At 45.3% G+C, this 143,863-nt stretch overlaps 3 protein-coding genes and 2 non-coding genes across 9 annotated transcripts; 2 read left to right on the top strand and 3 right to left on the bottom strand.

Annotated features, from left to right (window-relative positions):
* The first annotated feature begins 14 nt into the window (after nt 1–14).
* On the top strand, nt 15–152 carry LOC114814932. The gene has a single exon (XR_003762727.1). It is a non-coding gene; the product is annotated as a small nucleolar RNA SNORA7 (small nucleolar RNA).
* A 27,784-nt stretch (nt 153–27,936) lies between these two features.
* On the bottom strand, nt 27,937–103,072 carry PNPLA8 (patatin like phospholipase domain containing 8). Of its 3 annotated transcripts, XM_039913199.1 has the most exons (11): nt 102,984–103,050; nt 100,997–101,071; nt 93,842–95,027; nt 92,350–92,499; nt 73,081–73,232; nt 68,262–68,356; nt 66,250–66,421; nt 63,631–63,688; nt 52,634–52,828; nt 35,813–36,008; nt 27,937–28,993 (listed from the first exon to the last, which is right to left on the bottom strand). In XM_039913199.1, the coding sequence occupies exons 3-11, from the start codon at nt 94,943–94,945 to the stop codon at nt 28,719–28,721; spliced, it is 2,397 nt and encodes a 798-aa protein (XP_039769133.1). In that variant the 5' UTR covers nt 94,946–95,027; nt 100,997–101,071; nt 102,984–103,050; the 3' UTR covers nt 27,937–28,718. The 3 variants fall into 3 exon arrangements, with proteins under 3 accessions (XP_039769133.1, XP_028929404.1, XP_028929405.1); XM_029073571.2 differs by lacking the exon at nt 100,997–101,071 and having other exon boundaries at nt 102,984–103,071; XM_029073572.2 differs by lacking the exons at nt 27,937–28,993; nt 35,813–36,008; nt 100,997–101,071 and adding an exon at nt 36,116–36,187 and having other exon boundaries at nt 102,984–103,072.
* On the bottom strand, nt 75,104–75,241 carry LOC114814937. Its single transcript, XR_003762732.1, has one exon. It is a non-coding gene; the product is annotated as a small nucleolar RNA SNORA7 (small nucleolar RNA).
* Nucleotides 103,073–112,962: 9,890 nt separating the features above from the next.
* THAP5 (THAP domain containing 5) lies at nt 112,963–125,492 on the bottom strand. 2 transcript variants are annotated; one of them, XM_029074052.2, is made up of 3 exons: nt 125,351–125,492; nt 116,161–116,353; nt 112,963–114,299 (listed from the first exon to the last, which is right to left on the bottom strand). In XM_029074052.2, the coding sequence occupies exons 1-3, from the start codon at nt 125,428–125,430 to the stop codon at nt 113,385–113,387; spliced, it is 1,188 nt and encodes a 395-aa protein (XP_028929885.1). In that variant the 5' UTR covers nt 125,431–125,492; the 3' UTR covers nt 112,963–113,384. The 2 variants fall into 2 exon arrangements, with proteins under 2 accessions (XP_028929885.1, XP_028929886.1); XM_029074053.1 differs by lacking the exon at nt 125,351–125,492 and adding an exon at nt 125,068–125,200.
* A 136-nt stretch (nt 125,493–125,628) lies between these two features.
* DNAJB9 (DnaJ heat shock protein family (Hsp40) member B9) lies at nt 125,629–132,187 on the top strand. Of its 2 annotated transcripts, none has more exons than XM_029074046.2 (3): nt 125,629–125,715; nt 127,262–127,487; nt 130,537–132,187. In XM_029074046.2, exons 2-3 carry the CDS (start codon nt 127,271–127,273, stop codon nt 130,980–130,982), a joined length of 663 nt encoding a protein of 220 aa, XP_028929879.1. In that variant the 5' UTR covers nt 125,629–125,715; nt 127,262–127,270; the 3' UTR covers nt 130,983–132,187. The 2 variants fall into 2 exon arrangements, with proteins under 2 accessions (XP_028929879.1, XP_028929881.1); XM_029074048.2 differs by lacking the exon at nt 125,629–125,715 and adding an exon at nt 125,912–126,036.
* The last annotated feature ends 11,676 nt before the right edge of the window (nt 132,188–143,863 follow it).

Below are 143,863 nucleotides of genomic sequence, written 5' to 3'. Positions count from 1 at the left end.
AATACAAACGCATGTCCCTCTCAGGATCGCATCTGGAGAGATTCCAGTTCTCTACCTGTCTCGACTATGGGAGGGAGAGTCAAGCAGAGGCATATTCATTCCATTCCTAGCTTGGGCAGTAGCTACTGAGTGGAAGGCAATCTGCTACAAGTCAAAACTCACCCGTGCTGGGCAGCAGCGGCATGGGAGAGAGTCGAGGGTGGACACTCAAGTTTTCTGCCTGGAAAGAGGCAATTGTAAACCATTTCCACATTTTTACCAAGAAAGCTCTAAGGATTCACTACCAGAACAATTGCAGATGGAGGTGGGGTGTTCTGGGAGAGATGTGTCCAAGGTGTAACTTCGGGTCAGAGATGACTTGACAGCATAAGACAACAAAAAATATATAAACTAGTGGGTTGAAATCAATTGTTAGAACTGTTTAGCTTACTTCGGTTGGAGAGAAATGGTTTTGAATTACTAGTTCACAATAAATATGCTTCATCATTTTTTCTGATTATAAAATTCATTGGAAGATGAATCATTTTTAGTTTTCTGTCAAAGGACATACCAGAGGGCTAGTGGATTGTCAATGCACCTTTCACCTATATGAAGGATTTATGAAGTGATTCTGGGAATTACGGATTTACAAGAAGAGCACTTGTATGTTTCAAGGTGTTTTCATATCAAGTATCTGATTTTATCCTCAATTCCGAAGCAAGTGGAAAAGAGGGAGAGGGAAATGGATGCCGTTAGTCCTGGAATTGTGGAATTTGATGAACACCAATTATATGCTCAGACCTCACGGTTTCATAAAATTCCATTCTTGTTCCCTCTCAGTCTTAATTTTTCCACAGTGAAGAGTACTACTCTTTTCTTCTAATAGCCCATCATGTTCATGAATCTGAATGCTTTCAATTTCTCGGATGTTTCTCTCAGGTCCTTTTTGGTATTCTCGGTCTTCATAAATTCCCATGATATGCTTTTCCACATGTTTTCTGCTTGTCTTCCTCCTGTTGAATGAAGTGCTTAGTATGGTGCTTTGCACAATTGAAAAAAGAATTTTATTTTATTTGTTCTTAAGCTACCACCCTCCATCTTAAAAGGGTAGTCCCTTGATTTACTCGCCAGTGCTAAGGACAGTATAAATCTAAGGAAGGTCTTTGACTACCAGTCAGGAAACATTGTGAAAAATTCTGAATCTGGGTGCCTATCAAAATCTGTTCCCATCCCTGCTTTCTCTGTGACATTCGGTGAACAGTGTTCCTGAGGAAAACTCTCTTACAGATCCCTCTGAGGTTTAGGTAGGAGTTAAGATGATATTTTTGGATAAACTCCCATGCAGAATAGAATCAAATTACTGAATACTCAGAATGTCTTCAATCTCAGCCAATTTCACGCTAAAATTAGAATCCCCATCATTGCATAGTGTGTGCTGAATTAGAGGCCGCTTTCCAAAACTCCCATTGACATCTTTCCAGAGTCATTTGCAAAATGATATTGCCCCTGCACATCTGAAAGATTAATGTACAAGGGATTCAGAGTTATGGGCAGGTGCTGGAGAGCATGGAACATTTCCTGGGTCTAGGAAGCTAACTTTCATAGAAAGCTGACTTTGATAAACCAGTACAGCTTCTTCTCTGGTGTGTAAGTGCAGCCTCCAAATGCCTAAAGAAGTGGGTGTTAGCAGACTAGAACTGAGACCTTACTTTTATAAAACTTGAAACACCACATCAATGCTGTCTTTGGGTGCTTCCTAGTCAAATAGGAGTTCAGATCATTCTCCTCTGCACAAATGCTCCAGGTGGACAGACCAGACAACTGTTTCCCCAGGCTGATGTGTTCCATCACCTTAATTAAGGAGATAGGTTCAGAAGCAGCTCTGTAGAGGTTTCCTCTCTCACTCAGCATCAGCAGAAATCCTCCTTCACGTTTAACAAAGGCAGCTCAAGGATTTGACCCCATCGAGGACCACCCCCTGCTGTGGTGAAAATGATAATAAACTTATTTATTAAGTGCTTACTGCATGCAGAACACTGTACTAAGCACTGGAAAAGAGCATATATGAAGGAATTAGATGTGGATACTGTCCCTTGAGGGGCTCACAACCTGTGAGACCATGTCAGCATTTTGCTTCCTGGGAAATGTAGTTTCTCTTTTTTTTTCCCCACAATTCATTGGCCAACCATCAACAATATCGTTAGATGATCTTTTGGGTGACCAAAGACTGACTGTAATGCATCACTGCCAATGGTGTGTTTGGAGGAGGATGGAAGCAGATGCTGCTGTACGAGTAATTTGAGGGTATCAGTTTGAAGGGAGAGGGTATTAATTAATTAATTCATTCATTCAATAGTCTTTATTGAGCACTTACTATGTGCAGAGCACTGTACTAAGCACTTGGAATGAACAATTCAGCAACAGATAGAGACAATCCCTGCCCATTGACGGGCTTACAGTCTAATTGGGGGAGGAATGGTTATGTACCCAAACACTAAGTTACTCAAGGGCAAAGACTGTACCTTTTATTTCTATTGCCTATGCTTAAATGTTTAATCAATTGATCAAGCCATGTAATTGGTTAAGCAGTTTGTGTTCATTCAATAGTATTTATTGAGCACTTACTGTGTGCAGACCACTGTATTAAGCACTTAACCTTTGTGTGTGCAGACCATTATAAGATATATGGGGAAGATTATGTTTCATAGACCTGTTAGTCAAAATCCTTTCCCACAAGGACTTTACAATATAGAGAGGGAGATACATATTGAAATAAGTACAGATAGGGGAAATGGTAGGGCACGAGGACATGTACATAAGTGAGGTAGGGCTAAAGGGGGGGTGATTTTTTTATGGTGTTTATTAAGCATTTATTATGTACCAGGCATTGTCCTAAGTGCTGAGGTAGATACTAGCTAATCAGATTGGACACAGCCCATGCCCCACCTGGGGTTTACAGTCTTAATCCCCACTTTACAGATGAAGTAAGTGAGGCACAGAGAAGGTAGTTGACTTGCCCATGGTCATTCAGCAGAAAAGTGACAGAGCCTGAATTAGAACCCAAGTCCTTCTGACCCCCAAACTCAAGCTCTATCCACTAGGGAATTATACCACTATTAAGTGATTAGGGGGTACATATCCAAAATCATAGATGAGGAAGAAGGGAGAGTGAATAGGAGAAATGAGGGTCTAGTTGGGGGTGGCATCTTGGCAGAAGTGTGATTTTAGGATGCCTTGAAGTTGGGGAGAGTGGTGGTCTGTTAAATTTGAAAGGGGAAGGAGTTCCAGGTCAGCAGGAGGAAAGCACCAGCATCCTTCCTGTCTCAAAAGCCCATAACCTTGGCATTACCCTCGACTCATCTCTCATTCAACCCACATATTCATTGTCACCAAATCCTGTCGGTTCAACCTTCACAACATGACCAAAATCTGACCTTTCCTCTCCATGCAAACCGCTCCACTTTGATACAAGCACTTATCCTATCCTGTCTTGATTATATTATCGGCTTCCTTGCTGACCTCCCTACCTTCTGTCTTTCTCCATGCCAGTCCATACTTCACTCTGCTGCCCAGATCATTTTTTCTAAAAAAAGGTAAGTTCATGTTTCCCCACTCTTCAAGAACCTCCAGTGGTTGCCCATCCACCTCTGCATCTAACAGAAACTCCTTACCATTGGTTTTGAAGCATTCAATCAACTTGCCTCCTCCTACCTCCCTTTATTACTCTCCTACTACAACCCAGCCTGTGCTCTTTCCACTGAACCATGCTGCTTCTCTGAAGCAAGGTAGTCAGAGTGTCCCAAGTGGGGCTCACCGTCTTCATCCCCATTTTACAGATGAGGTAACTGAGATGTGTAAATATAAATTTATATTTTTATATTTAATTGTGATAGTTATATTAATCAGAGATTCCTGATCATTGACTTTAAGGCACTACTTCAGCTCTTTCCCATTCATTTTCTCACTTAATTCTCCTACTAAATCCCTGTTCACCCTCTTCCGACTTCTCCAAAGAGGACGTTCCTAATTAAGTTTTCTTCTCCCCAGTTTATATCTTCCCAGCTACCACCTCTGTACTTTAGTGGTTCCTCTGCACTTATAAACTCACAACCACCCATAACACCTCTATACATAATGAACTTACAAATTTTTCAGTTCAAACATTCATCCAATATTCTCCTTCCCAGTCAATTTTTCCTGCTATCTATAAATGATTTTGTGTCTGTCTTTCCCACTAGATTACAAATTGCTTGAGAGCAGCAAGCATATCATTTACCTCTATGGTACTCTCCCAACTGCTTGCTTAGTAGAGTGCATAGTAGGTGCTCAGTAAATAGCATCGATTAATTGACCGCTGCCTCTGTAACTGCATGGTGTTACTGTGAACAGTAGGAAACCAAGCTCCGTCCTTACTGAATACAACTCTCTTTTGCATCTTTTGAGAAGCAGTGTGGCTCAGTGGAAAGAGTACGGGCTTGGGAGTCAGAGGTCATGAGTTTGAATCTCAGCTCTGCCACTTGTCAGCTGTGTGACTGTGGGCAAGTCACTTCACTTCTCTGAGCCTCAGTTACCTCATCTGTAAAATGGGGATTAACTGTGAGCCTCACGTGGGACAACCTGATTACCCTGTATCTACCCCAGCGCTTAGAACAGTGCTCGGCACATAGTAAGCGCTTAACAAATACCAACATTATTATTATTATCTACCTGCCTCCCTGAAAGAAAGTAAGATCTTTCAGGGTAAGGATCTTGACGCTCTCCTCCATTGTACTCTCCTTATTGTCTCATTTCCTCTCCTCTCATGACTGAAAATACAGAGCCAGCATGTTCACACCTATCTTGCTCTCCAAGCCATCAGTCATTGCCATAGGCCAATCAATCAAATCTACTGCATGCTTACTGTGCGCAGTGCACTGTACTCAGTCCTTGAGAGAATACAGTATTACAATATAACAGAGTCGGGAGACACATTCCCTGCCCACACCAAGCTTATAGTCTAGAGGGGGAGACAGACATTAATATAAATTAATAAATTACAGATATTTGCAAAAGTACTTTGGATTTGAGGTGAATAAAGGGAGCAAATCAGGGCAACACAGAAGGGATTGGGAGAAGAGGAAATGAGTGTTTAGTCAGGGAAGGCTTCTTGTAGGAGATGTGCTTTCAGTAAGCCTTTGAAGGAGAGGAAAGTGATTGTCAGATGTGAAGAAGGAGGGTGTTTCAGGACAGAGGCAGATTGTAGGCGAGAGGTCGGCGGCAAGATAGATGAGATTGAGGTACAGTGAGTTGGCTGGCACTAGAGGAGTGAAGTGTGCAAGCTGAACTGTTGCAGGAGAGTAGTGAAGTGAGGTAAGAGGAGGCAAGCTAATTGAGCACTTTAAAACCGATAGTAAGAAGTTCCTATTGGATGCGGAGGTGGATGGACAACCCCTGGAGGTTCTTGAGGGATGGGAAAACATGGACTGAACTTTTTTTGTAGAAAAATGATCCAGATAGCAGAGTGAAGTATGGACTGGAGTAGGGAGAGACAGGAGGCTGGGAGGGACAGGAGGCAGGAAGGTCAGCAAGGAGGCTAATGCAGTAATTGAGATGGGATAGGATAAATGCTTTGATTAATATGGTAGTAATATGTATGGAGAGGAAAGGATGGATTTTAATGATGCTGTGAAAGTTGAACACAAGATTTAGTGACAGATTGAATGTGTGGGCTGAATGAAAGAGAAGCATCCAGAGAAATGCCAAGGTCACGGGCTTGTGAGACAGGAGGAATGGTGGTGCCCTCTACAGTGATAAGAAAGTCAGGAGGAGGGCAGGGTTTAGTTGAAAAGATAAGGAGTTCTCTTCTGGTCATGTTAAGTTTGAGGTAAAAAAGCAGGATATCCAAGTAGAAATGTTTTGAAGGCAGGAGGAAATACAAGGCTGCATAGAGGGAATGACATCACAGCTGGAGATGTAGATTTGAGAATCATCTACACAGAGGTGGTAATTGAAGCCATGGGAGTGAATGAGTTCCCCAAGGGAGTGGGTGTAGATGGAGAATAGAAGGGGATCCAGAACTGAACCTTTAGGGACACCCATATGTAGGGAGTGGGAGGCAGAGGAGGAACCTATGAAATAGACTGAGAATGATTGGCTTGAGAGATAGGAGGAAAAAACATGAGTTCACAGTGTCAGCAAAGTTGGGGGTAGATAATCTTTCCTGGAGAAGCATAATAATAATAAAAGCAGTAATGATAATGGTGTTTATTAAGTGCTTTCTATGTGTCCAGGACTGTTCTCGGCACTGGGGTAGACCCATGTTAATCAGGTTGGATACATGGGGCTCACAGTCTAAACTGGCATTGGAGGTATTGTGGACAGGGAGGGTGTTGACCAGCTCTACTGCATTATAGTCTTCAAAGAGCTTAATAGAGTGCCCTGCATGCAGAAGGTGCTCAAGAAATACCATTGATTCACGGATTGATTGATTGATTGATTGAAAGGGAGCGATTAATCAACATAATACCAGGGTTATAAGTTTGAGAGATGGAGGAGGTGTGGGTGAGCTCCTTGTGGGGAGGAAATATCATCTTTCATTGTTACATTGTACTTTCCCAAGTGCTTAGTATAGTGCCGTAAGCCTGTCGATTAGACTGTAAGCCCATCAAACGTCAGGGACTGTCTCCATCTGTTGCCGACTTGTTCACTCCAAGCGCTTAGTACAGTGCTCTGCACATAGTAAGCGCTCAATAAATACTATTGAATGAATGAATGATTGAATGCTTTGCACACAATAAGCACTCAGTAAATATGACTGAATGAAAGAATGAATATCAGCTCTGATGGTATTCAGATGCAGCTATCCAGACTGCCTAATGAGCAGGATCGGGACAGTGAATAGATTGGAGACAGAAAATGAGGCTGAGATACTTAGGGTATAATTATTTATTATGATTATTGTTATCATTATGTTCATTACACTCATTTATTATTCCTCATGAGCTCCTTGACCAACATAGCTGGTCATTAGTCCAGAGCAACATAGATCTACGGAAAACAATTCTCTAGGCAGCTGTCGCCTCAGCCTCCCATCTTAGCTGGGCTTGAAAAGGTGGGGTGAGGGTTTAGCTACATCCACATTAGCCTCTTTAGCTATGTCCACACTAGCCCCTCTACTGGCCCAAATGGCCCTACTTCTAAGTGCTTTAGCAGCATTCTAAAGGTGTCCTTACCATGTATGTGACTTGCCAATCCAACTAGGATCCAGTACCTCTGGGCAGTCATGGTGCAGCTGTCCCTAACACAATGGGCAGATGGGGGCTCTCTTGGACCAGTTGTGAGTTCCTCATCACCACTGTTGTGAAGATCTGGTGGTTGCCATCTCTATTCACAGCCGTCCTCCAAGGCTCCATGTGTCCTAGGCCACTATGGAATTTTCCATTACCCCTGTTTCCCCATTTGTCGCAGCTAGATAACGACTGTGGGGTGGGGTAGAATGCTCCTTGGCTGCCTCCACATTCCAGGAAGGCAATAGGACATTCATGTATCTGGATCTAGAGTCAGGTAGTGGTCAACCCTTTAGCCTGATGACTGCAAAGAGCGAGATGGGTGACCCTTACAGATGGGAAAATTAGGCGGGATAAGATTTAGAAGGGAAGATTAGTTTAATTTTTGAGATGTTGGACAGTCAAGTAGAGACATATTGGAGGTGAAAGGAAAGGTGAGATTTTAGAGGAGGTGAGAGGTCAGGGAGACTGAGTTAGACTTGGAAATCAGCTACAGAGAGGTGGTTGGGAAAGTCATGGTAGTGGATGAGCTCTCCAGAGGAGTGAGAAGTGAGAATAGAAGGGCATCCAGAACAGAATATTCAGGGATACACCCAGTTTGGGGGTGAAAAGTGTATAAAGACCCAGCAAACGAGAAGGAGAAGCAGTGGAGGAGAAGCAGGAGAGAACTGTGGTGGTGAAACCTAGGTTTGATTGAATTTCCAAGAGAAGGGAGGGAATCCACAATGTCAAAGACAGCAAAAGAGGAAGGTATTGAGATGAACATTATTAGTAAATACATGAAACTTGCTCTGTTCCCTTGCAAAATTCTTTAAAATCATGCTTTGGGTGGTTCAGGTAAGTCTTTGTATTCTATCACCATCTGTTGAATCAGAGCTTGGGAAAGATTTCATTTTTCTCTTTCTACATATACAGACTTGCTTTTGCTTTGCACGGTAAACAAAAATGAGTTTTAGGTTACAGTAAGCCATAGTTTTCACCTGTGAGTCAGGTCTGAAAATTTATCATCCAATTTGAAATGAGACTGTGGAATGTTGGTGGGTGCTTGCTGGCTCAGGAAAATGCTCAGATGAGAGCAGATTGGTTGACTACAGATCAGACATGGTGCACTCACAATAAGGCAATAGAAACCTCAGGGATTGCTAGGAATTTGGCTGCTGCATGTTAGTAGGAGACAATTCTGCTTTATTCAAGAGATTTTTACTCCCCAGGAATTTCCTTCCCTTCTTGGTCTAACAATTAGCTGGAATGGCATGAAACTGGGTACTTAATTTTGGATTAATTCAATTAATTAAAGTATTTAAAGATTTATATGTATTTTTATTAGTTCCATTTTTGCTATGTTTCCTCAGTCTACCTAAGTGGCAATTTACAAAAATCTCAAACTATGGGTTTTCTTGAGGTTCATGAAATAAATCCTTCACCCAAGCGCTTTAAACATAAGGTCTAAGATCATCTGTTGGTTTCATAGTCCTCATCTTTGGTATTTTGTTATGGCATTTGTTAAGCAAATGTTCAGGCCATGTTTCCCCACTCCTCAAGAAACTCTAGTGGTTGCCCATCAACCTCTGCATCAATCAGAAACTTCTCACCATTGGCTTTAAATCACTCAATCACTTTGCCTTCTCCTACCTCATCTCTCTACTCTCCTGCTACAACCCAGCCTGCACACTTTGCTCCTCTAATGCTAACTTTCCCATTGTCCCTTGATCTCATTTATCTCTCTGCTGACCCACGTCCTGCATCTGGTCTCAACTCCCTGCCTCTTTATATCTGACAAACAATCCCCTGCTTCAAAGCCTCACTGAAGGCATATCTCCTCCAAGAGGCCTTCCCTGGCTAAGCCTTCTTTCCCTTTTCTTCAACTCCCTTCTGCGTCACTCAGACTTAATTCATCCCCTCTCCCAGACCCACAGCACTTATTTAAATATCTGTGATTTATTTATATAATGTTTGTTTCCCCCCTCTAGACTGTAAGCTCATTGTGGGCAGGGAATGTGTCTGGTATGTTGTTACTGTACTCTCCCAAGTGCTTAATAAGTGCTCTGCACACAGTAAGCGTTCAATAAATATGACTGACTGATGGGCACTGTACTAAGCACTGGAGTGGAAACAATCTAATCAGGATAGATACAGTCCCTGTCCCACATGGGGTCCACAGTCTTAATCCCCATTTCACAGATGAGGCAACTGAGGCACAGAGAAGTGAAGTGACTTGCACAAGGACACACATCAGACAAGTGGTGGAGCTGGGATTAGAACCCAGAGCTTTCTGACTTGTTTATTAAGCAAGTGCCCTGTGTAGAGCACAAGATACTTGGGCACTTGGAAGCATACATTAGAAATAGAAGACATTATCCCTGTCTTCAAGGAGTTCAAAATCTGATAGAGTGGTGTTAGACACAAGTTAAAAACATAATAAGAGAAAACATAGAGACTCTGTTAGGGGGAGAAAGGAGTTAATATTAAGGGGCCCCGGATGGGGGATCGTTGTTTCTAGGGGAACCCGGTCCCCAAGGTAACAGTAGAGTTGTGTGTGGATATGGAGATACTTCCATACGGGAGCGAAATAGACTTGCTGGATTGACCGGGCCTGGTATGATAGGGGAGGACTTGCCCGCTATTATTCATTCATCCACTCAATCATATTTATTGAGTGCTTACTGGGTGCGGAGCACTGTACTAAGTGCTTAGAAAGTACAATTCTGCAACAGATAGAGATGATCCCTAACCAACAATGGGCTCACAGTCTAGAGCTATTAACTGACCTGTGCCTTGCCATAACAACCAGATATGCTTAGTGGCAAAGATGACAACTTTTATACGGTCAGGTTAAGTGTAGGAAATATGCCGGAGCACACTTATAGCCCATGTAGTGGACCATGTGGGTGGAGATGGAAGTGACCGACATCACCCCTACCCCTGGATGGCACTCAAACAAACCATGGGGGTTAAAGTGTGAGCCTGAGTGTGGGAAAGCGGCACTATTGGCCCTGGAACTCCGGGCCCAGGTCCTGCTGTTTGTTGCTTTTCTCCCGGAGGGCTGTGGGAGCTGAGCCCCTGCATGACTTTGGGGGTTTGGGTCTGTGAGCAGAGAGGGGCCCTCTGCCAGGGGACATGGGTTTCAGGGACCCAGCCAATAAATTCAGCTCTATTCACGGAACAGTGCTACTCGCTGTCAGATTGCTGCTTGGACACGGAAAAGAGGAAGGAGTCGCGTCGGGCCTTGGCAAACGGATTCAACTAATGAAAGGAGTGTTGTATTGTACTCTCCCAAGTGCTTAGTACAGTGCGCTGCACACAGTAAGCACTCAACGTGTACTGCCAATTGATTAATTGGGGCAAATAAATAAATTCTGAAATGAAAGAAACAATAATGACGATGGAATCTCCTATCAAGAGCCATGGGTAACCAAGGTTAACCTTGACTAACAGATTCAACTAATGAAAGCAATTTTGCATTATACTCTCCCAAGTGCTTAGTGCAGTGCTCTACGCCTAGTAAGCACTCATTCACTCAATCATACTTATTGAGCGGTTACTGTGTGCAGAGCACTGTACTAAACTCTTGGAAGGTACAATTCAGCAACAGATAGAGACGATCCCTACCCAACCACAGACTCACAATCTAGAACTCAATACATATGATTGATTGATGGGGACAAAGGAGTACATTTTCAAATGAAAGAAATGATAATGATGATGGAGTATCCTGTCAAGAACCTGGTTAACCTGCAGGGCTGAGAATCTGCATGAGGGAATTGGTTATGTTTGCATTGGTTTTGTGCAGTTTTGTGTAGTTTTGACATCCTCTTGTAGCCCCGCTAGGGTGTTCCAAATTCAGACACGGAGTGCGATAAATGAGTAGGCGAGCAGGGGTGCAGCTTTCTGCAAAGTGCATAAGAAGATTTTTTTTTTTTACAGACAGAACAACAGCCAAAGTAAGCTCCCTTCTGATACTGAGTTGTGACACCGTGACCTGGAAGACAGTTGCCTTGGTAACTGCTGTGGTCTCTGCTGCCCATCTTAGCTAGCTATTTTTCAGGGTTCTGTTAGGCTTCAATAGCCTCTCAGAATAGCCTAGATGGTTTTTCAGTCAGAAATCATTATCACTGATGGCCTAGTCCCAGCAGATATTCCCCTAATTTCAGGGCTGGGACTAGGATCCAATACCCCTTGATTCAGAGAGAGGTCTATATGGCCCCAAATGAAACAAATGAACACATATGAGTGCTAAGGGTAGCTAATAGGATGGCATGATCGGGGAGGTAGGGATTAATCAGGGAATATCTAAAGTAGGAGATGGTTTTTAGAGGAGCTTTAAAAATGAGTTTCTTTTAATGAAAAGGAAATTTCAGACCTGCGGGAGGCCCGGCACAGTGAGTGGGAGCAGGGAAAGTTGAAAGCAAGGGACAGCTAGGCTGGCTTGGGAGGAGTAAAGAGCTTAAGCTGGGGAGGAGCAAGCAAAGAAAGCAGAAACATAAGGATAGAGGTAGTGGACTCTTTGCCATTTGTGTCCTTTACAACTTAACTTTTCTGTGCCTCAGTTATCTCATCTGTAAAATGGGGATTAAGACTATTAGCCCCATCTGGGACAGGGACCGTGTTCAAACTGATTAGCATTGTATCAACCCCAATGCTTAGTACAGTGCCTGACACTTAACAAATACCAGAAAATATTGTCTTCCCCACCTATATTCATGGATTATGGGCTCCTCAAGGGACAGAGTCTGGGTCTAATTCCCATTTGTATTCTCTGTCCAGTGCTTAGAACAGTTCTCTGCACACAGTAAGTTCTTAACTAATACTATAATTACTATTGCCACCCACATGTCCATTCTCTCATCCTCGGCCATCCCTTAAGAGAGAGCTCCTGATAGCTTTCAAAATCTGCCCTTTCTGCCTGTGCTTTCAACCCCATCCTTTATCACCTCTTAAAAGCACATGTATCCACTCTTCTTCCCTTTCGCACCCCATCTATAATTGTTCACTCTCAACTTGCTTCTTCCCCACAACCTTCAAAAATGCTTACATTTCCCTATCCTGAAAAGCCTTCTCTAGATCCCATTTCATCATTCATTCAATAGTATTTATTGAGTGCTTACTATGTGCAGAGCACTGTATTAAGTGCTTGGAATGTACAAGTCGGTAACAGATAGAAACAGTCCCTGCCCTCTGACGGGCTTACAGTCTAATGGGGGGAGTCAGACAGACCAAAACAATAGCAATAAATAGAATCAAGAGGATGAACATCTCATTAAAACAATAGCAAATAAATAGAATCAGGGTGATGTATATCTCATTAACAAAATAAATAGGGTAATGAAAATATATACAGTAGAGTAGACGAGTACAGTGCTGAGGGGAGGGGAAGGGAGAGGAGGAGGAGCAGAGAAAAGGGGGGAAAAGAGGGCTTAGCTGAGGGGAGGTGAAGGCGGGGGTAGAGGGGAAGCAGAGGGAGCAGAGGGAAAAGGGGGAGCTCAGTCTGGGAAGGCCTCTTGGAGGAGGTGAGCTCTAAGGAGGGTTTTGAAGAGGGAAAGAGAATTAGTTTGGTGGAGGTGAGGAGGGAGGGCATTCCAGGACCACGGGAGGATGCAGCCCAGGGGTCGACGGCGGGATAGGCGAGAACGGGGGACAGTGAGGAGGTGGGCGGCAGAGGAGCGGAGGGTGTGGGGTGGGCAGTAGAAAGAGAGAAGGGAGAAGAGGTAGGTGGGGGCAAGGTGATGGAGAGCCTTGAAGCCTAGAGTGAGAAGTTTTTGTGTCATGTGGAGGTCGATAGGCAACCACTGGAGGTTTTTAAGAAGGGGAGTGACATGCCCAGAGTGTTTCTGCAGGAAGATGAGCAGGGCAGCGGAATAAAGAATAGACTGGAGTGGGAAGAGACAGGAGGAAGGGAGATCAGAGAGAAGGCTGACACAATAATCCATCAAGGATATTATGAGAGCCTATAACAGTAAAATAGCCGTTTGGGTAGAGAGGAACGGGCGGATCTTGGCGATATTATAAAGGTGGGACCCGCAGGTTTTGATGACGGATTGGATGTGTTGGGTGAATGAGAGAGTCGAGTCAAAGATGACATCGAGGTTGCAGGCCTGAGAGACGGGAAAGATGGTCATACCATCCACAGTGAAAGGGAAGTCAGGAAGAGGACAGGGCTTGGGAGGGAAGATGCAGAGCTCAGTTTTGGACATGTAGAGTTTTAGATGGCGGGCAGACATCCAGGAGGAGACGTCTTGGAGGCAGGAGGAGATATGAGCCTGAAGGGAGGGGGAGAGGACAGGGGCAGAGATGTAGATCTGTGTGTCATCTGCACAGAGATGATAGTTGAAGCCGTGAGAGCGAATGAGTTCACCGAGTGAGTGTATATTGAGAACAGAAGAGGGCCAAGAACTGACCCTTGAGGAACCCCAACAGTTAGAGGATGGGAGGGGGAGGAGGAGACTGCGAAGGAGACCGAGAATGAATGGCCAGAGAGATAAGAGGAGAACCAGGAGAGGACGGAGTCCGTAAAGCCAAGGTGAGATAAGGTGCAGAGGAGAAGGGGATGGTCAACAGTGTCAAAAGCAGCTGAGAGGTCAAGAAGGATTAGGATCGAGTAGGAGCCATTGGATTTGGCAAGAAGGAGGTCGTGGGTCACCTTAGAGTGAGCAGTCTTTGTAAAGTGGAGGGAATGGAAGCCAGATTGGAGGGGGTCCAGGAGAGAATGAGAGTTAAGGAATTCTAGGCATTGAGTGTAGACGACTCGTTCTAGGAGCTTGGAAAGGGAGGGTAGTAGGGAGATAGGGCGATAACTGGAAGGGGAAGTGGGGTTGAGAGAGGGTTTTTTTAGGATGGGGGAGACATGGGCATGTTTGAGGGCAGAGGAGAAGAAGCTATTGGAGAGTGAGTGGTTAAAGATAGAAGTTAAGGAGGGGAGGAGGGCAGGGCGATGGTTTTTATAAGGTGAGTGGGAATGAGGTCCAAGGCACAGGTGGAGGGGGTGGCACTTGTGAGGAGGGAGGAGATCTCCTCTGAGGATACTTCAGGGAAGGATGGGAAAGTAGGGAAGAGGGTTGGAGGGCGGGGGGAGGCAGGAGGGGGAGGGGTGACTTTGGGGAGCTCAGACCTGATTATGTTAATTTTCGTGATGAAGTAGGTGGCCAGACCGTTGGGGGTGAGGGGTCGGGGAGGGGGAGGAACAGGGGGCCTAAGGAGAGAATTAAAGGTCCGGAACAATTGGCAGGGGTGACAGGCATGGGTGCCAATGAGAGAAGAAAAGACGGTTTGCCTGGCGGAAGAGAGGGCAGAGTTAAGGCATCCAACCATCCCTCAATCTCCTTCCCTCCATTCCTGACTAAACTCCTAGAAAAAGGCATGTTAACTCTTGTTGCCTCCACTTCCTCTTCTCCAACTCCTTTTATGACCTTCTTCGATAGGATTCCCATGCCCTCCTTTCCATTGAGACTGCCCCTCCAAGGTCACCAATGATTTCCTTCTGCCAAATCTCATGGAGTCTATTCTGTCCTAATACTTGATCATGGCTGTATATGATACTAAATTTCCAGTCTTCTGGAAACTGACTCAGTTCTCTCCTTATTTTATTCATCTCTCCAGCTGATCCTGTGCAGGGCCTTTTGCCAGTTTTCGCTCCCCTAGTTTTCCACTCCTTAACTGCAGGGGTCCCTCAAGGATATGTTCTGGATTCTCTTCTCTTCTCAATTTACTTTCACCTCAATTGGGAAGCTGGAGCTCATCAACTTCCATGACTTTTCCACCTTCAAGCAGATGACTCCCAAATCTATCTTGCCACTCCTGATCTATCTACTTCCGTCGAATCTTACGTTTCTTCCAGACTCCAGACCGTGCATGTCTTGCTGGCCACTCAAGATAAATAAGTCCAAAAATGAGCACCTCATCTTGCTTCCCAAATCCTCCTTACTTAACTTTTCCTTCACATTTGTCATCACTCCTCCCCCTCATTCAATTTTTTCATTCAGTAGGATTTTTCTTCCACAGCATTTCCAGAGATCACCACTTCCTCTCCAATTAAACAGCCACTTGTCTTAGCCCAGCTTAACTACTGCACAAGCATCTATGCTATTATCTCTTTCTCCAGGCTCTCCAGCCCATTTTTCATTCTGTTGCCTGGATCATTTTGCTACAATGTTGGCCTGCACAGATCCATCCATTCCTTAAAAACGTCTAATGGTTGTCCATTCCCTTCGATATCAAACAAACTCGACCATTGACAATCAAGGCATTCACTCAATTCTCTCCGATCTAGTTGTCCACCTTCTTTTCCCACTATACCTCAGATCCCACTTGGTTCCAACAAAGCTAACCTACTCACTGGGCCTAGCTTTCATTTTTTTTAAGTGGTATTTGTTCAGTATTTACTATGTGCCAGGGAGTGTATTAAGATAGGGGTAGTTACAAAATAATCAGGTTAGGCACAGTCCCTGTCCCACATGGGGCTCAAAGTCTTAATTTCCACAGAGAAATAGCATGGCCCAGTGGATAGAGCATGGGCATGGATTCTAATCCCAGCTCTGCCTTTTGTCAGGTGTGTGACCTTGGGTAAGTCACTTAACTTCTCTATGCCTCTGGGCCCTTATCCGTAAAATGGGGATTAAGACTGTTAGTCCTATGTGGGACATGGACTGTGTCCAACCTGATTATCTTTTATCTTCCCCAGCACAAAGAACAGTGCCTGGCACACAGTAAGTGCTCACCAAATACCATTATTATTGAAAAGTAGCATGGCTTAGTGGATAGTTCATTCAAGTCAGTCATATTTATTGAGCATTTACTGTGTGCAGAATACAGTGACTGGCACATAGTGAGCACTTAACAAATAACATAATGATTATAAAATACCGTAATTATTTTATGGATGAAGTTACTGAGATACAGAGAAGTTTAGTGACTTGCACAAAGTCACACAGCAGACAAATGGCAAACTCAGAATTACAACACAGGTCCTCTGACTCCCAAGCCCATGATCTCTCCACTGGATCCAACTGCTTCCCCCTTTAATTTCTCGTCTTCCCACCCTCTTTCCCAACTACCAGTTTACCATTTCCATGCTACCTAACACCTGACTACTCACAAACCCCTGGCAGCACTTGTGGACGTATCTTTATTTTCTATTACTTGGTCCACTCTGTAACTTGTTTTAGGTCTGTCTTCCTATAATGTGAGCTCACTGAGGGAAGAGATCATGTCTATTAATTCTGTTGTATTCTCAAAAGTGCTTAGTTCAGTATCCTGCACAAAGAAGGCACTTAATAAATACTACTGATGAGAATGGCATTCTGGTACTGTACAGGGTCATAGAGCACCCATAATTCTAAGAATAAATTCTTAGTTTGGTATTCAGAAAAATCACTGGAACTCTTCAGCTCTGACATTCTACCTAATAATAATAATTACAATACTACTACTACTACTACTAATAATACTGGTATTTGTTAAGTGTCAAGCAGTGTACTGAGCACTGAGGTAGATACAAGAAAATCAGGGCAGACACAGACACAGTACCTGTCCGACATGGGGTAGGAGGGGGAACAGGGTTTGAATCACCATTTTACTTAGATCCAGCATTAGAACCCAGGTTTCCTGACTCTCAGGTCCATGCTCTTTCCACTAGGCCAAGGTGCTTTTCATATCACACATTAATTCACTCATTCATTCAATCATATTTATTGAGTGCTTACTGTATGCAGAGCACTGTACTAAGCACTTGGGAAGGTATAATACAACAATAAACAATGACATTCGCTGCCTAAAGTGATCTCATAGTGTAGAGTTGGGGAAACAGACATCAATACAAATAAATAAAATTGCAGATATGTACATAAGTACTATAGGGCTGGGAGCGGGGAATAGCAAAGGGAGCAAGTCGGGGCGATGCAGAAGGGAGTTGAAGATGAGGAAAAGTGGGATTTAGACTGGGAAGTTCTGGAGGAAATGTACCTTCATGTATAAGGCTTTGAAGTGAGGGAGAGTGATTGTCTGTCGAAATAGAGGAGGGAGGACATTCCAGGACAGAGGCAGAATGTGGGCTGGGGGTCAGTGCTGAGATAGGTGAGATCAAAGCAGAGTGAGAAGGTTAGCACTCGAGGAACAAAGTGTGTGGACTGGATTGTAGAAGGAGAGAAGTGAGATGAGGTAGGAGGGGGCAAGGAAATGGAGTGCTTGAAAGCCAATGGAAGAGAGTTTCTGTTTGATACAGAGGTGGATGGGCACCCACTGGTGTTTTTTGAGGAGAAATCATTACATGTCAAACTTGCTCCTGAAGTTGATCTGCAATTCACATTCCAGTAGGCATCCTCTTGGTTCACAAAGATGTGCAAGATGATGAGTCTTTTTTGACTCATCTTTGACTTCTTTGCTACAAATATCTCTTAAATTTCTGAGTTTTTTCCACTGAGTCAGTCTCTGTGATAGCATCTGATCATCCCTACAGCTTTGATCTTTGCTGATAGACTATGCTGGAGAAATACCTATTCACTGCTCGTATTGGTAGTTGCTGATATTGCTTGCTCCAACTGTGGTCCTGACCCTCCTTTGGATGAGGAGCAGCATGGTTTAATGGCAAAAGCACGGGCTTGGGAGTCAGAGGTCATGGGTTCTAATCTTGACTCTGCCACTTGTCAGCTGTATGACTTTGGGCAAGGCACTTCACTTCTCTGTGCCTCAGTTACCTCATCTGTAAAATGGGGATGAAGACTGTGAGCCCCACGTGGGACAAACTGATTACTGTGTATCTACCCCAGTCCTTAGAACAGTGCTTGGCACATAGTAAGCACTTAACAAATACTATCATTATTATTATTGTTATTATTATTATTATTTCTGGCATGGGTAGACAAATATACAAACAAGAGAAGGCTGTCTTGTGATATCACAAACTGCAGAAACATTTTAGGGATGACAAAGCCTAGAGGAAGGAACTCTGATCCAATTTCCTTTCATGTTGTTACCTGTTCAAGAAATTTATATTGTTTACTCTGGGCTCAATTAGTATTGTAGCCAGTTCTATTCTAACCATAGGGTTTTGTGTTTAAGCAGGGAAAACTCTCAGGCTTATAGAAAGAAATGTCACTGTAGGGCAAAAGCAGGATGGAAGGCTAGCCAAACCCCCTCCAAGCTCTCAACAAGCAGTCCTCTAGAAGCAGGAGTTGGCTGGCTGAACTCCACTGAACCCCTTGCTGTTCTGGGAGCTTAACTGAGATTAAAAGCAGCAGTGCTAGTGATTTGAGGGTAAAGTTTGGGGTACCTGTGGTGAGTGCCCTGTGGGCAACAAGGTCGAAGGAAGAGGAGAAACTGTATTATCTTGCTGAAAAATGTTGCAGAGGACTTGAATGGCTGAGGAGAAATTGAATTGTTTTGCACAGGGGCTTGAGGAGGGGCAAAATTTCTCTATTGGGGAGGAAAAAGATTACTGGATGGGATTATGCCTCCACCCCAGTTTACCCAGTAACAAGGAAGACAGCAGGCTATGCTGAACATTCACCACTTGCAACCCCCATGAAACAATGGATTAAGGGGGGAAAGAACTGGTCCTGGGCCCCCATGTGGCAAAACCACCCAAAGCCAAGACACAGCATGGCCGCGGTAATAATAATAATAATAATGTTGATATTTGTTAAGTGTTTACTATGTGCAGAGCACTGTTCTAAGCACTGGGGTAGATACAAGGTAATCAGGTTGTCCCACATGAGGTTCACAATTTTAATCCCCATTTTACAGATGAGGTAACTGAGGCACAGAGAATTGAAGTGACTTGCCCACAGTCACACAGCTGACAGGTGGCAGATGTGGGATTTGAACCCATGACCTCTTACTCCCAAGCCCATGCTCTTTCCACTGAATTATGGGGAAGACAGACGTTAATAGAAATAAACAAATGACAGATAGGGACAGAAGTGCTGTGGGGCTGGGAGAGGGATGAATAAAGGGAGCAAGTCAGGGTGACGTAGAAGAGAGTGGGAGAAGAAGAAAAGAGGGATTAGTCAGGGAAGGCTTCTCGGGGGAGATGGACCTTCAAAAGGCTATGAAGGTAGGGAGAGTCATTGTCCATCAGATATGTAAAAATCACCTAAGGCGTGCACAGAGACACCTTCTGTGGCCATGGTCTGAAAACTTGAACCAGGATGATGAGCTGCAGATTGCTAGACTCCTTGAACTCCTCCAAAATGGGATCATCTTCACAAAAAACTTACTATTATTATTATTATCGTGGTATTTGTTGCACGCTTAAGCACTGAACTAAGCCCTGTGGTGGATATAAGCAAATTGGATTGGTCCCACCTGGGGGTCACAGTCTCAATCCCCACTTTACAGATGAGGTAACTGAAGCACAGAGAAGTGAAGTGACTTGCCTGAGGTCACACAGCAGACAAGTGGCAGAGCTGGGATTAGAACCCAGGACCTTCTGACCCCCAGGCCTATGTTCTTGCTTGTGCGTGTGTATGCATCTACACCTGTTTTTAATAATAATTATGGCATTTGTTAAGTGCTTACTATGTGCCAAGCTCCGTTCTAAACACTGGGGTAAAACCAAGGTAACCAGGTTGTCCCAAGTGGGGCTCACAGTCTTAAACCTCATTTTACAGATGAAGTAACTGAGGCACAGAGAAGCTACATGGTTTGCCCAAGGTCACACAGCAGACAAATGGCAGACTCAGGTTTAGTACCCCTGTCCTCTGACTCCCAAGCCTGTGTTCTTGCCACAAGGCCATGCTGGTTCTCTTGGTTAAGTATGAAAAAAGGCTTTCCATTGTACACAGAGGTGGTTTGGTTTCATTTTTTCAACTTGTCATTCAGCGCCTGAATTTAAAAGTGAGGGGGGGACAATCCCAAGGGAAGGGCTCATAAATTGAGGCCCTGAATTTAGAGGAAGTCAAATACCTGTTGAAGTGTTTGTAAGTCGAGCACCTGAGCAATCCCTATTCATTCATTCATTCATTCATTCATTCACTCATTCAATAGTATTTACTGAGTGCTTATTATGTGCAGAGAACTGTACTAAGTTCTTGGAATGTACAATTTATTAAGTATCAGATAGAGACCATCCCAGCCCAATGACGGGTTCACAGTCTAATCAGGGGAGAGACGTCAGAGCAAAACAGAACGAAACAAAAACAAGACAACATTATCACAATAAATAGAATCAAGGGGATCTACACCTCTTTAACAAAATAAATAGCGTAATAAATAATATATACAAATGAGCACAGTGCCAAGGGGAGGGGAAGGGGGAGGAGCTGAGGGTGGGGGAGCAGAGGGAAAAGGGGAGGCTCAGTCTGGGAAGGCCTCTTGGAGAAGATGAGCGCTCAGTATTATTATTATTAATCCCCAGTGACGTGCTCATGATAATATCTATGCAGAAGAGTACTAAAGTTCATCTTGTCCTGGTAAGGCAAACTCTAGAATGTTCTTGGAAATGGGGGGAAGCCAGGCGCCCAAGAGTTCTCTTTCCAATAAGCTTTGGGGTTCCTTTAGGTTAGAGAAGGCTAACGTGCATCTTCCTCATCTCCTTTTTCCCTTCTCTCACTTCCCAGTTTTTCTTCTTTTCTTCTCTACATCCCAAGTTTGCCCTTAAACTTAAGGTGAAAAGTTAGCATATGGTATCTCTTCACATAATTGAGAAGTACCTCAGGGAAGCAGCATTGTCTAGAGGATAGTATACAGGCCTGAGAGTCATTAGCAACTGGATTCTAATCCTAGCTTTGCCACTTGTCTGCTGTGTGACTTTGGGCAGGTCACTTCACTTCTCTGTGCCTCAGTTACCTCATTCGTAAAATGAGGATGAAGAATGTGAGCCCCATGTGGGACAGAGACTGTGTCCAACCCGTATCTACCCCAGTACTTAGTAAGGTTCAAGGCACATAATAAGTGCTTAATAACCAAAAAAAAGGTGTCATTTGACCAGTTTTTGGTAAACCCAATATAGCAGATTACTCCAGAGCCATTAATGAACTGTGAGTGGACAGGAAAGTGAGATATGAAACCTATGCATATTTTCCACACTCCCTATCAAATTTATGATAATTATGATATTGATCATTTATGTATGATATTCCCACTTTAGCTTTAATAAAGAGCATTGTACTATATAAATATCCAGTGCCTTTAACATTCATTTAACATGGTGAAAAGAAATGCACACTCAGCAGTGTGGAAAGATAATAATAATAATTATGGCATTTGTTAAGCATGGATTCAAGCAAAATGGGGTGGACACAGTCCCTGTCTCACGTGGGGCTCACAGTCTCAACCCCATTTTACAGATGAGGTAACTGAGGTGCAGAGAAGTGAAATGACTTGCTCAAGGTCACACAGCAGACAACTGGCAGTGCTGGGTTTAGAACCCATGACCTTCCGACTCCCAGACCCCTGCTCTATCCATTATACCATGCTGCTTCTCCATGCCAAGCTGCTTCTCACACTGTGATATGAGTTTGGATCTCTGGACCTATTTATAACAATAATAATGACAATGGTATTTAATCTATGGGCTAAGCACTTTGCTGAAGATCTGGAGCAAATATACTTTGATCAGTATAATTAAAGTCCCTATGACACACAGTCTAAGGGAAAGGGGGACTTGATAATTTCTCCCTGTTTTAAGGATGAGGAAACTGAACTATTGAGAATTTAAATAATTTGCCTCAGGAAATTTAAATAATTTAAATAAAATGAATTATTTAAATGAATTTAAATAATTTGTAAGTGGTAGTGCTGGGGCTATATCTTGACTCCATGTCCTGGGTTCTAATCCTGACTCCACCACTTGTCTGCTATTTGACCCTGGGGAAGTCACTTCTCTGTGCCTCAGTTACCTCATCTGTAAAATGGGGAATGAGACTGTGAATCCTAAGGGGGGCCAGGGCTGTGTCCAACCTGACTTTCTTGTATTCACCCTACTGCTTAGTACAGTGCCTGGCATATAGTAAGCCCTTAACAAATACCATAATTATGAAATCACATCGCTTGACACTGTGCTTCACTTTACCGTAAATTGTTTGTTCCAAGCCCTTTCTTGCATAGGCCCCCTTTAAGCTATTTCCAAGGTACGTTTCACGGTATTCTATTGTTGGCCATTTTCCAGCCAGTAGACCTCAGTGCTGGCAATCTTGACCTGCCATTTGATGTTAAGTGTGGGTTTATGGTGGCACTGGTGAAATTCTTCACCCACAAGGTGCTTTAAGCTCACAGGGGAAGACAGACATTACAGTAGATTAGGGATAGGGGAAATTAAAGAGTATAGGACTATGGACGTATGTGTTGTGGGACCAGGTTGGGTATCAAGGTGTTCAAAGGTTACACAGCCAAGAGCATAGCAAATTCCGAGAGGAGGGGAGAGAGGCGAAATAAAAGCCTTTGTCTGGGAAGGCATCTTGGAGTGCATGTGACTTTAGGAGAGTTTTGAAGGTGAGGAGAGTAGTGGCATGTTGTATACAGAGGGGGAGGGAGCTCCAGGCCTGTGGGAGAAAGGTGAGCAAGGGCTCGGGGGCAGAATAAATGAGATTTATGCAAAGAGAATAGGTTTGTGTTAGAGGGGCAGAGTGTATTTTTAATGGTATTTCTTAAAGGCTTACTGGGTACCAGGGACTGTTCTAGGTGCTGGGGTAGATAGAAGGTAATCAAATCAGACACCATCCATGTCCCACTTGGGGTTCACAGTTTTAATCCCCATTTTACAGATGAGGTAACTGAGGCCCAGAGAGTGAAGTGACTTGCCTATGGTCACACAGCAGACAGGTGGCAGAGTTGGGAATAGAACACAGGTCCTCTGACTCCCAGGCGCAGGCTCTATCTACTAGGCCATGCTGCCTTTCTATCCTCCCACCACCCATGGTATTTGACCAACAGAGGATGGCACGACACAGGTTTTCGTTGCCTGAAATGTGGGCGTGGGCCCTGATATTGCCCAGTACAGGAAGTCCAAGAGGGCATTATAAAGCCCAAACCACGCAAAGACCAAAGGAGTCAGAGGAACCCAGGGCTGCCAGTACACAGCTCCGATCATCTTTAGCTGCAGAGACATCCCCGAATCACTGGCACAGTGGGGCCACGGTGATGCTGCCAGCCACCTGTACTGGTCCACGGCCATTCGGGTGGGCACTGCTTAAACATCCATATATGTTGGGCACTTGGGAGGTTTTGCGGTGGGCCATCCACTCTCTAAGGCCCAGTTCTCCAGGGCCAGCATGAAATAAAAGTACAGCATTGGGGAGAGTTAGCATTCAGTCATCCTACACTCTCTGTCCCTGAAGGGTTAGGGGTCTAGTAGTTAATCCGTGAGGTTAGGTACGAGGGAGAGGGTGCTTTAAAGACTATGGTAGAGGTAGATGGGCAACCACTGGGGGGTTTTCAGGAGTGGGGAGATACAGACTGAATGTTTCTTCAGAAAAATGATCGCGGCAGCAGGTTGAAGTATTGGAATGGACAGGGGAGAGACAGGAGGCAGAGAGGTCAACAAAGAGGCTTATGCAATAATCAAGGTGGGAAATGGTGAGCATTTGGATCAGCGTGATAGCAGTTCAGATGGAATGGTCAGAATTTAGCAATGTTGTTATGGTTGAACTCTCAGGACTCGGTAAGACATTTAATATATGGGTCGTATGAGAAGCATGAGTTGAGGACAATACCAAGATTATGGGCTTGTGAGATAGGAAAGGTGGTGGTGCTGTCTACAGTGATAGGAAAGTCAGGGGGAGGATACATTTCGGTGGGAAGATGAACTCTGTCTTGGACACTTTAATTTGAGGAGTTTACGGGACATTCAATCAAAGAGGTTCTGAAGGCAGGAGGAAATGCAAGACTGCAGAGGAGAGAGGTCAGGACTGGAGTGGCAGAAATGGGATTCGTCTGCATACAGCTGAAGCCGTTGGAGTGAATGAACTCTGCAAGGGAGTGGGTGGAGAAAGTGAATTGGAAAGTGAATGGTTGGAAGATGGTGATCATGTGGGGGAAAAGGGGGCAGGTATTTTAAGATGAAAAGACATAATAATAGTAATTATGGTATTTGTTAAGTGCTTAGTCTTTGCCAGGCACTGTACTAAACGCTGGGGCGAATACAAGCAAATAGGGCCGGACACACTCCCTGTCTCACGTGGGGCTGAGTCTCAATCTCCATTTTGCGGATGAGGTAACTGAGGCACAGAGAAGTGAAGTGACTTGCCCAAGGACACACAGCAAATAAGTAGCAGGGCTGGGATTGGAACCCATGACCTTCTGACTCCCAGGCCCAGGCTCTATCCACTAGGCTCTGCTGCTTCTCTAAGACACGGGGTCAGAAACACAGGTGAAGGGGGTAGAATTTGAGAAGAGTCATGAGAACTCTTGAGATACTGCTGCAAAGCATCTGTAAACTCACTGAGGGCAGGGAATGTGTCTATTGTACTCTGTCAAATGCTTAATACAGTGCTCTGCACACAGTAAGTGGTCAGTAAATACAATTGAATGAAGGATGGGAGAGTCAGAGGGGGCTAGAGGAGAAACTGGTGAGACGCAAGGGAAATCTTAGGGATACCCTGTCTAACAGTTTCCATTTAATTGATGAAGTGCATCGGGGTTAGACATGGAAAGGGCTGGGGGACAGAGGATTTAAGAAGGGAGTTAAAACGGCTACCTCAGGCAATGAGCACAGGACTCAATAAAGATAGGGTATTGTTACAGGGCAGAATTAAAACAGGTGAGGATGAATTTCTGATGTCCGGCCTGGTGTCTAGAATTCTGCCAGCCCTGTAGCTTTGTGCAGGAGGAAGCCCACTGTGGAGGTGATCCATGACTGTGTCTTGGTGGTAAGAGACTGGTGAAAGGGACAGGGAAGTGAGGGCATTGAGTTCAGTTGAGAGGGTGGTGTTGAGAGTGTGGATTTGTGTGTCAAGAGGTGCTAGGTAAAAATATTTTGTCATGTGTGGGATAGTAAATCACCATAGTGTCTAACCATCTCTCATCGCTGAGATTTTGTCTTATGCCACATTTGACTGCCATATCTGTCCCGCCAAATCACCTACATATTGTACTGCACATCCAAAGGTAAGGTCAGGATCAGAAACAACGAGGTCCTGGTACTCTCTGTCAGACCATCAGCACTGAGCAATGCTAGAAATACTACACTGTCTTTGGCCAGGACAGGTTAGTAGAATGGATGACGGCCAAATACCCAAACAGCTGTTCTGTAGTGAGATGAAATGAATGCAAGGAACTAAAGATTAGACATAAACAAGGCACACTGATGGAAACCTCTAACAATGTAGTAGAGCTTCGGACAAAAGAAATGCAGCAGCAGAAGGCAAGCTGGCTGAGTGTACATCGATTAAAATCGGGGTGACTCTCTTATGACATCGAGAGGTAAAACTGAAAAAAGAATTATGGGGAGCAATGTAAGAGTGCAGCAAGAGGCAATATTTGGAAACGACTGTTGATCCCACATTGACTTTGAAGTTACATTTGTATTTAGTAATCTGTTCTCATTAACTGGAGTATTGCCATCTTCAAATGCCATAGAGACAGGCAAATATAAAACATACATAAAAGACAGATGCCTCAGGGCAGCTGGGGCAGCTCATTATTCTGACCATTGAGGAGTGGTCCAACTGGAGGAAGACTGAACAGCTCTAGCAATTGATCAATCAATGGCATTTATTGAGGGCTTACGGGGTACAGAGCCCTGTACTAAAAGCCTGGAAAATAAATTACATTATTCATTCATTCAATAGTATTTATTGAGCGCTTACCATGTGCAGAGCACTGTACTAAGCGCTTGGGATGAACAAGTCGGCAACAGATAGAGACAGTCCCTGCCGTTTGACAGGCTTACAGTCTAATCGGGGGAGACGGACAGACAAGAACAATGGCAATAAATAGAGTCAAGGGGAAGAACATCTCGTAAAAACAATGGCAATAGAATCAAGGCAATGTACAATTCATTAACAAAATAAATAGGGTAACGAAAAATATATACAGTTGAGCGGACGAGTACAGTGCTGTGGGGATGGGAAAGGAGAGGTGGAGGAGCAGAGGGAAAAGGGGAAAAAGAGGGTTAAGCTGCGGAGAGGTAAAGGGGGGTGGCAGAGGGAGTAGAGGGAGAAGAGGAGCTCAGTCTGGGAAGGCCTCTTGGAGGAGGTGAGTTTTAAGTAGGGTTTTGAAGAGGGAAAGAGAATCAGTTTGGCGGAGGTGAGGAGGGAGGGCGTTCCAGGACCGCGGGAGGACGTGACCCAGGGGTCGATGGCGGGATAGGCGAGACCGAGGGATGGTGAGGAGGTGGGCGGCAGAGGAGCGGAGCGTGCGGGGTGGGTGGTAGAAAGAGAGAAGGGAGGAGAGGTAGGAAGGGGCAAGGTGATGAAGAGCCTTGAAGCCTAGAGTGAGGAGTTTTTGTTTGGAGCGGAGGTTGATAGGCAACCACTGGAGTTGTTTAAGAAGGGGAGTGACATGCCCAGATCGTTTCTGCAGGAAGATGAGCCGGGCAGCGGAGTGAAGAATAGACCGGAGCGGGGCGAGAGAGGAGGAAGGGAGGTCAGAGAGAAGGCTGACACAGTAGTCTAGCCGGGATATAACGAGAGCCCGTAACAGTAAGGTAGCCGTTTGGGTGGAGAGGAAAGGGCGGATCTTGGCGATATTGTAGAGGTGAAACCGGCAGGTCTTGGTAACGGATAGGATGTGTGGGGTGAACGAGAGAGACGAGTCAAGGATGACACCGAGATTGCGGGCCTGAGAGACTGGAAGGATGGTCGTGCCATCCATGGTGATAGAGAAGTCTGGGAGAGGACCGGGTTTGGGAGGGAAGATGAGGAGCTCAGTCTTGCTCATGTTGAGTTTTAGGTGGCGGGCCGACATCCAGGTGGAGACGTCCTGGAGGCAGGAGGAGATGCGAGCCTGAAGGGAGGGGGAGAGGACAGGGGCGGAGATGTAGATCTGCGTGTCATCTGCGTAGAGATGGTAGTCAAAGCCGTGAGAGCGAATGAGTTCACCGAGGGAGTGAGTGTAAATGGAGAACAGAAAAGGGCCAAGAACTGACCCTTGAGGAACTCCAACAGTTAAAGGATGGGAGGGGGAGGAGGCTCCAGCGAAGGAGACCGAGAATGACCGGCCAGAGAGGCAAGAGGAGAACCAGGAGAGGACAGAGTCTGTGAAGCCAAGGTGAGATAAGGTATGGAGGAGGAGGGGATGGTTGACAGTGTCAAAGGCAGCAGAGAGGTCAAGGAGGATTAGAATGGAGTAGGAGCCATTGGATTTGGCAAGAAGGAGGTCATGGGTGACCTTAGAGAGAGCAGTCTCGGTAGAGTGGAGGGGACGGAAGCCAGATGGGAGGGGGTCTAGGAGAGAATGGGAGTTAAGGAATTCTAAGCATCGATTAGAGATGGTAGACATGGTCCCTACCCAAAAGGATTTTGTAGGCTAGAGGAGGGAGACAAACATTAAAATACATTACAGATAGGAGAAATGGCAGAGTGTAAAAATATGTACATTAAGTGCTGTGGGGCTGAGGGTGGGGTGAAGTGCTAAAGAAGTAAAGATCTAAATGCACAGGCGACACAGAGAAGAGGGCGGATAAGGAAAATGAAGATTTAGTTGGGGAAGGCCGCTTGAAGGAGGCAGGACTTTTAGGAGGGCTCTGAAGGTGAGCGAGTGGTGGTCTTAATGTGAAAAATTAAGGTGGTTTTGTGACAGACTTAAATTTCATTACAAAGGAAGATCATATCATGGCACTTTAAGTTTATTGGATTTAGTTTATTTATCAGAGGAACATTAGTTTCAAGGAAATTAAATGATTATTTACAAAGTGAATGAGTTAAGGATGACATAAATCTCATAAAGTTACAAAACAAATTACTTCGAATTCAGAAAAAAACACAGCGAGCTGCACTTTTCGTAACTTCTTGAACTAAAATGACCCAGGAAAATATTTTTAAAGACAAAGAAGTACATTAATGTTATTTTGTATTCCAAGTGTAAAGTAACAAGCAATTCTGTTGTTATTAGGTGGCTATTTAGCTGATAGGTAATTCTACGTACACACTTTTTAATACAGACTAAAAGCCTTTAGTGAAAGCTGGGAAAACACCTACTTTTCAACTTTAAGAGATTAATGATCAAATTAACTCAACATGATTATCAAACAATGAAAAAATATACAATGACCTCTGATATTTTAGTGTTTTGCTAGGCAAAATACTAACACGTTTAAAAACTTCAAAACAAAACCAATATTTACTAAAACCATCAACTACAATGGTACTATTCCTAATGCTCATATGACTATTAACACCATTAAAACCTTATTCCAATAACAGTTATTTATCAGTTCACATCTGGCATTGCTGACTGAACAAATGCCTTGTCAAGAAGACTCAAAACCTTTGGCATGGCCCATAAGGAACACATCATATTCAAAGGTCAGTTTACAGAAACTCTAATGAATCCTTTACTGAATTAGATGATCTTTGGGTAAAGGCTTTATGGGCATGCACTGATGTTTCATAGTTTTGAAGTTAATGGAAGGCCTTCATACATATCAGCTTTTAATTTCAGCCAATCTGTAATTTTCTGCATAGTTGTTTTTTCCTGGGTTAATGTTTTCGCCGCCTTTCTCACTTTTTCTTCATTTCTCTCTAAGTACCGCAAGCCTTCCAACTGTAACTGGTCTAGTTTCTCATTTCGACTTTCATCCAGAGGTATGTCTTCATGCATTACAGGGTTAAACCGAAAATAGGTGTCTGATGGTAAGAGACCATCAAGCATTATATGAACTTCTGTTGAAAAAAAAAAAAAGAGAGAATGAAAATGCCAGTTAAAATTTAGTTTTTCCACAGTGACATTCTAGGAAATTCCTGCTTTTACTGAAACGTTTATGGACTGTACTTCAAATCCAAAACCCTTGCTCACTTCCTCCCTCATACTTTCATTATGACTTTGTGATCTAGTAGGCGACTCTAACTAAACCACTGACACCCTGGATATTCTTTCCCAGTGCTTAGTACAGTGCTAGGTACACAGTAAGCACTTAATAAATATTATTACTACTATTTCCCTGATGACTTGTCCTTGGAGTCCCTATTTCCAGTTTGATATACATTTTTTTTAAGAGAAGTTACCCGGACAGTCATTAATGATTGGATGATGCTGACCCAGTTACTGCTTAACATTAACGACACAATACTATTCAAAAAAGGAACAGAACATGTCAGATTAACTACTGTGAATGGAACACGCAGTTTGTGCTAATTAAGCCTTTTTCTAACTTCTAAGTAGGCTCAAAAGAGAAGGTCAGGACTCAGTAAATACTGATGACAGTGTTAATTGTGTAAGACCAGAAAACAATAGCAAAAACCATGAACTGTAAAGTGTTCGGTTACTATTATTACCACGTGCCTTCAAGTCGTTTCTGATTCACAGTGACTCTATGGACAGATTTTCTCTAGAACATCTTGTCTTCTGCCATAATCTAACCATTCTAATGGTCTCTATCGTCGTTATGGTCTCTTATCCATCTAGGTGCTGCTCTGCCTCTTCCATGGTTTCCTTGAACTTCTTCTAGCATTAGTGTCTTCTCTAGAGAATTAGTCCTCCTAATTATGTGCCCAAAATATGCTAATCTAAGTCGAGTCATTTGGCCCTCCAAGGCCACTTTGGCTTAATTTGATCCAAAAATCCATTAGTTCATTTTCTGGGCAGTCCATGGTATTCAATCATTCATTCATTTAATCATATCTCAATATGCAATATGTGTGCAGAGCACTGTACTAAGTGCTTGGAAAGTACAATACAGCAGTAAAGAGAGACAATCTCTGCCCACAATGGGCTCACAGCCTAGGAGGGGGGAAAAAGACATCAATACAAGTAAAAGCATCAATATAAGTAAATAGAATTATAGATATATACATATATTCATAAATGCTGTGGGGTGGGGAGAAGGGGGAAGAGAAAAGAGAGCGAGTCAGGCTGATGCGGATGGGAGTGGGAGCTGAGGAAAAGTGGGAATTAGTCTGGGAAGGCCTGTTGGAGGAGGTGTACCTTCAGTAGGGCTTTGAAGTGGGGGAGAGTGATTGTCTGGAAGATTTGAGGAGGGAGGGCGTTCCAGGCCAGAGGGGGGATGTGAGCCAGGGGGTAGATGGCAAGGTAGGAGAGATCGTGGCACAGTGAGAAGGTTGGCACCAGAGCTTCTGCTCACTGCATTCCACGGAAACTGCCCTCAAAGGTCACCAATGATCTCCTTCTTGCCAAATCCAATGGCCTCTACTCCCTCCTAATCTTCTTTGACCTCTCAGCTGCCTTCTACACTGTGGACCATCCCCAACCCCTGGAAACATTATCCAACCTTGGCTTCACTGACACTGTCCTCTCCTGGTTCTCCAATTTCTCTGGCCACTCATTCTGTCTCTTTTTCAGGCTGTCAGTCAATCGTATTTATTGAGCACTTACTGGGTGCAGAACACTGTACTAAGCACTTGGGAGAGTATAATATAACAATAAACACATTCCCTGCCCGCAATGAACTTCTGCCTCCCTCCATCTACCTGTGAGAGTCCCAAAGTTCAGTTCTGGATCCCCTTCTATTCTCCATCTATGCCCACTCCCTTGGAGAACTCATTTGCTCCCACAGCTTCAACAACCATCTCTATGCACATGATTCCCAAGTCCACATCCCCAGCCCTGATCTCTCTCCTTTTCTGCAGTCTCACATTTCCTCCTGCCTTCAGAACATCTCTAACTGAATGTCCTGCCAACACCTCACTCTAAACATGTCCAAACAAAACTGCTCATCTTCACACCCAACCCAGTCCTCCCCTTGACTTTTCCATCACTGTAGACAGTACTACCATCCTTCTAGTCTCACAAGTCTGAAACCTTGGCATTTTTCTTCATGCATATCTCTCATCCATCCCATATATTCAATCTGTCACAGGAGCCTGTCAGTTTTACTTTCTCAACATCTCTAAAATCCACTGTTTCCCCTTCATCCAAACCTCTTAACATACTGATATAAGCACTTATCCTATCCCCGTGACTACTGCATCAGCCTCCTCGCTGACCTTCCTGCCTCCTCTCCCCCCATACTTCACCCTGCTGGCCAGATCATTTTTCTAAAAAGCAACCCAAGAACCACCAGTATTGCCCATCAACTTCCACATCAAACAGAATCTCCCTACCGTCATCTTTAAAGCACTCAATCACCTAGTCCCTTCCTATCTTACCTTGCGGATTTCCTACAGCCTAGCCCCCTCGCTTTGATCCTCTAATGCCAATCTGCTCACTGTACCTCAATCTGATCTATCTCGCTGCCAATCCCTTGTCCATGTCGTCCCTCTGATCTGGAATTCCCTGCTCCTTTATATCTGACAGACCATCACTTTCCCTCATTTTCCCCACCCCTATCTTCCTTCTGCAAACACCCTGTAAGCATTTGATATTTACTACCCTCAGCCCTGCAGCAGGTATGTACAATATCCTTAATTTATTTTCATTTCTGTAGTCCCGTTGGGCAAGGAACATATCTACCAACTCTGCTGTATTATTCTCTCTCAAGCACTGAGTATACTGTTCTGCACACAATAAGTGCACAATAAATACAATTGATTGATTGATTGATCTGCAGGTTTGAAAGCTGGAGATTATTTTACTGAACTCCAACATGGGCACAGAGAGAAGGAATATCCTGAAACTTCAAAGAACTGGGAGAGAAGATTCTCCATCCTTCAATCCTGAATGGCTATAGGGATTCATTGGGGGGAAAACTGAAGGCCTGAGATTTTAAAGTGAGTCATATTAGAGTGTTAGCCCTGTGTTTATTTCTTAAATCTACTGAATCTTAAAATACTACTAGCATTTTGTGGCAATTAAATTCCATGAAAAATAATGTAACTTTTGAAAGGAATTAACCATCAATTGCAATATTTTGCTTCACAATGAGCTTATTTACAATATGGTAGGAAGATATACATATATTTTCTAAAAGGTGTCAGAGTGCTGTCAAAAATGTGTTTTTCCCCATAATATCCCTGTTAAGCAGAGGTATTGCCCCCATTTTTTATACCTGGAGAAACTAAGGCCTAGACAGGCTAAATAACTTTTCAAAGATTATCCTGCCAAGCTAGAACTTGGCCAGGTCTTTTGATGCCCACTTCTATGTAGTGATATCGCTGTGCTGTCCCACAAAGAGGACTCTAAGACACCTGGATTGTTCATTTCAAAAGGCAGCCTTTTATATTTATTCCAGTCTAAAAGCCTCCATTTTTCTCTGTGCATAATTGCTTGGAGTGTCATTGGCTGCTCCCAATTAGTCCACATCACAATGCAGTAAGGCTGGCTGAGCCCTGGAGGTCATTACCTCTAGCTTGCCTTGGGAGTTCTTAAGACCTTAAGAGCATCAGACTTGGAGCAATGCCATTTCCGAATCAAACTCAAGGTCCAAAATTCTGTCCCTGACAATGGGACCAGGACGCTTGGAAGAACCGTAGGATGGTTGCCCTTCTAGACATTCATCATGGTCTGGCAAGACAACCCTACCTTTCCTCCCCCTTACACGGACTTGATGTCTAGAAGATAATCCAAACTCTACATGAATCTCCTACTATCTTTTCCCTGGGGGAAAGAATTCCATATGCTTAATGCTGGCCATGTGAAGAAGTGTTTATGTCAATTTTGAGCTCACCAACTTCAAGCTTTAATGAGCACTCTCTCACATAACCTTCTCACCATGTCTCGATCTCGCCTGTCTCGCTGCCAACTCCTGGCCCACGTCCCACCTCTGACCTGGAACGCCCTCCCTCCTCAAACCCGCCAAACAATCACTCTTCCCCCTTCAAAACCCTATTGAAGGCACACCTCCTCCAAGAGGCCTTCCCAGACTAAGCCCCGCTTTTCCTCAGCTCCTCCCCTTCTGTGTCACCATAACTCGCTCCCTTTGCTCTTCCCTGCCCCTCACTCCACAGCACTTAGGTATATATGTATATATCTATAATTCTATTTATTTATATTGATGCCTACTTACTTCTTTGATGTCCATCTTCCCCCCTTTTAGACTGTGAGCCCATTGTGGGCAGGGACTGTCTCTCTTTATTGCTGTATTGTACTTTCCAAGTGTTTAGTACAGTGCTCCACACATTGAAAGCTCTCACTAAATACTACTGAATGAATGCATGAATGAATAAATTACAATTCCATGTGTGGCCATCTCACCCTTCATGATTTGCAGCTTTAAAATCTTCTTCCCACTCATCCTTTGCCTTTCCAAAGAAAAGAGTTCTTTCTCAGGTTTCCACCCTATCTCCACATAATAATGATGATGAAGGCATTTGTTAAGCACTTACTCTATGCCAAGCACTGTTCTAAGCGCTGGGGTAGATACGAGGTTATAATAATAATAATGATAATGTTGGTATTTGTTAAGCGCTTACTGTGTGCAGAGCACTGCTCTAAGTGCTGGGGAAGACACAGGGAAATCAGGTTGTCCCATGTGGGGCTCACAGTCTTAAACCCCATTTTACAGATGAGGTAACTGAGGCACAGAGAAGGTAAGTGACTTGCCCAAAGTCACATAGCAGAGTGGCGGGGGCGGGATTAGAACCCACAACCTCTGTCTCCCAAGCCCGTGCTCTTCCCACTAAGCCACGCTGCTTCTCTATGGAAGCTCTGCCATTCCTTTGACCACCAGGACTGCCCTTTTCTGTACCTTCTCAAGCGCTCATCTCCTTCCTAATATTCTGTGATCAGAATCCCATATAGAATTCCTGGTGTGGGCGTACAACTGCATTATATAGTGGCAATACTGTGCCTTTTATTGTGTTGTCTAAGCCTTTCTTCCTGATGACGCCCAGCATTTAGTTGGCTGCTTTGGCTGCTGTAACACATCTGACACGTCATCCTGAGGGCTTGCTTCACCATGACTTTGTTCGAAAGGTTTGCTATTTGAAAACCTAACTACGATATAGCAATGCCCCTGCATGTTTTAGTGAATGTTTTGTACAGTAACTTCAAAAGGAAGACAAAGAAGAAAGGAGAGAGAGAGAGGAGGGAAGTGGAGAAAATCAAAAGGGAGACAGGGAAACGGGGTCAGAGTTAGAGGAACATGGAGAGAATGTGAGAGAGAGGCTGTAAAGAGTTGAAAATATCTATATTTACTGACTGATTTCAATGTGCTGGGAGGGTAAACCACGACTGTAAGCCCATGGTGGGAAGGGATTGTCTCTCTTTGCTGTTGTATTGTACTTTCCAAACACTTAGTACAGTGCTCTGCACACAGTAAGTGCTCAATAAATATGAATGAATGAATGGATAATGTTACCTAACCTAAACAGGGTAAGGTTAGGATACCCAATTTCCACTCCCAATGTCCATCATTGCTTTTAAATCCACCTTTTAGTCTCTAGATCTTCTCAGAGTATCTACTTAGGAAAAATAACCCTTCTCTTGATTCCTGTATAGCTGAATAAACAATGCACAAAAATAGGATTGCCTAATAGTGGAATTTTGATGCATACAGATCACAGTGTTTTTCCTACTGTTCAGGTAGAATTATCACGTGGGTAGACATGAGCAAAAATCATCTTATTCAGATTCGCTGACTCTGAATTAGTGATATTTACTACTTTACCAGATGTGATTTTGATTTTTCCCCAAATTGCAATTATGTACATTTTTAAGTATCAAGTGTCACCCAAACATTCCTCACCCTCTTCCGAATAGGCACCCAAGTTTATGCCAAGATTTTTCATATACACCTACATAAACTGATGGGACTGCACAATCTTAGAATATAGAGAGGTATTCTCCAGAATGTTTAAACTGAAGCTAACCCACTTTTGCATCATCATCATTGGTATTTTTAGATCTTTACAATCAAAGACTCTGTCATTACAATGTTTATCAATCCCATATCCCATTGATTGTTATAGCCTTCAGAAACAATGGGAACTGAATGTAAGCCAGATCCTGGGAGTTTAAGAACAGTAAGACAAATTATATTTCTAAAACCTATCAAGCAACTGAATTTAAATCTCTATATTTATCCTAGAGCTACTGCTCTACTTATTGAAGGCAGAATTTTATTCTTTTTTTCTACTGAATTAGCTGACCAAATAAAGTCTTCTCTTATTTACCTTCAATTACCTGATCTTTGAACTTGTAAAATGTGACCTAAAGCATTCTGACTAGGTCAGTGCAGCAGGACATACTCAATCAAGAAGCTTAAGAGCTGCGTAATTAAAACTCGAACAGAACTCAAAAGGTTCTAGGTGCCAGGTTTCACATTAGGAGATTAAAAAGTACCTAAAAGAGAAAGCCAATAGGGGTTGGGGACTGGAAGAATCCAAGGAGAGAGGGAAAGTGAGGGGTGGCCTTGGAATCTGGCAAAGGAAGAGAGAGAATGATCAAGACTGACGAAAATCCAAAATTTTAAATACTTGGATCAAAATGACAGTTACCTCATTAGAACAGATGGATATTCCATGGATATTCAGTTTGCGAGCCACTGTGGTCTTTCAGTTTCACCCACCGAAGTACCCAGGTCCCACGACAACAACATTCAAACAGCATGACAATGTTTTAGGGATAAAAAGAATACGAGGACCAACCTTCTGTATCGGTAGCACTGCTGATAACGTGCGTCAGTTTGGTTTTTAAACTTGTGTATGTCACATTGGTTTTCCTGTCACCTTCATAACGCCCCGTGCCCAAGGACACGATACACTGTAACGGGACATCCGGCCAAAGACATTTGCACTCATGCATTGCTAAGGCAGCAGGGTTATTCAGAAGCAAGCCTCCATCCTGTGAATTCAAGGAAGAAAACACCAAAGAGATTTGGGAATGATTTGCTCTGTGGATTCGGATTTCAGATAAACAGAGTGAACTTTTCAGATGCAACATTCTTAGAGCAGGTTCCTCACTGATTACACCCACCAAAATTCAAGTCCATTTTCATTAAAGGGGAAATTTCTTTGCAGCAGCTGCAAAAGAAAAATAAGTGATATGAAAACTTATTGGCCCGATGAGAAAGGTTTCTTAATAAGCTTTCATTTCTGTATAACAAAAGTCTTTTGAAAGCTTCCTGGACAATTTTGCATATTTTGCTCAAAGCTACTGAAATAAACAGAACCCCTCTTTAAAGACACATTATCCTCTTTATGGCTAATTTAGAATCCGTCAAAATCGGACACAAGAGAACTGTTATTCTACCATAAAATTACATTTTAAAACACTGAAAAGAGGACTGCTTTCAAGTGAATTAAACTCAAATTTCATTAGACATTTAAAAAATTTTATCATGTCTATTACACTGTCCAATATAACAGTTCAGAGCAGGAAATATCGTAATGTATTTTAAAGCAATTCACCGATCTCACAGATGCTTGCGCAAAACAGCTCTACGTCACCTTAGCTTCCAAGTTAAATTCTCCAGAGGGAGCCCCCAAAGGATGGCCAAACTAGTGTTACTGAAATCTCTCAATCACACCTGCATATGCTGACCATCACCAAATCCAACATCTCTAGAATCTGCCCCTTCGTCTCCATCCAAATTGCTACCATGCTGATCAAAGCACTTATATCTGGCCTTAACTACTGCATCAGCCTCCTCGCTAACCTTCCTTCCTTCTTGTCTCTCCCTTCTCCAGCCCATACCTCATTCTGCTGCCCACATCATTTTTCTTAAAAAAAGATTCAGTCCACATCTCCACTCCTCAAAATCCTGTAATGGTAACCCATCTATCTCCAAATCTAACCACAACTCCTTGGCATCGGCTTTACGGCACTCAATCAGCCCTCCCTATCCTTTATTCTAGGTAAGCCTCAATGATCTACTACAAACCAGCCCATGGACCTAATTTCTCTAACGCCAACCTCCTCTCTAGACCTTGATCTTGTCTGTCTCACCACCGACCCCGTGCCCACTTCTTCCCTTCGGCCCGGAATTCCCTCCCATTTATTCATTCATTCACTCATGCATTGGATCATACTTAGTGAGCCCTTACGGTGTGCAAAGCGCTGTACTAAACACTTGGGAAAGTGCAGACACATTCCTGCCCACAACGAACACAGTCTAGAGTACAGTCCACAACTCTCCCTACCTTCAAACCCCCCCTACAGCCACATCTCCTCTAAGAAGCCTCCCCTGATTAAGCCTTCTTTCCCTCTATTTGCCTTCACTTCTGCATTACCTATGCTCTAGACCATGGGCCTGGGAGTCAGAAGGTCATGGGTTCTAATCCCGCCACTGCCACCTGACTGCTGTGTGACCTTGGGCAAGTCATTTCACTTCTCTGTGCATTTACCTCATCTGTAAAATGGGGAATAAGGCTGTGTGCCCCACATGAGACAGGGACTGTGTCCAAACCGATTTGCTGAATAATAATAATAATAATGATGTTGGTATTTGTTAAGTGCTTACTATGTGCAGAGCACTGTTCTAAGCGCTGGGGTAGATACAGGGTAATCAGGTTGTCCCACGTGAGGCTCACAGTTAATCCCCATTTTACAGATGAGGTAACAGGCCCAGAGAAGTGAAGTGACTTGTCCACAGTCACACAGCTGCCAAGTGGCAGAGCCGGGATTCAAACCCATGACCTCTGACTCCGAAATGCGGGCTCTTTCCACTGAGCCACGCTGCTTCTCTGAATCTATCCCAGTGCTTAGTACAGTGCCTGGCCATAGTAAGCGCTTAATAAATACCACAATTATTATTATTATCAACTGTATCCCTTAAGCTCTTGAGATTCACCTCACTTGAAGCTGCCCAGCACTCAAGTGCATCTCCTCTTACTCTGCCATTTCCCCTGTTTGCCTCCCCGATTAGACTGTAAACTCCTTGAGGGCAAGGGGCATGTCAACCAACTTTACTGTACTCTCCCAAGTGCTTAGTACAGTGCTTTGCACCTAGTAAGTGTTCAATACATACCATCTCTTGATTGATTGGAACTGGTTATAGACATAGGTGTTCTTCATTCTCGAAGACAAAACTACTAATGGTGAAATTCACTTATGGATGTGTGAGCATGTTTACCACTGAAGAGATTGCTACACAGTGCCCACCTAAAGTCTATTTGAGGGGATGTCATGTTTGAAGTTTGCAGTGATAGGCACTGGTTTGCTTTTTCATTCATTCATTCATTCATTCATTCATTCATTCATATTTATTGAGTGCTTACCGTGTGCAAAACACTGTACTAAGCACTGGGTGGAGTCAGCAAATTGGGTTGGGCATAGTCCCTGTCTCATGTGGGGCTTACAGCCTTAATTCCCAACTAACAGACACAGTCCTGGCCCAAATTGAGCTTGCAGTCTAGAGGGGGCCTCTGTCTCTCAATCCTTATGTAGCTTCTGCTCAAAAAGAACCACTGCTTTCTTGACTGCAGTGCCCCATGCTGGTCTTTCTGGGGCAACTGATTCCCAGTTTTCAGCTGTGATTCAGCACTGCCTGAGGCTTTGTTCTACTGTATCCTTAAAACACATCCCTGTCCTCCCGGGGTTTGGTTTCCCGATTTCAGTTGAACATACAGCAGCCGTTAGGGTATCCTGCTGCCATTTAACTCTACACGTGTCTCAATCCAGTGCGGCAGTGTAATGCTGGGAGACTGACTTCATTCTAGGACTTCAGTGCTGTGACCCTGGCCCGCCATTTGATGCCAAGGACAGCACGGAAAGGAAGCTGATGGCATGACAAGGAGTTGAACGTTGCATCGGTGTGCGGTCCAAGTCTTAACACCACAGAGAAAGTTGGGCAGTGCTACAACTCTGTAAACCTTAGGTTTTGCCTGGAATCCAATACCACACTGCTGACACACTGCATTTGAATGTCTCCCAAAAGATGTGCTACCCTTGATTTAGTTTGCTACTTCCTTATCTCTCATTGCAGCATTGATCAGTGTGATGTCTAGCGAACAGAATTGTTGGATGGCACTTAGCTTGCTAATGCCAATTTTTGTTGCTGGCGGATATATCACCTTGGTCTTGTTTAGACCTACCAGCCCAAAATGCCTGGCTAATTCGGCAAAGCAGGTTACAATCATCTGTGGGTCTTTTCAGAGGGCTACCCGTGATGGAAAGCTCTAAGCCGAAGCATCAAAGTCGAGTCACCGGTGCTGGGCAGCAGCAGCATGGGAAAGAGCCAAAGGCGGATGATCAAGGGATCAAAATGTTGATCAAAGACAGTGGCAGAGACTCGAGTTTTTACTGCCCGGAAGAAGGCAAAGGTAAACCACTTCCATATCTTTGCCAAGAAAACTCTACGCATACACATACCAGAACAACTTTATGACAGAGACGGGACGTTCTGAAGAGCGTGTGTCGATGGAGTCGCTATGGGTCGGAAATGTCTCTATGGTATTTGGAGAAAAAATCAAAAACTCACAGACTGTCACCCGCATTGAACGACTGTCCCCAGGACTCTGGATGATACCTGAAGTTTGTTAAGTTAGAAGGCTTTCCCAGAGGTTCAGATGCATAGTTAAACACCTGTGTTTAGTTCTCTTGTCGCATCTTCCAGGGGGAACTTCCAGGAGTGGGACTAGGCACGGTATACATTTCTGGTGTCCACCTCTATTAATAGGGAATAGATCAGACTGGGCAACCCTTGTGGCCTTGACCTGGACAGTTATGCTGTGATTAAGTAAGCTTAGAACTGTAAGTCGCTTCTCAGGGCAGCCAAAGCACTAATTAATTTCTACCAATTAACTTCAAATGCTTTGGCACAATCTAATTAGAAATATGCAGAGGTCTGCTGCTCCTGTGGGGTGGGCTACTGATGGGAGACGAGTTGCTCTCGGAGCAAAGGTTTCCCAAAGACTGAAGTGTACTTGTAATAGGCTTTATATATAGCACAAACCCTTTAGTACAACACATTCTGCCCCACAATGTACCTTCACTTCTTTTGTAGGTATAATAAGCATTGTGGCATTTGTTAAGTACTTGCTATAAACCAATCACTGTGCTAAACTCTGGGGTAGATACAAGTTAATCTGGTGAGACTCGGTCCCTGTCCCACCTGGGGCTCAGTCTAAGTAAGAGGGAGTACAGGCATTGCATTCCCATTTAAAAGATGAGAAAACAGAGGCAAAGTCAAGTTAATGACTTGCCCTAGGTCACAAAGCTGAGCACAGATTAGAAATAAGGTCTACTGACTCCCAGGCCCAGGCTCTTTCCACTGGGCCTTGAATGCTTGAATCCAGTTGTCCTTCATATTCCAAGATGAAGCTACTTATTGTGAGACCCTATTCATGAAAGCAAGTGTGGTTAAAGAAATCAATCTCTCTGCACTGCTTGCAGCCCATCACCAATTAATTTTCAACAGCCAACCTGGGCATGGATGTATTTACTTCTCTCTTTACCATTTCTGTCTATACAGTAACTGCTTGCATAATTGCTCTCCTTTTTTGCATAATTTTTCAACCCCCAAACTGGGGAGAGGCTACTATGCAGGAAATTAATTATAAGTGTAAGGGGAGCAAGACAAAAAAAAAGAGAAGAGGTAGAAGGGGAAGAGATGATAAAGGTAAGAGGGCATATCAGACAGACTCATTAATTAATTCATTCAGTCAATTGTATTTACTGAGCACTTACTTAAGCAATTTCTCTTTTTGTGGGTGTTCTGCTGGCCTGACCAAGAAACATGAAATCACTGCCGCTGGCTTCACAGCCAACCTAGTGCATTATGGGCAATTAACTTGTTAGGTTTTTAACATTTTGTACCCCTCTGGTCAACTTACAGTCAATCTCAACCTTTCCAGAAAGTGTTCCAGCTATAACCTCACCGATACTGACTTGTCATAATCCTAACATAAACTTCTGACCTGCTTCTTCCTGCATACCTCTTCACCTCCAAAATCGGTTTCCTCCTCACCATGACCTCTGGACCCTTTTGCAGGCTCCTCCTCTGCCTCTCACCTTCTGACAGTGGGGAATCCCTCAAGACTCAGTTCTGGGTCCCCTTCTATTCTCCATTTATACCCACTCCCTTGGAGGGCTCATTTCCTCCCATGGTTACAACTACCATCTCTACGCAGATGATTCCCAAATCTTCACCTCCAGCCTTGATGTCTGCCCTTCTCTGCACCCTTGCATTTCCTTGTCTTTAGGACAATGCTACCTGGATGGCTCACCCACACCTCATGTCCAAACAGAACTCATCTTTACATCTTTATCTTCCCCCTTCATTCATTCAATCCTATTTATTGAGCACTTACTGTATGCAGAGCAGTGTACTAAGCATTTGTTAGAGTACAAAAATAAACAGACAAATTCCCTGCTCACAATGACCTTAGAGTCTAGAGGGGGAGACAGGCATTAATACAAATAACTAAAATTACAGATATATACATAAGTGCTGTGGGGTGTGGCGGGGTAAAGAGAAAAGGGAACCAGTCAGGGCAATGTAGAAGGGAGTGGGAGATGAGGAAAGGTGGGGTGAGTCTGGGAAGGACTAAGTCTGGGATGGCCTCTTGGAGATGTGCCTTCAATAAAGCTTTGAAGGGCAAATGGGGGGGGGGGGGTTGTGTGTGTGTGTGTGTGTGTGTGTGTGACTGTCTGTCAGATTTGAGGAAGAAGGGTGTTCCAGGCCAGAAACAGGTAGTGGGCTAGGGGTTGGCAGCGAGACAGGTGAGATAGACACAATGAGAAGGTTAGCACTAGAGGAGTGAGTGTGCAGGCTGGGTTGTAGAAGGAGAAAAGGGAGGTGAGGTAAAGTTGGAGGGGGCAAGGTGGTAGAGTGTGTGAAAGCCTATGGTGACGAGTTTTTGTTTGATATGGAGGTGGATGGAGAACCACTGGAGTGTTTTGAGTAGCTGGGTGACATATCCTGAATGTTTTTGTAGAAAAGTGATCCAGGCAGCAGAGTGAAGTATTGACTGGAGGGGGAAGAGACAGGAGGCTGGGAGGTCAGAAAGGAGGCTGATGCAGTAATCTAGGCAGAATAGGTTGGATGGAGAGGAAAGGGTGGATTTTAGTGATGTTCTGAATGTGAGACCTACAGGATTTAGTGATGGATTGAATATGTGGATTGAATGACAGAGAGGAGTTAAGGATAAAGCCAAGGTTAAGGGCTTGTGAGACAGGATGGTGGTGCCATCTATAGTAATGAGAAAGTCAGAGGAAGGTCAGCGTTTGGGTGAGGAGAAAAGGATTCTGTTTTAGACACATTAAGTTTGAGGTGATGGGAGGAATTGCAAGTGGAGATGTCTTGAAGGCAGGAGGAGAGGCGATACTGCAGAGAGGGAGAGAGATCAGGGCTGGAGATGTAGATTTGGGTAACATCCACATAGAGGTGGTAGCTGAAGTCATGGGACTGAATGAGTTCTCCAAAAGAATGGATGTAAATGGAGAATAGAAGGGGATCCAGAACTGAACCTCCAGGGATCCCCACAGGTAGGGGGTGAGAGGAAGAGCCTGTGAAGGAGAGTGAGAATTAACGGCCAGAGGAGAACCAGGAGAAGACAGAGTCAGTGAAGCTAAGGTTGGAAAATGTTTCCAAATGGGGGTTGTCCACAGTGTGGAAGGCAGCTGAGAGGTCAAGGAGGATTAGGATGGAGTAGAGGCTGTCAGATTTGACAAGAAGAAGATCATTGGTGACCTTTGAGAGGGTGGTTTCTGAGAAGTGAAGGGGATGGAAGCCAGATTGGAGGGGTCAAGGAGAGAATTGGAGGAGAGGAATTTGAGACCGCGAGATGACTTGCTCTAGGAATTTGGAGAGGAATGGTAAGAGGGAGACGGGGAGCTAACTGGAGGGAGCCATGGGGTGAAGGGAGGGTTCTCTTTTAAGGATAGGGGAAAAATGGGAAGGTTTGAAAGCAGTGGGGAAGAAGCCATTGGAGAGCAAACTGTTGAAGATGGCCATCCGTTAAGGAGGAAAGAAGGGAGAGGGTGAGAGTTTTGATAAGGTGTGAAGGAATAGGGTCGGATGCGTAGGTGGAGGGGGTGGCTTTTGAGAGGAGGCAGGAGAACTCCTCTAGAGATACTGCTGGTACGGATGGGAGAATTGAATGGGCCAGAAGGGAGAGGGACTGATGAGTTGCAGGGGCGATTTTAGGGAGCTCACACCTGATTGTGTCAATTTTCTTAATAAAGGAGGATCACCTACCCAGTCCACCTCCTTCGCTCTTGTGTTTGAGCCTCAGAGCGCCGCTGGTAGAAATCTAAATATCAGGCCGACTTTGTCCACTTCAAGTTTATCCTTGCAGGGTTTAACTCCACCCTCTCCTCTGCCTGGCAAAACTATTCCTCCACCCTTATCGGCACCCAGGTATGTGGGACAAGGGTTGGGGGAACTGCGGGGACAGAGGGCCTGAGGAAGGAGTTAAATGTTTGAAACAACTGGTGAGGGCAAAGGGTATGGGTGTCAATAAGGATGGAGAAATAGTTTTGCCAAGTAGAGGACAACAAGGAGATAAGGCATGCAAGGATAAACTTGAAGGGCATAAAGTTGGCCTGATATTTAGATTTCAGCCAGCAGGGATCTGTGGCTCAAGCACAAGAGCGAAGGAGGTGGACTGCGCAGGTGAGCCAGGACTGTGGATTTTTGATGTGAGATCTACCAAGGGATAGGGGAGTGAGTGAGTTGAGTTCAAAGAGGGGGGGTGTTGAGAGTGTCTATTTGGTCATCAAGGGAGGGTAGTTTGGGTATGGAGGCTAAGTGGGGCATGATGAGTTCAGAAAATTGGATGATGTATGGATTTACCAGGAGGAGGTGTGTGGGAGAGGAGGCAAGTGAGGAGGTTGTGGTCAGACAGAGGGATTTCAGAGTTGGTGAGAGTAGAGATTGCACAGTAGTTAGAGATGATGAGACCGAATGTGTGTTCCAGGTAGTGAGTGGGTGAGGAGGGGTGAAGCAGGAGGTCAGCAGAGTTGAGGAGTGATAGAAGGCAGGCAGCAGAAGGGACATCAGAAACCTCTATGTGGATACTGAAGTCCCGAAGGATCTCTGTAGGCATTGAGAGAAAAGGAAAATGAGAAAAGGATCAAAATGGTTAAAGAAGTTGGAGGTGGAACCTGGGGGCGGTAGATGACAGCTACTAGAATGTGGAGTGGGTGGTAGAGGCAGACGATTCAGGCTTCGGAGGAAAGGAAAGAAAGGGATGGGGGAGGTGGAATGATGCTAAAGCAGCACTGGGGCGCGAGAAGGGGCCCAACACCTCCTCCTTTCCCAGTGAGTCGGGGGAGTGGGAAAAGATGAGGTCTCCCGCTCTGGAGAGCAGGGGAGATTGTGGCATCTGGGGAGGGCCAGGTTTCAGTAATGGTGAGGAGGAGTGACAGACAGGAATAGGTCATTCATTATCTTTCCTATCCCTGTAGACAATACAACTATACTTCCTATCTCACAAGCCCATAAACTTGGGGTTATACTCAACTCAGCTTTCTCATTCAACCCACATATTGAATCTGTCACTAAATCCTGTCAGGGTTACCTCCATGACATTGCTAAAACCCACCCTCCTTTCCTCTCCATCCAAGTTGTTACTACGCTGATGCAAGCATTGATCATATCCCACCTTACCTACTGAATCAGCCTCCTCACTAACCTCCCTGTAATCTTGTCTCTCCCCACTCCGTCTTTACTTCACTCTGCTCTCTGGACCGTTTTGCTAATAAACAGTTCAGTCCATATCATATCTCCCCACTCCTTGAGAATCTCCAGTGGATGCCCATTCATTCAATAGTATTTATTGAGCGCTTACTATGTGCAGAGCACTGTACTAAGCGCTTGGAATGAACAAGTCGGCAACAGATAGAGACAGTCCCTGCCGTTTGACGGGCTTACAGTCTAATCGGGGGAGACGGACAGATGAGAACAATGGCAATAGAGTCAAGGGGAAGAACATCTCGTAAAAACAATGGCAACTAAATAGAATCGAGGCGATGTACATTTCATTAACAAAATAAATAGGGTAATAAATATATACAGTTGAGCAGACGAGTACAGTGCTGAGGGGATGGGAAGGGAGAGGAGGAGGAGCAGAGGGAAATGGGGGGAAAAGAGGGTTAAGCTGCGGAGAGGTGAAGGGGGGGTGGTAGAGGGAGTAGAGGGAGAAGAGGAGCTCAGTCTGGGAAGGCCTCTTGGAGGAGGTGAGTTTTAAGTAGGGTTTTGAAGAGGGGAAGAGAATCAGTTTGGCGGAGGTGAGGAGGGAGGGCATTCCAGGACCGCGGGAGGACGTGGCCCAGGGGTCGACGGTGGGATAGGCGAGACCGAGGGACGGTGAGGAGGTGGGCGGCGGAGGAGCGGAGCGTGCGGGGTGGGTGGTAGAAAGAGAGAAGGGAGGAGAGGTAGGAAGGGGCAAGGTGATGGAGAGCCTCGAAGCCTAGAGTGAGGAGTTTTTGTTTGGAGCGGAGGTTGATAGGCAACCACTGGAGTTGTTTAAGAAGGGGAGTGACATGCCCAGATCGTTTCTGCAGGAAGATGAGCCAGGTAGCGGAGTGAAGAATAGACTGGAGCCCATGCACCTCCACTAACAGAAACTCCTTACCCCTAGCTTCGAGGCACTCAGTCAGCTCACCCCCTCTGACCTTACCTCACTGACCTCCTACTACAGCCCAACCTGCACACTTTGCTCCTCTAATGCCAGCTTATTTAATATGCCCCCTTCTCAACTATCTCGCCACCTACTCCTTTCCCAGGTCATCTCTTTGACCCAGAATTCTCTTACCCTCCATATATATCAGACCACCACTCTCCCTACCTTCAAAACCTTATTAAAATCACACCTCCAAGAGAACTTCCCTGATTAAACCCCCTTTTCCTCTACTCCCTCTCTTTCTGCAGTGCCTATGCACTTTGTAATAACAGGAAGAAGAAAAAGAATCATCACCACTATTATTATGGCTTCTGTTAATTGCTTACTGTATGCTAAATGCTGAACACAATCCCTGTCCCACCTGAGGAGTCACAGTCTATTGTATTCTCCATCTACTGAGGCCCATAGAGGTTAAGGTTCTGGCCCAATGTGGGCCAGCAGCTGTGCTGGGCTCTTGCCCCATGCTCTTTCCTTCTACATGCTTCCTTCCTCTCAAGCCAACCTGCTTGTCATCATTCCTCCTGTCACCTACCTGTTCCTCCTGTCCTCCCTTCTGCTTGGAACTCCCTTCCATTCACACCTGGCAGACCACTGCTCTCCCCAGCTTTTTAGCCTTTCTGAAATCACACCTCCTTTGGAGACCTTCCCTGACTAAACTCTCATATTCCCACTCTATTCCCCCACTACCACCACTTCAGCACTTGGGGACTCACACTCTCCCCACCTCGAAGCACTCATATACACATCTTCCCCTCGACATCCGGCTCCAATCTCTTCCACCAAACAGCATATGGCAGCCGGAGGCCTCCCTATTCTTCTTATATCAAAGTGCAAGCCCTGCAGCCTAGAAGACAACCTGCAGCTGTCATTTCCTAAATATTAGGTGCCACGCTACCCTCTCCACTGCAGCAGGATCAATCAATATCATTTATTGAGTGCTTAATGTGTGCAAAGCACTGTTCTAAATCCTTGAGGGAGGAAAAGTCAGGGGGTAGACATGATCCCTGGGCTCAAGGAGCTTACAGTCTAGTAGGGGAAAGAGACATTTAAATAAATTTCAGGAGGGGAAGCGACAGGGTATAAGGACACGTACGTATTTCCTGTGGGGGTTGATGTTAATATCAAAAGACTTAGAAAGCATGGACCTAAGTGCACAGGCAATGCAGAAGGGAGGGAGAATAGGCGAGAGAAATGAGCTTAATTAGGAAAGGCTTCTTGGAGGAGATGTACTTTTAGTAATATTTTGAAGATGGGGAGAGTGTTGGTCTGTCATCTTTGAAGTGGGAGGGAGGGTTTGAGGGTTGATGGTGTGTGTGTGTGGTGTGTATGTGAGAAAGACAGAAAGAGAGAGATGTGATTGAAGCACAGTAATTAGGTTGGGCTCAGAAAAGCAAAGTGTGTGGGCTGCATTGTAGTGGGAGAGAAATGAGGATAAGTATAGAGAGAAAATTGATTTAGTGCCTTACAGCTGATGGTGAGTTTATGTTTGATGCGGTGATGGATAGGTAGTCACTGGGAGATTTCTGACGAGAGGGGATATATCTGCAAAAAGAAGTTTTAGAAAAATTTCATGGGCAGCAGAGCAAAATATGGCCTGGAGAGGCTGGTGGCAGGGAGGGTGATGCAGTAGTCGAGATGGGATAAGACAACTGCTTGGACCAGTAAAGACTGCAGTCTGCACCTTGCATTAATAATTTGTTAAACTGAATGCTCTTCGGCATATCGCTTCATGTGATCCCGATGGGCTGGACAGATAGTCTCCTTGTGAAGAAACACCCACGGGGCCCCAGGCGAGACACCTTCTAAGAACAGAACACAAAGTAACTGTAATTGATAGATTAGAATAATTAGGTGGAAGAAGCTCGATGCAGGTATAGTTGGCCCGAGGGACCTTTTGGCCTGGGGATGCCCAGGCCGGTCTGTTCTGTTAAGGACCTGAACCCCAAAAGGGACTGGTCATCTTGCGATAGGAAATTCTCATTGTCCCGTGTGTGATGGCTTAAATAGTGTCACAGATCTCATCGGCCCCGGTTTGAGGGCTTAACAGAAGTAGGATCTGTTGCGCTTGATGTTTTTCTGTAGGTTAATAAATGTTTTCTTTCTGTGATTCTTAATATCATGGTTTATCCCATCGGTTAATCTGAGTCACGAATCCCCCCATCCCTAATTGACTCTACTGGGATGTAACAACCAGAATGGTGACAGATTGGATGGAGAGGAAGGGGTGGATTCTAGACACGTTATGAAGACAGAAATGATGGGATTTGGTGACTGACAATATGCAGGTTGAAAGAGAGAAACTGGTCAAAGATGAAGCCAAGATTATAGGCTTTTGAGACAGGGAAGATGATGGTGGTGTCAACAGTGATGGGAAAGTCCTAGAAGGGCAGGGTTCAGTGGGAAGATGAGGAATTCAGGGTGAAGGAGCAGCATGGGGCTTTTCATAATTTTTAGAATATCGGGGTTGGAGTTCTTGTATTTATTGTGTAGCTACTGTGACTCTTGGATTAAACTGCTCTGCCTGAGTGACGAGGAGGGAAGTACTGTGGCCTAGCAGAAAGAGCATGGACCTGGGAGTCAGAGGACCCGAGTTCTATTCCTGGCTCTACCCTTTGCCTGCTGTGTGACTCGGGGCAAACTGCTTAACTTCTCTGTGCCTCAGTTTCCTCATCTGTAAAATGGGGTCTAAAACACCTGTTCTTATTTAGATGGTGAGTCCCATCTGATTAGCTATCTACCCTAGCATTTAGTATAGTGTTTGACACACGGTAAGTGCTTAATAAATCTCACTATTACTATAACTGGTATTACATTTATTTTTGTCTTTGTCTTTATAGATTGCTTTCTTTCTTTATTTCACTTTTCCTGTGGGTCTATCACTAATCCTCCTTTCCCCCATCCTCATTCTTACACTGTGCGCTTCTTGCGAGGCAAGGACCTAGTCTACTTTTAATCTGTGTACTTTTCCCCAGAGCAGACTGCAGTGCTTTGAATGCAGTAAGTGTTTAAATAAATACTACAAGTACTATTTTTATATTCTATTGCTCCCCAGTCTGTCTTCCCCACTCAACTGCAAGCTCCTTAAGGACAGAGATTAAGCCTCCTATTTCTACTGTACTAACCCAAGCATTTAAAGAGATCTGCACGGAGTAGGTGCAAAATAAATACTATTGATTGATTATACAGCTGAATGCAGCTGGCAGAAATCCAGGCACTGGACCGACTGACTTTTCAAATACACTATATCCTGCTGGAATTCCGTTCTCTCTTCTGCTTCCAGCTATTTCCAGCTCTCTCACTGACTTCCACACCCACAACTCCCATCAACCGCTCCAACCCTTAAAGGCCCTCCTGAAGCCCCAACGTCCCCACCACTTGCCTATGGGATGGGATGATCTCACCATCTATTCTGCGAAACAGAAATCATTAGGCATGAACTTCACAAGTGTTCTCACCATTTTACTTCCCCCTCTTTCTCTTCCTCTCCAGCTGTTTCTCAGGAGGCCTCCCACCTGCTCCGTATAGCTACAATCTTTTCTTGTGCCGTTATAAATTAATCAATAGTATATTCGTGGAGAGCCTACGGTGCACAGACTACAGTACTGAGTGCTTGGGGAAGTACAAAAGAATTAGTAGGCATGATCCCTGTCTTCAAGGATCCTACAGTCTAACAGGGAAGACAGAGACTAAAATGAATTACACATAGGAGGAAGCCTCAGTCCAAATCTCCTCCTGCTTCATAAAATAACTCCCAACTCTCATGCCTCTTACTTACTCTCTTACTCTTACTCTCACTTACTCTGTTTCCCCAGTTGGTCAATTAGAGGTATTTATTGTTTACTGTGTGTAGAGCACTATACTAAGCAGTTGGGAGAGTACAATTCAACAGAGTTGTAAGTACATTCCCTGCCCATGAGATTACAGTATAGAGGGGAAGAAAGATACACATTCTGAATATGTACATAAGTGCTGTGGGGCTGAGGATGGTGTGAATATCAAGTGCTTAAAGGGTCTAAGTGCATAGACACAAAATGGAGAGGAAGTCGGGAAAAGAGGGCTTGATCGGGGAAGGTCTCCTGAAGAAGGAGTGACTTTAGCAAGGCTTTGAAGGTGAGGAGGGGTGTGGTTTGTCATGTATGAAGGGGGAGGGAGTTCCAGGCCAGTGGGAGGATGTGGGGAAAGGGTCAGTGGCGAGACAGATGAGATCAGACCTCAATTCCCTCATCTGTAAAAGGGTATTAAGTTGGTGAGCCCCATGTGGGACATGGACTGTGTCCAAATTGATTAATTTGAACTACTCCAGAGATTAGAAAAACTGCTTGGCAAATAGTAAGTGCTTAAGAAGTGCCATAATAAAAAATAACAAAGACAAAAACAAAAAAAACATATTGGAGAACCATGTGGAGTAAGGAGATGTGCAAAATGATGCAGGCAGCAGAGTGAAGCATGGAGTGAAGAAAGGTGAGGTTGGAGGCAGGGAGTTCAGGGAGGAGGCTGATGCAGTAGCAAAGTCAAGTTGATGTAAAACATGTACGATTCCTTTCTCTTTCATAAACTCAGGGTAAAGATTCAGGTTCCCGAATTCAGTTTTTCTTGAAATCAAATAATCTCCTTTTCAACACTTTCCTCTATACGTGAAGCTGCCTTCCTTGATCACTCTCCCTGATCACACCTCTTCACTCTCAGATCTCTCACTCTTTTCTATTCATTCTTCTTCTCTGTTCTCAGTCTCCCCTTCTCTCCCCCCCTCTCCAGCAAGTTACTCCCAGATCCGAACACTCGTGTGATGGAACAACATTTTGTTTCTTTCCACACTGTCTTCCATCACTCCCAATCCTGGGGTCTCCTTCGCTTAATAATAATAGTAATAATGATGGTGTTTGTTAAGCGCTTACTACGTGCCAACCACTGTTCTAAGCGCTGGGGTAGATACAAGGTAATTAGGTGGTCCCACTTAGGGCTCACAGTCAATCTCCATTTTACAGATGAGGTAACTGAGGTACAGAGAAGTTAAGTGACTTGCCCAAAGTCACACAGCTGACAAGTGGAAGAGCCAGGATTAGAACCGACAACCTCTGCCTCCCAAGCCCATGCTCATTCCACGAAGCCACGTTGCAATTCTCATGGGATGGCCAAGATCACATTTTCTGATACTCCATTCTCAGCAGCAGTGCATTACAGATTTTAACAGACAATTTTTCCACCAAGAAACTGAACACAATGAAGCGGCCTAGGAGGAGAGTCCAGAAATAGACCAGAATGTTAAAAAAAGATTTTATCAAACAGGCCATGACTTCTGATAAATGTCCCTTGTTCAACAGACACAAGAACCAAGACAATTGGGTTCTGTCTTTTTCATAATGTAGAGTACTTAGGAGATGATAAAAAGAAAATCTACTGGTGCCACTTTGGATACAAAAGGAGCACTGCATAGCTACATTATATTGGTCTAATCACACGTTCTTTAATTTCAGCAAGGTTCAAGATATATCTCCATTAATTTACCAATGACGAGCAAAATGACCATACTTTCTGGCACTCAGGTTTGCCCTAACATGAGGCAAAAATAAGGGAGAAAGCCAGGAAGGGACAGATAACAACATGGAGTACGGCAATTCGCACACAGTAAGTGCTCAGTCAATACGACCGAACGAATGGATGGATCTAGACTGTGCTCACTCCCTAACCCCCACCCTTACACACGATAACACATATATAGCCACTAGCCACCTAAACATACATGCACTGACATGCTCCCCCCCCCCACCCCGAGACACACACAAACTGATCTACACTCCCGCACAACACACATATATATGCTAACCTGCATTGATGGACACACACGTCTATTCAGAGACCCATACTTCCCTCTACATGCACAAAGACACACACTCCCTGAACCACACTGCAGCACCCACACAAAATATTCACTCACACTGCTGCACATAAACATGCGTATATATTCACTGACCCACTCTATCCCCCCCGACACTCACCCACCCACACTACCCTGCACATATACACACACACACATTCACCGTCCCACTCTGCCTGCACGCACACATATATATACACTGATCCACAGTGCACCACAAACATCAGGCATATGCTGACCCACGTCATCACCCCCTGGCACTGTCCTGGGTGACTTACATGGTCAGTCCGACAATTCCCATTCACATTCGCCCCTGCACCCTCCTGCTGATCCAGTCCCAAGTGTAACATCCCCCGGCTCCCCTCCACACACACACACAGCGACACCTATCTCGAAAATGCTGACAAAAACGCAGCCACACAACCACCCTTATTGAAGCAACCACAGCCAAGTAAAAACATTGACTTCTAAATCGTTCTTTAGAAAATCTTTCACAATAATTCTGGATTGGTCAACTGGCAAATAGGGTTCTTTGAAGGTGGCTCTAAATGACACATTTTAAATATACACTGAGAGGCTCGTTGCATGAATGATTTTCATTTAAATTACACTGTACTCTCCCACATGCTTAGTACAGTGCTCTGCTTAAAGTAAGCACTCAATAAATATCACTGAATGACTGATCAATGACACTATTTATTCAACACCTGCTTAGGGTTGCACGCTGTATTAAGCACTTTATGGAGGTAGCCGCTATTATCCCTGCCCATAGAGTGCCTTGAATCACTGCCAATGAATACTAAATACTATCATCCTTCTATAAAACATGTGGCAAAAGACAAATTACTTTCATTTGTGGGGAAGTTTCCCCTTCCTCTTGAAGATGACCGCATCTTTACCACGTCTCTTGTGGTCCATTAAGATCTCGGGCCCGGAAACATTGTGATTTCTTAAAAAGGAGTGATTTGACCCAACCACTCCAAATGAAATGAAACAAACTATTAAAGCAAAAGGTGAAAACTCACCTGATGGAGGTCCTTATCCAGGGCGTACTCAGCAAAGTAGCCTGGTGCAGCAGATGATGCTCTAATGGCTTGCCACAGTTTGTAGCGACAACTCCCCATATAATGAGACTTGACTCCAGGAAAATGACTGTAGTTTCTAAACACAAATGCTTTCAGTGGGGTTCCTCTGCTGACAATGGTACTTACTGCAGCTACCTGGAAGGTGGAAAAGAAAAGAGACATCAAATTAAATATCTGCAATTTATCTATCCATAATTTGTCTATATTAACTTCTGATGACCCCTCTAGACTGTAAGCTCCTTGTGGGTGGAGAACATATGCTGTCTTGTGCTCTCCCATGCGCTCAGTACAGTGTTCTGCCCACAGAAAGCAATCAATACCATTGATTGACTGATTGATTGATCAAAAGCCACATTAGTGGCTTGAATCACAGAAATTTCTCTTAAATCTGCATTTGGACACTTTCTGGCATTGGTTTTTGTTGTTTTTTTTCACCAGAAAAAGATTTCATTCATTCAATTCAATCATTTTTATTGAGCGCTTATTGTGTGCAGAGCACTTTATTTAGTGCTTGGAAAGTACAATTCAGCAATAAAGAGACAATCCCTGCCCACACTGGGCTTACGTTCTAAGGTGATCCACTATGGAAAATACAAATACTCTTTGAAGAGCACAGTATATTTGAGAAAGAAGTTATTTTGGTTTCATACTTGGCTGGTGGTTCTTGCCAGTGAGTGGGAAGTGGGATTTGAAGGATGGGCCTGGATATGGAGAGACAGCAGGAAGGCAGCAAAAAAGGAAATCCATTTCTGGCTTCTAGACTGTACGCTCTTTTATTTTTGGTTCTCCTATTTTTGTGACTTTGCCCCAGGAGGAGGGGAGCCACTTTCTATGGAGACATGGTTTGAGGAAGGAGCAGCTCTTTTTGAGCGGAAGTTTCCCACTAGATTGTAAGGTCCCTCAGGGCAGAGACCGCGTCTCCTACCTGTAATATACTCTCCCAAGCACTTAGTACAGTGCTCTGCGCACAGCAAGTGTTCAGTAAATACCCTAAGCAGTGTGGCTTAGTGGCTAGAGCATGGGTCTGGGAGTCAGAAGGACCTGGGTTCTAAACTGGCTCCAAGTCTGCTGTGTGACCTTATGCAAGTCACAACTTCTTTGGGCCTCATTTACCTCATTGGTAAAATGAGGATTAAGAGTGTGAGCCCCCTGTGGGACAGGGACTGCGTCCAATCTGATTAACTTGTATCCACCCCAGTGCTTAGAACAGTGCTTGGCACATAGAAAGCACTGACCGAGTACCGTAATTATTACTATTATTTTATCAGCCCTAAGACTGAGGATAAAAGAAGGTGAAAATGACCAGTGCCCAGAGCTGAAAACATCCAAAAGGACTGCCCATCAAGGGACAGCCTTCTTATCAGCACAATGCTTAACAAATACCATTACAAAAGCAGCGAGGACTCTTCGACTCCCATATGCCCTGTGAGTTCACTGTTAGAAGAGTCTTCTTTGAGGATGAAGGACAACAACATATAGACTCATATTTAGGAGCAAACAAGGAGAGAAGCAGTTTGGGTGGGAATAGACAGAGAGAAGGCAGGAAGTGAAGAACAAAGGGGTCAGTATATGTGTAAGACCGAGGCGAGGGGAGAAAGGTCGGGAAAGGAGATTGGGAAGGCAGAGCAGGCCATGGCGAAGCCAGCGGGGAGCTGGAGGCTGGCATTCAGAAATAAAGCTGCTCTGGCCCCTGTGGCCCTGGGGAATGTCCGGACGAGCTGCTCAGGCCCGCTGTTTCCCTTCCCTTCCTGGCATCGATCGGTCGATCGATGGAATTTACTAGGCGCTTACTATGTGCAGAGCACTGCACTAAGGATTTGGGAAAGGACATTACAACACTAGAACAGACTCGGCTGATACATTCCCTGCCCACAGACATTCTGCCTGCTTACCATCATTACCAGCAAACAGTAGCAGCGATACAGGTGGGACAGCTGCGCTGGAGCCATCTCAGAAGCATGAGTTGGGGAGAGTGTGTTTGGCAGAGAGAGGGTGCTATGGCCCTGAGGGCCTGCCCTAATAGGCACAGGGCCCGGAGCTACCGATAGACCAACCTTCCAACCTGGTGGGGGCCACGTGCAGTGTGGTTGGCAAGGAAGGGGCACCAGTCCTGGGGCAAGGGCAGCTTCTGGTCTAGCTCCCCAGCCCGGTGACAATGAGCTAATAATGGCAGTGGTACCGGAAGAGATGGGTTGATAATGGCAGCAATGTAGCAGGAAGGGTAAGCTAATTTTTTGGGTGCGTACTCTATACAGAGCACTGTACAAGGCACTAGAGAGGGTCGTGACTAAGACAGAGTCTCCTGTGGAAAATGAGAGCTGAGCCTCAGCCCTGTAGAAGCCAAAAGGACTGAGAACCTGCGCTTTGGGATTGAGAGCAAAAGAATCAATCGGTCGATCGTATGAACAGAGCACTTACTGTGTGCAGAGCACTGTAAGAGACAGTCTCAAGTGCCTTCTTACTTTTCTCTCCCTCCCACCTCTTTTCTTTGCATTCTTCTCCTCTTCACCTCCTTTCCTTTCCCCTTCACTCCTTTTCTTCCCCTCCCTCACGGCCCCATCCCCTTGATGCTCGACTCTAAATCTGCCCCGAAACTTGAGAAGAAAAGCCGGTGGCTCTGCATAATACATGTCTGCACTGTGTGTTTGGACTAGCATGTTGTTATGGAGTTAAAGTAACTCTGATCTGATAACACAAGCCTGTTGGTTATGGCAAGGACATGGACAACAGGACAGGTGATTCAGTCAGGCAGTCAATTGTATTTATTGAGCGCTTACTGTGGGCAGAGCACTGCTTGGGAGAGTACAGTATAACAGATACATTCCCTACCTACATGAGCTTATAGTCTAGAGGATTTGTGGGTATCTGCAAGATCTCAACCTGTTCTCCAGGTAGTCGAAGACACTCCGTTGACAGAAGGGTAGCAAATTGCTGGATGAGGTAAAGAGAAGGACATCTACAATGATCAGGGTTCATGTAGATTCTACCCCAAGAATACACTGAGAGATGATGACTGTTCAGTATGGAAAGACAAAGCCTGCTGCGAAGAAACGTACAAATCCTCTAGGGAGTGGACGGGGGAAAAAATGTGTCTGTTATTCACCAAATACCACACCACGAGGACAAAGGAGTACCCACTGAAGCTTGAAGCAAGTAAGTTCAAGACACAGAGAAAGAGATTGTTCTTCACACAGTGGGTGGTAAACATATGGAATTCACCACCCCTAGAAGCTGTGCAGACATACAGCATCAATATTTTCAAAGGTTTCTGCGAATTCACAGAGTTGGTGGAATGCCAGAGAGAAACATAAGGAATAAACAAGTCCCCCTAAAAAACCGAGGTATATTCACCTATCACCACATCATAACGTATCATGAGTTTACAAGAAAATGAATGATAGACATCTATTTAAAGAGATAGATATATGAATGATAGGAAGATGGGTCAACAAAAAGACAAGTTAGGGATTTAACAAAACTAATCTTTTAGTTTTGAAGCTATGCACACCTCAACCCAGAGATCTGAATGATTTACAGTAGCCTACTCAAACAGGTACTGTTATGGTGATGAGAAACGGGGTGACAGACAATAAGGGAGGCAGAGGAAACATTAAAACGAAGCCGTAAGACAATGCCTCAGTCAATCTGGAACCCTGGACTATAGACTAGGAGACAACTGTGGCCGATGTCGTCAAGCAGTGAGCCACTCTTTTTGATCAGAGGTTCTGAGAGAATCGTAAGAGGAAGAAGAGAAAGTGAAGTCTCAGGTGCTGCAAACAACGAACTCAACAGTGTAATCACGGATGGTTTTGGCACGTGGACCATGTGATAAGTCCTTCCTTGGTTTTTCCGGCTGGCCTTCACCATCATTGGCATCGTCTCGAAATTGGAGGGGCTCTTATATAGTGCATCTGGCAAAATTTATGGAAGTGGAAGGCAACCACCGAAGAATAGCAGATGCCCTACCCACTCCCCATCCCTGAAAGACTAGCTGGTGCCATGGCCAATTCCAGTGGGGTCTGTACAGCTTGCCAAGGAGTGCCAGGTGAACCGGGAGCTGCAGCAAATTTCCCGACTGGTCCATCTAGGTGCTTGTTTCCAGACTCCACGCATGCGACACTGCAGAGCTGGAAGTAATTTGGTAGCGGCGTTGCAGGAGTTACGGCTTTCTGGAACTCCTATTTCCCACAGAGGTGGGATGTATGGGGAGAGTGGTGAAGGCTTACTGGTTGTGCAACACAACTTCCTCGGTTTTCTTTTTCATAAGCTTCACTGCGTGTTGCAGTAGCATCTATTGAGTGCAATGAATTGTACTAAGCACTTGGGATGTAAAACAGAAGCACAAGAATCTTACACTCAATTGGAGGAGACAGAAATAGGAATATTCACAAGCAGTGAAATCAGAAAAGAGAAAATGAAATGTGCAATCAGAAAGACATTCACAAGCTCTGAGAATGGGCATGAATATAAGGGAAAGAGGCAGCTGATGAGTTTATGAAATTTGGAATACAAATAATTAGCCGGGGAGGGCTTGCTTGGACGAGCTGAGATTTGAGAGGGGTTTTGAAGACAGAAGAATTCAATCTGCCAGATTTGTGGGGGGAAGGGAGTTCCAGGTGCCAGGGGAGAACCCGAGCAAAGGGACAGAGGAATGATCTCCTTCTTGCCAAATCCAATACCCTCTAATCCATCGTAATCTTCCTTGACCTCTCAGCTGCCTTCCGACAATGTCGACCAGCCCCTTCTCCTGGAAACATTATCCAACCTTGGCTTCACTGACAATGTCCTCTCTTGGTTCTCCTCTTATTCTCTTATCTCTCTGGCCACTCATTCTCAGTCACCTTTGCGGGCTCACCCTCAGTCTCCCACCAACTGTGGGGGTCCCTCAAGGTTGAGTTCTGGGTCCCTTTCTATTCTCCATCTACATACACTCCCTTGGAGAACTCATTCGCTCCCATGGCTTCAACTACCATTTCTGAGCAGACGATATCCAAATTTACATCTCCAGCCCTGATCTTTCTCCCTCTCTGCAGTCTTGCATTTCCTCCTACCTTCGAGACATCTCTATTTGGATGTCCTCCCGTCACCTCAGGTTTAACAAGTCCAAAACAGAACTCCTTATTTTCCCACCCAAACCTTGTCCTTCCTGTGACTTTCCCATCACTGTAGACGGCACCACCATCCTTCCCTTCTCACAAGCTCACAACCTTGGTGTTATATTTAACTTCTTTCTGTCATTCAACCCACATATTCAATCCATCATTAAATTCTGTAGATTCCACCTTCACAAAATCGCTAAAATCCAGCCTTTCTTCTCAATCCAAACAGCTACCATGTTAATACAATCACTTAAACTCTCCTGTCTTGATTACTCTATGAGCTTCCTTGCTGACTTCCCAGCCTCTTATTCTCCCCACTCTAGTCCATACTTCACTCTGCTGTCTGGATCATTTTTCTACAAAAACATTCAGGACATGTTACCCCACTCCTTAAGAAATTCCAGTAGTTGCCCATTCCACCTCTACAAACAAAAACTCCTCACCAGTGACTTCAAAGCACTCAATCACCCTGCCCCCTCCTACCTCACCTTGCTACTCTCCTACTACACCCCAGCCCACACACTTTGCTCCTCTGATGCTAACCTACTCACTGTACCTTGATCTATCTCGCCACCGACCCCTCACCCACGTCCTCCCTCTGGCCTGGAACACCCTCCCTCCTAAAATCTGACAATTACTCCCCGCTCTTCAAAGCCTTATTGAAGGCACATCTCCTCCAAGAGGCTTTCCCTGATTAAGTCCCCTTTTCTTCTTTCTCCCACTTCCTTCTGCATTGCCCTGATTTGCTCCCTTTATTCATCCCTCGTCCCAGCCTCATAGCCCTTAGGTACGTATCTGTAATCTATTTATATTAATGTCTGTCTCCCTCTCTAAACTGTGCTCACTGTGGGCAGAGAAATGTGCCTGTTTATTGTTATACTGCATTTTCCCAAGCACTTAGTACAGTGTTCTACACAGAGTAAGCGCTCAATAAATATGATTGAATGAATGAATGAACAAGCTATGCTTGGGGTACATTCAAGAGAAGGGGTTGGGCAGAGTGAAGACTTCAAGCATCAGACTACCTAATGCCCACCTCATTAAGATGGAGAGGGTTGGCGGAAAGCCTAGAGGCTAGTGGAAAGGAGTCGTTCCTTGATGTGGGGCAGAGGGAAGGAGGGAAAATGGAAAACCAATGGAAGGTTTTGGGGAGAAGGAAGAAGGAAGATGATCAGGACACCAGAGTGGAGGCTGGAATGAAGGAAGAGGAGGTTGGAGGCAGGGGGCCTATTGAGGAGGTGATACAATAGATCAAGTGTGACATGACAAATGCTTGAAGATAATGGCTGTATAAATGGAAGAAAGGGGCAGATCTGAGAGATGTTACTGTGGAAAAATCAGCAGGTTTTAGCAGTATATTAGATGTGAGAGCTGAATAACCGAGAGCTGTTGGCGATGATTCCAAAATTGCAGGCATGAGTCTCAAAGGAGGAGTTATTTTCAAGGGAAATTGAGCAGTTGGGAAAGGCGGCGGGTTGAAGAGGAAAAATGGAAAGGTCAGTTTTATACATGTTGAATTTGAGGTGCCAACGACCCGCTCAAGTGGAAAGGTTCTGGAGGCAAGAGGAGATTTGGGATTGGAGCGTGGAACAGGTCTAGAGGAGAAGATTCGTGAGTCTCCTGCAAGAGGTGGTAGCTGGAGAGGTATGAGTGGGTGAGGTCCCCGTGAGTTAATGCAGCGTGAGAAAAGTGAGGGACTCAGCAGAGAGCCTTGGGGGACTTCCAGTAAGGGCATGAGAAGCCAATGAATCGGAGAAGGAACAGCTGGATAAGTAGGAGAGTCGGGACAGTCCTGAGTATGCCAAAAGAGATCTTACAGTGTTCTAAGAAGAAGAGGGTGATCCTTGGGGTCAGAGATGGTCAAAGAGGATTAGGACAGAGTAGAGAGCTCACTGAATTTGGCTCTGAAGAGGTCATGTGACTTTGGGAGACTATGAACTCGGGAAGTGAGAGGAGCAAAAATTCCCATGTTGTGGTTGGAGAAGGAAGATGTGCATGGAGGTGTTATTGGTGGGGAGGAAGTGAAATGTTGTGGAGGAGATGTGGGTCATATACTGGTTTTATCAGCCACACTCACCACATTGATTCATAAAAGAAATATCAATCGTCAACAGAATTTATTAAGTATTTACTGTGTGCAGAGCACTGGAAGAACACAATAGGATTAGGAAACGCAATCCCTGCCTTCAACGATCTTACAATCTAGTGGGGGAGGCAGACACGAATAAAATACAGGTAGGGGTAGCAATCAAAGGATATACAGTTAAGTGCTGAGGGCAGGTAGCTAAGGGACACAGATTAAAGTACATATGTGACACAAGAGGGAAGGGAATATTGGGTGGGTGGATGCGAGGTTAGTCAGGAAAGACTTCCTGTAGGAGATGTGATTTTAGTACGACTTTGCAGATGGGGAGGGTGATGATCAGTGGGATGTGAAAGGGTATGGAGCTCAGGGCAGGGCTTGAGCAAGGGAACCACAGAGAAAGACAGACAGACAGAGAGGGGAAGATCTAGTAACATCGTCTAACCCAAAGGGCAGCTACATACATAGTCACAATAAAAACTCTACCTGACATCTTATCAGATGGAAAAATTCAGAGATAGGAATATCTTAATAATGGAAGGTGCCCAAATTTGGGCAAACCTGGTCAACGGATGGCTGGTAGAAAAGGAATTTAAGTCTTCTCAGAGAAGTGCAGCTGCCTGGGGTATATGTAAACATTCTCTGTTAATCTAATTTGCAGTCGCTTCAGTTCTCACCCAGAGGTGTGTTCCTCTGGTTTCAAGCTATATCTTCATCAATTTGCCAGTGTGATTCACAAACAATTATTTTCCTCAAGTAACTTAAAGTACACCTTATCTCCCAATGCACTCGGCAAATAGGTGACTTTGATCCATGTGTGATTATGTAATGGCTCCTGCACAGACCTGACTCCTAAATATTCAGCATATATGACTGGTCATCATTTACTCTTCCCCAGGCACAGTGGATAGCAAGCTGTTACTATATATAGCTCTGTTTTGGGATCAAAGATCACGGTGACACTTCTTACAATCGTAAAAGGAATTCATAAAATCATTTAGTTGTCTCTAATCTTCAACCAATCCCTTGCACATACTGAACTACTTCTGGAAGCAGACTGATGATCTAAGCAGTTGGGTCAAATCCCGACCTTCAAGGAGCTGACAATCAAATGAAGAAGACAAACTAGTTACAACCAGAGGGAGCAGGAGGAAGAGCAAGGATATCCTTAGCAGTAACAAATGGGAAGAGGAAATAGATGAATAAATGAATCAATTGACAGTAGTACCTGAAGCTCAAAACCTATGTGCTGTGGGAGGGAATAAAAACACAAATCCTAAGGCTGACTGTTGGGTTGATTCTACTTCGGATGCTGGGAATTAAATGGAAAAAGTTTACTGGAGAGGGTGATATATTTCAGGTGTACTCTGAAGACGGAGAGAGCTGTGATATGGCAGACTGAAGAAGAGGGAGTTCTGAGCAGGGCAAACCGTGACAAGCAAGAGGCCGGGGTGGGGGAGTCGAGAGCCAGCTGCCCTTCAGAAGGTAAGTGAGGGAAAGAGCCAATGTGTAAGATGAAGAAAGCTAGGGGAGAGGCTTGAAGTCAATGGCAGGAATTTCTGCTTGATAAAGATGAGACAGAGTTATGTCTTCGACATTTTTACCATATGCTCTCAGGTGTTTTCTTCAATGCTCAGCAAATAATAGGTACTCAATAAATACTATTCATTGAGTTCTTGAGGGTTTAACTACAGTGGTGACTTCATAAGTCTCAGAACAAAAGCCTTAGTCTCATATGGTGGCAATTAAACTCTTCTTCATGAATCAGCTTCCTAAGTGGCAGAAGCCGAGTTAAGTGGATTGTTGAACTGTTGTTCCCATGTCTTTATGGTTTCTTTACTGTCTGTCATAAGGATGGCGCTCATTCTGTACCTTCAGTGGTGCTGTGGAGATGTGTACTGGCGGACATGATGGAGCTTTCCCTTAAAAGCTTAAGCACTGGAATCCTCACCCCTAAGCACATAGATATTCACCCCATCTCCTGCCCACATAACCCTTAAGTACATATCTTCTCTGTTGGTTGCTTCCTCCTAACTGCCATTTATTTTACTGCCCTGGCTCTCCATTTATATTATAAGCTTCTTGAGGACAAGGATTGTATTTACTAACTCTCTTGCAGTTTTCCAAGCGCTCAGAGAAAACTCAATATATAATAATAATAATAATAATGATAGCATTTGTTAAGTGCTTACTATCTGCCAAGCACTGTCCTAAGTGCTGGGGGGATACAAGGTAATCAGGTTGTCCCACATGGAGCTCACAGTCCTAATCCCCATTTTACAGATGAGGTAACCGGGGTCAGAGAAGTTAAGTGACTTGTTGAAAGTCACACAGCTGACAAGTGGCGGGGTTGGGATTAGAACACACGACCTCTGACTCCCAAGCCTGTGCTCTTTTCATTGGGCTTGACTGGTTAAAAACAGTGGACTAACCTCAGTCCTATTACTTCCAGGATACTATGAGGGGCATGTTCCTTCTTTCATTCAATTGTATTTATTGAGCGCTTACTGTGTGCAGAACACTGTACTGAGCGTTTGGGAGAGAACAATATAAAAATGAACAGGCACGTTCCCTGCCCACAACGAGCTTACAGTTTAGAGACGGGGAGACAGACATTAATATAAATCAATAACAGACAAATACATAAGTGCTGTGGGGCTGGAAGGGGATAAGAACAAAGGGAGCAGGTCAGGGTGACGCAGAAGGGAGTGGGAGAAGAGGAAAGGGGAGCTTAGTCATGAAAGGCCTCTTGGAAGAGATGTGCCTTCAATAAGGTTTGAAGGAGGGGAGATTAACCGTCTGTCGGATTTGAGGAGGGAGGGCATTTCAGGCCAGAGGCAGGATGTGGGCGAGGGGTCGGCAAGCGAGATAGACAAGATCGAGGTACAGCGAAAAGGTTGGTACGTGAAAGCGCAAGGCTGGAAGGAAGGGCAAGGAAGGGCAGACCTGGGAAATGTTGTGGAGGAAGAAACAGCAGCATTTGGCCACAGACTGAATATTAGAGTTAAAAAGATGGTGAGTAGCTATCGTTAGGAAGGACAGCACAAGCTATGTAAGAACAGAGAAGCAGCATGGCCTACTGGATAGAGCACGGGCTTGCAAGTCAGAAGGACCTGGGTTCTAATCCCGGCACCACGTCTGATGTGTGACCTTAGGCAAGTCACTTCACTTCTCTCTGCCTCAGTGACCTCATTTGTAAAAGAAGGATTAAGACCATAAGCCCCACATGCGACAGTGACTGTATCCACTCTGATTCTACTGTATCCACTCCAGTGCTCAGTACAGTGCCTGGCATGTAGTAAGCACTTACATACCACAATTAAGATTAATGACATTATCCTTCCATATCTATATTAATCACTCATGCAATAATTTAATAAAGTTCCAGTTTTCAGTGGAAATGCAGAACAGCTGGTTGCCTTGTTTTGTAAATCAATTAACGGGAGTTAAGCATCTGCTTGGGCAAAGCATTTTAGTAAGCACTTGGGAAAGTACAACAGAAGCAAGAACATTGGTTCCTTACACCAGGGGCTTTCACTCAATAGACAGAATTAAAAAGAGAATAATCAGTAATCTTTCAAGTGCTTAGTGCAATGATCTGCATAGAGCAGACACTAAATAAATACTACTGATTGACTCAATTGAATGTAGTGTGTGTGTGTGTGTGTGTGTGTGTGTGTGTATGTATATCTACCCATATGATCCCTGGCCTCAAGGATATTGCAATTAAGCAGGGAACCAAATTATTTACTTACCTTAGGACAGTGGGGATTTCTTGCTGTCTCAATCATTAGTTGGGATCCCACTTTTTCCCTTCAGAAAATAAAAAAGAAAAGGTAATTTTTATTCAACATAATCAAATGATCAAAACCCAAAACTATGTATGCTTATTCTATCTGTCTCATCAGTTGATTAATAAATGGTATTTACTGAGCACTTACTATGTGGAGACCATTATACTGAGTTTGGGACCATACAATACAACAGAATTAGCAGACTTGTTTCCTGTCCATAAGGAGCTTAAGGCCTGGAGGGGTCATTACCTGAAAACAATACATGCCTACAAAATTCAAAGTTTTACACTATGAATCACTGTGCTAAGCACTTGGGAAAGTACAATACAGTGGAGTTACAGGTGCAGCCTAGGCCCACACTGTGGACTCTTTGCGGGCTCTTGGGATTTGACCTCCACGGGAAGATGAAGAGTATAATTTGGGACATGTTAAATTTGAGCATCAGCAGGGCACTCAAATTGAGATATCCTGAAAGCGGGAGGAAATACGAGACTGCAGAGAAGAGGGGTAGGGGCTGGGGTGGGTGTAAATGAAAAAAAGAAAGGAACCCAAAACTCAAGAACCTCCAGTGGTTTCCCGTCCACCCCTGCATCAAACGGACACGCCTTACCATTGGCTTTACTCAGTCACCCTGCCCCCTCCCATCTAAACTCGCTGATTTCTTACCACAACCCAACCCATTCACTTTGCTCCTCTAAATCCCAATCTGTGCACTCTAGCTCAATCTCCTCTATTTTGGCAGCAGCCTCTTGTCCATGTCCTCCCTCTGGTTTGGGACTTCTTCCCCCTTCATTTGACAGACCACCACTCTCTCCACCTTCAAAGACTTAACAAAATCGCATCTCCTCCAAGAGGCCTTCCGAGTAAGCCATCTTTTCTCCTATTCCCTCTCCCTTTTGCGTCACCTACGCATTTGGTTCTGTACCCTTTAGGCACTCACCCCACCCTCAGCCCTACAACATTTATGTACATACCTGTGATTTAATATGTCTGTCTCCCCTTGTAGATTGTAAGCTCCTTGTGGGCTGGGAAAGTATCACCTTTGTTATATCGTACTGTCCCAAGTGCTTAGTACAGTATTCTGCACAAAGTAAGCACTCAGTAAATGCCACTTATTGATTGATTGAGGGACAACTGAAAATAGTGGGTTGAGGGAAGTGAAAGAGTGGCCAGGGAGGTAGGAGGAGAACTAGAAGAAGATAGTGTCAGTGAAACCAAAGTTATATAGTATTTAGATAAGAAAAGGAATGGTCCACAGTATCAAAAGCTGCTGAGAAGTGTACGAAGATGAAGATGGAGTGCAGTCCACTGTACTTGTCCAGGAAGAGGTCATTAGTGGTAATGATAATATTAATAATAATTATGGTATTTGTTTAGCACTTACTATTTGCCAGGCACTGTTCAAAGTGTTGGGGTAGATACAAGATAATTGGGTTGGATATAGTCCCTGTCCCACATGGGGCTCACAGTCTCAATCCTCCTTTTACAGAAGAGGGAGCTGCGGCACAGAGAAGCGAAGTGATTTGCCCAAGGCCACAGAGCAGACAAGTGGTGGAACCAGAATTAGAACTCATGACTTTCTGACTCCCAGACCCATGCTCTATCCACTAAGCCATGCTGCTTCTCAAGTGACCTTGCAAGTGACCTTCCATGTGGCCTCGGAGAGAGCAGTTTCATTACAGTGGAGAGGAAGGAAGCCAGGGTGTAGGAGGACAAGGAGAGGAAAAGGGAGGCAGTGGATTCAAACTTGTTTGAGGAGTTTGGAAAGGAACGGTAGGATGCAGATGGGGCAATAACTGGAGGGTGCAGTGGGATCACGGGAGGTTTTCTTAGGAGAGGAGATATCTGGGCAAGTTTGAAAGCAGAGGGTACGAAGCCACTGGTAAAAGAAGTTGAGGCTGGCAATCAGAGAGCAAGTAACTGTGTGTGTGGGGGCGGTGCAAAGTGTTTTATTCATCCATTCATTTAGTGGTATTTTTTAAGCACTCACTATGTGCAAAGCACTATACGCAACATTGGGGAAGATAACAGAGGCTAAATTCCAACTCCACCACTTGTCTGCTGTGTGACCTTGGACAGGCCACTTAACTTCTCTGTGTCTCAGTTACCTCATCTGTAAAATGGTCAGAGACTGTGTAACTCTTGATTAGTTTGTATCTATCCCAGAGTTTAGTATAGTGTCAGACACATAGTAGACACTCAACAAATGCCATAAATAAATTGACAAATAAATGATATGAGCCTAGGGCCAGACTTTGCAAGCTCAGCTAGGGCTGAATGACATATAGGATTAGTCTCCTCTTTAAAATACAAGTTTCTTGGTGGCAGAGATTGTGTCTTAAGAGCTCCCTACACTAGTAGTGGGCATTCAATAAAAACTTATATTACTCCTACGACCCCCACCACTACTGTAGCCAAAATGACACGCAAAAAAATGGACACAATTATTCCAAATAGACTTTGGGAAACACATAGGTAGGAAGGGAAATCTACATTTCAGAGATGAATCCCATTAACTGTCTTCAACTAAAATTTTTCAATAAGCTTATCAAAATGGCTGGTACAATAACTGTAACTTACTTGAGTATCTTTTCCCAGATTTGACTGTCATAAAATGCATGGCTCCAACCCATTTTGACTGTTCCAACAATGACATTCTGTGAAAACACATCTGATCCCAATTTACGGTAGAGCTCCTCACATTCATCCAGGGACATATGAAACAGCCCCAACATGAAAGCTAATATAGCACCTGTAAAAGACAAAAGTTTCCTTCTAAGACATAAGTTTACAGGTATTTAAGCTGCCTTAAAACTGAAAACATAATTAGGGAGAATAATATATTGACAATATGGAGATCTCCTCTAAGTAAGAGGACTCTAAACTTATATAGCAGGAGAGAGGTCAGGGCTAGTCAAGTATATTTGCGACTCATCTGCGCAGAAATGGTAATAAAAGCCATGGCAGCAGCTGAGCTGCCCAAGAGAAAGACAGAAGAATGAGGCTGAGAAAAAATAAGCAGAGAGGTAGAAGCAGCAGATGAGTACCACGTTGGTGAAATCTAGGTTTGATATTGTTCCAGGTCAGTGGTGTCGAAGGTGGCCAGGGAAGGGAAGGAGGATAAGGACCTGGCTATGAAGTGGTTTTTGGAGAGTGTGGTCTCAGTGGAGTGAAAAAGTTGAAAACAAATCTGTAGTGGGTCAGGAAGAGGGTTAGTGGAGAGGAGGCGTGGGCAACAGACACAAACAACCTGTGGGCAGAGTGCAGGTAGAAATGCGAGTGGAGAGAAGGGGAGATAAGCTGGAGGATGGAGAAAGTACCTTGTTAATATGAGGGATACTTGAACTGGAAGGCCAAGGGACCAATGCAACCAGAGGGTTGAAGACAGAAATAGGAGTGGTGAGATGGTGGAAGCAAGAGGTTCTAAGATGTGAAAATGGATAGGGCCTGAGGCACAGATCGTAGAGGGAGTAGAGCAGAAGGGATACATCAGAGGGGAGACCTCTTTCTGAGAGACAGCTGGGGTAAGAAAAATGTAGATGGTGAGGAGGTGATGGTGGGACTTTAGAAAGTTCCTAATAATCATAAGGAAAAAAACAAACTGTTCATCTTTCTCTCATAGGTAACTGAAAAACTGGGTGGGTGACAGATTACAAGCTGTCTGGAACATTCCCTGAGCACCAGTAGACCATTGCTGTTTAACTCACCAACTTTTTAAATGTATACAAAAGTGAGAATAATATATATTTAAAAGTTTCCACGCACAAGTGCAATCTGTTCTATTTTTACACTCATATAAGCGTTCGTTTTGATCACATCAGCAAAATGGTATCATTCGAAGCCACATTCATAAAAATGATGTAAATATCTGGTAACTGGATATTTAGGGGATTTTGCTCCCTTAATTTATATACCTTATTCAACAACAAGAACAGGCAGCATCTTAACATTTCACAAAATCCAATACTCGGCTGAAATATAAGATCTGGGGTGAGAGCTGAAGTTTAGGGTGATTTTTTTAAAACGTGAACCCCTATGTCTTCCAGATTTCCTCCATTCTTTCAAGTAACAAGGAAGTCCCATTGTAATAATTAATGGTATGTCAAAATAAAAATGGCTATGTTTCAAAAAAATTATTTCCAAAGATATCTAATTAGATTTTTAAATATGCCATATCCATACAAATGTAAAGTCTAAACCAGTGAATATTAAATTTAGTCACAAGCAAAGCACTTGTCTGCTATGTGACCTTGGGTAAGTCACTTAACTTCTCTGTGCTCTAGTTACTTTCATCTGTAAAATTGGGATTAAGACTGTGAACACCACGTGGGACATGGACTGGGTCCAACCTGATTAACTTTTATCTAATCCAGTGCCTGGCACATAGTAAGCACATAATAAGTACCATAAAAAAAGCATTCTGTGTGTGAAAGTAGGTTTTATTTGGTCAATTAAGAAGATTCTTCCTAAAATGAAAATACCATTTTCTTTATAACACTTCCAACTACCTTGTCCCCCAATATAAATATACTTCCTCGCTATTTCCATTCTTCAAATGACTTAATTTCATGCATCATTTTCCAAGTCTTTACCTGTGCTCACACCACATATGTAATCAAAAAGTTGATGGACTGGCTTCCCAGTAAGTTCTACCAGTTTGCGTAAGGTCTGAAGAGCAACCACACCCCTGTAAAAGAAAATGTAAAGCCAGAATTAAGATTTTTGTTCCCTGTTTGAACAGAATACATGCCTGGGTGAGACTTCTGTTATAACATACCTGTACTTGCTAGATTTCATTTTAAAGTGGTTTAAAGTTGTAGTTCATTTAAGAAAAAACATTAAATTGCCGATTTACGGCTTTTCAATTTTAATAACATGCTATTCCCTTTAGAAGATCCCCTCAAAATGTTATAACTTAAGAATCTTCTTTTGATATTTTACAGTCTTAATAAGAGTGGCATTTGTTAAGTTAAGCACTGAGCTAAGCGCTGGAGAAGATATGAGATAATCAGGTTGGATATAGTCCCTGTCCCACATGGGGCTCATGATCTAAGTCAGACAGAGAACAGGTACTGAATTCCAATTTTTACAGATGAGGAAGCTGAGGCACAGAGAAGTTAAGTGAGTTACAAAGGGTCACAAAGCAGGCACATGGCTGAACTGAGATTAGAAACCAGGTCCCCTTACCTCCAAGGCCTATGCTCATTCCACGAGGCTATGCCTTGTTGTTCCAAAAAACGCAAATTTCCAGCAAGGCTTAATGATGAAAAATGATATATTTGCTAATCATCTGCTCATTAATCTCTACTTTTTCTATCTGTCATTAGTGAGTAGACAAGTGCAATTGATGAATCTTATCATTATGGATGTAACTAGGGATCGTGGCTATCAACTCTATTGACTGTACTCTCCCAAGAATTTAGTACAGTGGTCTGCATACAGTGAAGTTCTCAATAAATACCACTGACTGATAAGTACCATATAGGTCAGGTGGAAATCACTTTTTTTTCCAATGAAAGCTGAGTACAGCTCAGTTTGACTAAAACAGTCCCATCCCATTACATGTTAGTCCAGGTTTCCTCATTCCTGTGGTTTTCTTGGACAACCTCCACCCCCTGCTTCTCCCCTTTCTCCCTCTGGAAATCACCCCACTGTTCCCTCACACCTCTTCCAGCCTAACTCTATTTATCATAACATTTTTCTTTGCCTTACTGCTCCAACCTTGTTACAGTCACTACCAAGCCTTGTGATCCCCATCCTCTGGGGCTGCCAAGCCAGGGAGCCATGACCAGATTGGGGTGGGATGGGAGGAAATCAGGCAGCATGAGCCAAGAAAAAGGAGAAAGAAAAGAAGAAGCAGGAAAAGGACAAGCCTTCCCTGGCTAATCTACTCATCTCTGCACCCTATTCTCCATCCCCACTGCATCACTTATGCACTTAGATATTCATGCACAGCAAATACATACACATTTCTATACTCAGTTCCTGCCCCTACATCTAATTTACTTAATGTCCACCTCCTTCACTAGATTGTGAACTCTTTGAGGGTGAGGATCATGCCTACTTACATTATTTTACTCTTCCAAGTGCTTAGTTCACTTCTCTGGTCCCATTAAGCAATCAGTAACTACCACCGATTGAATTGTTTGGGAAATAAGGGAGAAGGTCCGTCCAAAGCCCTCCGTGGTGCCCCATTCCCCACTCCTCTGCTGCCTGCTCTCCCCCTGTTCCACCTCGGTCTTGTTCCCTAACTTTGCAGTTCTAGAGGGAGCACCAGCAGTAGTAGCAGCAGAATCCATTTTGGGGCGGGGATGAAAACAAACATGAAAAATAGAAGTTACAAAAATAGATTTAGAACTAAGAGGGGCATGGAGAACCAGGAAGGCAGGGGACAAGTTCTGAATGTGAGAAAGGGGGCCAGAAAAACCTGAAGGCCACGGGAACCCACGAACTGGGGCAAAGGGATCACTAAAGTCACATACAGGGTTACTGTGGGACTAGTTTTATGCTACTCAAAGAAAACATCATTAAAGTACATAATTCCTGAGGTTCCAAATTGGGAAAAATTGGTTCTTCTGATGGTATCTCTAAGCAGTTCTATAAAATGCCCTCTCTCGGCCAAATTTCTGGGCCGCCTGCTATAAATGGAGGAGGTGGCTATTAATTCAGCTTTAGCCTCTTGCCCTGCTGCACATGTTCTAGAATCATCCTTCCCCCAAACGAACTATTTGGCAATCATGTCTGAGTGATAAACTGAATTTCCAATCAATCCCAAATTCCCCAGTGAACCTGGTGAAGGGAGGCAAGAAGAGGTCATTGGTAGTGTTGGGGAAGAAGGGGGATAATGTTGAGGTCTCTGCTTCTAGAGGAACCAGCTCTCCAAGACAAGAGCAGGCTTTGGGGTAAAGTATTAGAGAGGCCCCCAAGACAATAGGGGGAGAGAATTTCTGGTGCCAATTGGAAATTGACAAGGGATCCCTATGGCTGTAAGTGGAACTGATGATCTGGGAGCTGACCTGTGCCCTCTAGGCAGGGGGCCTGGGTGTCTCTCTGTCTCTCTCTCATCTTTGAGTCCTCAGGTGGAGGGGTGCACTCTGCTGAGGGACAGGGGACTGTGGGTGACCAGGCAACAAACTCTGTTCTATTCGTAAAACAGGTGCCACTGATAACTTAGAGCTATCCCGGGCCAGTACCTGAACTCCGCTGGTGTCACTTGGGGTCCCGGCTAAAAGGTACCTCAAAGATTAATGTTGCAGTAGATGGGTGGGGGAAGCAATCTTACACCAAGAATCCACGACCCTGATCTGTAAGTGATAGTGACAAAACAGCATTCACCACTAAGCTATCCGCTACGCTTTTCCTTATAAATTAGGGGCCCCAGGAGATGAAAAATCAACCAAGGATGAGGCAAACCTTGAGATAGTGGACAGATCAATCAATTAACTGCATTCACTGATGCTTACGGTGTTCAAAACACTTTACTAGGCACTTGAAAGAGTACACCAGAGTTGGTAGACACATTCCCTGCCCACAAAGCGCTTACAGTCTAGGAGAGATAGACGTTAAAATAAATTACAGATATGTACAAAGTGCTATGAGGCTGAAAATACGGTGAACAATAAGTGCTTAAAGAACACAGATCCTCTGGACTTTAAGCTCATTGTGGGCAGGGAATGTGTCCGCTTCTTCTTGTATTGTACTCTCCCATGCGTACAGTGCTGTGCATACAGTAAGCACTCAATAAATATGACTGAATTGAATTGAAGTGCATAGGCAACTCTGAAGGGAGAGAGACTAGGAGAACTGAAGGCTTAGTTGGGGAAGACCTCGTGGAGAGGATGCGATTTTATTATGCCATGAACGTAGGGAGTGGTGGTGGTCTGTCATATGTAAAGGGAGAGGGAGTTTCAGTCCAGAGAGTGGACGTGGGCAAGGGGTTGGTGGTGAGCTATATGAAATCGAGGCACAGTGAGTAGGTTAGTGTTAGATGAGTGAAAGGTTATAGACTGGACTGCATTAGCAAATCGGCAAGATAAACCCGTGGCTCGGTGGAAAGAGCCTGGGCTTGGGAGTCAGAGGTCATGGGTTTGAATCCCAGCTCTGCCACTTGTCAGCTATGTGACTGTGGGCAAGTCACTTAACTTCTCTGTGCCTCAGGTACCTCATCCATAAAATGGGGATTAAGACTGTGAGCCTCATGTGGGACAACCTGATTACCTTGTATCTACCCCAGCGCTTAGAACAGTACTCTGCACATAGCAAGTGCTTAAAAAATACCAACATTATTATTATAAAGGAGGAGTGGGAGAAATGATGGAAGGCTTTAAGAAATTTGATGTGGAGGTGGATGGGTAATCACTGGAGGTTATTTAGGAGCGGGGACATGTAGCCAGAACTTTTTTTTAGGAAAAAGATCTGGCAGCAGAGTGAAATAAGGATTGGAAAGGGCAGAGACAGGAGGCAGGGCGGTCAGTGAGGGGGCTGAAGCAGTAGTCAAGTCAGGAGAATATAAATGCTATCATAGCTGCAACATAGTAGCAGTTTGAATAGAAAGGAAAGAGTGGATTTTAGGGATGTTGTGAAGTTAGAACTGACAGGATTTGGTGACAGATTGAATATGTGGGCTGAATGAAAGGGACGAGCCAAGAATAATGCCATGGTTATGCACTTGTCATAGAGGGAGGATAGATAATCTACACGGATGGGAGAGACGTGGGGAGGACGGGTCTGCCTGAGTTCTTTTATGGACATGTTTAGTTTGAGGTGTCAGCAGGACATCCAGTTAGACATGTCTTGCAGGCAGGAGGAAATGCTTGACTTCAGAGAAGGGAAGAGGTCAGCCTGGAGAAGTACAATTGGGAATCATCAGAGTAAAGTGGGAGTGAATAGTTCTCCCAGGGAGTGAGTACAGATGGAGAAAAGAAAGGGATCCAGAACTAAGCCTTGAGGGACCTCCGCTACCAGAGGGTAGGAAGCAGAGGATGAGCCTGCAAAAGAGACTGAGAAGGAATGGTCATAGAGCCAGTAAGAGAACCAGGAGAAGACGATGACAGTGCAGTCAGAGTTGGTCAATGTTTCAAGGAAAAGGGTGTGGTTCAGGGTGTCAAAGGCAGCTGAGAGGTCTAGGAGAATTAGGATGGAGTAGATGCCATTGAATTTGGCAAGAGAGGGCAGTTTCTGAGGAGTGAAGGGGGCAGAAACCAGACGGAAGGGATCAAGGAAATTATTGGAGGAGAGGAAGTGGAGACATCGGGTGTAGACTACTCACTCAAGGAATCTGGAGAGGAATGGTAGCTTAGAGTTGGGACGGTGACTGTAGGGAGGCATGGGGGCAAGAGAGGGTTTGGGGGGAGATAGGGGAGTCATGAGCATGTTCAAAAGCAGTGGGGAAGAAGTGGCTTCCAAACCTACCTTGTTCCTCCACCATCAATTGTGAGGATTCGAAATCCCCTGCCCTTCACCGGATCTGTGTAGCCAATCAAAGCTAAGGCCTCCCTAACGGCAGCTTGGAGATATTCATCCTTAGTTTGTCTCAGCCGTAACAAGTAAGGAATAATTTTTTCCTGTAGAAAAAAGATTTTTTTGGTTAAATTTATACTGTATCTGTAAAAATGAATGCTTCATAATAAACATTATTTACCACATTCCCCAAAAGTTTTGTTACATTTATACTGTATCAGTAAAAATGAATACTTCATAATAAACATTATTTACCACATTTCCCCCAAATTCTATCACAATTAAATTAGTTCGTTTGGAGGGTGGACTGTCAGTGAAGCAATCTAAGGGTTACAGCAATTACAAAATGACCAACAGAAATCATATGGAAATCAGTGGGGGGGAGGAAGGGAGGAGGAGGGAAAAAAGAGGAGTGGGGTGTCCCGAACCCCTGAGAATCGTCCAAACTATGACTCCAGGATGGCTATCTAAAAAAGGGTCGAAGGAAAAGGGCCATGAAAGGGCAGGGGTGATTCTCAGTCTTATATTGAAAGTAGAATCTCTACATTATCTGTCTACATTATTTGTCTTAAATGTCTAAGAGGATACATTAATTTCTCCTTTATGTGATTACATTGCTACATTCTTTAATCCACATTAAAGGAAACTCATGTGCACATCTTGGTACCACGCACTTGAATACATTAGTTCTTCTAACATAACATTACATCCTTGTCAGATAACCAGGTGTTCAATCAAACAAGCAAGAAATGGTATTTATACATTTATAAATGTATACACAGCCCTTTATACACAGCCCTGTACTAAGCTCTTGGGAGAATAAAATATAACAGAGTTGGAAGACACGCTTCCTGCCCACCAGAAGCTTACAGTCTAGAAGCGAAGACAGACATTAAAATAAATTATGAAAATCTACTTATGGAAAAATGTTCTCTAACTCCCTAACAGCAGTCTACCCAAAATGCACGGTAAAAACATGTGATACAGAAGAACTGAGTGCATAAACTAAGCAACCAACATATAAGTAGGGAAACAGGAAGGGGGATTTAGATGCAGGATCACTTATCGAGCACTTACCCTGGACAGAGCACCATACTAAGCACTAGGGAGAGTGCAAGAGTCAGTAGACACAATCTCTGCCCTGCCCATTTTGGAGTTTCCAATACAACAAGCTTAAAGACTTGAGGGATCTAAGGTACTTCATCTAAGCCCAGACTGCTGGAAGCCCCTGGCTGAAGAGGTTGTGATGTCCAGAAAGTAAGGCATAATAATTTTCGATTGTTGTCTTAGATGCCTTACTAATTCTTGGCTGAATTAAAATGAAAACATAACTTTCCCCAAAGATTATTTTTTTGAAAGCATTATTTTTGAAAGCACTAGCCATAAACACAAAGTACTAACAAAGTACTACAATTACACATCTATGGCTTTTCTTATCTTCTACGCGTGGTTTTCAACAGGAGAATAGCTCCTACTCAAAGTGGACTTTTCTGAACCTCCAGGACAGGATTTATTTTCAAACCTGCCTCCCCCAGCTTGAAGCTAGGGGAGCAAAGGACCAGGGAATGCCCTTGGTCGCAATTTCTGACTTTGACTTTGGACTGGCCTGAATTGGAAGTGACCTGGAGAGTTTTTTGGGTTTTTTAATGAAATTTAAGTGCTTAGTATGTGCGCTGGGGTAGCTACAGGCTAATCAGGTTGGATACACATCTCACATGAGGCTCACAGTCTTAATCTCCATGTTGTTGTTTTTGTTGTCTTATGCTGTCGAGTTGTGTCCGACCCAAAATGACGCCAAAGACACATCTCTCCCAGAATGCCCTATCTCTATCTGCAGTTATTCTAGTAGAGTATCTGTAGAATTTTCTTGGTAAAAATATGAAAGTGGTTTATCATTGCCTTCTTCCATGCAGTAAACGAGTCTCTGCCCTTGACTCTCTCCCGTGCCGCTTCTTCCCAGCACAGGTGAGTTTTGACGTGTAGCAGATTTCCTTCCACTCACTAGCCACTGGCCAAGCTAGGAATGGAATGGATATGCCTCTGCTCGACTCTCCCTCCTGTAGTTGTGACTGGTAGAGTACTGGAAACTCTCCAGGTGTGACCCTGAGAGGGGAATTTCCATTTTACTGATGAGATAACTAAAGCACAGGCAAATTAAGTGACTTGCCCAAGGTTACCCAGCAGATGTGTGGCAACGCCAGGATTAGAACCCAGGTCCTCTGACTCCCAGGCTCCTGCTCTTTCCACTATGCCCGACTGCTTCAAAGAGATTCCTTTGAACACTTACGACCTGCTCTTTTATAGCTGAAGCAATGGTTCAGGGGAGGCTTGGGGATTATTGATTTTACTTATCCCCTATCCAGAAGAGTGGCTGTAAGGGAAGAGGGAATATTGGGATTTATTTTTCTGGCCTAGGGTGATCCTTTAGGCAGCTCCCCTGGGCTCTCTCTACTCCATGAAAAGAATGGGAGGCCAGCATTCCCTCAAACCCCCACAGTCTCGGTCACTAAACTGGAGGAATCTGGACAGGCAGGTTTGGCATTCCACTTCTGAATGAGAAAGGGGACCCAGACATTTCCCTTCTGAAACCACAGACTCTGGACAAGAAGATCAACTGGTGACACTTGTGGAGCACCTACTGAGTACTAGGTACTGAATTAAGCACTTGGGAAAAGGTAACTGGAAACTCATTTCTTTCCTTCGTTGGCAAGCTTCTAGCCACAGGACTCCTGGATTGGTGATTAAGAATACCGTCAACCCCATGCTCCTTATCCACAACATGGCTGCACAACACAATGTGGTACAGCAGTTCTGATAACAATAACTGCAATAATGTATTTGTTAAGTGCTTACTTTGTGTCAGGCACTGTGCTTAGTGCTGGGGTGGATACAAGTAAATTGGGTTGGACACAGTCCCAGGAAACTTATTTCTTCATCCTTGACACCTGTGTCCATTGCCTTCCCCAACTGTTCCACACACTTAACTCACTCCTCAAATCCCTTGTCCTCCCATTTCCCCCATCTCTTGAGCCTAAATACTTGGTCACCTACTTTTTTGAGAAAATTGAAACCATCAGGCATGATCTCCCTAAAATCTTACAGCGCCTACCCAGTCCATCCCTCCTCCTGCTCCTTCTTTAACTCTTCCATCTTTCCCAGCATTATCTAAAGAGATCACCTGCCTTCTCTCAAAATCCAACCTCTCCACCTGTGCCTCTGATCCCATCCCTTCGCACCTTATCAAATTACTTGTCCCATCCCTGACCGCCATCCTCAATTGTTTGCTCCCCACTGGCTCTTTCCCCGCACCTTTCACACGTGCTCATGTCTCTCCATCCTGAAAAAAAACCCCTCTGATCCCACGGCTCCTTCCAGTTATTGCCCCATATCCCTCCTACCGTTCCTCTCCAAACTGCTTGAGTGTGTCGTCTACATCAGCTGTCTCGAGTTCCTCTGCTCCAATTTTCTCTACTCTCTTCGGTCTATCTTGTGTCTCCTTTACTCCACAGAAGCCGCCCTCTCAAAGGACACTAATGATCTACTTCTTGCCAAATCCAATGGCCTCTACTCCCTCCTAATCCTCCTCGACCTCTCAGCTGCCTTCAAGACTGTCAACCACCACCCTTCTCTTGGAAACAGTATCTAACCTGGGCTTTGCTGACACTGTCCTCTCCTGGTTCTCTTCCTATCGCTCTGGCTGCTCATTCTCAGTCTTTTCTGGGGCCTCTACCTCTGCCTCCCACTCCCTAATTGAAGGCTCAGTTCTGGGTCCCCTTCTATTCTTCATCTCCATCCACTTTCTTGGAGAACACTTTCATTGTCATGGCTTCAACTCCCACCTCTGTGCGGATGATTCCCAAATCTCCATCTCCATCCCGATCTCTCTCCCCCGCCTGCAGTCTCACGATTTCCTCTTGCCTTTAAGATACTTCTATATGGATGTCCCGGTGACACCTCAAATTCAACAGATTCCGTCACCCAGTCCTGTTAGTCCCACTTTGACAACAACATTAAAATGAGCCCTTTCCTCTCCATCCAAGCTGCTACCTTGCTAATCCAATCATTTACCCTCTCCCGCCTGGATTATTGTATCAGTCTCCTAGCTGACCTTCCAGCCTCCCGTCTCTCCCAACTCCAGTCCATACTTCACTCTGTTGCCCGGATCACTTTTCTATACAAACGATCAGGACATGTCACCCCTATTCTTCACAAAACTCCAGCGGTTGCCCATCCACCTCCATATCAAACAAAAACTCCTCACCATTAGCTTTAAAGCACTCCATCACTTTGCCCCTCCTACCTCACCTAACGTCTCTCCTACAACACAGACCGCACACTTCACTCCTCTCATTCTAACCCCCTCATTGAGCCTCAATCTCGCCTGTCTCACCGCCGACCCCTAGTCCACGCCCTGCCACTGACCTGGACTCCAGTCCATACTTCACTCTGCTGCCCCTATCGTCTTATTTCAAAAAGGTCCAGTCCATGTGTCCCCACTCCTCAAGAACCTCCAGTGGTTGCCTTTCTACCTCCAGTGGTTGCCTTTCTACCTCTGCATCAAACAGAAACTCCTTACCGTCAGTTTTAAAGTACTCAATCACCTTTCCCTCTCCTACTACAACCTGGCCCGCACAATTTGCTCCTCTAAAACCAACCTACTCGCTGTACCTCCATCTATCTTGCCACACACCTCCTGCCCATTTCCTGCCTCTGCACTGGAATGCCCTCCCTCTTCATATCTGACAGACAATTACTCTCCCTACCTTCAAAGCCCTATTAAAGGCACACCTTCTCAAAGAGGTCTTACCTGACTAAGCACTCACTTTTTCATCTCCCACTCCCTTCTGTGACACTTGGATTTGCTCCCTTTACTCACCCTTCCCTCAGGACTTATGTACATATTCCTAATTTGCTTTTTATTTATATTAATGTCTGTCTCCCCCTCTAGACGGCACACTCGCTGTGGGCAGGGAACATGTCTCCCAACTCTGTAATACTGTACTCGCCCAAGCACCTGCACATAGTAAGTGCTCAATAAATACTATTGATTGATGAGTAAAAAAAAAATCACAACAATAGCAGCGATCCTTTTGTTTGAGCTAAAGCTTGGTGGCAAGTTGCCATCATATACTTCATCTGACAGTCTTCCAAAGGATATTCTGTGTTCCACCACTTGACAGTGATCAGCCTAGGTAACAAAATTTTGTGCAGCATTCAGTTCTGGGTTGTCTACACTGATTTTGGGGTTTGTGTAGGATTTCTATGGTGCAAGCAGATACATTACCGCTCTCTCCTTCCTACACACCTCCTGTCTGCCCGGGGTGCCGGCTGCCCTTTCCAAGTTGTTCACAGTCAAGTCTTTTTGGATGAGCGCCTCAGGTTCAGTTGCCTGCATTTAGCAATTCCTAAATGTCTTCTGATGGTGCTAAAGTCTGTTTGGCAGAAAAAATTTCACAGAGGATAGATAAGGATTGTTTGATACCAGCTTCTAACCGCAATGTCCAGGTCTCTCAGTACAGATTTCAGTATACCACAGAATAAATTGAACAAGACCGGACCTATTAGGCAGCCCTGTTCTGCCCCCTGGCAATGAGGAGAGGACGCTGTCATGAACAGCTGTGTCATTAAGAAGCGGTTTCTGATTCTTGATGCACTTCTGGGGGAAGCCAAATTTACAAATCCCCAGGACCCAGAACAATTACACCTGTCAAAAGCTTTTCTGACGTCTTTGGAAACCATAGAGAGAATGTGCTTTTGCCCTTCACATGTTCCTATTTGGCAGGCTGTGAAGATCACATCTTCGGTGACACAATGTGGTCGGAAGCCACATTGTAATGTTAAGACTGCACGGGAATCTACCTTCTTCAACAGTCAATCCAAGAACTCTTGCTACAATCTTATCAACAATGGAGAGTAGCGCAGTTCAAATCTGCAATGGAGTGCAATGAAGTAGTGTAGCCGAGTGGATACAGCACAGACCTGGGAATCAGGAGGACCTGGGTCCTAATCCCGGCTCCTCCACTTGTTGGCTGTGTGACTTTGGGCAAATTAGTTCATTTCTCTGTGTCTCAGTTACCTCATTGCCAAAATGGGGATTAAGACTGTGAGCCCCACGTGAGACAGGGACTGTGTCTAACCCAATTAGCTTGTGTCCACCCCAGCGCTTAATAAGGTGCCTGGCACAGAGTAAACGCTTCACAAATACCATTAAAAAACTGCCACAAGAGTTGCTGAATTCTTCTCTATAATCTTTTTGCTTGAAGATGATAGTGACAGCATTGAAAGAAAGCTGGCCAAAATACTGTCAGCTGCAGGGCCTAGTGAAAACAGCATCGATCTGGGAATGAGGGGACCTGGGTTCTTAATGCTAGCTTCACTCCTTGCAGAAGCAGCGTGGCTTAGTGGAAGGAGCCTGGGCTTAGGAGTCAGAGGTCGTGGACTCTAATCCTGCCTCTGCCACTTGTCAGCTGTGTGACTCTGGACAAGTCACTTAACTTCTCGGTGCCTCAGTTCCCTCATCTGTAAAATGGGGATGAAGACTGAGAGTCCCACGTGGGACAACCTGATGACTTTGTATCTATCCCAGGGCTTAGAATAGTGCTTGGCAAAAAGTAAGCACTTAAATACTATCATCATTATTCTTATTATTATTACTTGCCTGCTGGGTGACTTGCTCCTCAGTTTTCCCATCTGCATAATGGGGATTAATAATGTTGGTATTTGTTAAGCGCTTACAATGTGCCGAGCACTCTTCTAAGCGCTGGGGTAGATACAGGGTAATCAGGTTGTCCCATGTGAGGCTCACAGTTAATCCCCATTTGACAGATGAGGTAACTGAGGCACAGAGAAGTTAAGTGACTTGCCCACAGTCACACAGCTAACAAGTGGCAGAGCCGGGATTCGAACTCATGACCTCTGACTCCCAAGCCCGTGCTCTTTCCACTGAGCCACGCTGCTTCTCAATTAATACCTGTTCTTCCTCCCCCTTATACTGTGAGCCCCATATGGGACAGAGACTGTGATCTGAGATCTTGTATCTACCTCAATGATAAATGCAGTGCTTAGCACATAATAAGCATCTACCAAATACCACAATTATAAAGATAGGAGGTTTCAGCAGTATGCCATCTGGCCCAGGGGCTTTGCGATTTTTCAAGACTATCTGCAGTGATAGACTTCTCAGTGATTGGAACTAGGGCCATTTTTTCACACGTGGGCAAATGTCCGATGTTTTATGGGTCCTCATTTTCCAAAGTAAAAAGTAGGAATTTTCCTGCATTAGAGTCTGCATTGAACAGAACTTGGTAATTCTGAAAAGCTAAAAGTGTAAGAATTTCCTACAGTGATGCACAGAACCATCACTAAAAGTTCAATATACTAAACCACGCTCTTGCAAGCGGAGAAGAAATTCAAAGATAGCTTCCACAGGCTCAAGACTTTTGCTGGAGTGCCTAAGCCACAAACGGCAATCACCTCAAACATCATATATGTAAAGTGGCCAGTACCTCAAGCCATTTACCATCCATTTACTTAAGTCATCGAGAGAAGATAATCACTAACTGCAAAAGCAGTCGCTAATTTTCCACAGACTTCAGACTATTTGAAAGTTTCTCACAGGGAAAGAGTCACTCTGAGCTGAATAGTAATCCAAGTTAAGTAGGCGGTCCACAATCCAAGATAGCTCTGCACAGATTCCTATACTTACCGTGGCCAAAAACATAAAAAAGTTGTTAAGGCTATGAAAAGCTTCAAATTTACATTTCCAGATTTCTTCTTGGATTAAGAAATGCAGCGGGATACATAAGATGGGCTTTGAGATTTTAAGAGGTGCTTTCTTGAATATCATACACTTAAAAATGGCGAACTGTAACCCATTAAACCTTTTGGAAAGAATAGGTTTGGGTATTTACTTTCCCCCCAGAAGCCCTTCTGCAATTCCAAACAGCCAACGAGAGCCAATTTAATTTTAGCGAGGGAGACGGGGACTGCAACAGATGAGGGCCTCTTCGAACACCAGATTTCTAGCAAATGGAGTTACCTGAGAAATTTGTCATAAAAATAACAACTAAAAAAAAGTAATCTTGAAAATTGAATGCAACAAAGATTCAACACGGATTTATTGGCACCTAAAAATACTGTAGTGTGTGGTTTCTTAAAAGTCTTGGGCCATTTATTTGACTTAATTACATTACCATATAATGTTAATTCCAAGTCTGTAGAGCATATAGGATTTTAATTGATCTAATTATATCCACCTCAGAGTTTAGTACAGTGGTTTGCACATAGTAAATGCTTAACAAATTATTATTATTTTTATTTTGTGGAAGTCATACAAAGGCAAATAAATGATCCTCATAGAGTGTTTTTTCATAAAGCAGTACAAAATTCAGGTCAACTGCCTACTGATCCAGGAAACAGGTATTTGAGGCAAACCACATTGTCTAAGCTAACTGATTCTCTTTCCCTCTTCAAAACCTTACTTAAAAATCACCTCCTCCAAGAGGCCTTCCCAGACTGAGCTCCTCTTCCCCCTCTACTCCCTCTGCCATCCCCCCTTTACCTCTCCGCAGCTAAAGCCTCATTTTCCCCTTTTCCCTCTGCTCCTCCACCTCTCCCTTCCCATTCCCACAGCACTGTACTCGTCCGCTCAACTGTATATATTTTCGTTACCCTATTTATTTTGTTAATGAATTGTACATCGCCTTGATTCTATTTAGTTGCCATTGTTTTTACGAGATGTTCTTCCCCTTGACGCTGTTTAGTGCCATTGTTCTTGTCTGTCCGTCTCCCCCGATTAGACTGTAAGCCCGTCAAACGGCAGGGACTGTCTCTATCTGTTGCCGACTTGTTCATCCCAAGCGCTTAGTACAGTGCTCTGCACATAGTAAGCGCTCAATAAATACTATTGAATGAATGAATGAATAAGCTTAGCTTTCTCAGTCACAGAGCTGAAAGGATCTAAAAATATTTATCTATCCCATTTTTCTGCCTTCAAGAGAACACATTTCTCCCAGGTCAATGATATCAATCCTATTTCTAGAGACTTGCAGAGAAGACTGACCTTAAGGCTACAAGCCCCTCCCCATCTGTCCATTTTCTCCCACTCCTTGACTGGTTGCACTCTTTTCTCCTTTTACATTAACCCCTCAATGATACCTCGCTCATAGTTCTTCTCCAACCCACTGTTCAAGACTTGCACTCACATGCGATTCTCTTGACTCAAATCACGTCTTTGCTCACTTTCCCAGGCCCCCTAAAAAGCCACCTCCTCCAAGACGCATTCCCGGATTAATTCCCCTCATTCTTACTAAAAGAATAATAATAATAATTATAATAGTATTTGTTAAGCACTTACTATATGCGCCAGGCACTGTACTAAGTACCGAGGTGGATACAAGCAAATTGTGTTGGACAGAGTCCGTTCCACATGTGTCTCATAGTCTCAATCGCCATTTTACAGATGAGGCCCAGAGAACTGAAGTGACTTGCCCAAGGTCACACAAAAGGCAAGTGGTGGAGCCAGAATTAGAACCCATGACTTTCTGACTCCCAGGCTTGTGCTCTATCCTCTACTACATGCTGCTTTTCCATCCCACTAGTCACATAATGACTGAATATGAAGACTTACATTATGAATATTCACTTATTAAATACCTTTGGGTTGTTTATTCATATCAGTCAATCCTCTTTCTAGTTACTTCTTGTTGCTATTTATACCTACTTATCTCCACCATTAGATTGTAAACTCCTCAAGGCAGAGACCACAGCTAACTTCTTATGTATTTTCCCATATGCCTAGTAGAGTGGTTTAGACAAAATGTACCCCACAATACAGCAGGCTCTGTTCCTCAAAAATGGACCTGTATCATTAGAGGTAGGTTTGTCCACAGTTTTATACTTGGTTAGATACTGCTCTAAAACCAGCCCTGATGAGAAGGTTGAGCCCAATGGGTATATACAAATGTCTCTGGGAATCCCTCGTGGCACCTATCCCCTCATCCCTTTCCTCCCCTGCTCCTAGAAGCTGAGTCTCCCCTCCCCCCTGCATCTCTCAGTCCTCTTCCTCCCAGCCTGAATATTTGGGGTTTGAACTCCAATCACTGCAAGCCAATTTTCTCCTGGTCCCCTCTTACCCCTGCCCTGCTCCCGTTCCAGTGTAGCCTGCCTTGATAACCAGAGGCCTAGGTCCTGGCCTGGCCCTGCTCAGCTGTTCTTGGGGCCCTACTTTCCTCAGGACCACCATTTCCTGGCGCCAAAGGCCACAACATTCCTGGACCTCTCTGAGGAGGTGCTCCGCCAGCTGCTGAAAATGAAAAGGGTCCATCTGCTCCTCAAAGCACTCTGACTGCCTCCAACTTTCATTATTCCTCCCTCCTGCCCCCCAACACTCCCCATTCCTACACACACTTCGCTTCCTTGTTCCCCAGCAACTTCTGGCATATTTACCTCCAGCAGATGGCTCACACCATCACCATGGAGACTAATGGCAAGGCCTTTCCCAAGGAGTCGTCGGGCCCAAAGCCGGTCAGCTTGGTGGGAAAGAGTAGGTTCAGCAGGGTGGCCCCACAGTGCGGCATCATTATACCACGCAGTGAAACTCCTGAGGGTCTGGGAGCAGCCTCAGTGGCCCAAAAGAGGCCCCCAGGGGACACCCTGAAGGTGGGAGAAGGCAGCTATAAACACAGCCCCAGGGAGAAGGTTAGAGCTAGACAGGCAGTACTGAGGAGAGAGCTGGGAAAATCAAAGCAAGCCCCTGCCCCTTGGGGCAAAAAGGCAGGACAGAGGGTCTAGACGTCTGGCTGTGGGTAAGGTTCCAGCCAGAACCCTGGTAACAGTTAACTGCTCCCTCCCAAATGTGGCCCACCTGCAGACTGTGTCCTTTCCCATTTCTGCTGGCAGTGACTGCACATGCTTGGCTCAGAGACACTTGTTTCAAAAAAAGAAAAAATACAGGAGTGTGGGGGAGAGAACCGATGCAGATTTACACATTTCACAAATAACTTATCCATCCACATTTCCGTCATCCCACTCCCTTTCTCCTCCTAGCTGTAATTACTTTGTTTGTCTTCCCTCGGGACGGTAAACTCTATGAAGGCAGGAATTATGTCTTCTAATTCTCCTGAACTCTCGTAAACACTTCAGTCGGTGTTCTGCACACAGTAGCTGATCGATAAATACTACAGATCGATTGAGTAGCTGCTTTCATCCAAAGAGGAATGAAAGGGGAAAGGGGAGAGGGGAGAGCTGACTTGCAGAGGATTCCTAGAGGGACAGAGACCTGATATCCACCTGGGAAATCCCTTTAAATAATAAACTGGGAAAGCTGGCCACTACAAGTCCTCCGGGCTATGTTCTCCAAGCAAGAGATTCCACGATGAACTAATCAGGCCAACACCAGCCTTTGGATCATCTGTCCTTGAGTTTATTTGTTTATGAAGCCATATCTATACAAATTTCTTGGCTAGAGTACCTAAAATTAGAAGGAGGTCATTTCTTGGAGCTCTATTATTAACCAGATCATTCTTAGAAGTCAGAATTAAACTGGAATTGTACCAAGTTACTGTGTGTTCTGAAAGCACACCACGAGATGTGATATGTTTAGATTCAAGTGAGAGCATGGGGCTAATATCGAAAGATGAGACTAAAGATCAATTCTATAACTTTTAATATATCCAATTTAATTCAGTTAAACTGAGGGAAAGAAATGACACCCAATGCCTAATCAAAGAATGCTTCTTGGGCAAGATAGAAGCAATTTTAAAAGATCCAATCAGGAAAACAAATTACAAATTAATTTTACAGTTTCCAACAAATAACGAAGAGCTCAGTTTTACCTACTTTTCAGAAGTATTCTCTAGGGAAGGGATTAGCGAAGCATATGAATTTAGTATGCATATATAATTTACAGCTTTTAAAACTCACGACACTTGGAAAATACGACAGGATTACAGCATAAAAATATATCAGTTTGGGCATTTTAGATACAGTTTTTGTGTCATCATTTTTGGACAACTAATGCTCACATTGGTATAGGAGGAATGAAAATTTATTTGAATAATCCAACCCTGCAGTGATACGAAAGCTAATTTTAATCTACAGATAAGTATAAAGTTCAAAAATTAACTAAAATGGAAATTTTGGACAAGTTAACGGCTGCCACCAAAAAGGAGCACAGTGAAGATTTAATAAACTCTAAGCTTAGACTCTATATTTTACATAAATTACTCTTTGTCTTCAGCTATAATTTGGACTGAAGCATTAGTTGAGTTTTTTTTAGGTATTTATTTAGGGAAGCAGGGTGGCCTAGTGGAAAGGGTATGGGCCTGGGAGGCAAGAGCCCTGCATCTTAATCCTGGCTTTGTCACTAGTCTTCTTTGTGACCTTGGAGAAGTCACTTAACTTTTGTGCCTCAGTTTCTTCATCTATAAAATGGGCATTCAATACCTGTTCTCCTACCCCAGTACTTAAAATAGTACTTGGCACAGCATAAGAGTTTAATAAATACAATTATTACAAACTTCACTTTGCTTGCAATAATTATTTGAATTATAGCATCATTTAGATACCTCTATCAGTTTCTTTGGCAAAATCCAGAACGTAAAAACATCACACTTGCAGTGGAATTTTAACAAGTCTTGTTTTTCCGATATGCCATGAATGTGTAAGACGAAGTCTGTGAAAATAAATCCCTTTCTTTAGTTCCAAAATGTTTTTTAAGTGTCATCGTCAATTATCCTTCCCAACACTTACAAACGGGTGTGAAACACTAACTGTCCTCATATTACGGCTGGCAAAAGGAAACAAAGCCAGACCACCAGGCCTACTAAATCAATTGGACTGTACTCTCTCACGGTCTGAAAGAATATCAGGTAAAAGTGGACAGGGGAAGAAATTGGTTGTGGGCTGCTAGGCGAGTTAACCTTCCATCATAAATGAAAAAAAATAATAGAAATTACATTTCAAAGCACTAAAATTACTGGGCATCTTACCTATAGGTGCAGCCGCATAGAACTGCCCACTTTTGAAATAATGTTAACTATGAGGTCCTATTCATATGGGTGAGTGTAGCTGAAAAGATCACTGGGTGACTGACATTCCCTCCTGCGATTTTTGCACGGTAGGATAGCTCCTCACTGGGCTACCCAGTTTGCCCCACACTGGGCCTGCCTCTTGCTATTCTGATCTTCATGGGTGCGAAGCTCAAAGAGAGGTTATGTTCCCCCTTCACTGCAGCAGATTTACTGACTGGCTACAGCCTCGTAAATAGTCCACTGCTCTACCACAAGCTTCACCACGCCTTTAAACTGGTCAGGGCAGGGACTGCATCTACTAACTCTATCACACTGTTATATTGTACTCTCCCAAGCACTTTAATAGAGTGCTCTGCACACAGTAAGCACTCTATAAATACCATTGATAGAGTCTACCTCCCTGTCTGGCATGTGCCCTCTTCAGTTCTCCAGACGTCGTCTTGCCTGAGCATCTTGCTGCCGTCCATTCTCCCAGTGGAGTTATGTTGCTAGACACAATGCAGAGGTGCTGGGAAGATGGCTGACTGCATCCTGCCGGTTCATGTGAAATTGATAGCTGCCCCTGGAGCAACCTGCTCAATAAACTAGATATACCTCCATACCTCCTGTAGTAGGTTAAGATCCCACCACCTCAGCTTGAACTATATATGTCCTGATGCAGCTTTTCCTGGTAGGATTCCCCTTTGTTATGTTTATAGAGAGCTGGAAGGTGCATTTTCTGCTTTGCTCAAAGTGTTTTTTTTTGGAACTCTTGAGTTTTCATTAAACCAGTCTGGACGATGTCTCACTGTCATAGTCGCAGCCTCCCGACGGACGGTGCCTTTGAAAAGCACACATTCTATCCGCATTGATACTTGGTGCTCTGGGTTTTTTGTTCCAATAGGACTGCCGGCATGTCAGGATCTTGCGAGACTCTTTATTTTCCAGGACCTTGGTATTTAAGCTTTTTGGTGGTCTGGGCGCCACCTTTCAATACACTGTTGGTAGGGACAGCTCAAGTTGGGAGTGCAGAAGGCAATAATCAGCCCTGCAAGTGTGTCTTTCATGACTGTAGTGATCTGCATGCTTTCCAAGTTCTGCTGACAATGATATAATCTCTAATAATAATGGCACTTGTTAAGCGCTTACTATGTGCCAAGCACTGTTCTAGACACTGGAGTAAGGTAAGACACAAGGTAATCAGGCTGTCCTACATGGGGCTCACAGTCTTAATCCCCATTTACAGACGAGGTCACTGAGGCACACAGAAGTTAAGCAGTGTGCCCAAGGTCACAGAGCGGACAAGTGGCGGAGCTGGGATTAGAACTCACACCCTCTGACTCCCAAGCCCGTGCTCTTTCCACTAAGCCAGGCTGCTTCTCTAGTACTGCATCCACTGACTGCTCAAAAGATATTAATATCTCTATGGTTCTTTCAACTTTGGTGGCAATTATGACAGCTTACTTTTCTTTGGAACGCAGAAGATAGCATCATCTGTTCTCTTCACGTATGCTGAGCAGTATAAGTGATTGCTATTTACATTGCCTGTCTCATGGAGGCAAATTATTTTCCAGGTTTCAGCATCACCACCAGGGCACTAAAATATCCCAGAATGTCAGATTTTAAGAGTAAATATGATGAGCCTATCCAGCTGCTTATTGAATTTTTCCTTCCACTCACTTGTCATTCGCCACTGCTGGAAGATACGTGCTAATGACGATGGCAAAGCGCTTCACTGTACAGTCAGGTACAAGGACATCGGTCATTTAAATTACAGAGCAGATTTGTGAGAATGGAGATTAAGTACTGACTGACTGTAAATCTAAGGTTTGAAAGACACTGCTCCAAAGAGCCTCTAAGACCTGTCGCTCAGTTCCCCAGTTTCATTCAACGAAGCAATTTTGACCTCTTACCTAACTACTGCGTGAGTAGCAATTACCGTCTTTCTTCGAAAACAATTGCTTTTATTACCAAGTAGTGTCCCAATGCTCCATGACGTGACAGCTGTTTTCCTATTTAAGGATTTTCTATCTGTGACTGCATCATACTATTAAAGTTCAATGGACACAGTCCACTGGTAGAACAGTTTTGAATTTGGTGAGGAAGGTAATGTTGAGATATATTTTCTAATGCCTATTACACTTGGCATGAGTGATGTATTCCTAAAAAGGGCTACTTGGACACAGGGTTTTTTTGGTGGGGGGAGGATTGGGGGTTGGTTTTTGTTGGCTTTTTCTTTGCTAAATACCTCCGCTGCTCTGTCCGTAACTGAATAACCAACAACCTGAGCCGGGCACTTACAAGGACATTTGTTTGGGGAAGGTAAGGCATCAAACGACAGGTCCTTGAATTATTCTTCAAGTAGTGTTGAACTGTGCTGAGCCAACCATACTCCCTTTCCCAATCCTGTGCCCTAGTGGGGAGGACGTTGAGAGGGACAGAGCTGGGAAAGGAAAGGAAAATACCCCAGAAGCAAACCTACACTAGGCCAGGTTTCAGTTGCCTTCACCCCCTTCTCCGACCTCAATTTCCTCCTCTGAATGTAACCTTCACTTTCTCCCACATGGCCCTTTCCCCACAAACCCATTCTCTCCCCCTGCAGAGATCTCTGGGCTCCCTCCACTTCTCCAAAAATTTCATACTCCACACAGTCTCCCTACCTAGCAGCTCTCTCAATGCCCTCAACATCTCCCTCTCCGCCAAACTCAAGTCTCTCATGCCTTCGTTGTCCAGTCAAGCTCAGAACATCAGGCCCCAGCCAAGGCTCACCACTCCTGTGATCAAGTCAGCAAAAAGAGTTACCAAACTCTGGCCTCTTCAAATACAACCTTATTTGCTAGAACTCTGCTCTCTTTTCCATTCAGCAAACATAATTCTTCTTTCCTCATCAACTCAATACTCTCTGCCCCCAAAATTATTCTAGATTTTTGTTTATTCCCTCCTGAAACCCCTGGTGTACCCAACTCTGTCCCCTGGCCCCTGATCACCTTGCAATTACTTTGTTGACAAATCTGGAGGCATGGATTTTTGTTTGTCTTTTATTTTGGTATTTTTTAAACACTTACTATGTGTCAAGCACTATTCTAAGCACTGGGCTAGATACAAATTAATCAGGTGGGACAAAGTCCCTATCCCACATGGGGCTAACAGTCATGTAGAAGGGAGAACAGTTGCTGAATCCCCATTTTACAGTGGAAGAACCAGACATACAGAGAAGTTAAAAGATTTATCCAAGGTCACACAGCAGGCAAGTGAAGGAGCTGGGTTTAGAAGCTCCGCTTCATCCACTGAGCCACTGCTTTTCCCCAACAACTCCCCATCTCCAAAGCACCCTGATATCCACTTAGCCTTCTCACCCATATGTCAAGATGCAATCTTTCCCCTTTTTAAGAATCAATCCCTTCAGCCTAAGATTCCCACCCCATCCCTTCTCACCTTGTAAAAATATTTGCACCTTCTGTTCTTCCCTGACTCACAGACACCTTTAACCACTCCCTTTCAAGTGACTCCATCCCCTCTGCCTTCAAACATTCCCACATTTCCCTAATCCTTAAAAAAAACCCTCTGGATCCCATTACAAACTCCAGAATCACCTTATCAACCTCCTCCCTTTCCTGCCTAAACTCCTCAAATGGGTTGCATACACTCGCTGCTTCCACTTCCCCTTCTTGATTCTCTATCCAGTTTCCACCATTGAAACTTCACCATGACCACCATTTCCGAGGTTATTACTGGCTTTCTTCTTGCTACAGCTAATGGAATCCACTCTATCCAAATCTTCTTTGATCTCTTCAACAATGTGGACCTCTCTCTTCTCCTGGAAAACCTAACTCTGGTTTTACTATCCCAGTTCTCTCCTGCATCTGCTCTCACCTCTCTGACCAAATCCCCTCTTTCATTGCTCCTCCTCTGCCTTCTGTCCCCTCACAGATCACTTCTGGGTCATGTTCTCTTTGCATCTTACACTCATTCCCTGGGGGGCTGTATCTACTCCCAAACCATCTACTACTCCTTCTATGCAGATGACTCTCACTCCTACCTTGCTAGTCCTGACCTTTTTCCTTCTCTGAAACCCCCCAATTCCTCCTGGATCCAGGACATCTCTAAATAACAATGACTGTGCTAAGCGCTAGGGGAGATTCCAAATAATCAATTTGGACTCAGTCCCTCTTCCAGATAGTACTCACCATCTAAGTAGAAAGGAGATCAGGCCCTGAATCCCCATTTTATAGATGAGGAATTGGAGGCGCAGGGAAGCTAAATGATTTGCCCAAGGTCACCCAGTAGGCAAGTGGCAGAGAAGGGATTAGAAGTCAGGTCCTTTAGCTCCCAGGCCTTGTGCTCTTTCCATCAGGCCACCAACACTTCAAGCTCAATAGGTTCAAAACTGAACTCATCTTCCTTTCCAAATCCTCTCCTCTACCTAACTTTCCCCCAGACCTGACATCGCCACTATCTTCCCTGTCTCTGAAGATGGGGCAACTGTGGCATTTTCTTTGACTCCTCCTTCTCCTTCAACCCCAAATACAGCCCGTCACCACTCTCCCAAGCGCTTAGGGCACTGCTCTGCACACAGTAAACGCTCAATAAATTTGACTGATTGACCCTACTGATTTTTCCTCGATAACATTTCCAGACCCACCCCTTCTTCTCCATCCAAATGGCCACCACACTGGACAATACGCAATACCTGTCCCATCCTAGTTTGACTACTGATCAGCTTCCCCGCCAGTCTCCTTACCTCCAGTCTTCCCTCTTCCAGTCCTCACTTCACTCTGGTGTCTGGATCATATTTTTACAATATAATTTTGCATGCATCTCCCTGAACCTCCAAAATTCCTTATGGTATCTATTCCTCTTCGTTTCAAGCAGAAACTCCTGATCACTGGGATTCAGGCACTCAGTGAGTTATCACCCTTTTACTTAGCCACTCTCTGCTCCTACTAACCCACCAGCTCACACTCTTCGTTCATTTCAACCTCACCGTGGCTTGGTGGAAAAGAGCCTGGGCTTCGGAGTCAGAGGTCATGAGTTCGACTCCCGGCTCTGCCACTTGTCAGCTGGGTGACTGTGGGCAAGTCACTTAACTTCTCTGTGCCTCAGTTACCTCATCTGTAAAATGGGGATTAAATGTGAGCCCCACATGGGACAATCTGATTCCCCTATGTCTACCCCAGCACTTAGAACAGTGCTCTGCACATAGTAAGCACTTAACAAATACCAACATTATTATTATTAACTGCACCTTGGCCTCCACTCTACCCCTGAACTCTTGCTCAACGGTCTCAGTTCAGAATGAAACCCAGCAGACCCAGCTTTCTGAAATCTCACTTCCTACCCAATTAATTTCTAATCTCCCCAGCCTATATCTCTCCAATTGCCAACTCAGCACTTCCATACTCACAACATCCCAGAGCACTTCTACTTTACGAACTCTAATGCTTAAGCACTAACTCGTGAACATAACCAATTTTTCTTTCTCCTATCTGCAATTTATTTTAGTGTCTGCATCCCCTTCTAGACTCTAAACTCTTTGATGTCAGGAATCATGTCTACTAATTCTACTGTACCCTCCCAGGTGCTTACTACAGGGCTCTACACACGTTAAGTGTTCAATGAACACTCCTGCCTCTAAGCACAAAACTTTTACACCATACCTCAGCCTGGAGAGACAAAGATCTCCTGGCACACTCCTCCCACTTAAAATTCACATTTTGGTTTTACTCCTTCCCCTACTGCTCTTTCAAAGATCCTGAACAAGGAGACAGCCCATGAAATTGGTTGTTTCATCGCTGATGAGGCAGCAACAGCATTTGCTAAAATACTGGACGTCTGAATAGCCCTGGATTGGAATGCACTCCTCCTTCTAAATGGGAAAGTAAAAACAAAAGTTGTCCCTAAACACTGTTCGTCTAACCAAGTAAATTCTGGTACACCACTAGACCGCTCTGGATTTTAATCCTGGAGTGCAATACATGCAAGGAGGAAGAGAATTGGTGGTAACCATTGGTCTTTTCGCTTACATTCTGTGAGGCCCAAGAGGATGTCTATGTCAGAATTGTTATCTTCCAAAACAAAGGACCAGTAGATCTTTTTAGAAAATAGTAAGGGTGTCAAAACAGAAAACTTAAGGAAAAAATATATTAAATATTCTGGTTTATTTTAAAGAGTGAAATTTCACTAATGTGGGTCAGACAAAATAAACCCTCACCTTGACAGCGACTCCTCGAGTTTCTGGAAATTCTAGAAGATGAAAAGTCAGTTCTTCAACCCTGTTAATGCAGAGCTTGTGGTCTGTTGTTCTTCGCAGTGCTTGAACGATCGCCCGGGTTCGGTTATCAACACTCACTCTTGCAATTATCTGAAGAGGTATCAAGCAGTGACAATTTTGCACATGAAACTGCTCTGACGACAACTTATAAATATCTTACATTAACAGTAGTGTCTTTAAAATGAATTAATGTTTTGTAGAAGCTCAATATTCAACATTTATTTAGCAGCTACTGTGTGCACAGCACTGTGCTAGGCACTTAGGAAACTTGATCCCTTCCCAGAAGGATTTTACGATCAAACAGGGGAGGCAGACACTGAGGTGTACTACTGATACTAGGAAAAATTACAGGAGGAAGTAATGGAGTATACAGAGTACATACATAAGAGCTAAAAGGCGTGTGAGTACCTAAGAAGCCCTCAGTTCCCCAGTTTGCTCCCTGCCCTGGGTCACCTATGCATTTGGGTCCTTACCCCTAAAGCACTTTGATACTCACCCCACCCCCAGCCCCATAACATTTATGTCCATATCCTCATATCTGTCATTTCCCCTGACTATAATTGATTTTCATGACTGTCTCCCCGCCTACACTGTAAATTCCTTGTGGACAGGGATTCTGACTAATAACTTCACCGAACTGCAGCTGTAAGGGTATTCACTAAGTGCTGTACGTGGAGTACACAGGTGGGAATTAGACAAGGACTCTGTTCCTCAAGGGGCTCACGATCCATGTATTTTTCCAAGTGCTTAATCCAGTGCTCTCCATGCAGCAAGAGCTCAATAAATACCACTATATTTAGCAGGAATGAGCTAAAGTGGCAGATAGGAGATATATATAGCAGGAGATTAGAGATTAAAAGGAGAAGGCCTCCTGGAGGAGATGAGATTTCAGAAGGGCTTGAGGATGGGAAGAGTTGTGGTCTGGCAGGCATGTAGTGGGAGTCCTATGCAGGGCAGAGGGTATAAAATCTTGGTGGCAAGAGATGTGACACTGAGGCACAGAGAGTAAGTTAGCCTGAGAGGAACAAAGCTACTGAGCTGGGCTATAGTGGGAGAGGAGAGAGGATAAGTAGGAGGGAGAGAGCTGATTGCTTTTTCTTTTAAAATCATTTTTAGAACTGAACTCTGGATTCTATTTAGTATTGTTTCTGGTGATTCAATCAGTCAGTGGTACTTATTGAGCACTGGGTTGAGCACAGTGTGTAGAGCACTGTACTACGCGCTTGGAAAAGTACAAGGGAATTAGCGGATGCGTCCCCCACCCTTAGTGAGCTTACAGTCTAGACGGGGAGATGTAAATTAATATAAGTAATTTATAATATATAAAGTACATACACGATTCACAGGTTAAACCAAGCTACAAATTCCACACATTGCCTACTGCAGGGACCAAATTTCAATCATGCTTAAAAAACACACGACTGAGATTTACCTTTTCTCGTTGAAGAGACAGACGCCTTTTCTCTTCCGAACTTTTTTCCTTGCCGCTCACCTGCTCGGCTGCTCCTACAACTTCTTCACGTTCTTCTGAGTGACCTTTTGGTTCGGCTCTTAATCTGGGGACCAATCCACCTATATAACCACCAACCAAAGCCTGAACACTGTTACTAGGGTGCGAAAGGAAGTGTGCGATACTCTGTTTAGTCGAAATCGTATGAACGTCCAACGTTTCGGTACTTTCAATAGGATCGGTTTTGGTAATAGAAGGAGAATCCGAAACGGTCACCTTCTCATTATTCGAGACAGAATATTCCGAAGAACCGTTTCTGCTTTCAACTTCATCCTTTCTGTCTTCCCCTTTTGAATCAACGGGGGCAGGTTTGTCTTCCATCTCTTGAGCCATATTCTTATCCCCTATGAAGTATGAATTTATATGGTTTGATAAAAAGTTGAACGACTCCCCAAAATTTGTGGCAAAGCAGCTTATATGAAAAAGGTAGCCTTTATTCTTTTCAGAGTCTTCTAAAACTTGATCGAAATCATTTGTGGTTTCCAATGAAGAGTCTGAGGTTCCATTTTCATAAAAATGACTCTCTTCTTTTGGATTCGCACTAGAATCTTGTGGTGTTTTTACTCCTGGTGCTTGTTTTCCCTTTTCCTGGCTTAACCTGGCATTTTCTGATGCTTTCCTCAATATTCCAGAGCTTGGCTTAAATCGCGCTAAACGTAAAATCATTTCATTCTGATTGCCAAATACGGCCTTTGAAACAGAGTCCAAAGTGTTTTTAATACGGGACATATAAACACTTACTTTTGTCAGTCCTTTGGGAGCAGAGGTACTAAACTTTAAGACTCCAATCTGTGAATCCTGGCCATCTTGCATGTAGCAAAGCTTGTCAGAAGAGTTTATTTCCCTTTGGGTCCACTTACATTGTGTCTTCCTTGTATGGAAACCTCTCCTTGGGTAGGAGGGACAAACGCTCCAGTAAAATTTAGGTATGTTCAGAAAATACACCTGCTTGTTTCTCTGTTTCACCCAAAGGCTTCTTGTATTACAGAGATAAATATATATATCTATAGTCAAATTAAAGGACATTACTTAAAGATATTGTGTTTTCCACATTTTCTTTCACTTCATTCCTGAACACTTCAGAAAACACCACAATCCGTGGTCAGACCTGAAAGAGTCAAGCATATTAGAATGAAAATTAAAACTCGGCAAAAAGAAAAATCAAATTTCTTTAAATTCAAAAATCAACATTCATCCACTGGCCCATCTATCTTGAGGGAAGAGGGCTCAAGGACTTTCATAACAATTCATTTTTGGGGAGGGTACTGGAGATAAAGCCATGTCATTCGAGGCAGTACAGAGGACAGACAGAAGAGAGACAAATAGGGAGGCATTTTTTTTTTTTGAAAATGCTCCAGGCAACGGTAAAGTGGAGTGGGGAGAGACTGGCGACAGGGAGATCGGTGAAGAGGCTGAGGCAGTAGTCGAGTTGGGCTATGATAAGAGCTTGGATCGATGTGAAAGCAGTTTGTATGGAAAGGAAAGTGTGGCTTCTGGAGATGCTGTGAAGGTAGAACCGGCAGGATTCCATGGGTCAAGGATAATGCCAAGGTAAAGGGCTTTTGAGACAAGGGAGGAGAGCGGTGCTGTCTATAGTGATGGGAAATTCTTGTTTCTTCCCACAAACATTAGTCTTCTACCTGTAGAAACTTCTCGCTCCAGGCTTCAAGGCTCTCCATCACCTTGCCCCCTCCTACCTCTCCTCCCTTCTCTCTTTCTACTGCCCACCCCGTAGGCTCTGCTCCTCTGCCGCCCACCTCCTCACCGTCATCCATTCTTGCCTATCCCGCCATCGACCCCTGGCCCACGTCCTCCCGCTGTCCTGGAATGCCCTCCCTCCTCACCTCTGCCAAACTAACTCTCTTTCCCTCTTCAAAGCCCTACTGAGAGCTCATCTCCTCCAAGAGGCCTTCCCAGACTGAGACTGAGCTTCCCCTTTTCCCTCTGTTCCCTCTGCTGCCTCTCTGCCCCCGCTTCACCTCCCCTCAGCTAAGCCCCCTTTTCACCCTCTTTCCCTCTGCTCCTCCCTCTCTCCTTTCCCCTCCCCTCAGCATTGTGCTCGTCCGCTCATTTATATATATTTTTATTACCCTATTTATTTTGTTAATGAGATGTACATCCTCTTGATTCTATTTATTGCTATTGTTTTTGTCTGTCTCCCCCGATTAGACTGTATGCCCGTCAATGGGCAGGGATTGTCTCTATCTGTTGCCGAATTATACATTCCAAGCGCTTAATACAGTGCTCTGCACATAGTAAGTGCTCAATAAATACTATTGAATGAATGAACCTGTAACTCAGATCCCGCACTCACCAAAATTTTGCCTCATCTACTCCACTCCTTAGCAGACGTTATGTATAGCCTTACGTTTCTCTCCCATTATAAAAAATAATTTTTGACCCTGCTGCTTCCACTATTAACTTCTTTCTTCCATCCCAGCAAAACTCCTAGAAGGTGCAGACTCTCGCATGGGTTTCCAATAAAGTTATTCCGGTCCAATCATCAGCCACTGGATAAAATGACGTAGACACCTTTTTCCCAAGCTCACCTTTCCCTCTCTAGTAAACTTGGCAATTATACTTGCTCTCAACTCTCCTACCACAGCCCCACAAAACAGCTCTTTCTTTCTTCAAAGCTCACTGAAAAAACGATCTCTTCCAAGAGGCGGATTCATGACTAATCTTCCAACTCCCAGTCACCTGTTCTCCCTCCCTCTGCACCTGTGAGTCCCGTGCAGGGCAGGGACAGTGTCTGCTCTGACTGGCCGTTCTCTACTCCAGCACATAGCACGGTGTTTGACTCATAGTCAGCACTTAATATGTCATCACTATTTTGGAAGATCAGGGTTCGAGAGGCAGATTTGGGTGTCATCCTCCTAGAGATAGTAGCTAAAACCCTATGAGCTGGAACGCCCCAAAAGTTACGAGTCATCCATAAATCATCCTCCTGGCCAGTGTGCCTTGTTTCCCTCGTCTTTATTCTATCAACAAGAATCACCTCTCTCTACCAGGCTTAATGCTATTACATTTCCAAATGATCAATTATTGAGTGCTTACTCTGGGCAGAGCACTGCGCTAAGCACCTAGGAAAGTACAATACAACAGAATCAGAGGGCATGTGCTCTGTCCAAATAAAGCTTACACACTAGAAAATGAGCTTAAAGTCTCCCAAAATCTCAATAGCATACTATCACGCCTCAAATCAATCAATCATGTTTATTGAGTGCTTACTGCGTGCAGGTCACTATACTAAGCGCCTGGGAGAGTACAACACAACGATATAACACATTCCCTGTCTACAAGGATCTTAGAGATCAAACTGAAGCTCTTGATCAACAGCTTCAAATCTTTCTACCAGTTGAATGATTATTTGTATCTGCCTTCTATACTCAGCCAAAATAAAATGTCCTCATTGTTCCCTGCCTTTGATTGTTCCACCGTTCTTTCCATTGGGGGTGTCCTTTCCTCCCCACTTGGCCAAATTCCATTCCTGCTCTTCATCGTAGCTCTATTTAAAACGTCCCTGGTCATGCTATTGACTGAGATTCTCACTGCATTTAAGCACATCTAAGTAGGCTGTGTGTACACATTTCAAGTCAATTATGCAACCGTATCTGTTTATACATAGCTTTCCTTTTGGGTGGCAAACTTCAGAACAGAGAGGGAGGACTTAGTCTTCTGTAGTTCTCCTAAGCACTCGGTACAGTTGTTTGCATGGATAGGCACTTAATCCTACCGTTACTAATGGAACGAGATTGAGCTCAGCCACTTGATTTGCTTAAAGCGTGGCTACGACGAGATAGGTTTGGCCACCCCTGGTCTATCTGTCAAGAAGGTGACTATCACCCTGCTGAAATGGCAAATCTGGAACAGATGCACAAGGCCTGCAGTCACAAAGAAAAGACAAACAAAGGTATGTGTGATTTTGAACATCACTCCAAATGGAGAAACAAGGAAATGGAATGGTTAACAACAGACTATCTCCATTACCCAGTAGTATGTAAGTAGCACAAATTTTTTCCTTTTTAAGTTGGGCATTATTACAAATTAAGAAAACTGTGCCCACATTATTCACATTGATCTGTTGAGGCAATCCTGATGGAACAAGAACAAGATCTCTCCTCCAGTTCTCTCCATGACTCCTCCAATCTGGCTTCCATCCCCTTCACTCCACAGAAACCGCCTTATCTAAGGTCACAAATGGTCTTCTTTTTGCCATATCCAAAGGCCTCTACTCCATCGGAATCCTACTCAACCTCTCAGCTGCCTTTGACACTGCTGACCAACCCTTTCTCTTGGAAACATTATCCAACCTCGGTTTCACTTGACGTAGTCGTTTCCTTGTTCTCCTATCTTTCTGGCCACTCATTTTCAGTCTCTTTCAGGGGCTCCTCTTCTGCCTCTCATCCCCTAACTGTGGATGTCTCTCAGAGTTCTGTTCTGGGTCTCCTTCTATTCTCCATCTACACCCACTCCCTTGGAGAACTCATTCGGTTCCATGGCTTCAACTACCACCTCTATGTGGATGATTCGCAAATCTACATCTCCAGCCCTGATCCCTCTCCCTCTCTGCAGTCTCGCATTTCCTCCTGCCTTTAAGACACTTCTACTTGGATGCCCCTTTGTCACCTCAAAGTTATCACGTCCAAAACAAAACTCCCTTCCACCCAAACCCTATCCTCCCCTTGATTTTCCCATTAATGAGTGGAGCACCACCAAGCCCGTAACCTTGGGGTAACCCTTGATTCACCTTTCTCATTCAAGTCACATATTCTATCTGTCACTAAATCCTGTTGGTTAAACCTTCACAACATCACTACAGTCCACCCTTTCTTCTCCAAACTACCTGTCCAGTCCATGTTTCCCCACCCCTCAAGGACCTCCAGTGTTTACCCGATCACCTGCTCTTCAAAGAGAAACTTTAAAGCACTCAGTCACCTTGCCACCTCATTTTGCTGCTCTAACACAACCCAGCCCACACACTTTGCTCCTCTAATGCCAACGTACTCACAGTACCTCGGTCTCATCTATCTCACTGCTGACCTCTCGCCCACATCTTGCCTCTGGCCTGGAACACCCTCCCTCTTCAAATCTGATAATCACTCCCCGACCTTCAAAGCCTTGTTTAAAGCACATCTCCTCCAAAAGGCCTTCCCTGACTAAGCCCTCATTTCCTTTTCTTCCACTCCCTTCTGGGTTGCCCTTGCACTTGAATTTACACTCTTCATTCATCCCTCCCTCAGCTCCACTGCACTTACGTACATGTGTAATGTCTGTCTTCCCTTCTAGACTGTAAGCTTGTTGTGGGCAGGGACTGCAACTACCAACTCTATTATTTTCTTACACCGTACTCTCCCAAGCGCTTAGTACAGTGCTCTGCATAGAGTAAGTGCTCAATAAAAATGACTGAGTGATTGATTGATCTAGCTCTTAAGGTTTAGCTAACTCGTAAACTTGTAAGCAGCTGGGGAGTGGGTGGCGTGGTGGTCCTTTAGAACACACTCCACGGCCTTGGGCGAGGGGTCCAGTCCGAGACTGGAGGGGCCCTGCACCTCTGACCTGGACTCCAGTGCTGATACCGGCTCTTAGACAGGGTATGGTTGAGACACACATATTAATCCCTCGGGCATGGAGCAGTGAGGATGGCTCAATTTGGGGCTTCTCTTACCCAATCCTGTTTGCCCTCCTGAGCTGTTTGACCTCAAAGAGCTGGAGTGATGGGGCTTGGGCCTCAGACTTTTGAGTTGAGTTCTGGGAGCTGCCCTCATATCAGTGAGATTAATTTATTTCTCCCTTTATTACACATTCTTAATTTCCATCAGTGCCTGGTGCCCCCTCTAGACTCTAAGATCACTATGGGCAGGGACTGTGTCTGCCAACTCTGTGGAACTGTACTCTCCCAAGCACTCAGTACAGTGTTCTACCCACAATAAGTGCTCAATAAATACCACTCCTGACGATATCTCCGTCATTTGATTTGCTTACAAGATGAGGGCACCCTCAAGGACATCTTGACTGCCTGGTGGATCATATCAGAGATTAGGATGCAGGTGTTTGATTATGTTTTTTCCAGGAAACTTTCCAACTCAACTGACTGCAAAGATTATCCAAGGTCCTACAATCAGTCATTCTGTATGCAGGTGACTGCACCCCAAACAACAGGCAAATGACGGGCAATCCCTTTGCCAAATCAGTCAGGCAGGACCATCTGACAATATGCCTGAAGAAAACCAAGGTTCCAGCGAAGGCATATACACAACTAATAATCCATAACGGCAACTATGATTTAAAGGCTGCCATAGAAAGCTGTTATTTAGGCAGCCAACTGAACAAATGAATGGTGTAACGTAAAACAGAGAAGTAGAAAGCTGAGTAAAAAAGCCAGCACATCCTCTCAGAAGACCTCATGACGGCAACATAATAATTATGGTATTCGTTAGACGCTTACTATGTTCCATCACCAGAGCCTGCCGGTCTCACCTTCACAACATCGCCAAGATCTGTCTTTTCCTCTCCATCCAAACCACTACCACATTAGTACAATCACTCATCCTATCCCTCCTGGATTACTGCATCAGCCTCCTTCCTGACCTCCCAACCTCCTGCCTCTCCCCACTTCACTCTGCTGCCCGGATTATCTCTGTGCCTCAGTCACCTCATCTGTAAATCGGGGATTAAGACTGGGAGCCCCACGAGGGACAGCCTGATTACCTTGTATCTACTCCAGCGCTTAGAAGAATGCTTGGCACACAGTAAGTGCTTGACAAATGCCATCATCAGGTCACACAGAAGACAAGTGGCGAAGCCGGGACCAGAACCCACGACCCTCTGCCTCTCAGGCCCGTGCTCCGTCCAGTAGGCCAAAAGAGCAAGGCCCACATCCAATTCCCTCCTAAAATACCACCTTCTCCAACAAGCCTTCCTTGATTGGCTCCCAGCACCACAAGATGAACAAATCTACCAGCCATCCTATATCACTTATGCTCATCCTGGACAATTCTGTATGTATTTTTCAACTGTACAACCAACTACTTATTTTGATTACTCAATTTCTGAGGATTTTTAAAACCACCTCACCCTTTAGGGCGTAAGCTCCGACTGGGCGGGGAAGGTGTCGTTTGCTTGGATTCTTACTTTCCACTCACGGGGCACCTTATTAATAATAATAATAATAATGTTGGTATTTGTTAAGTGCTTACTATGTGCAAACCACTGTTCTAAGCGCTGGGGGATACAAGGTGATCAGGTTGTCCCATGTGGGGCTCCCAGTTTTAATCCCCATTTTACAGATGAGGTAACTGAGGCCCAGAGAAGTTAAGTGACTTGCCCAAAGTCACACAGCTGGCAAGCGGTGGAGCCGGGATTAGAGCCCATGACCTCTGACTCCCAAACCCGGGCTCTTTCCACTGAGCCACGCTGCTTCTCTTAACTGCAGCCAGCAAGTGCTCGATATACTATCATTACTATTAAAACAAACTCAGCACTTAGGACAGTGCTTGGCACATGGCAAGTGCTTAACAAATACCACCACTCTTAATTGAAACTAATCATGTATTTGTCAACGAGACAAGCAAATCTCCTGCAACTAACTGTTCTGCAAGCCTCCATCATGGGATAATAAAGGAATTTCTCGAGGGAGCAGAGGGGGAGATCCCAGGACCAAGTCGGGAAAAAGCAAATTATTTCCCCGTGTCTGAAAAGAAAGGCAGGCAACCGCTGTCCTGGCAAGGATGAACCCGGGGTAGCGAAATGGGGCACCTATGGTTGGCGGAAGCCGGGACCTTGGGCAAGTCACTTCACTGGGCCTCGGTCCCCTCATCTGTAAAACGGGGAGGAAAAGCGTGAGCCCCACGTGGGGCAACCTCGTTACCCTGTATCTACCCCAGCGCTTGGAACAGTGTTTGGCACATAGTAAGCGCTTAACAAATACCACCACCACCACCATCAGTGGAAAGAGCCCGGGCTTTGGAGTCGGAGGTCGTGGGTTTGAATCCCAACTCTGCCACTCAGCCATGTGACTGTGGTCAAGTCACTTCTCTAGGCCTCAGTTACCTCATCTGTAAAATGGGGATGAACTGTGAGCCTCACGTGGGACCACCTGATTACCCTGCATCTAGCCCAGCGCTTAGAACAGTGCTCTGCACATAGCAAGTGCTTAACAGATACCAACATCATTATCATCATCATCGTCAGTTAGAAGTGGGCAGAGCAGAGTCAGCTGTGTGACTGTGGGCAAGTCACTTAACTTCTCTGTGCCTCAGTTACCTCATCTGTAAAATGGGGATGAAGACTGTGAGCCTCACGTAGGACAACCTGATGACCTTCTATCTCCCCCAGCGCCTAGAACACTATGTGCAGAGCACATAGTAAGCGCTTAACCAATACCAACATTAATAAGGTCTCGAAGACGGCTCGCTGCCCCTCATTTGGGGCGGCCGGCAGGTTGGCGGGGGCGGCGCGCGGGGCGGGCGGCGTCCGATTGGAGGAGGGCGGCGCGGGGGCGGCGCGCGGGGAAGGCGCGGGCGGAGGGGAGGGGGCGCGCGGGGAAAGCGCCGTCCGATGGGCGGGGGGCGCGCGGGGCAGGCGGCGCGCGGTCCGATTGGAGGAGGGCGCGCGGGGGAGGCGCGGTCTGATTGGAGGAGGGCGGCGCGCGGGGGAAGGGAGGTGGCGCGCGGGGCAAGGGAGGTGGCGCGCGGGGCAGGGGGCGGGGCGGGGCCGAGCAGGTGCCATGGGGTGGGCGGGGGCGGCGCGCGGGGCAGGCGCGGTCGGCGGGGAGGGGCGGCGCGCGGGGCAGGGGCGGCGCGCGGGGCAGGGCCCGCCGCGCCTCCCTCCCCGCTTCCGTCAGGCCCGAAGCGGCGGGCGACGCGTTGGGAGACCCGAAGCGGATGGCGAGGGGTGCTGCGGGGGGCCCAGGGGAGAATGGTGCCCCACCTGGCACCATTCTCAGACCCCGGGCCCGGCCCTCAACCCCGCTCCTCGGAGCGCCGCCCACAGCGCGCACGACGCTGAGCCCGCGCCCAACGGGGCCGGAGGATGGACGGGGGGGCCACGCGGGCCCACTCACCAGCCGCCGGGCCGAGGGCGCCTTCCGTCCCGGTCCCCGTCCCCGTCCCGGTCCCCGTCCCGCTGTCCGTCTCCCGTCGCTCAGGCTCCGGCCCCGCCCCGCCGCCACCGCCCTCCCCGCCCTCCCCAGCTGGGCCCGGCCCCGCCCCCTGCTCTGCCGGAAGTGACGCAGGCGCGCGCGCCCCGCCAGCTGACGGTTGCGCGGCCCTGAGGCGCGGCACTCGCCCCCCCCCCCCCCCCCCGGACCCACCTTTCATTCATTCATTCATTCATTCATTCGTATTTATTGAGCGCTTACTCTGTGCAGAGCACTGTACTAAGCGCTTGGAATGGACACATCGGCAACGGATAGAGACAGTCCCTGCCCTTTGACGGGCTTACAGTCTAATTCGGGGAGACAGACAAGAACAATAGCAATAGAATCAAGGGGATGAACATCTCATTAACAAAATAAATAGGGTAATCAAAATATATACAAATGAGCAGATGACCACAGTGCTGAGGGGAGGGGAAGGGAGAGGGGGAGGAGCAGAGGGAAAGGGGGGATAAGAGGGTTTAGCTGCGGAGAGGTAAAGGGGGGTGGTAGAGGGAGAAGAGGAGCTCAGTCTGGGAAGGCCTCTTGGAGGAGGTGAGCTCTAAGTAGGGCTTTGAAGAGGGGAGGAGAATTAGTTGTGAGTCAGGTATGCAGCCATCTAACTTGAGAAAGACGGAGACTTTAATGCATCACGTTGCCTAAAGAGGCAGCTAATATACAAAGATACCAGAGATAAATGTCACTCCCCTTTATAAAAGGACCACCAACTGATGTTCATTTCGCCTTTAAGCATAAAAAGAGATTAGACCATTCTAGATCTGTTATTCTAAAGAGGGGAAGACCTGCAGAGTCTTTTTGGTCCAGAGTTCAAATGGTGGTCGAATTCTGTGTCCCTGATCAGCCGTCGGACTTCACATCCTTTCCTATTTATCTTCCTCAGGGGGAGACACACAGACAAGAACACTTGCCAAATGGCGGCGGGCGCCAGGTCCCTCAGGCCTCCTTTACCTCCGAACGTGTCTGAGTCCTACTGCCCCACTTATTAGCTACCGTAGCATTGCGCGCTCCGAGGGCGGAGGAGCGGGAATGTCCTGTCCCCCATCGGCGCTTACTACGTGCCATCACGTCCGGGCGCTTAGTATGGTGCTCTGCACACAGTAAGCACTCAGTACGTAGGATTGGAAGGAAGGAATGTCGATCCCGACTCCGTCTGGGCTCCGCAAAGGGCTGATCATGGAGAACGGAGGGTGGTAGGCCCGGGGAGCGGGGGTCCCGGGAGGCTTAGTGCTTCTCGAGGAAGCGGGGATGTAGGATGGGTTACGAGTGGCTGGGTGTAGGGCCATAGAAAGGGTAAGGGGGAGGGATTAAAAAAAAGTTCTAGGGAACAATAGTAATAAATAATTATGGTACATGTTAAGTGCTTACTACGCACCAAACACTCTCCTAAGCGCTGTGATAGACACACGGTTATCGCTTGGGCCCAGTTTCTGTCCCACATGGGGCTCACTCATTCAGTCTAGGTAGGTCGAAGGGGACAGCCTGGGTGGATTTTAAGATATAATAATAATATTGGTATTTGTTAAGCGCTTATTATGTGCAGAGCACTGTTCTAAGTGCTGGGGTAGATACAGGGTAATCAGGTTGTCCCTTGTGAAGCTCACAGTCTTGATCCCCATTTTCCAGATGAGATAACTGAGGCACAGAAAAGTGAAGTGACTTGCCCACGGTCACACAGCTGACAAGTGGCAGGGCAGGGATTCGAACTCGTGACCTCTGACTCCCAAGCCCGTGCTCTTTCCACTGAGCCATGCTGCTTCAGATGATATGCAAATATAACGTTACTTGATCTTTTTGGGTGACTTTTAAGGAAGAGATTTCAAGAACTACGGAATAACTGAGATTCTCTCCTGAATGTAAACTCTACTAGATCCTGTTGGTTTCTCACCAGTCTTGACTCCGTTTCACCCGATTTGCGTTGCCTGCTCAGACCTCAGCCCATCTAACCATATCAGTCCGCCCTGATTCCCAGTCCTTGCCAATGCTGGCCATACCCTTTCACCCTGGACTCTGGGCTCTACCTCACAAATCTGGTTTGCTGATGGGATTTCAAAATAGCCTTAGACAGGCATCTTTTCCCTCGGGGTCATGAGGAGCCTCAAGCTCGCTTTGCTGCCTGCCAGTAACTCTGTAAATTCAGAGTCACTCTTGGCCACCTAGTTGTAGGGCCTGTTGATAGTGTCCACAGGTTCAGATCTCCCTGGAAGACAGCATCTCGTAGAGACGTGCAGTGATCACATTGGGCAGGGAACAAGTTTGCCAACTCTACTGTTTTCTCTCCCGAGTTCTTGGCACACAGTAAGCACTCCATAAAAACAATGACTGATTGAACAGATAGGGCTACTTTGATCTGCAGTGCTTCTTACAATAGCTTTTAATCACTCTGAGTTTGATGATTGGGTGCCACTTCGAGATACATTGGTTTGGGCCTTAGGAAAATTTGGAACACAGTCTGATCAGCACTCGGGCCACCTATAAAAGGCTGTAATAAGTCTTGCCTATGTCTAAATTGTCCCCTTTTTGACAAGTATTTGATCCAAGGTGCTGTTTAGCACAGTCACTGAACAGGGGTTATCCAGTGCTAATCAGCTGTCAGTCCTGTGCTATCCAATGGTGTCTTTTTTTTAAGATTGAAAACTGGCAGAGGTATACCAAATTCCTGCTAGATGTTGTTTCACTGCTAAAGAAGTCATCTTTGAGGTGAAAGTGTAGTGAGCTTATAAGTCCCAAGGGCTAACTTTGCAGGAGCTCATTGCCATGCTTCCCCTAACCATGAGGGAGCCACTGTTTGACTCAATTAGCTCTAGAGCATATTTTGCAAAATCACAGGTCCAAACCAGAGGTAACTGTTATTGGGAAAGAGCTGGTTTCTCTGCCCATTGCACATAAGCCTTCCAATGGAGGCCACAGGAACTGGAATCTGGATTCTACGGCCTTCGAATACTCAATTTTTCCTACTCAGATGTTCAAAGGAACATCCACTTTATCAGAAAGCAAGCTCTCTGCTCCACGATCAACTAGTTTTGAACTTGCAGCCCTTTGTAACTGTTCATGCACAAGACACCTTTTGTCTCTGCTCCAAACACATAGGCCCAGAAGCACGAAACACTCACTGTACCTTCAGAGGACAAAATCCTTGTAGTAGGGGTGATATGTCTTGAGCATCTCAGCTCACCTCCCTCCATCTCCAACGACACAGTGCTCAAGTATGCCAACCCCAATACTCACTTCACCTTCGTAGGCTTATTAAAATCACATCTCCAAGAAGCCTTCCGTGATTAAGCCCTCTTTTCCTCAACTCCCCATCCCTTCTGCATCTCCTACGCACTCGGATCTGGCCTTTAACCACTTGGTAGTCACCCCATCCTCAGCCCCACAGCACTTAGGAACTTAACCATTGTTTATTTTTTTGAGTATAATGTCCTTCTCCCCTTCTAGACTGTAAACTCATTGTGAGCCGGAAACACACCTACCAACTCTTATTTTGTACTCTCCCAAGCGCTTAGTACAGTCCAAGGTAATCAAATATCACTGACTGATTGATCTGCTACTGAGTGCAACACGCTATCACTTGCTTAGCAAAGTACAGCTCGTGGTGACAGTGAGATTTCATGTCCATGCAACTGTTTGCTTCTATACTGGACACCTGAACTGGTTACAGAGCACCTTTGCTAGCCACATGTCCAAGTGGGGTGAGTTCCTTAAGAAGACTGCGCAGTCACCAAGGCCGTTGCCAAATTATTTTGCTCCCTCGTGATCCTCTGTGAGAGAGTTACAGGATTCCCATCTTTTAGGACTTTGAAGTTGAACAAGAGGAGGAGGAAGTCTCGATCGGCAGGAAATATACTAATTTGATTTCTGGTTAAACCCCTTTGGCCACTTGCCTGCTGTCTGACCTTGGATGAATCACAACTTCACTGTGCCTTCATTTCCTCATCCGCGAAATGGGGATTCAATACCTGTTCTCCCTTCTAGTCAGACTGTGAACTTCAGGCGGAACAGGGGTGGGGCCTGACCTGATTATCTTGTATCTACCCTAGGGTTTAATATAGTTGCTTGACACGAAACACTTACCAAATACCTCAACAATTATGATTACTATTATGATTGCTATTATTAGCGTTGGGCTGTAAGAGCAAGCCATTCACATTTTTCCTATGACGCATCTCCTCCTCTCTCTTGCCCATCCCCTACTCCCAAAGTGTCTTGTCTTCTGCTCTGCCCCAGCTCCAGTGAGAACCCCACAGGAAGCACCCCCGAGATCCTGGTGGAGTCTAGCCTGTCTTCCTGATTCTTTGGGAAACCCTGAAGCTTTCAGCAAGTCCCTGCACATCTGACAATCCTAAATCCAAGTGCAGCTGGGACCAGATTCCCACCTCTTGACCAGTTAATAACAATAATACTAATAATACTAGTGGCATTTGTTAAGTGCTTACCATGTGCAGCTGGGGTAGATATAGGATAATCAGATCAGATACAGTCCCTGTCCCATACGGGACTCACAGTCTAAGGGAAACAGAAAACAGGTATTGAACCCCCATTTTATACATGAGGAAACTGAGGCACAGAGAAGATGAGTGACTTTCCTAAGTCCACACAGCAGGTAAGTGGTGGAGCGGGATTAGAATTCAGGTCCTCTGACTCCCAGGCCCATATTCCTTTGCAGTTAATTCCACTGAACTTTCCCAAGAGGCAACAGAGTCTTGAAGTAAATAAAGAGCCTCCTCTTAGAGATTCCAGTCTGAATCATCATGTTATTTACTTAACACTTTCTATGTGTCACACACTGTGCTAAGTGCTGGATTTAATGTAAATTAAATGATCAAACAGTTCCTACACCACTTGGGATTCCCAATCTGTTGGGCAACAAGACAGACCAATAAAATGGAATGAATTACGGCCAAAAAATGACAAGTGTGACTAAACTGAAAAAATAATCTGAAGTAAAAATGGCAAAATGAGTAACAAAAACAGTACAGTACATGGAGAGAACAATCTTCGGTTGACACTCCCATCTCCCCAAACCTCCAACTCCAAACCAAATAGGCTCTGGTTAGGCTCAGGTTGTTGCTGTTGACTTCAACTGTCTGAGAAGCTTGTGAATTTAGTGATAATGACTTTCAGTGAGCACTTGGAAGGTGCACGGCTCTCTGAGTGCCGGGGAGACGGAGATTCTGGAACAGGTTTCCCTTACCTCCTCACGACTATTCTCTTTCCCCACCTCCCCACCCCTGACCCACCTAGGTGCGACATACAACTGCAGCAGAATTAAAGATGGAGAAGACAGACCCTCAAAACCCCTGGATGAACAGCTGGGCTTGGGGATGCTTATAAACCAAACCACTGTGACGGGCAGAGTTAGTGATTAGGGCTTGTTTGAAGCCATCCAGTGGCTTTATTACCCGAGTTAAACCTACCCCAGAGTGACCATCACAGACTAGGAAACCACTTCCCCAGAGGCCAGACTTAGGTCCGATGTGAGCCCAGATCCGGGGAGAAGGAATAAAATCAAGAAGACTGAAGGATCCTTGGTTTTCTAGCATTTTAGTGAGTCCCTTCAGCCCTTTGGGTTCTCCGGTGTGGTGAGGGGAATATTGAAGCAATTTTATTTTCAGATCACCAGTGGAGTGAGTTTTCTGCTGTTAGACTACAGATTACTGAAAAAGGCAGAAAGGGAGAAAAGCAGCAGTGATAAATCCCTTCTTGAGTCCTTCATGCCTTCACTGTGACTGAGCTCAAGTCTTGCTTGGGCTCCAGACCCTTGTCCTAGGTCCGGGTCAATATCTGGGGGGATAATAATAACTGCGGTATTTGTTAAGCGCTTACTATGTGCCAGGCACTGTCCTAAGCGCTGGGGGGGATTCAGCAAATCGGGTTGGACACAGTCCCTGTCCCACGTGGGGCTCACCATCTCAATCCCCATTTTACAGTCGAGGTAACTGAGGTACAGAGAAGTCAAGTGACTTGCCTAAGGTCACACAGCAGACAAGTGACAGAGCCGGGATAAGGACGCATGATCTTCTGACTTCCAGGCCCGGACTATTTGGGAGAGTAATTGGGGGATTTGTTAAGTGCTTACTATGTGCCAGGCACTGCTCTGAACACTGGGGTGGATATAAGCAAATTGGGTCGGGCGCAGTCCCTGTCCACGTAGGGCTCACGGTCTTAACCCCCATTTTACAGATGACGTAACTGAGGCACAGAGAAGTGAAGTGACTTGCTCAACATCACACAACAGAAGGAGTGGAGCCGGGACTAGAACCCAGCAGAGTTGGTAGACACGTTCCCAGCCCAAATCCAGCTTACATTCTAGAGGGGAGACAGACATTAATGTAAACAAATAATTTAAAATATACAATTTGTAGCTAGGTACATAAGTACTGTGGGGCTGAGGGTGGTGAGAATGCCAGAGAACCAGGTGCCACACATTCCTGCTTTCGAAGGACAACCACTTGGCACAAAAACATCCACCATGCCTGGCACTGGCCTCTCCTGGGCCCAGGCGGCCACCTAAGCAGGCCTGGGCCACAGTACCACGTCAGATCGGCCCCCTAAAATCCAACTCGGGCAGGATTGCGGGCTGAGATGACTAGCTATAAGGCGCTCAATAAATACGATTGAATAAACAGCCACGGAGCCGGAGAAGACGTCAGGGGCCCAAGGTGAATTACCAGCCTGGGGCAAAGAGGCCAGAGGGGTCTGAAACTTGCTAGATTCCCTAGTTCTGAGAAATTCCGTGTGTCTCCTTTGGACTAGCCCCAGCCTCTCACAGAGAACACCAAGATGGAAGGTGGGTCGAGCTTTGGCCTGGAAATTCATTCGTTCAATCGTATTTATTGAGCACATACTGTGTGCAAAGCACTGTACTAAGCACTTGGGAGAGTACAATATAAGAACAGACACATTCCTGCCCACAACGAGCTCACAGTCTAGAGAAGAGTTCAGTCTGACCATTTTGAATTCCTCGGCCATCTCCAAATTTCTTGCCCAAAAAGCCTGGTTTGTACATCCATATAAGAGCAGAATTGTAATAATAATGATGGTATTTGTTAAGCGCTTACTATGTGCCGTGCTCTGTGCCGTGCTCTGTGTCACGTGTCATGATACTATGTGTCATGCTTATCCCACCTCTGCCACTTGTCAGCTGTGTGACGGTGGGTAAGTCGCTTAATTTCTCTGTGCCTCAGTTACCTCATCTGTAAAATGGGGACTGACTGTGAGCATCACGTGGGACAACCTGATTATTCTGTATCAACCCCAGCGCTTAGAACAGTGCTCTGCACGTAGTAAGCGCTTAACAAATACCAACATTATGATGCTCTGTACTAAGCGCTGTGGTGGATCCAAGATAATAAGATGGAACTCAGTCCTCATCCCAAATAGTGTTCAGTCTAAGTAGAAGGGAAAATGGGATTAAATCCCCTTTCCACAGATAAGGAGCCTCAAGCACATAGAAGCAGTGTTGCTTAATGGAAAGAGCAAGGGCCAGGGAGTCAGAGGACTTGGGTTCTAATCCTGCTCTGCTGCTTTCTGAGTGACCTTGGTCAAATCGCTTAACCTCTATGCCTTAGTTTCCTCAATTGTAAAATGGGGATTAAATCCCTGTTTTCTATTTAGACTTTGATTCCCATGTGTGACAGGAACTGTATCCAACCTATTTAATTTGTACCTTCCCCAGTGCTTGGAACGGTGCTTGACACATAGTAAGCGTTTAACAAATACCATTACAAAAAAGTGACTTGCCCATGTTTACAGATCAGGCAAATGGAGGTGCTGGGATTAGTACCCAGGTCCCTTGACCCCAGGCATGTGCTCTTAGGCTACATGAATGGGAAGAGTTTCAGGAGTATGCACTCCTCAAGCTGGCTTTTTCAAAAATGGTATTTGTTAAGCCCTTACTACATGCCAGGCTTTGAACTAAATGCCGGGGTAGATACAAAATAATCATGGTGGACACAGTCCATGTCCCACATGGGCCTCACAGTCTTAATACCCCTTTTACAGAGGAATTAACTGAGGCACAGATAAGTGAAGTGACTTGCTCGAGGTCCCACAGCAGAGAAGTGGTGGAGCCAGAATTGGAACCCAAGTCCTTTTGACTTCCAAGCCAGTGCTCTATCCACTAGGCCACGCTGGTTCTCCACCCTTACTTGCCCCCACCACACGGATACTGACCTACGAGGCCAGGGGGGCTTGTCTGGCAGCTGAAAACCTATGTAAGCAAGTCAGCTTGACAAAATTCTGACTTGCTCCTTAGCTGAGTGATGCCAGTGATTAAACTCCTAACGCCAGACTATAATCCTGGGGTGGCGGGGGTAAAACCCTCAGGAAGACGATTGCTACTTCAGACATTGCATTTGTTTTAGGAGACAGAGAAAAGCCAACTGATTTAATCCAAGCTATTCATTGATTCATTCGAGTACCAGTTTCTGCCTCAGTGCTTAGCACCTAAGCAAGGACTCATTAAAGACCACAGCCTTCTTTGCGCACAATGCTGAGCTGGGTCCCTGGTGTGAGGGGCAGGGCAACATACCAAAAAAATACGTGGTCCTTGCCCTCAAAGGACATCTCAAGAGCAGTCTCAAAATACCATCATCCTGCAGGATCTGGTGGTTCTGTGGTAACGGGAGAAACAGTTTCTGTGGAATGATCTCACCTTTAAAATATATAGACAGTTTGTTGAGCGCTACGTGCCAGGCACAAGGTAATCAGGTTGGACACAGTCCCTGTTCCACATGGGGCTCATAGTCTTAATGCCCGTTTTACAGACTGGGTAACAGACACTGAGAAGTGACTAGTCCAAGTAACATAGCAGCAGATAAATGGCAGAGCCAGGATTAGAACCCAGGTCCTTCTGGGTCCCAGGTCTGTGCTCTATCCCCTAGGCCACGCTGCTTCTCCCTATTTTCTGGCCAAGCTCTGCTTCCATCAGCAAGGCTTTTGCCCACCTGCAGGCTGGAGCTGAGCTCTGTAATATCCCCTGGAGGAAGCCCTCACTAAACTTAGAGGGAGAGTGGGACGGGGATGGGGTAAACTCCCCTTCGCTTCAGACCTGGCCTACAGCTCAAAGGTCCAGCTTCCTAGTGAGGCCTCTTGTCCAAAGATGTATTTGACAGTGGGCCAGAAGGTGGGTAAGGACAGGGCAAAACTGTGTCTTTCCTCCCAGAGGGCAAAGGTGGCTTCTTTGTGTACCTGTTGGAGGGGGAACTGAGCTCCTCCTGGACTGGAAGGGGAGAAGCAGGGAGGTCACTGCACTGAATTATGGCTTCTGGAATATAAGCTTGGGTAAATTACTGAACTTCTCTCTGCCCCAGTTACCTCATCTCTAAAACGGGGATTAGGTCTGTGAGTACTTCCTATGTACAGAGAATCGAATGAGGCACTTAGGAGTTCTGCAGGATTAGTTCAAGACAAGCCATGAAACAACCAATTCGAGCTCTGCAATCCATCTGTGGAGGTGAAGTACGGAATCAAAGCTTCAGGGCTTTGCCTCACAGAGGACAAGTCCTAGGGTACTGGAGGCTTTCCCGGATAGCTGGGCCAATGGATGGGAACCAAAACATCATCCCGACCAAGCTCCTCAGACTGCCTTCAGTCTGGCTTCCTGAATGACTAAATCCACCAGGTTTTGTTCACTCACACACCTTACTTCCAAGCTACATGAAGCTCTCCTGACTCTGACAGTTTTACTGTGAGGTGGGCAGAGGGGAAATTCATTTTCTCCTTCTTTCAGTTGGGAAGCAGAGAAGTCCAGAGATGGTAACTGTGCATTCATTCCCCCCCGGGGCACTGCACGTCTCCAACTCCCTCCGGACTCTCAGAATGGACCTACATGTGGGATGGGGCCTAGAGGCTGTGCTCTGATGCGGAAGCAATAACAACAAAATAATTACGGGCATTCTTTGCTTTATTCCAGAAATTCAATTTCTGGGGCCAGGATCTTCAAACCAAACAGCAAATAAACCAAAAGCTCAAAATGGGTCCTGCCCGCAGCTCTTCCTCCATTGAACTTGCAGGCAAAATCCCCACCCCATGCCAGCTGCAGCCTCCCTTGTTCATCTTATGAAACCAGGGGGAGAGGAAGGGAGGAGTGGGGAATGGGAGACGTAGAAGGGCAGGGGAAGGCAGCTACCGCCTTCCAATTGTCCAACCCAGAGAGCACCACCACTCCGAGTCTCTTCAGCCTCCTGGAAATCTCCCCCGGCCCCCTAGCCTCGGCTGAGGAACGTTGCGTCTCGGAGACGGGAGATTCATTTTTGGAAAGGTCACTTAATGCGTAATCAAAGAGCTTCGGTAAAATCCTAGATGTTTTTATTGGATCATGGTAACTTCAAATGTTGTGAAACAATTCTCTACAATCTTGAGCTTTTCTTCAGAAAGCAAGTTTTCCTGTTTCAGCTGCCCTATGAGAGCTTCTAGTGATTTAAGCCTTCCTAGGGTTTGCTGCTCCTGGAGTTCAAGGAGGGTTATCTTGGAATGCAGCTTGGAAACTTTTTGCCAGAGTTGTTCCCTGTTGATGTCTTGTCGGCAGTATGAATGCTCTGTTTGTAATATTTCCGTTCCACAGTCCACGTCCTTGTATGAGGAGTCGTCGGTGTCTGTGTCTTCCAAGTCTAGCACTTCCTGTTGAGCGGGTCCCAGTGAACTGCACACCACTGAAGGCTTCGAGCTTTCAGCAGGTAAGAGAATAGTAATAACCGATTCTTCATTTGGAGTCAATTCTCCGAAAGTCTGGGAGATAGTATTGAATAAGACGGCATTGCCGCAACCCGCCTGCACATCCACGGAAAGGTTTGGACAATCAGTGGCCGTTTCTTCAACAACATTTATCGGTTCCAAAGACAGGCATAAATGTTCTGGATTTGCGGGCTCCAAAGCAGATGCAGAATTCAGAAGGTTCTCGGCTACTGGGTGAAAGCTGCCAATTTCTACATCCTGGATAACTGAGGCTTCCAGAACTGATTTTGCTTCTTCAATCTGTTGGTTAAATGCTTTCAGAGTAAGCACGTCATCGACCTGTGAGCTTTCTGGTTTGGGATCTAGCAGTTTACTCTTTTGAAGAGGGTCCCTCATGACCGACGAGCAGGGTGCCTGAGCACTTCCACCTTGTCGGGGTGAACACGATTCCCGGGATGCCGATACTACTTCTGACTTTAACGGCCGGCCTATTTCCTTACCTTCCACAGTTTGCTTCTTCTGAACCTTGCTCTTTGAAGAGTCCTTTCCCTAGAAGAGAAAGAATCCAATCGATCCATCAGTCAAACCTACCGAGTGCTCGATGTGCAAACTCGGAAGAAAGTTTTCATTTTTCAAGGTCTATCTTCCCAGATAACTCACACTAGTTGGTTCTCTCAAACCATCAGGTGTACTCACTAACAGAAAAGAAAGGTGAGAACAACTGACGGCTAACACCAACGTTCACTAGTTTACCGAGTCGCTTACAGCTGTTTGAAAATACCAATGGGCCTTTAACGTGTACAAATTAATGAATCGAATATTCTGTTCAGTTCCTACCTTCAAATGCCACATAAGCCTTTGGAGTTTGAGGCCCTTGCAGCATTAATAGAAAAGAAAGGGCTGACACTACAAAATGCATAAGAAATAAAAGAAAATAATATTTTCTAAGAGCCACGGAAGACTGGTTTTCCACTTGGGGAAATAATAAAAAAAAGTTCTTCTAGCGGGGGGGGATAGTTGCCCACATAGGCCTTGTTACTTAAAGTGCTCTGCACATAGTAAGTGCTTAACAAATACCAACATTATTATTATTATTATTATTTAGGGGCCTGCGTTGGGAGACTACCGAGCAGCAAAAAGAGACGGCACGTGTTCTGTCCACCCAAGTAGGCCCCATTGGATGACAGAGATGGCAGAAGCAGAAAAATAGCCATTTCCTGAGTCCAAGTGATTATCTGGCCAAAAACTGGTCCAAGGATTTTTCAGATAATCAAGACACACTCTATCCAAGGCTATAGGTACTAGTCTTGCACAGCTGAAGCGGTGGCTCTGGCAAGGAAAATGTATGAAGCTTCTTTGAGACTTTTTAACTATGTTCTGCTAGCTTTCCAGCTCAAAGATCTGAAGGACATCCATAAGCACGTAACTGCAATTTAAAGGGTGAACATGGTAAACTATAAAAAAATAGGAGCTAGATACCTATCTGGTTTCCAGTATGTATACACCTAAGAAATTGTTTTTGAAACCCCTCTTGCAAATGACCCCTCACTAGGGGAAAATAATAGTGATGACAAGAAGCAAAATATCTGGATTTTTAGTGATTTCCCGATACTCTTAAAGGCTGGAAGGTTTTTGTTCTATTTGTATGGGGAGTTTAAACAAAGGCCTGCTGGACATACATCCTTAGACTGGTAAACTTCTCTCAACAGGGACAGATAAAAATATATGTCTACTTTTAATGAAATGGGGCAAAACTGTCCTTGACTGAGAACTCTTCTGACATAAGCTACTTATCAGAAAACAATCTCTTGGAAGTAAAAGACATTTCAAGGGCACTTAAAGTATTACCGATAATGATATTAATATTCCTATAATAATATTAATGGTATCTATTAAATCGCTGGATTAGCCCAAGCACTGGGCTGAGCACTGGAAGAAATGAGACAATCAGATCAAACACAGTTCCTGTTCCACATGAGGCTCACAGTTTAAGGGGCATAGGTATTTTATCCTTCTTTTATAGATGAGGAAACAGAGAAGTTAGCAGGCAAGTTGCAGAGCTGGAACAAAAACACAAATCTTGGGATCTTTTCACTATAACATGTTGCCTTGATTCACTACTATCAACCTCCTTTTCAAGCCCAACACCCCTATATCCTGTAAACTACACTTCATGACAGAGTTTAAATTAGTATTTTTCATCATCTTTTGGCGGGTGGGGGGGAGAAGCCCAAATATTTTTCTTCCCAGATTTGTTTTTTTCAGGTTAGATCTAAAAGAAACAAGTGCACCGTCTAAAATAATTTTATGATTTTTTTGTAATAGAAGGTTATACAGGTCCCAAACAATCTGACCCATAGCTGAGACCAAGGTCCTAAAGCAAATATAAAACTGAAAAATGATAAATTACCTGACTGTCTTCAGGCAAAGAGAATATAGTTGGTATGGCAGTTTGTTTTAAATATCGAATTCCCCATCTTACATCGAGAGAGTCAGGAGTAAAATGGTCACTACATAGGAATTGGTATTTACTGGGTACCCAGGCATCACGTTTCATATTCCGTAACCATTTTTCAAGTCTCTCTTTATCGTGAAGCGGAAACCTGGTGAGAGGTAAGATAGTATTAGAAACGAGAAAACACTTCAACTACTCAGAAGCCGAATGGGTGGATTGTGAGCCCCAGTTAAGACATGTGAATCAGGCTGCCCTCCAATTCAGGCTTTAAAATACGCCCCTCACAGCCACCCACACTCCCCTCCCACCCCCGCCATCCAAAAGCCCAAAACACAATTCACAGGGGTTTACTTCCAATTAGAAGAGAAACATTATACAAACTTTTCCCTAATTCGATCCAACTCAACTTCACCCTTCATACCGGCCTTTCATGAATTCACTGACAATCTGACTTTAACCTTTCTCACCCCTGACCTGTTCCCCTGAACTGTTCCTGGCATTTTTAATTTGTGATTGAAGAATGAATGCTTAGGATCTGTGGCCAAATCAGAGATTGTTTAAAAAGAATACAATCGCAATTAAAATTCAGGACACCTTGATAGCACCATCTCTAAATATTTCCCAGAGATACTTAAAATTAAGTTCTGTATTTCAAGCCTGTGCTAACTGTACCCCATCCATTTTTAGTTGTAGAAATGTGAACAGTTAATGCAAATTAAAACCCAAACTGCTTTACAAAGACAGTGCCATCACCAAGTTGAGACTTATGAAAGGGATTTGTAGCCGTTGCAAAATATTATTTTCCCCAGGGCTATGAAACACCCCTACAAAGATAGAGCATTAGGAGGCCTGGGTCACAAAAAGCTGCCTTTTTAAAAACGGATGCCCATGTGTGGTTTTCCTTCACAAGGCTGAGAAAATGGGTTTTCTCTGATGGCATTACAAGGCAGAAATGGCGCTTGGTTTGGCTGACCAACTGCCATGACATCTGTGAGGGTAATTGCATTTTCCCTGACCCTAAAAAAAAGGTAAAGGGCAGGAGAACGGTATTGGAGGAAGCATTTTCATGTCTAGGTTAGAGGCAGGTGATACTGGGTGCTCTGGCCAGTCAATCCAGGTCAGCCACGTCACAGAATGGGTGGTGAGAAGAGGGCCTCCTGAAAGGCAAATGTTGAACCGACCAGGTCTACTACCAACTGTATACTAATGAGGAACGGGGCAGAACTGAGGATAGCCTCAGTTCTGATCCAACTAGCCATGGCCACTGGGGAGCAATCCTAGGATCTTACTGAACTTTGCAGGGCAATCAAATTTATTTAGCAATTATCAGAAGCCAAGTCCACTAAAGCAGCCAATAAAAAAGGATATGGGACTGTGCAGAGAATCCTGCAGGCTCTCTATTTCTGAATTCTCTACCAAGCTGGCAACGAAAAGCATGTCTGCCAGGCCTCGCTGCTTCTAAAGTCATCCTAGGATTCCACAGTATTTTATCCTTCTTTTACAGATGAGGAAACAGAGAAGTTAGCAGGCAAGTTGCAGAGCTGGAACTAAATCACAAATCTTGGGATCTTTTCACTATAACATGCTGCCTTGATTCACTAATATCAACCTCCTTGTATAGTGGCTTTTCAAGCCCAACACCCCTATATCCTGTAAGCTACACTTCATGACAGAGTTTAAATTAATATTTTTCATCATTTTTTGGCAGGGGGTGGGTAGCAAATATCTCTCTTCCCAGATTTATTTTTTTCAAGTTCGGTCTAAAAGAAACACTTGCACCATCTAAAATAATGTTATGATCAACTAAAGATGATTTTCCTCTGCCAGGAATGAAAATCAGCAGTATTCCTATTCCTGAGATGGCTCAGTAGCCAGAATGGACAAATCATTTCAGCTCCCTACCCTGACGAGGACAGAAAGGCCCTGCACTTTGGAGAAGGGGAGAGAGGTAGAGAGAGAAAGAAGCAACATGGCCTAGTGCATACAGTATATGCCTGAGAGTCAGAGAGTCCTGCCTCTGCCACTTGTCTGCTGTGTGACCTTGGGCAGGTCACTTCAATTCTCTGCGCCTCATCCGTAAAATGGGGATTAAGCCTATAAACCCCGTGTGGGACACGGATTATGTCCTAGCTGATTAGTTTGCATCTCCCCAGCCATTGTTTTTACGAGATGTTCTTCCCCTTGACTCTATTTATTGCCATTGTTCTTGTCTGTCTGTCTCCCCCCATTAGACTGTAAGCCCGTCAAATGGCAGGGACTGTCTCTATCTGTTGCCGACTTGTTCATTCCAAGCGCTTAGTACAGTGCTCTGCACATAGTAAGCGCTCAATAAATACTATTGAATGAATGAATGCTTAGTACACGCTTAACAATACCATTAAAAAAAAAAAGAAGAAACGAAGCAGTCCTTGGTATAGTCAAAGGTGCAATTATTGACAGTGAATTCTTGACCAAACCAGCACGGGTGATTCATTCATTCATTCGTATTTATTGAGCGCTTACTATGTGCATAGCACTGTACTAAGCACTTGGCGTGTACAAATCGGTTACAGATAGAGACAGTCCCTGCCCTTTGACGGGCTTACAGTCTAATCGGGGAAGACAGACACAAGAACAATGGCAATAGAGTCAAGGGGAAGAACAGCTCATTAAAACAATAGCAAATGAATAGAATCAGGGTGATGTACATCTCATTAAGCAAAATAAATAGGGTGATGATATATACAGTTGAGCTGATGAGTACAGTGCTGAGGGGATGGGAGGGGAGAGGGGGAGGAGCAGAGGGAAAGGGGGGAGAAGAGGGTTTAGCTGCGGAGAGGTGAAGGAGGGGTAGAGGGAGCAGAGGAAAAAGGGGAGCTCGGTCTGGGAAAGCCTCTAAGAGGAGGTGAGCTTTAAGTAGGGATTTGAAGAGGGGAAGAGAATTAGTTTGGCGGAGGTGAGGAGGGAGGGCATTCCAGGACCACGGGAGGACGTGATTAAAAGAGCCAAGTTGACACTGCTCAGTGGAAAGAGTACCCGGGCTTGGGAGTCAGAGGTCAAGGGTTCTAATCCCGGCCCCGCCACTTGTCAGCTGTGTGACTTTGGGCAAGTCACTTCACTTCTCTGTGCCTTAGTGACCTCAACTGTAAAATGGGTATTAAGACTGTAAGCCCCACGTGGGACAACCTGATCACCTTGTACCCCCTCAGCGCTCAGAACAGTGTAAGCACACAGTAAACGCTGAACAAATACCGTCATCATCATTATTATTATTTTGGCCATTTCCACTCTGAGACGTTTGTCAGATGTGCTTATCACAGCTATCAAATCTGCCCCAGTCTCCTGGTCTTCCTGACATCCCTATTCAGGGAGAGCAAGTTGAGCCCAGCCCTCCCAAATTTCTGGCACAAGTCAGAGCCGCAGTTCTCTAGACAAATACCATACAAATATATGTACAGTGTTCTCTTATCTTTCAGCTTTATCACCCACGAAGACGACGCCAACCTCCTCCTCACCTGCCTCCTACCCACCCCTCACTCTCATCTTTCCCAGCCGCCTCTCAAGAGGTAATCTTGGCCCTCCTCCTGTGCTTCCAACCCTACCACCTTATGAAAACACTTGTCTCCACTCTTCCTCCCACCCCCACCACCATCTTCAACTACTCATTCTTTGATGGCTCCTTCCTCACTGCACCACAGTTATCTCCCCATCCCCCGTGTTTCTTTCCTTTTTTTTTTATGGCATTTAAGTTCTTCCTACGTGTCAGGTACTGAACTAAGCGCTAGGGTAGATACGAGCTAATCAGGTTGGACACTGTCCCTGTCCCATATTGGGCTCACAGTCTTAATCTCCATTTGACAGATGAGGTGACTGAGGTACAGAGAAGCTAAATGACTTATCCAGGGTAACGCAGCAGACAACTGACAGAGCCAGTATTAGAACACAGGTCCTTTCTGACTCTCAGGCCTGTGCTCTATCCATTAGGTCGCAGTGCTTCTCTGCCTTACTATTTCTGTCCAAATTCCTCAAGAGGAATTACACCTCCTCTTCCTGTCCTCCAACAGTCCCTGACACTCTACAACCCAGCTGCTGCTCCTACGGCAATGACACTGCTCTCTCAAAAGTCAAGAATCACCTACCTCCTCACCAAATCAAATGTACTTGAATGAGTCGATCAATGGCATTTCCTGAACTCCCAATCCTCCTTGACCTTTCAGCAGCCCTTGAAATGGTGAATCAACACTTCTCTTGGAAACATTACGTAACCTTGGTTTCTCTGACAGCTCTCTCTCAGTAGCCTGCTTGTCGCTCATCCTCGGTCTCTTCTGCCAGCTCTTCCTCTGCCTCCCACTTCCTATATCTCTGGGTGTCCCTCAAGTTTTAGTTCTCAGTTCTGGATCCCCTTTATTCTCAATTTCCACCATTCCCTTGGGGAGCTCATACACTCTCACAGCTTCAACAACCACTTCTATGCGGTGACTCCCAAATCAACTTCACAAGCCCTGATATTTCCCCCCGCATTTTTTGGGGTGCAACCTTGCATCTCCTCCTGCATCCCAGTCATCTCTTCATAAATGCTGGCTCCTTAAGCTCAACATGCCCCAAATCAAACTCATTCATTCATTCAATAGTATTTATTGGGCGCTTACTATGTGCAGAGCACTGTACTAAGCGCTTGGAATGTACAAATCGGCAACAGATAGAGACAGTCCCTGCCCAGTGACGGGCTTACAGTCTTCCCTCCAAAATCATCTCCTCCTAACATTCCCATAACTATGAAGAATGCCACCATCTCCGCCTTTCCTAAGGACACATCCTTGGTAATATCCTTGACTCCTCTCTCCCTCTCAACTCCAATATTCTGTCACCCAAGCCTGCCAATTCCTCCAACAGCTCCACCCCTTACTCTCCCATCCCAGTTTTCACCACTGGCCCAAATCCTTATCATATCTTGATCTGATTACAACATCGGCATCCTTGCAGACTCCTCTGGCTCCAGTCTTTCCTCTCTCCAGTCCGTTCTGTCCAGATCGTTTTTCTAAAACATCGGTGTGCGCAGCTCCCTACTCCTCAAAAACCTTCAAAGACCACCTATTCCCCTCTGAATCCAGCAAAAACTCATGACCACTGATGACTTCAAGGCACTCCACCAGCTCTCTCCACCATAGTAATCCTTGTTCCTCTCCCACTACACCTCAGCAGGCATAATTTGCTCCTTTCAAGCCAACCTACTCATTGTGCCCAGTTCTTCCCTCTCTTACTCACACATCCTTCCAGCCTGGAAGTCCCTCCATTCATTCATTCATTCATTCATTCATTCATTCAATAGTATTTATTGAGCACTTACTATGTGCAGAGCACTGTACTAAGCACTTGGAATGTACAATTCGGCAACAGATAGAGACAATCCCTGCCCAATAACGGGCTCACAGTCTAAACGGGGGAGACAGACAGTAAAGCAAAACAGTACGAAACAAAACAAGTAGTCTGGCGCAGACATCATCAAGATAAATAGAATCATAGATATATACACATCATTAACAAAACAGAGTAATAAATATATATAAATATGCACAGTGCTGAGGGGAAGGGGGAAGAGCAGAGGGAGGGAGAAGGTAGGAGAAGGAGAGGGAAAGGGGGAGTCAGTCTAGGAAGGCCTCCTGGAGGAGGTGAGCTCTCAGTAGAGCTTTGAAGAAGGGAAGAAAGTTAGTTTGGCGGATGTGAGGAGGGAGGGCATTCCAGGACAAGGGCAGGATGTGGTCCAGGGGTCGACGCCGGGACAGGTGTGACTGGGGGACCGTGAGGAGGTGAGTGGCAGAGGAGCGGAGTGTACGGGATGGGCAGTAGAAAGAGAGAAGGGAGGTGAGGTAGGAGGGGGCAAGGGGATGGAGAGCTTTGAAGCCAAGAGTGAGGAGTTTTTGTTTCGTGCAAAGGTTGATAGGCAACCACTGGAGGTTTCTGAGGAGGGGAGTGACATGCCCAGAGCGTTTCTGATCCGGGCAGCGGAATGAAGAATAGACTGGAGTGGGGAGAGACAGGAGGCTGACACAATAATCCAGTCAGGATATTATGAGCACTCACATCTGCAGACTCTTCCCATCTTTCAAATCCTTCTGAAATCACAACTTCTCCGGCAGGCCTTCCCCGACTCATCTCACTTCCTCACCCTGTTGCCCCCCTCCTGTCATTTCAGGACTTCTGCGTCATCTCAGAACTTGGGTGATCCCCCCGCTCCTCCCCGAGGCTGCCACTACCACCAAAGCACTTACGTACATATCTTTAAACTCTATTGCTTCCCCTTACTTGTCATTAACTTTTTGTAACCTGATAGAAGGCAACCTCCTTGAGGACCAAGATCATGTTTACTATCTCTCCCAAGAACTTGGTAGAGTGTTCTGCATTAAAGTAAGTGTTCAACTTATACCACTGATTGATTGGGAAAGAAGCTAAATATGTATTTAAATATTCCACTGTTTGGGCTGACTCTAAGAGACTGCCAGAAAAATAGTAGGCCGGTAGCAGGTGCAGGAGGAGGGGAGAGGAAGAGGTTTCTTCACCCATTCATACTTGATAAAGATTACCACCCATCACCTTGCCATTAAAATAACGGACTATAATACCAAGAGCCTAACACTGGAAAAACAAGGAAAATCCGCAAGCACGAATTCATGCTTTCTTGAAGTGCATAATCTAAAATGATGGGCAGTGGGGTTGGTGGGGAGAGAAGCGGAAGTAAAAGGAGAGACACTGGGTTCCACGAATGCATACTTAAAATTCCAACTCTCAAAACTCTTAACATCTATAATTAGAGCATATAACTAATAAGGAACATCAGAAACATTTTAATTCGATCAACAGCCCCTGTAGGCTGTCCAGAGCTTAAAAATATAAAATTTTACCCCATGACCCAAACTAAAGGCTGTATGTTGCCCTTCTTGTGGACATAGTATAGACCGTCCCCTGGGTATGTACAGGAGGCAGTGTGGCCAGTGGAGAGAACACGAACTCAAAAGTCAGTGGACCTGTCTTCTAATGCCAGCTCCGCCACTTCATCCTCATCATCATCGGTAGTTTTGAGCACGTACTGTGTGCAGAGCACTGTACTAGGTGCTTGGGAAAGTACAACACAGAATTGGTGGACATGTTTCCTGCCCACAACGAATTTACAGACTAGACAAGAAGTGTGGCCTAGTGGTAAGAGCTTGGGCCTGGGAGTCAGAAGACCTGGGTCCTAAGCCCGGCTCTGCCACTTGTCTACTGTGTGACCTTGGACAAGACACTTCACTTCTCTGTGCTTCAGTCCCTTCATCTGCAAAAGGGGGTTCAATACCTTTTCTCCCTCCTACTCAGAATGGGAGCCCAAAGTGGAACCTGATGATCTTGAATCTATAGTACAGTGCTTGGCACACAGTAAGCGCAGCCCGTACACTTTGCTCGTCTAACGCCAACATAGTCACTATTCCTCGATCTTGTCTAACTCGCTGACAATCCCTAACCCATGTTGCCCCTCTGGCCTGGAACTCCCTCCCCCTTCATATACAATAGACTACCACCTTCAAAGTCTATTAAATGATAATAGTGATAATAACGACTGTAGCATTTGTTAATCGCTTACTATGTGCCAAGGATTGCAATAAGCACTGGGGTAGATACGGATTATGCCAATCCTACTTTACCTCCCTGATTTCCTACTACAACTCTGCACTTTCACGTCTCTTCTGTAACAAACCTACTCACCGTACCTAGATCTCATCTTGCCATCGACCCCTCACCTAAATCCTGCCTCAAACTCCCTCCTCCTTCAAATAATAATGATGGTATTTATTAAGGGCTTACTATGGGCCAAGCACTGTTCTAAGCGCTGGGGTAGATACAAGCTAATCTGATGATGACTCTCCCCACCGTCAAAGTTTTATTAAAAATCACATCTCCTCCAAAAGGCCTTCCCCAACTAAGTCCCCATTTTCCCTCACGGCACGGGCTTGGGAGTCGGAGGACGTGGGTTCTAATCTCGGCTCCACCACCTGTCTGCTGTGTGACCTTGGGCAAGCCACTTTTCTATGCCTCAGTTACCTCATCTGTAAAATGGGAGTTGATAATAATATTCATTCTATTTGTTAAGCGCTCACTATGTGCCGAGCACTGTTCTAAGTGCTGGGGTAGACACAGGGGAATCAGGTTGTCCCACGTGGAGCTCACAGTCTTAATCCCCATTTTACAGATGAGGTAACTGAGGCACCGAGAAGTTAAGTGACTTGCCCAAAGTCACACAGCTGACAAGTGGCGGAGCCGGAATTCGAACCCATGACGTCTGACTCCAAAGCCCGTGCTCTTTCCACTGAACTACGCTGGTTGAGACTGTGAGCCCCACGTGGGACAACCTGATCGCTTTGTATTGACCCCAGCGCACGCTCCGAACAGTGCTTGGCACAGAGTAAGCGCTTAACAAAATACCATAATTATTATTATTACTCTGTGTTGCCTTTGCACGTGTACCCTTTTTTCCCACACTAACCTCGGCCCTCCAGCTCTTCTGTACATATCTGCAATCTATTTCAGTGTCTGTCTGCCAGATCACTGTGGGAAGGGTAGCCGTCTACGAACCCTGTTGTGTTGCACTCCCCCATGCCCTCAGTACAGTGCTCCGCACACAGTTAATGCTCACTAAAAGCCACTGATTAAGCGATCGGGCATTTCCCGGGGGGGCTAGGAGTGTGTTCCGTGCGGCGGAAGGACGCTGGTCCCAAACCACGCTCCATAACATAACGACGATGACAATTTTAACAGGATCTGTTAAGCGCCGACCATGCGTCCAACCCCGTTCTGGACGCTGGGGTGGACAGGCAGAGAGGAGGCGGGTCACGGACACGGAGTCTTTCCCACCGTTGAAGTCGTTGGGAGGCCAGGCGGCGGCGGCGGCGGCGGCGGCGGCGGCCGAAAGAGACGATGGAAGTGACTTGGCCAAGGTCAGCCGGCGGGCGACGGGCAGCAGGGGGCTCGGCCGCCGAGTCCTCGGCCTCCCAGGCCCCGGGGCTGCTCCTCCGGCAGGGAGGGAGGGTGAGGCGAGGCGAGGCGAGGCGAGGCGAGGTGAGGCGGGCCGGGCGGCGCCCTCCCCTCCACCCGCGGGGCTCCCCCCTGCCCCCCGCCCCGCGACTCCCTCACTCACGGGTAGAAGCTGAGCCTCCGCTCGGCGCCGCCCCGCCCTCGCCGGTTCTTGCAGCAAAACGCGGCGCAGTAGCGGGGCATCGGGCCGCGCGGGCAGCCGGGGGACACCACGACGACGACGAGGAGGAGGAGGAGGAGGAGGAGGAGAAGGAGGAGGAGGAGACCGCCACGGGCCCCGCCGCCCCCGCCACCGCCGCCGGCGGAAGTGACGCGTGGGGGCCGGGGGCACAACAGTCTTCCACGTGCTCCTCAGCGGCCGGTGTCACGTGACGCGGCGCGAGCCAATAGCGGAGCGTTTCGTGTCCCTGGCGTCCGGGCCCGGGCAGCCTGCGGCCGGTGGCGGAGCTGCGGACGCCCAACGCCCAGGTCGGTGCGCGCCGGGTCGGGTCGGGTCGGGTCGAGTCGAGTCGAGTCGAGTCGAGTCGAGCCCTCGGGACGGGACCGGACCGGAGGGAGGGGGGGCGCCCGGGGAGGCCCAGGCCCGGGGCCGCCATTGCCGGGACCCCGCGCGGCCCAGACCCACACCTAGACCTCCCCTCTGCCCCCCGCCATTCCCAACCCGCGGCTTGCGGCGCGCCCGGGGAAGCCCCGCTCTCAACGCCCCCCAAGCCAGAGCGCTTTCCCCCCAGGAGCACCCTTAATGCCACCTTCGCCGGTCGTATCCAGCCCGCTCCCTGTCTCAATAAGGTTGGTATTTGTGAAGCGCTTCCTATGTGCCGAGCACTGTTCTGAGCGCCGGGGCAGGTCCAGGGTCATCAGGCCGTCCCACGTGGGGCTCCCAGTCTTCATCCCCATTTTCCAGATGAGGTCACTGAGGCACCGAGAAGCGAAGTGACTCGCCCCCAGTCACACAGCTGACGAGTGGCAGAGCCGGGAGTCGAACCCGGGACCTGTGACTCCCAAGCCCAGGCTCTTTCCACTGATATTTCCCCCACCTCGCTCTGAGCCGCTAAAATCCCCCACCCACGCCCCTCCCTCCCTCCCCCGTTTATTTCTCTGAACTGGAAATTGGGGGTCGCTGGCCCTTCCTTCCTTCCTTCCTTCCTTCCTTCCTTCCTTCCTTCCTTCCTTCCTTCCTTCCTTCCTTCCTTCCTTCCTTCCTTCCTTCCTTCCTTCCTTCCTTCCTTCCGATTAGACTGAAGCCCGTCAGTGGACAGGGACCGTCTCTATCTGTTGCCGGGTTGTCCATTCCGAGCGCTTAGTACAGTGTTCTGCACAGAGTAAGCGCTCAATAAATACTACTGAATTGAATTCCTAGGGCCCGTGTCACCCGGTCGCCTTGGGCGAGGGCTTGTGTCCCCTCTTTGGGCCGAGAGGTCAACTTTCATTTTCCTCTTCCAGAGACTCCTTCGCCGAAGTGATCCCCGTCCGAAAATCAGATTCCACTCAGCCAACCGGTGGAATTTCCCGAATGCTTCCTAGGTGCGAAGCACTGCCCTGAGCGCTTGGGCGAGGACGGTGGAGGGAGCAGAGGCTTTCCCTGCCCGCAAGGAGCTCGCGGTGCAGGGGCCCGAAACTCCCCGGTCGATACGTTTCCTGCGATAAGAAAACAAAAATCACCGGTCTTGAGGATACGGAGGATCGGGAAAACTTTCAGGCTCTAAGGAAAATCTAAGGAAACTTATCGACCGGGGGAGAGTTCAGGTGGAAAGAGAAGATCCTTCTGCATGTAGCAGAGTGGTGTTGAAAGGAAATCATCAAAGAAGTGAGCCAAAGGCGGGGAGCATCCAAGAGAATTCTTGTTTGATGAACCCAGTCACCCAGTCAGAAGGAGAGCGTCTGCAATCTATATTTGATGACTTGTAACCTTAGGTATCGCCGATTGAGGTGTAGGAGATTTTCCTTAGAGCCTGACAGTTTTCCCGATCCACTGTATCCTCAAGAGCGATGATTTTTTGTTCTCTTCTCGCAGGAACCCACGATGGCCACCCCGCAGTCTGTCGTCACATTCGCGATCTGCATTTTGATGATTACAGAATTCATCCTGGCCACGGAGAGTTACTATGAAATCTTAGGAGTTCCAAAAACTGCCTCCGAGCGCCAGATTAAGAAGGCGTTTCACAAATTGGCCATGAAATACCACCCCGACAAAAATAAGAGCCCTGATGCGGAAACAAAATTCAGAGAGATTGCAGAAGGTAAGGTGGACAAATACGTGGCTGGTGTCCGTTGTTCAGCTTTTTAGAAAACTTTATGTGCGTTGATTGTATTTAAGGGCTGGGCACTTTTTTGAAAACAAAAGGGGCAGCTTCCGAGGGAGTGGAGAACTCCCTCTAGTCAATACGTGTTGTGACACCATTTCATTATTTAGCTGGCTCTTGGCCAGCGGTTGCCAAATTGGGGGGGTCGTGAGCCATAAGGCAAATTTCCTGATCCGTCAGCTGCTTCTTCCTTAACTGGTCTCTTTTCCTGCTCAGGTTCTTCCCTCCTACCAGACAGCTCTCCTTAACTGACTCATGCTCACGGCTTTCCCTCAGCTTGGAATATTCATTTATCCTTCACCTTCTGCAGATCCATCCTGGAAATCACTCCCTTCGAGGGACATTTCCTGATTATCCTCCCACAGTGCTGAACGTGTCACTTCCTCGGCATTCATTATTCATGTTCTTTCTTATTCTTTGTGTCTTATTTATGTCTATTGTCTTATTCAACTGTTGTATATTGTCAATTTATGTCTACTTTTCTCCCATTAGACTCTAAGCCTAAACTATTTCTGTGCTTGCCCCCCTCCTTAGCTAGAGCTCCTCCTGGGTAAGGAATGTGTCACGTGACTATACTGTACTTCTCAAAAGCCTTTTACACTGCACCACACTAAATGGACACTCAGTAAACAGCCCTCCTGCAGCCCAGGGATTGTGTTCTTGATGAACCCAACGTCCGAAAAAGTTATAGTTTGTGCACCTTGACCTCCACCTTGCACCCAGCCATTTTTTTTCCAACACAGTACCCCATTCGAGCCAGACACAGGTGTTGTTGGACGGACACTAGCCAATTCCAAAACGGCATTAAACTCCTTGTATCACGTGCCTGTTTTGTACTTCCCAAAGACGTAATCCAGTGGATTGCACCTACTAGTGCTCAGTACTCTCCAAAATACTAGTGAAACATTTGTTGTGGAAGAAGTGTGTACTTCTGTATGCCTCCAAAGTTCTGTCCTCCCCCGACTTTCCCCTCGCTGTAGACAGCACCACTCTCCTTCCTATCTCACAAGCCCATAAACCTGGCCTCATCCTTGACTCCTCTCTCTCATTCGATCCCCATCTTCAAATCCCTCACAAAATCCTGTCGGTCCCACCTTCACAACATTGCTAAAATCCACCCTTTCCTCTCCATCCAAACGGCTACCACGTAGATGCAGTCGCTCATCTTATCCCTCCAAGATTGCTGCATCAACCTCCTTTTGTCCTCCCAGCCTTCTGTCTCTCCCACTCCAGTCCATACTTAATTCTGCTGCCCGGATCATTTTTCTACAAAAACATTCAGGTCGTGTTTTCCCCACTCCTCAAGAAACTCCGGTGGTCGCCCATCCACCTCTGCATCAAACAAAAACTCCTAACCCTTGGCTTCAGAGCAGTCAGTCACCTTGCCCCTTCCTACCTCGCCTTCTTCCTACTTCTCTTTTACTACAGCCCAGCCCGCCCACTTTGCTCCTCTAATGCTAACCTTCTCTCTCCATCTCGTCTGTCTCACCGCCGACCCCTCGCCCACATCCTGCCTCTGGTCTGGCCTCCTCCAATCCGACAGACAGTTTATGTACATATCTGTAATTTATTTATATTCTTGTCAGTCTCCCCCCTTCTAGACTCTGAGCTCGTTGTGAGCAGGGAAAGTGTCTGTTTATGGTTGTTTTGTACTCTCCCAAGCGCTTGGTACAGTGATCTGCACACAGTAAGCGCTCAGTAAATGCAATTGAATGAACACCTGCTATATTACATGTTCAGTGCCGAAAAGGTGTTCGTTTCAGCGCTTGTGACGCTGTTGATAAATGTAACTTTTAAGCTGCCCCTAAGCAGCTCATAATTTTCTAACCCTGCTTGGGTATCTCTTGGTTCCAGAATAATCACATTTTAAAATAAGTAATAGTAATAGCATTTAAGTGCTTGTCATGTGCAGCTCACGGTATTAAGCTCTGGTAAACGACAACACAGGTGGGAATTAGACATGATCTAAGAAGCGCTAGGAATATCTAGCATTTATAGATGTCACATATGTGAGCAAGCACTATTGGGGAGAGGGCCCTCATGCTTTCAGCTCTGCTCAGTACAGTGGAGAACATTCAGTGTGCACACACCTTTCAGCGAACTTGGTGTGGAGAAGTCATGAGGAGTAAGCGGGTGTGAGGTGGAGAGGGGGGAAAACCTGAAAAAAAGGAAGAACTTGGGATAAAGGGGTATGGCACACGACTCAAAACTAGCCTGGACAGTGTCTGCTTAGGTCAGGCACATTGGTTGGATCCCAGGTGTGATGTCTTTGATATTTGACACTTGAGTGACTCCACAGTTTTTGAAATTTCAACCTTTTGATTTGATATTTTCAAGCCTGCATGTAAAGGTAGTTAAGTTAATTGAGGTCCAGGTGAGTTTATTGTCATATTGTGAAATCCAATTGCATGTTGCTTTATGATGTAATGAACCCATATAAACTGCAAATTAGAACCCGCATAATGGTTCATTTGTGTTTGGTTTTTTTCCCCCAAATTATAAACAGACTTTCAACAATCGCAGTGGAGGTGTAAGCAAATTTACAAACATAATTTTTGAAAGCAAAGTATTTTTGAAGAGCTTTCCCCTCCTATCTGGGTATCATTTTTTTTCTGATTTTTTTTTTTTAAGCGTTTCAGTTTTACCTTTGTATCAAAGAGGAATCTCATCACAAGATTTTGCAATAGGAGTCTTAACTTAGAAAACTGAAAAGGGAACCCCGGTTTCCTATATAAAACTTAAATATTGGGTGCTTTTATGTTAATTAAAATATTTAACTTTATTAACCTTTAGTGCTCATCTACGTAAAAGACAAGTAATAGCTCAGAGCATGTCTATCGGTAAATGTTAATTCTTAATGGCACCTTGGTTATCCCTTAAAATATTTTATGGTTATTTGAAATCGAGGTGTTAGCTCAGTCCAACTGTATTGTTACCAGTATCTTAGATTTTATTTTAATTAGAATTAAAAAATTTATACTTGCAGCTTATGAAACGCTCTCGGATGAAAATCGACGGAAAGAATATGATCAGCTTGGACGTGGTGCTTTTACTAACAATGGAAGACGAAGAAGTGGAGGCTCTTCCCAACAGTCATTTAATTTCAACTTTGACTTATTTAAAGACTTTGACTTTTTTGGTCACAACCCAAATTCCCAGACCAAGAAACACTTTGAAAATCATTTCCGGTCACACCAGGATGGTTCCAGCAGGCAAAGGCACCACTTCCAGGAATTCCCCTTCGGACGAGGATTGTTTGATGACATGTTTGAAAACATGGAGAAGATGTTTTCATTCAGTGGCTTTGACAATACCCACCAACATTCAGTGCGAACTGAAAATAGATTCCATGGGTCTAGCAAGCATTGCAGGACTGTAACTCAGAGGAGAGGAAACATGGTTACAACATACACTGACTGCTCAGGACAGTAATTCTTTATCTTTTTCCTACAATTCTAGTGACTTCTCCTCTATTGTATTCTGATTCGAGACACAAAGTGAACTGATCTTGATCTGGTCATTATTTCATTTATTTTAGAGTACTTAATGCAACTATTACTGTAAAGAGGGTATGTATAAATTAATCCCAATAAGTCTGGCAAGATGCAACTAATAGGAAATGAGTTCTTTTCTCTGATGTGGAAAACTAAAAAAGGAGACGTGCTATAAATCCACCCGATAAAATATGTCTCCCAATTCTCCCCAGTTTGATAAATTTTGTTATCTACCCAGAAAGAAGTTTGCTTACCACAAGTTTGCAGAGTAAACGTTGCTAATTAGCTTCTGTACCTTTTAGCCGTGTGAACTAAGTTAACTGGTGCACTGCAGTGAAAGCTTCTTTATTTAACTTGATTGATTTTTCTACTAGCATTTTTGGTTTTTAATGCTAAATCTACCTGAAGCTTCTTTTACGGTGATCTGTCAGCATAAGTAGGTTGGTAAACTGGCATTGAATGTTGAACACATTCTAGTAGACTCCCTCAAGAGGATGGCTTAGTCTAGATTTTTTTTTTTCCTCTGACTTTCCCAAGGCAATAAACAGAATAAGCATAAAAACTTCCATTCTTTTCATTAGAAAAACTAAAGATGAGATATCGCTAAGCAAGGTATTTGGCATAATGTGATGACTTCCCATACACAACTTGGGATGGTAACAGTTTAGACATTGTTATATGAAAAGACAGCCTTCTGAAATACTGTGGGCCTTTACTGTGCTCGTTGACCAGCTATTTATGTCTGTATAGTGCTGAAGTCCTGTGGCTACATCTCACACCTCTCCTGTTTCCCGCTAAACTTACGGTTCCCTGAACCCTGTTACGAAATGGCATATTAAGTGTTTTTTCTTCCTTCTGTCCTTGCATCATTTTTTTGTTTGTAAATTAATACCTCGTGTTCTGTCTGTGCACCCATAACAGAATGTGCAATATTTTTTATTGAGAATTGTGTGCTTTTGTTGCACGTAGGTTTAATTCCCTTTTGTAACTTTAATGTATAGTTTATGGAGGTTTCGGTTCTGCACTTTTCCCTGTCACGACCCGTATGGTGGTGACCTCCCTAGGGTACGTAATTATCAACATTAGCCCTGTATCTCGTAAACTCGTGAGTGAAACAAATATATTACTTACAAATTCATAATACTCTGGTCTTCTGTAGGACAGTGTTTTCAATTATGCCGTAACTTGATTTTCACCGTCACTCTGGTCCTCGTGGGCAAGAATGGAACCCAGAGGCCTAGGGGAGCCCAGTGGAGCCGGATGTCTGTGGACAAGCGGATGTTGAGGCAAATCGTTCCCCGCATCCTGCCGTAGATCTGTTCAGGAGCTCATAAGTGGGCATTCCCTTCCCCCCCAGTGTGGTGGATGGCAAAGGGCAGGGCTCTCCAAGAGAGGAAGCCTGGCAAAAATCTGTGACCTAAGAGCTCTAGCCCAGTTGAGAGGATGGTGATTCAGCAACATCTACAATTCCTCATTTTCCAGATGTTCATCTCCCCATTTTTCTTGGACCCTACCATCAGCTCCTGCCAGTTGGTGGCAGGTTGGAGGTGATGCTGATGGAAGGAGACATGCTGTGGCGTTCTGGGGAACGTGCTGGCTTCTATCCTAGGGGTTTATGTGTCAGTCGGTCAATCGAATTCTAGCCTCTAAGCCTGGTGTGGGGAGGGATTGTCTGAATTATACTTTCCAAGCGCTTAGTACAGTGCTCTGCACTCAGTAAGTGCTCAATAAATATGATTGAAAGAAAATTTAATGAGCGCTTACTAATAATAATAATAATGTTGGTATTTGTTAAGCGCTTGCTATGTGCAGAGCACTGTTCTAAGCACTGGGGTAAATGCAGGGTAATCAGGTTGTCTCACGTGAGGCTCATGGTTAATTCCCATTTTACAGATGAGGTAACTGAGTCACAGAGAAGCGATGTGACTTGCCCACAGTCACACAGCTGACAAGTGGCAGAGCTGGGATTCGAACCCATGATCTCTGATCCCAAGCCCGGGCTCTTTCCACTGAGCCATGCTGCTTACTGTGTGCAGAGCACTGTCCTAAGAGCTTGGGAGAGTTCAGTAGGCACATTCCCTGCCTGCATTGAGTTTACAGTCTATGATTGTCCACACCCTCCGATTGGGCCTCAATTCCTGATTGAACCAGGGACCTTAAAATGATGTGGGGGACAAACGATAGGGCTAGGTGAGCAGTGGAAGGTGCTCTACACCTAGTTCTCTAGCTACAATTCTGGTCTGGTAGACCCGGAGCAAGGGACAGTAGGAAGTTCATTCATTCATTAGTATTTATTGGGCACTTACTATGTGCAGAGCACTGTACTAAGCACTTGGAATGTACAATTCGGCAACAGAGACAATCCCTGCCCATTGACGGGCTTACAGTCTAATCGGGGGAGACAGACAAAAACAATAGCAATAAATAGAATCAAGGGGATGTACATCTCATTAACTAAATAAGGTAATATATATACAAATGAGCAGATGAGCACAGCGCTGAGGGGAGGGAAAGGGAGAGGGGAGGAGCAGAGGGAAATGGGAAAGGGGGCTTAGCTGAGGGGAGGTGGGGTGGGGGGCAGAGGGAGCAGAGGGAAAAGGGGAAGCTCAGTCTGGGAAGGCCTCTTGGAGGAGGTGAGCTCTCGGGCTTTGAAGAGGGGAAGAGAATTTAGTTTGGCGGAGGTGAGGAGGGAGGACACTCCAGGACAGTGGGAGGACGTGGCCCAGGGATGGACGGCGGGATAGGCGAGGGTGGGGGACGGTGAGGAGGTGGGCAGCAGAAGAGCGGAGGATGTGGGGTGGGCAGTAGAAAGAAGGGAGGAGAGGTAGGAGGGGGCAAGGTGATGGAGAGCCTTGTAGCCTAGAGTGAGAAGTTTTTGTTTTGTGCGGAGGTCAAAAGGCAACCACTGGAGGTTTTTAAGAAGGGGAGTGACATGCCCAGATCGTTTCTGCAGGAAGATGAGCCGGGCAGCGGAGTGAAGAATAGACTGGAGCGAGGAGAGACAGGAGGAAGGGAGATCAAAGAGAAGGCTGACACAATAATCCAGCCAGGATATGAGAGCCTGTACCAGTAAGATAGCCGTTTGGGTGGAGAGGAAAGGGCGGATCTTGGCAATATTATAAAGATGAGACTGGCAGGTCTCGGTGACGGATTGGATGTGTGGGGTGAATGAGAGAGCCGAGTCAAGGATGACACCGAGGTTTTGGGCTTGAATGACGGGAAGGATGGTCGTACCATCCACAGTGATAGGCAAGTCAGGAAGAGGACAGGGCTTGGGAGGGAGGATAAGGAGCTCAGTTTTGGACATGTTGAGCCTTAGGTGGCGGGCAGACATCCAGGTAGAGATGTCCTGGAGGCAGGAGGAGATACGAGCCTGAAGGGAAGGGGAGAGGACAGGGGCAGAGATGTAGATTTGTGTCATCTGCATAGAGATGATAGTTGAAACCGTGGGAGTGAATGAGTTCACCGAGGGAGTGAATGTAGATGGAGAACAGAAGAGGACCAAGAACTGACCCTTGGGGAACCCCAATAATTAGAGGATGGGAGGGGGAGGAGGAGCCTGTGAAGGAGACCGAGAATGAAGGGCCAGAAAGATAAGAATAGGACCAGGAGAGGACAGAGTCCGAGAAGCCAAGGTGTGGAGGAGAAGGGGATGGTCGACAATGTCAAAGGCAGCTGAGAGGTCGAGGAGGATAGAGTAGGAGCCATTGGATTTGGCAAGAAGGAGGTCATGGGTGACATTTGAGAGAGCAGCCTAGGTAGAGTGGAGGGGACGGAAACCAGAATGGAGGGGATCCAGGAGAGAATTGGAGTTAAGGAATTCTAGGCAGCGAGTGTAGACGATTCGTTCTAGGAGCTTGGAAAGGAAGGGTAGTAGGAGATAGGGCAATAACTGGAAGGGAAAGTGGGGTCAAGAGGGTTTTTTTAGGATGGAGGAGACATGGGCATGTTTGAAGACAGAGGGGAAGAAGCCATTGGAGAGTGAGCGGTTAAAGATAGAAGTTAAGGAGGGGAGGAGGGAAGGGGCGAAGTTGTTGGCTGAGTTGGGGGGGAAGCCCCAGGGATGGATGGCTAAGTGAAAATCCTCATCCCTCCCGACTCTGGATCTGTCTCATGTCCCAGCTCCGGCCTCGTCACAGCGTTCACCATTCTCGAAATGTGCCAATCTTGATTATCCCATTTCATTTCACCGTGAAGCAGCTGTTACCCATTCTCGTATTTCCTCCCCAATGAGAATGTGGCGTGATGATGGTTGCTTAAATGCTCATCTTTGATTGCATTCCGGGGATTCATTATTTGTGGCCCAGCTTTGCCTCTTGGTTAAGAAGTGCGTGTAAAGGGATTGGTGGGAATGGCCTTAAAAGTTGAATGTGGTGTAAGGGATAATTCCAAGTGTCCCTAGCTGGCTGGACACTATAATTACCCTTGTAAACCTTCAGTATCGTTTTCTGATGGCGTCAAGTGCTCTTGTACGGAAGCAGCATGGCGTAGTGGATAGAGCACGGCCTTGGGAGTCAGGAGGTCGTGGGTTCTAATCCCAGTTCCTCCACTTGTTGGCTGCGTGACCTTGGACAATACACTTCACTTCTCTGGGCCTCATTTACCTCATCTGTAAAAATGGGGATCGGGACTGGGAGCCCCACGTGGAACAGGAAATGTGTCCAACCCAATTTGCTTGTATCCACCCTAGTGTTTAGTACAGTGCTTGGCACACAGTAAGCGCTTTAATACCACAATTATACAGCTCTTAATGTTCCCGGCATTTCTCTTGATATCAATCGTTCAGTGGTATTTATTGAACACATTGTGTGCAAAACCCTGTACTAAGTGCTTAGGAGAGTGCAATACAGAGTTGAAGGACATAGAGAAGCAGCATGGCTTAGTGGAAAGAGAACTGACTTGGGACTTGGGAATCAGAGATCGTGGGTTCTAATCCCGGCTCCACCACTTATAAGCTCTGTGGCTTTGGCAAGTAGCTTCACTTCTCTATGCCTCAGTTGCCTCACCTGTAAAATGGGGATTAAGACTATGAGCCCCATGTGGAACAACCTGATTACCTTGTATCTTCCCCAGTGCTTAGAATGGTGCTTGGCTCATAGTAAGCGCTTACCAAATACCACCATCATTTTAATTATTATTATTATTATTATTGCACATTTCCTGCCCACAGTGAGTTTACAAGTGTAGAGGCGATGAAGATCATGCCCACTGAACCAGTTTGGGCTTCTGCCATCACAGCGCAATCCTGTCAAAGCCTGTTTTGGGAGGCAAATGTTCTTTGTAGGATATAATCTTCAATTGCAGACAGAGTTTTAAGGAAATTATTGTCATCTCTTCAAGATGTCCTTTTGCTCTGTAATTAACATGGCACCCTCTCCCTTATTTTTTTGTCTGTATACTCTTGAGGGGTGAGCAGAAATCCATCGGGAGTCAACTCACATAACCTAACACTTCAGCCTGGGCATTCCCACCCCATGTGCTTAACTTAGCATCCTACAGCAAACGCTTCAAAAATCCATTGCTTTAATTAGGTTTTCTATGGCATTTAAGCACTTGCTATATGTCAAGCACTCTTCTAAATCCTGGGGTAGATACTAGTCAATCAGGTTGGACACAGTCTCTGTCCCACTTGGGGCTCACTGTCTAAGTAGGAAGGAGAACAGGTATTGAATCCCCATTTTACAGTTGAAGAAACCGAGACACAGAGAAGGTGACTTACCTAAGGTCACATAAACAATTGTAAGAGCTGGGATTAGGAGACAGGTCTCCTTCCATGAAGCCACGCTGTACCACTGTGTTCTTTCCACTAGGCTACACTGCAAGGTTATGAGGATCTGCAAAGTTTTTTGTTTTCCCTTGGCAGGAAAACAAGACAAGACAGCATCCACAACCTTCAAGGTTGTTTGGAAGAGAAATCCCATAGAAACACCCAGATGCATTGGTGGAGGTTCCTAGCGTTTCTTGATTGAAAGATCCTTTCAATTTCAGCACAAAGTTCCTTCAGAGTCATTTTGCTCTCTCGGGGTTTGACATTGAGCTGCCTGAATGCCTAGGATGCCACTCTGTGATACATTGGCTTTATCCAGAAACAGTTTATAAAAACTTTGCAACAGGTAATGACTGGTCCTACAGACAAAATCATTTATGGCAGCAGTAATAAGAACATTCTTCAAATCTCATTTATGGATGGTGTAATCAGTAAAGTGTTACTGTTTGCTTGGGTGCATTCAAGGTGTCTTTCTTTTATTTAGTAATTGGAAGGCTGATTTGGCCCAATCACTGACTAAGGAGAAGTGACTGCTGTTTAATTTACCAATTCTGCATTACCCAGTGACTTTTCCCCACGTTTCATTATCACTGCACACGGGTGCATTGAAGTCTCCGAAGAGAATCAGTTTATAGGACATCAGTGTGTCTAGGTTGTTGACAAAATACTTGTAGAATCTTACTTACAGCTTCCCATCATCGTAGGAGCATATGCACTGATGATTCTGTTATATGATATAAAGGTTACATAAGGGCATAAAACATTCAGTGATGACTGGGCAGATTAAAAATGCTAGAGAGAATTGATTGCAAAACCTACACCTTAGCATCTACAAGTAGAAGAAGGAAGACCTCTCAATCCATCAATGACAGTTATTGAGCACCTGTTGAGTCCTTTGGGAGAGTATAAGAATTTAGCCAGATGCTTGTTTCCTGCTTGTTCCCTGCCTTCAAGGAGTTTACAGTCTAATGGAGGAAACTAAGCACTTGGGATGTTACAATATGACAGATACATTCTGTGCCCACAGCAAGCTTATATCAGGACAGCAGAACAAGCAATTGAATGTACACCAGTTGAAGCAGCGTGGCTCAGTGGAAAGAGCACAGGCTTGGGAGTCAGAGGTCATGGATTCGAGTCCCGGCTCTGCCACTTGTCAGCTGTGTGACTGTGGGCAAGACACTTAACTTCTCTGTGCCTCAGTTACCTCATCTGTAAAATGGGGATTAACTGTGAGCCTCACATGGGACAACCTGATGACCCTGTATCTACCCCAGTGCTTAGAACAGTGCTTTGCAAATAGTAAACACTTAAATACCAACAATATTATTATTATTCTCTGTGCCTCATTTACCTCATCCGTAAAATGGGGATTAATACTGTGAGCCCCATATGGGACTTGGACAGTGTCCAACCTGATTAACTTGTATATACCCCAGCATTTAGTAGATTGCTTAATAGATACCATTTAAAAATATATATCTAGAAATGGAAATGTGCCCTACATACAAGAGTGCTGAGCATAAGAGAAAAGTACACAATGCCAAGGGTGGACATGGGCCCTGAAAAAGAAGAATGCTGCGCCAGTTTCTGTGAGCTGTCCTCCATTAAGAAGTCTCATTTCAGTCAGTTTTGTCAGTATTCAGTCAGCCATTTTACAGATGAGGTAACTGAGGCACAGAGTAGTTAAATGACTTGCCCACAGTCACACAGCTGACGAGTGGCGGAGCCGGAATTCAAACCCATGACCTCTGACTTCCAAGCCGGGGCTCTTTCCACTGAGCCAACCTGCTTTTTTTTCTTCTTCAGTAAGTGCCATTCTCCTTCCTGGGACTACTATTCTCACTAAAAAATTCTGGGGCTTCTTGTTGCAATTATTTCCTTTGTGATTGGTTTGCTTTTCTACTGCCATGAAAAGGCTCATCTATTGCTGTCCTTTGAAGAGGCTCATTTAAGTTTGGGGGAGACAGGCAATATGTATGTAGACCTTTTCTATCCCTCTTCCTGAGCCTAGATTTGAATTTTTTTACGGTATTTGCTAAGCACCTATTATGTGCCAGGCACTGTATTAAGCGCCAAGGTAGATACAAACCAACCAGGATGTGCACAGTCCATATCCCACATGGAGCTCACAGTCTTAATCCCCTTTTTACAGGTGAGGTAACTGAGGCACAGAGAAGTGAACTGACTTGTCCAAGTTCACACAGCAGACAAGTGGCCGAGTCAGGATTAGAACCCAGGTCCTTCTGACTTCTAGGCTCATGTTCTATCCACTGGGCCACGCTGCTTCCAGATAGTACATTCCTAAATAGGACTGTTCATTCACCTTGGATACTCGAATAGTTTACCTGCCTCCTAAGCACCTGACTAATCAGTGCTCCAGGCTGTCAGTTTGGTTTGGGTTTTCCCCACTGTCAGCATAACATGAGCCCAAATTGTGTTTTCAGGAATGGTGATGGGTTGTGCTGAGCCTCATCGACCAGTAACATTCACCCTGAGGTGGCTGGCAAAGCAAAGATGCTGTCCATGACTTTGGAACAGATGATATTTGGGTGCCCTTCTCAGTAGCAGATAGAGACTACTGTTTTCATACCTTTTTTTTTCATTGATTGTGGCATTCCCACTGGAAAAAAAAAATTGGGATTTCAATCTACATTGCAATCTACATAATTCTGTATTACTTAAATGATCTTAAAACTGTGGGAATTAAGAAAGTTGGGAGTCAGTTTGTCACCATGTACTTTACTTGGAAAGTTCCTTCCCAACCCTGGGACGTGTGGTCGGCAAGCAGTTTGGGGGTGATGATGATGATATGATATTGATGATGGTATTTGTTAAGCACTTACTCTGTGCCAAGCACCGTTTTAAGTGCTGGGGTCATTACAACGAAATCAGGTTGACCCACATGGGGCTCACAGTCTTCATACCTATTTTACAGATGAGGTAACTGAGGCAAAGAAAAGTTAATTGGCTTGCCCAAGGTCACACAGCAGACAAGTGGTGAAGCCGGGATTAGAACCCACATACTCTGACTCCCAAGCCCAGGTTCTTGCCCTAAGCCATGCTGCTCAGACATCACCTTCCCTTTTCCATTTAGAGAATTACATTAGAAAATTTCCCCAAATTGGACATCATCATTGGTGGTTTCTAGATGAGCAGTAGATGTGTGTGGGAGGAGAAGACCATGAGAGTGAGGGACCTCAGCATGTTAGCCTCCTGACTTGGGCCCCTGAGAACACTGAGGACTTTTTCAGGTGTTGCTGATTGGGGTTGGGTGCATCAGCTCCACCCTGGGCGTAACTGTTTTTTGATCTGCAAGACCCTCCCCACTGGTGTTTAAGGAACTAGACTCCCAGTAGCCATGGGGCTGAATGCAGGGAGAGATACCCAAAGGGAATGTAGCCTGGCCAGTTCCCTGGTCAGAAATGTTGGGGGATTCAGAGCCATAAAGCCTGGAGTTGAGCATATCTTTACGGTGGACAATAGGTCCTTCCTGACACTGACAACTCTCTGATCACAGCAGGCAAAATCCAACTTCAGCCAGAGAATCAGTTTGGTTGTGCTGTGTTTGGGGGGACTGTGTTAACTTTTTAAACCGTAAATTAAACCACCCACAAGCAATTGACTTCAGCCCTCCAATTTGCAAGCCTAGACAGTATTGTATTTTCACCACAAGATGGGGGCAGTACCACACGATGATGAATACCGTGTGGAGATAGCCAGGCCCAGTGGAGGAAATGCATCTTGCTAAAGTATGATCAAGAAGGGATTGGTCCCTGACCTGCTTTGATCATTTTCCACCAGTTGAAAGGACTTTCTCATGGGTCCCTCACAGATTGCAATCTCTAATGTTAGTTTCACTGACACTGTTCTTTCCTGGTTGTCCCCCTAACTCTCTTGGCTGCTCATTCACAGTCTCTTTTGGGGGCTCCCCGTTTGTCTCCCACCCCCTAACTGAGGGGTCCTTCGAGGCTCAGTTCTGCATCAGTTCTATTCTCCATCTACACCCATTTAGTTGGAGAACTCATTTATTCCCATGGCTTCAACTACCATCTCTCCAGGAGACATGATTTCTCCGTGTCAAACCCCGTTGAACCCTCTGAGTGAATTGAATGTTCTCAGTAATCTCCATTCCCATTTCATACTGGTGGGTGATGGACTGTTGGAAAGTGTCCACCAGGATGGGGATAAATGCAGCTCCTGCAGGTTCTTGGACCCCTCCATCACCACCAAAACATACATCCGAGGTAATTGCCGCCTTCCCTCATGAAATCTCTTTGGGTTCTAAAGAAAGTATAGCACAGCACTGTACCGCAATATTTCTGCTGCCTTCCCTCCTTCCACGGATGGTCCCTGCTCCTGGCACACTCCGTGTCCACCAGGATGGGGATAAATACAAGTCCTGCAGGCTCTCAGACCCCTCCATCACCACCAAAACATGCATCCGAGGTAATTGCTGCCTTCCCTCTAGCTAGTGAGGGTTCTTGCTCCCAGCATCTATCACTCCATCTATCACTGGCATTCACTGAGTACTCACTGTGTGCAGAACACTGTACAGAGCACTTGAGAAACTACAATACCACAGATTTGGTGGAGTCATAACTGACCAGCAAGGAGGTTTCAGTCTTCAAGGGAAGACAGACATTAAAATATATTACAGATTGGGGAAATAATGGAGGATAAGACTATTTACCTAAGTGCAGTGGGGCTGGAATGAGTATTAAAATGCTGAAGAAGTACATGATCAAGTATGTAGAAAATGCAGAAGGGCTTAGTGTGGGAAGGCCTCTTGAAGAAGATGTGACTTTAGGAGGGTTTTGAGTGGGGGAGAGTGGTGGACCATAAGATTTGAAGGAGGACGGATTCCCAGGCCTGAGAGAGAATGTGGGCAAGGAGTCAGTAGAAGAGATGGGAGAGCAGGTTGGTGTTAGAGGAGCTGAGTATGCAGATTGGTTTGTAATAGGAAATCAGTGAGGTTAAGTAGGAGTAACTCTCCTCCCCTCCCCTCCCCATCGCCCCAACTCCCTACCTCTGCTCTACCCCCCTCCCCGCCCCATAGCACTTGTGTACATATGCACATTTTTATTCTATTTATTTTATTAATGATGTGTATATATCTATAATTCTACTTATTTATATTGATGCTATTGATTTGTGTTTACTTGTTTTGATATCTGTCTCCCCCCTTCTAGACTCTGGGCCCGTTGTTGGGTAGGGATTGTCTCTGCTGCTGAATTGTACTTTCCAAGTGCTTAGTAGAGTGCTCTGCACACAGTAAGTGCTCAATACATTTGATTGAATGAATTGAATGAATGAGGGGAAGAGCTGATTGAGCACCTTAAGGCCAGTGGTGAGGAGTTTTTGTTTGATGTGGCAATGGATGGGTGATCACTGGAGGTTTTTGAAGAGTGGGAAGAAGTGGACTGGACTTTTTTCAGAAAAATGATCTGGGTAGCAGAGTGAAGCACCGACTGGATACTGGAGAAACAGGAGGCAAGGAGGTCAGTGAGGAAGCTGATGCAGTAGTCAATGGCAGCAAATGACGAATGCTTGTATCAGCATGGTAGTCGTGTGTTGGAGTGGAAGGGGTGGATTTTAGTGATTTTGTGAAGGTAGAATCAACAAGATTTCTTGACAGGTTCAGTGAGAGAGATTCATTAATTCATTCAATCGTATTTATTGAACGCTTACTGTATGTCAAGGATACAGTCTTGTGATACAGGGAGGATGGTGTTTTCTACAATAATGGGAAGGCATGGAGAAAATAGGATTTGCGTGAGAAGGTAAGGAGTTCTGTTTTGATCATGTTTAGTTTGCGGTGTTTGTGGGACACCAAAATAGACATGTCCTGAAGGCAGGAAGGAAACAGACTGTAGATAAGGAGAGAGATCATGGCTGGAGACGTGTCTTTGGGAATCATCTATGTAGAGATGGTAGTTGAAGCTGTGTCTGCTGGGGCAGGAATAAGAGCTGTTCCTGTGTGTTCTCAGACTCTCTCAATTGCCGCTGAGAAAAGGATCCGAGGAAACGGCCATCTGTCCTCCCACCACTGAGGTCCCTGCTTTCGAAATGTTCCAGCCTGGTGGGCATAAAAGCTGCTCCATTGGGCATCCACAGCATGAGCCTTTCACAGAACTCTGGGAAGGCTGGTGGATGTGGGTATGCACTAAACTCTAAGCCCCAAAGAGCCAGAAATTCTGCTCCTCTATCCACAGTACCATACTGGTTTGTTTTCATTTTGTGTATCTGTATTGTTTTTATTTCTGTCCTTTCTGAAGTTTGTCTCCAGTCCTTTATCTTTCTTTTTTTAATGATATTTGTAAAGCTCTCACTATGTGCCAGGCCTTATATTAAGCGCTGGAGTAGATACAAGCTAATCAGTTCAGACACAGTCCATGTTCCACATGGGGGTCATAGTCTTTATTTTGCAGATGAGGTAACTGAGGCACTGAGAAGTTAAGTGATTTAGACTGTGAGCTTTATGCAGTTCAGGGACTGTGACAGACCTAATTAACTTGTACCCAAGTGAACATTTAGTAATAATAATAATAATGATTATGATAATGGTATTTGTTAAGTGTTTACTATGTGCCAAGCACTGTTCTAAGCGCTGGGGTAGATACAAGGTAATCAGGTTGTCCCCGTGGGGTTCACAGTTTTAATCCCCATTTTATAGATAAGATACTGAGGCACAGAGAGTTAAATGGCTTGTCCAAAGTCACACAGCAGACAAGTGGTGGAGTCGGGATTAAAACCCACATCCTCTGACTCCCAAGCCCGTGCTCTTTCCACTAGTAAGCACTTAACGAATACCATAAAACAAAGAAACAAACATGGCCAAGATCCCACAGCAGACCAGTAGCGTAGCTGCGATTAGAATCCAGGACCTTGGACTTCCAGGCCTGTGTCTTTTCCACTAGGTCACCCTGTATCCCATCTGCTACTTCTTAAACCTACTTATATGTTTAGACTAAGAGTTCCCCAAAGGACAAGAACCACGTCTAATCCCCACCTGTGTATTCTCTCCCAGCGCTTAGTACAGTGATCTACATGCA

This window comes from Ornithorhynchus anatinus, chromosome 10 (genome assembly GCF_004115215.2).
Source record: "Ornithorhynchus anatinus isolate Pmale09 chromosome 10, mOrnAna1.pri.v4, whole genome shotgun sequence".
Taxonomy (NCBI): Eukaryota; Metazoa; Chordata; class Mammalia; order Monotremata; family Ornithorhynchidae; genus Ornithorhynchus; species Ornithorhynchus anatinus.
The sequence above is the reverse complement of the archived record's forward strand: the minus strand, read 5'-3'. Positions and strand labels throughout refer to the sequence as shown.

What these genes read in the sequence shown, in the direction of transcription:
- DNAJB9 (XM_029074046.2), top strand. Translation starts at nt 127,271, where the DNA reads ATGGCCACCCCGCAGTCTGTCGTCACATTCGCGATCTGCATTTTGATG. An exon ending in ATTCAGAGAGATTGCAGAAG is followed by an intron (nt 127,488 to 130,536) that starts GTAAGGTGGACA and finishes TTATACTTGCAG; the next exon opens with CTTATGAAACGCTCTCGGAT.
- THAP5 (XM_029074052.2), bottom strand. Translation starts at nt 125,430, where the DNA reads ATGCCCCGCTACTGCGCCGCGTTTTGCTGCAAGAACCGGCGAGGGCGG. An exon ending in CGGAGGCTCAGCTTCTACCC is followed by an intron (nt 116,354 to 125,350) that starts GTGAGTGAGGGA and finishes ACCTCTCACCAG; the next exon opens with GTTTCCGCTTCACGATAAAG. An exon ending in CTTTGCCTGAAGACAGTCAG is followed by an intron (nt 114,300 to 116,160) that starts GTAATTTATCAT and finishes TTTCTCTTCTAG; the next exon opens with GGAAAGGACTCTTCAAAGAG.
- PNPLA8 (XM_029073571.2), bottom strand. Translation starts at nt 94,945, where the DNA reads ATGTCCTTTAATTTGACTATAGATATATATATTTATCTCTGTAATACA. An exon ending in ATCTGGGAAAAGATACTCAA is followed by an intron (nt 63,689 to 66,249) that starts GTAAGTTACAGT and finishes TATTTTCTGAAG; the next exon opens with GGAAAAAGTGGGATCCCAAC. An exon ending in GAAATCCCCACTGTCCTAAG is followed by an intron (nt 52,829 to 63,630) that starts GTAAGTAAATAA and finishes TCCACCTTCCAG; the next exon opens with GTAGCTGCAGTAAGTACCAT.